The 125,049-nt window shown below is 41.4% G+C and overlaps 3 protein-coding genes across 3 annotated transcripts; 2 read left to right on the forward strand and 1 right to left on the reverse strand.

Moving 5' to 3' along the window:
- Window positions 1-64,531: 64,531 nt before the first annotated feature.
- Window positions 64,532-95,523, forward strand: LOC308301733 (alpha-1A adrenergic receptor-like). Its single transcript, XM_080745820.1, has 2 exons — window positions 64,532-65,751; window positions 94,606-95,523. The coding sequence occupies exons 1-2, from the start codon at window positions 64,758-64,760 to the stop codon at window positions 95,187-95,189; spliced, it is 1,578 nt and encodes a 525-aa protein (XP_080601946.1). The 5' UTR covers window positions 64,532-64,757; the 3' UTR covers window positions 95,190-95,523.
- Window positions 95,524-99,685: 4,162 nt separating this feature from the next.
- On the forward strand, window positions 99,686-101,672 carry LOC308301636 (gastrotropin-like; the record flags this gene model as incomplete). The annotated part of the gene is made up of 4 exons (XM_080745694.1): window positions 99,686-99,752; window positions 99,881-100,041; window positions 100,658-100,747; window positions 101,613-101,672. 4 exons carry the CDS (start codon window positions 99,686-99,688, stop codon window positions 101,670-101,672), a joined length of 378 nt encoding a protein of 125 aa, XP_080601820.1.
- A 4,124-nt stretch (window positions 101,673-105,796) lies between these two features.
- LOC308301731 (urokinase plasminogen activator surface receptor-like) lies at window positions 105,797-109,481 on the reverse strand. The gene is made up of 4 exons (XM_080745817.1): window positions 109,393-109,481; window positions 109,144-109,272; window positions 107,949-108,053; window positions 105,797-106,333 (listed from the first exon to the last, which is right to left on the reverse strand). Exons 1-4 carry the CDS (start codon window positions 109,427-109,429, stop codon window positions 106,134-106,136), a joined length of 471 nt encoding a protein of 156 aa, XP_080601943.1. The 5' UTR covers window positions 109,430-109,481; the 3' UTR covers window positions 105,797-106,133.
- Between the last annotated feature and the right edge of the window lie 15,568 nt (window positions 109,482-125,049).

Below are 125,049 nucleotides of genomic sequence, written 5' to 3' on the forward strand. Positions count from 1 at the left end.
CGCTATCTTGGACAGTGTAGACATACTGTGTACCGCTTTGCGTGATTTTAGGGCAAAATTTGTAGGAGCAGTGTCCAAAAATGTGTTTTGCAAGAAGCGGTTGTGGTTTGGCAGGCAAGGAGTATGTGTGCAAAATTTGGCATGGATCTGGGCAACGGTTGCGGAGATATGAGCAGGGCAAAAGTGTGACGTGTACAGACAGACAGACAGACTGACGGACGGACGGACGGACGGACGGACGGACGGACGGACGGACGGACGGACTCACAGCTGGTCGAGGTTTTGATAGTAACTGCGACCTAACGGTCGCAATAACATTTATGCTATTTCAATATTACAAGTAATGCACTATTACACTATTTCACCTATTACACTACCAGTAAGACTCCCTAATCGGGAGATAAGCGACCGTAGGTCACATGTATACACAAAGAGGGCTGTAACTGCCATTGGTTCCTAGTTGTGTGGGCAATGTGTAGACATACTGTGTACCGATGTGCGTGATTTTAGGGCAAAATCTGTAGGAGCAGTGTCCAAAAATGTGTTTTGCAAGAATCGGCCTCATGGTGGCGCTAGAAGAGGGCCATGTGAGAAATGAGGGGTGGGGTCTCCACGTTGCCTTGGCGGACGAATAGGTACCGGCCCCGGCTCTCCCGGACGCTCCTAGCCCGAGTTACGGCATTTTATGTGAGCTGCAGTGGAGGGGGTCCTCCACTGGGGGCGCCACCACTTTGGCATCCGTTCTGGAGCAGCAGGAGTCGGTGGTCCCCGGGAATTCCCCGTGAGCAGCCCCGTTGGGGTGGTCATTTGGTCATTTTTGCATATTTGGTCATTTTTTACATCTGGGGGTCCCCCAGGGACCTGGGGGTCCCTGGAGGTCCGGGGGTCCTTGGAGGTTGTAGTTTGGCAGGCAAGGAGCGTGTGTGCAAAATTTGGCATGGATCGGACCAACGGTTGCGGAGATATGAGCAGGGCAATAGTGTGACGTGTGAGGTGTGACAGACAGAGGGACAGACAGACAGACAGACGGACAGTTTGTGCAGGCTGTGATAGTAAGTAGCGACCTACGGTCGCAATTACACTTATTGCTAACCAGCCATGGACCCCTTTGGAAACCCCTCAGGGACCCCCAGAGGTCCCCGAATCACATTTATTGCTAACCAGCCATGGACCCCCTTGGAAATCCGTCATGGACCTCAAGAGGTCCCCGAACCACACTTTGGGAACCAGCCATGGCTGTACGTGTACCAGGCTGTTGTGAACCAGCCATAGAAACCCTGGGGGTCCGCAAACCACACTTTGGGAACCAGCCATGGACCCCCTTGTAAACCCCTCATGGACCCCCTGCCTGCCTGCATGTTGATCCTATTACTTGGATGTTAGACTAGCCTACAGCTTTTATTTTGAAGTTGTGTACCATGTGACTTGACACGTGGTCACGTGACATTCATGATGACGATTTCTTTCCTGGACTTGAAAATTGAATAATGGGCCTATTTTTTGTTTGTCGGTTCCAAATCAAATAATGCCAAAATATGAATCACACGTTCAAAAAATTGAGCAAATTTTAAGCATTTTCCTGATTTTTTTGTGGGCTAGAAAATTGGAAAAATGGGCCCATTTTTTGATTGTTGTAATGGGGTAAGAAATTAAGAAATACCTTTTTCAAGATGTTTTTCCTTTGTCGGTTCCAAATCAAATAATGACAAAGACGAATCACACATTTAAAAAATTGAAGCATTTTCCTGATTTTTTTGCAAGCTAGAAAATTTGAAAAATTGGTCCATTTTTTGATATTCGTAATGTGGTAAAAAAATGAAAAATACCTTTTTTAAAGATGTTTTTCCTTTGTCGGTTCCAAATCAAATAATGACAAATATGAATCACACATTTAAAAAATTGAAGCATTTTCCTGATTTTTTTGCAAGCTAGAAAATTGGAAAAATGAACCAATATTTGATTTTATGGGGAGCTAGAAAATTAGAAAATTGAGAGAAAAATGATTTTTTAAAATTGAATTCCTATTGAAAATCTAACGATACTTTAGTACCCTGACCAACATGCCCTGAAATGAGAGATGATCGGGGATGGACAGCTAGGGAAGGGCATGCAGGGGTTCGTTCTCCAGACCTGATCCAGAACCAGCTATCCCCTTCCACACAGTCTCTCTCCTTCTCCCCCCCCGCTGGGAAACTAAATCCTCTTCTCTCATTTCTCTCACACGGCCAGGCCACCCCTGCTCGCTGCTAAACGCGGGACCAGTTGAGGACAAGTATGGGAAAAATGATCCGTTCAGGATCGGGTTTCCTTCAACCAAAATATCCAAAAACAAGGAGCTAAGACATATGAACCCAAGGTCTAATATTCTCCAAATTGGAATCTTTTTTTTTTTATATATATATATCGTCGTTATCGGGTGGAAACCTTGTATGTTCAAGACCTTTCGTTTTATATTTATCGTTTTAAAAATGAACTAAACTAGTGAAAACAGCCGATCTACAAGCACACAACGCCTCGCACCACTGTGAGGCGACAGCACTACCGACTGCACCACCGTGCCCCCCCCAAATAGGAATCTTTTTGGAAGTTTACAAAGAAAAAATAAAAGGATTTGGATTTGGATTAATACTTAGGCTATATTACCAGTCCTGTGTCCAAGAGTGTCCAAATGTTGTAGTGAAACAGGGCGTCCATAACATAAATTAAACGGAGTTGAGGGGTCAGGGAGTTTAGTGGGAGCAGGTTAGAGGTCTATGTCCTCTGTCTTATTGGTTAAAGCCCACTGTCATCTTTATCTACTTGTTTTTTTCCTGTTGATTCAGTTCCAGCAGACATAGTCTGACTCGGCCACAATGCTGTGAAACACGCCAAGGCCCATGTCATGAACGTTAAGCAGCCCGAGTCAAGGTTCATGAGAAAAATTGTGGTCTAATCTGTTACAGTGTGTCTGTGCGCGCGCGCGCGTGTGCGTGTGTGTGTGCGTGTGTGTGTGTGTGTGTGTGTGTGTGTGTGTGTGTGTGTGTGTGTGTGTGTGTGTGTGTGCGCGCGTGCGTGCATGCGTGTGTATTGCATAAATAATACATCATAATTACACAAGAGCTTTCAGCTGTGCTCACGTTTTATCAAATCATTTTTCTTAACCATGCGGTCCATTAATGACTGGTCTCATTGTCATATTGACATCCATCTTGTTTTTGCCCAAGAGCTGACCTTTGGGCCACAGGGGGAGAACAATGTAATCACTGAGTGGAGGACAGCAGAAAGAAGCTCAGGGCGGGCACATGCAGTAGTTACTGCTTCCACCACTGAGAGCATTTTCGATTTCAAGACTTTGTCACGTATACTGTATTGCATGATGTCTGCTTTATTGATCATTATTAATCAATTATTAGTTGCTTATGCGGTGTAACATTTGGAATCGTGTCCAATCATATCAGTGGCGTCAGTTCAGCAAAAGCTAAGGTATGGCAACATGACAGTCATGTTGCCATACCTTAGCAAAAGGCACTATATGAATTTATTTTAAGAAGTACATTTTATAGTCTGTTGCTCTCCCCAGGTTGGCAGAGGGAGTGTAGCGCCCAGGATTACATTAGATAATTGGCACTGGGTGAAAAATGGTCTGCAAAATCTTGGGATAAAAATTTTACAAAACAAAAAAGAAGTACATTTAATTGTTTTCCCCTTTAGCCAAGGTATGGCAGATGCCATACCTTGCCATACCCACTTAACGCTTCTGAATCGTATCATTTCATTATGTTCGAGCATTGTAAAATGTATCCAGAGCCCGGCCTATATGTCCAGAACAACAAGAACACAGGCCACCGGGTAAGCTTTGATAACACAACAACATTGTATTATTTGTGATTTGGTGATGGTGATGACACTGCTGGCAACTAACTAACTCAATACTTTGCTGTGTAGAAGTGCCTCTTTAAGACCCAACTGATAAGGACCAAGGACGCTGAGTCACCAAACTGGACACACGGGCGACGGTGTCCGAGATAAAATGTGCTGCATCATGATCTAGGCCTACATGCTCACAACGCCTCGCAACGCGTGTAGATCGGCTATTTTCATGATCTCTTCCTCGGATATTTGACAATTTGGCCAATGTTTAAATTCGTAATTTTAGAGGTATTAAAAAGTCCCTTAATTGTCACTTTAGAAATGTGCCGATACCCTCTATACAATTAACTTTATGTTAGTTTGTTTACTGTTGAGTGAGAAAACAATATTGCACATTAAGTTAATTACCTGGGGAACCCCCACAATAATTTGTGGACCCCCCTGGTGGTCCTGACCCACAGGTTGAGAACCACTGGTGTAATGCAGGGGTTCTCAGTGTTCAAGGCATTGTGAAATTGCCTCAATTTCCGCAAATTGCCGCAATGTTCATGTCAGTTCTTGTTTGATCTCACGACCCCATATTATTAGCAAACTTTTTCGCAGACCCCGTCATTGCTGTGAAGTGCATTTAGTTGCATTAGAATGTGATATACATACGGTAAACGTTGATTTGGTTTGATTTCTACTTTCTCTAGTACAGTTAGTCAGGGGATATCTTCAAAAATAGTGTCAAATCCTGGAATACATTCCTTACCAAAAAAATGATTCCCCAAGGGGTTTGTAAAGGTGTCTAGTAACACATCTCACAAAGACTGAAATTCAGTTTGCCTAGGATAATCTGTTACAGCTGCTGAAAGCCATTTTTAGCCCTGCATGGAATCGTTTCTGTGCAAAACAAATGCGTGCAATGGATTCAGAATCATGAAAAAACCCTGGTTTGACCCCTCACTTGCTACTTAAAGCAAATTTATTTTGCTGTGTTTTATCCTGTATAGTTCATAATGGGACCCCAACTTTCAGCAGCTGTAACGGATTCTCCTAGGGAAACTGAATTTCAGTCTTTGTGAGATGTGTTACTAGACACCTTTACAAACCCATTGGTGAAGACATTTTTTGGTAAAGAATTTATTCCAGGACTTTTTAAGATATCCCCTGACTAAGTGGTAACAGGGGCGTCAATTGGGTATGGCAGGGGTATGCAGCTGCCATACCCTGGGTCCAGGGGGGAAAATAAAAGTTGCTTTTAAATATAAATCCATGAATGTCTCTTTGTCTATCTGTGCTGGTTATTATGTTGTTAAATTACAGTAAAATAACTACAAATTTAACAAAATGGTCACTTTAACCAGGTATTATAATTATATTGTCCACACTTGTATTCTCCCCATCTTGACAGAATGATATATTCCCAGGTTCCGAGGGTCAGCTGCACAGGTGCAATGCATTATTGTTAATTGTGGCACGTTTACTAACATGCCAAGTTTAGCGGCACTTGAACAACTGTTCCAGGCTGCCATATCCAGCCCAAGAAACCGTAGAAATGGGGAAAACAATTAAATGTACTTCTTAAAATGAATGTATCATTCGCGCGCGTGCAAGACACCAGTCATGTTGCCATACCTTAGCTTTTTCTGAACTGACGCCACTGAGTGGTAAAAAAAGTACATCAAGCTGCATGTGAGGAAAGAACAGTAGGGATGGGGGAGGCTTATTTGCTTCAAACTCCAGCCAGGGACATAAATCAGTGGGGCAAACCCACAGGTCATGGTATATGGAGGGAACCTTTTGAAGAGGTTGCCGGGGACATGATTCACAGCAACACCTCAGTTAAAGGTTAAATCAAGATCCTTTTAAAAGGGTACTTAAAGCGGTGAATGATGTGTTTGTTGTTGAAAAGCTTTCAGACAAAATATTTGCATGTGGCTTTTCACAATGATTTACCCCGACATGTTTACGTCTGTGTTTATGTTTATGTCTGTTCACACGTCTCGGTTGGTGTCCTTAAATTACCTACAAGACAAAATGTGTCCAAATAAAACTCAACTTATTAAAAAGAAATGGACTTAATGTTAATGTTCTTGTCAAAAAGCAATGTTCTTGTCAGTTCTCAGATAAATCAACTGGTGTACGTGCATGATGTACGGTATACTATGTAGCTGCCTGCTACATTACTTGCAGTTCTGACGTGTATGTCCAAATAATATTCAATTCACTGAGGGAAAAAAGATTTGTTCTTGAAAATGTTCGCACCTTCCAAGTTTTTTGAGAAGTCTATTTTGGGTCTGGACAGATTGCTCCATCTTCAGATAATTTGGAGAAGGAAAACAAAGACAGGAAGGAATGCTGACAGCACGACTAGACAATGGGAAGTCAGAGAGGGAATGCAGAATGTCAGTGGGAAAGAATTTACCTGCAAGGACACAGCTGTGGTATTTCAAAGCTCATATTACGACTGATGCGCTTTTCTGGATTAGGGTCACATCTCTGCCAAGAACTCGGTGCACTCAGGTTGGATAGAGAAAGAATTCAACTTCTCTACGCTAAGATCGTCAGTGTGTGTGTGTGTGTGTGTGTGTGTGTGTGTGTGTGTGTGTGTGTGTGTGTGTGTCTGTGTGTGTCTGTGTGTATGTGTGTGTGTGTGTGTGTGTGTGTGTGTGTGTGTGTGTGTGTGTGTGTGTGTGTGTGTGTGTGTGTGTGTGTGTGTGTGTGTGTGTGTGTGTCTCAATCCCCTTCTCTCTTTGTCTTTCTTCATCCCCCTCTTTGTCTTTCTCTAATGCTCTCCCTCTTCCTCTGTTCCTCTCTCAATATCTCCCTGTGTCACTGAATGTTGATGGGTTTTTTCTTGTGCAATCAATCAGTTTTACCGGTCCAGAAGGGGTGGCCAATCACTGCAATTACTCCTCCTGGCTTACGCAATCTCCCCTGGCGTCCCGTGCAGCATTGTACTGCATTGTTAGACGGGGTGAAAACACAGAGTGCATTTTTTCAGCGCCACTGCGTTCTCCTTGGGAACACTGCCGTCGCAACTGTGCGCTCCACTTGGCCACGGGTTGACCGAGATCACCAGTGAGTTTCTCACAGACGCCTGTTGCATTTCAATTAGTGGACGCTTCTTGCATTTCAATTAGTGGAAGCAAAAAATACTTCTACGGTGGTCAGATTGTTCCTATTGTTTGTTTGTATGCCATGGTTGTTTCTTTCTTTCTTTCTTTCTTTCTTTCTTTCTTTCTTTCTTTCTTTCATTCTTTTCTTGATAGACTTTTTATTTGTGCTCATTATTTGCAGTGCTCGAGGGGTTAACACAAACCGACGTAGTGGCTTGAATTTTTCAGTTTTTCCGTTGGTGACAAATGATCCACACGTCTAAGTGAATTACAGGATATGACATTTGAATAGCAGTCCTATTATGCATCCTGATGACAATGCAAACTCAAACAGGCTGTCAAGTGTGACATCCACGTTAGTAGGGCATTCTCTGCTTGAAATGGTGGCTATTAAAAAGGCATTAGAATAAAAGGGAGAGGTGGACAAATTGCTGGCTGCCCCCTATAAAGAACTTTTTTTTTTTACAAGCACAAAACTCCCTTGAGGTATACAAACAACTTGTGCTCCTATTTGGTCTCCAAACCACGCTTTTCTATGTTTATTTTTCCATTTGTTGTATTAAACAACGTTGCCAAAGAGAGAGTGAGATTGTTAATGATGCTTGATAGTTTACAAGCCTCTATTGCATGACTATATTCTGGCTGGGGTCCAGGGGTGTCGCACCAAACTCTGGGCCCTGGGTGCAAAGATTAACTGCGGGCCGGGGGGGGGGGCGTTTAACCCATTTAGACTGTGGACGCATTATTACGCGTTATTTTGTGCTTTAACTATTGAAAAATAGAAGATATACAAGGTCACAAGCTTGTAGATCTGCTATTTTTGAAAAATCTTGAAAATTTGTGCAAGCCTTTGAATATCTCAAATCCTTCTAAGGTTTTTGGAAAAACCTATGTTTCTATGTCAGTGGTGCTCAAACCTTTTCATACGAAGGACCCCAAAATGATGTATTTGCCCACGGACTCCCATCTCAAAATATTTAGTTCCAGGGACCCCCCCAGAAGCAACATTTGAGTTACAAATGTTCGCATAAAAAATACATATATTCAAAGATTTGCACACATTTTCATGACTTTTCAAAAATCTGCTATTTTTCAATAGCTAAAGTATAAAATAATTAAGGCCCCTCCACCTTGGGCCCTAGAAACTCAGTCCCACTTTTCCCCCCCTTGTGACGCCCGTGCTGGGGTCTAACTGTTTACTGTGTATACTGTGGCCTTGTTTGTGAGCCTCTGTTTTTAAATGTGCTTCTTTGACACACGATGATGGATGGAGCAGTAATTACAACGTGTTTGGTCAGAAGAACCAATTTCCATCACAGAGTTCAATGAAAGTTCTTAAGGATAAATGGTTCCTTTGCTGTTCGTTGTTGGCACATTTTCAGTCCGTTTTTGAGTGAGTGAGAGGCGATAAAACTGTCTTTTGGCCCCCGATTAACTTATAAACATAATTTCCTTCTAAGTGTTTAATTATTGTGCTATATGACCACAGGTTAGGATTAAGGTAATATATTATGTTTGTTATGGGACCTGATCCTGAGATTTAGGCCTACCTAAAAATAAAATTATCATTTTTAAACCATGCGCTTTTGTTTATTTATTTTTAAGTTACATGTAGTCAAAACATGCCAGACAGGAATTTCTGAAAAGGTTTTTAGAAAAAAAAGTTGCATTTTGCAAGTAAGCTGCCAAAACAGTAATGCCAAACAACGCTTAAATAAGCAAAGCCCCCCTTTTTATTAAAATCCTCTCTATTAAATTAGGTTTGAGCTGTTTAGATGTTTTGAGAAAATATATGCCCTTAACCTCGAGTACAAAATGTTGGGAATGTAAATAAAATGAGGCCGTGGCTCATTTTATTGCCCATAAAGACCTCAGAGGATGAGAATGTCCTCCCAAAAAAACGGCTCCTCATGCATGTTATTTTAAAAGACCACTCAGGACACACCAGGCTGTTTAGCTGGCCATGCAGGTGATGCACCTTCTCCAAATGTATATCGTCGTTGTCAGGTGGAAACCTTGTATGTCCAAATCCGCTTGTTTTTTTATTTTATTTATCATTTTAAATTAAAAATGATTTAAAGTAGTGAAAATAGCCGATCTACAATTACACAATGCCTTGCACCGCGAGGCGTTGTGTGCTTGTAGATCGGCTATTTTCACTAGTCTTGTGCGACAGTCTTGTATGTGTAGCAGGGCTAATTTCCTTTACGAGAAAAAAAAAACACATTTGAAACTTGGAGATAGGAGGTTTCTGTCCGACAGTGACGATATGTCCATATAGCTGTCATGTTGACCATAAAGAACATGTACACATACTTGCATTACTTGCTTGTATACGTAGTACAGATGTATACAATGTGCACCTGCAGGTATGTGCTCAAAGACCTACATCCATGTGCATCCTCGCGTACAGACACGCTCGTGCATGCTCTTGAAACCCAGCTTGAATACGCGTACACAAACCCATTATGTGCATATGCGAACACACGCACTTCTAAAATGTCAACAATTAACGGTTTCATTCAAGCACTTCAGACTGAATGATCTACACTCAGCCCCCCCCCCCCCCCTCGCTTCCTCTGGCAAGGGATTCAACAGCTACAAGGACTTCTGACCAAGACCGACCTTATGGTCATTCTCAGCAGTTAGGCCAGACAGCCACTTGTGTGTTTCTTTTTTTTTTATGTTAGAGACTTAAAGAGCCCTTTTTTCGCCAGTGCCTTACCCCTTTTCCCTAAACTTCTTTGACCTTTTTTTACTATTTTGAAATCCATTTCTATGTCTGCAAGCTCACAATGTGTCGATGTAGTTCGGCTATTTTAAGTATTTTAACATGTTTTTCAAAATAGTAAAAAAAAAAAAAGAGAAATACGTTTAGGCATAAGGGGTAAGGCACCATCAAAATAGGCCCCTTGAGTTGACAAACTTCTGAGAAAATGACTAAAGGTGCGCCACGAACGAACCCTTTTAATCTTACAGTCTTTAGTCTATCTCTTTTAATGTGAATCACTTTGCGTCCACACACTCAGGGCTCATTGTTGGGAATTCAAAATTAGATGCACACACACACACACACAAATAGCGAAAATAGACAATCTACAAGCTGTAAATGCAAACGACCAGGGGTCATCGCCATACTGGCTTGTGGTGGACATTTTTGCCACGGACCAGAAACACATAAAGAGATAATCCTGGATGACCAATAACAGGTCTGTAACTCACAAATGTAACCATTGGTTCCATTTGTACACTTGTGAGTTAAGCAAATAAAACATTTGTAAACCACTAGTACTAGTAAACTGTACAGTATTACCTGTATTGCTTCCAAGATCATCGGACTTCCCACACCCACACTTGCTGATATGAACGATAAGGCCATCACACGCTTAGCACTGTCAATAACAAATGACACTGATCATCCTCCTGTATCGCTACTTCGACCTCTTGCAATCGGGGCGAAGATACAGAACCTTGAAGTGGCACAAGGTACGGTTTAAGAGGAGTTTTGTCCCCTCAGCCATCGCTGCACTAAACAATCTGCTAAGCAAGCGCCCCCGTCGCTATAGGATGTTTTTTCTGTGAATAGTGGGGCCCTGAGGAGCTGTCTTGTAATGTTTTGTGTTATATGGTTTTTTGTGTTGAACAAACTTGTGAAGACAAATTTCCCTTTGGGGACAATAAAGATTATTATTATTATTAGTAGACTCCTAGTGTCGTAGTAAATCAGTGTCATACATATTCTGAAGAAACCCTGGAGACTCGACGTTCAGCAATTGGGTCATATAATAAATAGTATAATGGTGTTTAAAAAAGACACCACGGACAAGACTTGCAACGTACACATTTGTCCATGTACGGACATTTTGGTGACCCCCTGCATGCGCCTCACTCGATGCATCGGGACGCATCTTTTTTTTTTTCTACCCATAATCAGGTTCAAATTAAGTGTCATGCTGCATGTGTAAATCATGTGTTTCTCACACAATGTGCTCTTTATCGAGATACTGCAGGCCAGAGGATACAGGATGTCACTGTTGTTGATGTACAACTGTCACCTGCTTGTTAGAACAACATGTTTCCTGTCTATTGCTATTCACATAACATCTTCATGTACAGAATGAGACATATTCAGAACATGCCTCGTGACACTACCTTGTTGCTGCTTTCCCTGTATAGGCTCTGTGCATAACTGTACGTCGCAGGTTTCCAGATGATGGTGTTTCAGCGGCAGATTTGAACGTTTGAAAGTGTCATGCAGGGACGTGCAGAGAATGTTAAAGAGGCAGGGGCTGAAATCTCTAAAAGGGTGGATATCGAAAATATCAGACCTCCAAGCTCACAACGTGCTGCGACGCGGTGTCGGCTGTTCTCGGTGCGTGAATATACAATATTTGGATCAGAGATGTAGTGGAGTAGATAGGCCTAGTAAAGTACTGGAAATTGGACATACTCTAGTAAAGTACAAATACCTACAAGTGCAGTCAGTACTCAAGTAAATGTATTTTGCACACAAAATAACTCATATAGACATATGCTGATGGTGTCTAGAAAAAGCACCTGTTTTTGTTTATATTGTGTCACAATTAGGTAAATGTCGGTGAGGCCACTTCAAGTAATGCTGTCACATAACGTGTGGTGTTAGGCTGGCTGGGTGCAACCTTTATTTTGTTTAATTCTTAAATCATTTAATCTACTTCATACTTGAGTAACAATTTGTCAATATTGTTAGAGGATTGTCAGCATCCTGGGGATTATGTAGAGGTACCTTGATCCAGGATGATTGTTTGGCAGTGAACTGGTCGTCTCCGACTACTTTCGTTAGCTTTTAATTGTATTCTATTTTGTTGTTTCGTTCCAAACTGTGTTTTGTGTTATCTTTGTAAACTTTTTTTTGAAAAGTGCTAGACAAATAACTACTTCTCATAATAATAATAATTATTATTATTACCCCTGGCCTACTATTACTATTTTTATTACCATTATTAATATGAATAAACTATCTCCATCTCCAACATGGCCAGGGTCATGTTGTGTATCAACAATAACTTAAATGGTAGCCTATTATGGGGGTCATTTGTTGTGAAGCCCCTTGTCAAATTATATGTTCCAATATAATCCTATAGGATTATGACATTCCTTTAGGAATCCCATAGGATTCTCTTTATTAGGGAGATCAGACAGTTTTAAGTCCTGTCTGTGACCACAAGAAGAGATCAATTTAACCCTTCTTGTGCCGATCCCGAACAAGTTCGGCTTTTTTTCAATACAATACAATATTATTTTTGCTATTTTACTTACCCGGAGCTGCTTGTAGAGACGTGGTTGGTCCTGGCTCGTCCTACGCTTTCCAACGAGCCATTCTACGTGGTCCGACGATTTATTCCATTGAAAATGGCCAGGTGCAAAGTTTAGAGCCCCCCAATTTTTACTCCATCTATGCTGTCGGCGGCGCGACGTATTCCGGGGTGCCGTTCCCGAACTAGTCCGGCTTTTTTAATAAAATGAATTAATTAATTGGAGGCCTCGCCGAAGCCTCCGTCTAAATTTTCATCCAAGCCGCCAGACGGGTAACGCCGCCGAATCGCGCCGCCGAATCCAATACATTCTCACATCTTTAGAGGTCATTTTCTCTGAACTGTGTTCCTATGGAAGCGAAAAAGATTTTTTTTGCGGCTAAATAGCCCCAAATCGGGCTTGTAAAATGAGTCTTAGCCTATAGCCATCTTGTAGCGCTCTTCATGCGGGTCACTTTCATTCCACTAGTCAACGTGAAATGAAAACTGACTGCTGCGTGGGTCCCCGTATGTAACAGCAGTGGTCTGACTCTGTGGAGGAATGTCTGGCACTTTGGCGCCCTCTTGTGGCCTTGGCACGCAACTTGTTAAGACATATTTCACTGTACCTCCTTTCTCATCTGTCATATTCTATTCTATCAGTTGTAAATAATAATCCGTACATTCTGTTTAAAAGAATAGCAACACATCAGCATCAAAATCATACGTTTACACGCATCACTCGATGCTTTGCTGTAATGAGCAGTGACTGCTATTCTGTAAAACGCAACCTCCATCTGCCCATGCAAGTTGTGACGCATCTTTGAAAAATATGTATAATTTATTACGATGAATTTCCTACCCATAATGACATGCCGAAAATAAGCATGCCAGGTTCGAAGTGGTGAAGCTGTGTAAGCCTGTGTTCCTCACACAATCACGCTCTTTATCAAGATACTGCAGGCCTGAGGACACAGGATGTCACTGTTGTTGATGTACAAGTGTCACCTGCTTGTTAGAACAACATGTTTCCTGTCTATTCCTATTCTTTAACATCTTGCCTGCTTCCGTATATGAGCCGTGACTCACATATCTTCTGGCAACGTCATGTGTGTGTAAATACGTACTATTTGTGTGTTGTATAAACTTCAGAACATCCCTTGTGACACTGCCGTGTTGTTGCCTTCCCGGTGTGGCCGCAGGTATGGGCTCTGTATACTGTAACTGTAGTCCCAGGTTTCCAGAAGATGGTGGTTCAGCAGCAGATTTGAACTATAAACACGTATTTGAAGGTGTTCATGTGTTTAATCCCGCTGCCAGTCCAATCAAACGTTATGGGGGAAATGAACCAGACAAGGAAATGGGTATATCGTCACCTCATATCTCCAAGTTTCAAATTTGTATGTTTTTTCGCAAATTAAAGCCGTTCTTCATCATACAAAAGGGTCGCAAAAAAGTAGTGAAAATAGTAGATCTACAAGCACACAACGCCTCAAGATGCGAGGCGTCGTTGTGTAAAATAATAACAAAAAAGGGAAGGTTTTGGACATACCGGTATAAGGTTTCCACCCGACAACGACAATATGCAACTTTCTGGAGGTCTACAGTTATGCACAGAGGCAGCATGTTCGCTTTGCGATGTGGTAATCAGTGTATTCAAGTTTCTACCCAGCACTGGCTGTGTTATTGTGTGGGTGAAATTCTTTACTTTACTTGATTATCTATCCCCATTAGCACTTGCCTAAGCATGGCTATTCTTCCTGGGTTCCGGTAGAAGAAGAAATAGGCTCTGGTACAATGGTATACCCAACGGGCATCTGTTTAGTTTTGAAAAGCGTTGGCAATTTCACATAGTGTATAGAATGCATGTTGACAATAGTTAAATGTTGCTTGAGGCTGCTTAATTAAAGTAACTGGAAGCTCGGCCGCCCAATGATGTAAATAGGGAATGAATGCCCCACCTTTAATGAAAATACCATTATACCTGTTGTCATAGGACCCGTCTTGACCATCTGTGTGCATTTATGCCCATATATGGAGATAGCTGTGTCTGTGTGCGTCCATTTTATGCCCATATATGGACATCTCTGCCTCTCCCTCGTTATCCTAAAGGGGTTCGCTATAAACAATGTTGTCAGTAACCACAATGAAAACTTTTACAACCTTTGGAGAAGGCTGTGTAGAGTTGGCCATAAGCGAACAAAAGTTGAGGCAAGTAGATGCCAACTCGTTCATTCTCTTGGCCCTGACCCTTATTGATGGTAACAGAGAAAGCTAAACAGATAGGGAACTGTCGTCTAATGAAGGTGAAGGGAAGCTCACCTCTGTCATATTGAGGTATTCTTGGTAGGAAGATTGTTTCACTCCTCTTTGTGCCTACTACAATCTCACACTCAATCTCTGTTCATCATTTGCATTACCACCTTTCTGGTGCCATTCTTGAGAGTGCGGCCAGGACTGCTTGCAGGTTTCTAAGCAGCATGAGGCCGTCCAGGTCCAAATATGGGACTTGTGAGGTCAGACCTAATGAGATGTGTCGGGTACTGTATCTCCATGTATGGATTTCAACATTCAATACGTAACCATGGTAACCTGTCAACTGCCCCACCCTTTAATGAAACCCCATTATACCTGTTGTCATAGGATCCGTTTGACCATCTGTTTGCCTATGTCCATTTATGCCCATATATGGAGATATCTGTATCTGTCTGTCTGCATCCATTTTCGGCCCATATGGAGATCTCTGCAGACACAGTGCCGGTTACGGAAAACCCTGATGTCAGACATCAGCTCTGCCTACGGAGAATCTGAACCGTTCGCGCCGGGTTCCGGAAAATCGCGTGTCAGGTCGGGTCGAGGCAGGGCACTGCACGGCATCTGCTGTGGCGGGGAAACATGTGTGCCAAATTTGAAGCAGGTGGGACGAACGGTTCCCGAGATACGTGGATTACACATGCATACATTACATACACACTCAGAGAGATTTTGTGTTGACTCATGTAGCGTATGTGATGTCAGAGCCTTTTATGAAGTGATGTCACAATGAGTCAGCGCTTGCTCCGGAACAGACCGATGTCAGACATCATCTCTGCATACAGAGATTCCGAAACTTTCGCGCCGGATCCGAAAAACTGTGTATCGGGTCGGGTTGAGGCCTAGCTAAAAACGTAGGCAAAGGTCTGAGCTATCTGCGTGCGAAATTTGGAGTCTGTAGCACCAACCATGTGCTGTCAGGGCTCTTTCATGCGATTCGGGCCAATTCGGATTCGTCGTCCATTGGCGAGTCTGTAGCACCAACCATGTGCTGTCAGGGCTCTTTCGTGCGATTGGCCCAATTCGGCTTCGGCTTCAATTAGTAGTCAGGATGCCGGTTTGCAGCCACATAATGTGTGTTGTTGGTCTGGCTGGGTGCCATGCAGCCAGCCAGACTGACTGGAAAATGACAAATCATTGAAAACTTTGACATGTTTTTCTAGCTTAATAGCTTTTTTGTCAAAACCAAATACACAGACCTTAATGGAAGGCTTAATTATGTTGTGATCTCGTCGTAATTATGCTCTTGAGTCATCACAGTCTATGAAGGCGTGAGGCCGGAGCTAACTGAATGTTTCATTACTGTAGGTGCCTGGACCTGGGAACAGCTCTCGTCCTGCACTGTGCAACTCTTAATAAAAAAGAAACGGGCACTGGGCAGTTAACAGCGCAAATGCTTGTCTGTACGATTTCCTATAATGAATGTAATTAAAGCAGACAGAGGACTGCAGCTATACTGCCAAAAGACACAGTGGTGTAGCTTTGTGCCAATGGTGTGTGTGCGTGCGCACGCGCGTGCATGTGTGTGTGTGCGTGCGTGTGTGTAGTGTACGCGGGTGCGTGCGTGTGCATGCGTGCCTGCATGCATGCGTACTGTACAGTGCATGCGTTTGTGTGTTGTCTCACAGGATTGACTAATGCATAGACCATAGCCAGTCTAGATAGTTGTAGGTAGGTGATAAATAAGACTATTACTCCTTAATAGTTTAAAGTGCTCAGTGCTGTGTGCTGGATGTCAGACTGATGAATGGCAAGTTGGCAACAGACAGGAACTAAATAGTTATTTAACTTATCTTGCGTTTTGGCCCCAACCAGACCAGAAAATGAGACTAAAGGATTACACAGTACGCAGTCCAATGATGTTTTTTATCGATAAGTCATGTTTATTTTCTCCTAGTCTCTCAAGAAGAACAGCCGAACTGAGCTCGAGTTAAAACTGAGCTCCAGTTAAGGGAAAAGAGCGACCGAACTTTTCCTTGACGATGGCTAGCCAGATTGATTTTCTCCTAACCAGCTCCACGTAAGTATCCTTCTTTGCCATGTTATGTAACATTCAACTGCTTGTTGTCAGGACAGAAGTATTTAGAATGTGAAATACTGTATTGATTCCTCATTAAAGGGGAATTAATTGCATTGGTTTTATATACGCTGGCGTAGAGGTTTGGCTGGGTGTTCATGGCAGTGATACTGATAAGTGGTATATATATATATAAACACAAATACAGAGGGGGGGGGGGGGGGGTTGCCTTTCAGCTTCAGTTGTAGAGTTCACTTCCATTTTTAAATATTATTACCACTACTCATAGAGTACTACTAGTAGGCTACTACTACTTCTAAAAAAAAAGAAAAAGAAGTCACAACAAATCATACAAAGTTAGAGTTGAATAGCTATCAATAATCCCTGCCAGCCAAAAGTTTGACTTCTGTCAATTATTTATCTAGCTCTTATCAAAACAAGGTTACGGAGTGGCTTTTAACTCTTTTGCAATGCAATAAAGTAGCTTGATTTTACACCCGTCCTCTCCTCTTTTAACTTTTTTGAGTGCTCTTTTTTTAGGAGTGATTTACATAAAACTGAAGATAAAACTTTACCTCCCTGGCTCAACATGCAGCCTTTATAACGTGAAACAAAGGGAATCAAACAATTACATTTAGAAAAGTGAAGTTTTAAGAAGGGAGTTGCTATCTCCTCATGCAGGTTGTACCGGTGCCAATTGGAGCCCTGACAGTTAAAGGCACGGTCAGCCTTTTTCTCAGAGGCGTCAATTGGGTATGGCAAGGTATGGCAGCTGAAGAATAGAGGTCCGCACACAGCTCAATGCTCCACAGTGTTTATTTAAAACACAAAGTTAGATGACGTTTCAGCCATCAGACTATTATTCATCCTGAACGTCGTCTAACTTTATGTTTTAAATAAACACTGTGGAGCATTGAGCTGTGCGCGGACCTCTATTCTTTTTAATCTCATGTCGACCTGAGCCCAGCACCAGCACTTGGAAAGGATGTGCGCATCATCTTGTTCTTTTAACAAGGTATGGCAGCTGCCATACTTTGGCACCAGGGGGAAAGAAAATGAATGTACTTCTTAAAATAAATTCACGAATGTCTCATACTATGACTATCTGTGTTGCTTATTCTGTTGTTAAATTACTTTAAACAAAATACAATGCAAATTAGAACAAAAAACGATTGCTTTCACAAGGTATTATATTCTCCACAACACTTGTACCCCCCCCCCCCCCCATCTTGAAAAACGGTTTATTCCCCGGTTCAGTAGGTCAGCACAGGTGCAATGTATTATTGTTAATTAACAGCAGTGGCACATTTTTTCAAGTGTGGCAGACAGTTGTTTACTTAAAATAATACTAGGCCTATCCACTGATAGTAATCATCCTCATCATCATGTCTGTTGCTAAGGTATGGCAACATGACTAGTGTCTTGCACGCGCACCAAGGCGCGAGTGCAAGACACAAGCGATGCCACTGTTTTTTCTTCAGCCTTGACTCTGGAACAACCTGCAGGTTCCTGCCTGAGGAGCCCAGGCTGCACACAGGCTCGTAAGGGGTTAACAGCGCAAAAGGATTCATTAGGAGCCAGGCCACGAGGTGCCTTAAAAGTAATCAGTAAAATATTAAAATCAATCAGCAGACAGGCAATCAATTAGAGAGCAGCCGTGCACATCCAGCGTGGGAGGTGCTGGCGGTGGCAAGAATACAAAACAAATTAAACCTTCTTCTCAGGTTTCACATCCATAAACTGCACACTCTTCTTGATTATTAAAAAAGCTGCAGCCCAAACTTAGTTTTTTGGCATTGAGAAGGTCATACCAACTATAGGCGGGAGGGGGAGGGGGGACTTTAGGATATATTAGCCTGTGAAACATTGACTTATTGACTATTTAATCACTCGTTTGATTAGAGTTGTGTGTTGTAAGGTGGTTTGTTATATTGCAGTCCACTATAAAGTTATGAGAACAATTCCTTTTATTAGAAAAGAAGAACGTACCTGACAATGCACATTTGTGAAATGCCCTGTTCTTTCGTGGAACTAATGAAATAAAGAGATATCTTTGAATTAAGTCAGTCCATCTTGATTTTTTTTTTTTTTTTTGTCCTTTCCAATGGATATCAATCCTGAGAGAAACATTTAAATCTTTATGTTCTCTTCTCCTGTTTTAATTAAGCGTCTAGCGGTAGGATGAGGGATTTTGAGCCTGCTGGGTGTTTTTTGCTTAAAGGAGTAGTTCACCCCCAAAATGACTTTTTTTCTATTGATTACTCATGCCATGGAGACTAGAGTTCAATAATATTTTTCGTTTTTTGTCGCATTCCTAAGACAAAAATGTGATAACAATAAATGTACCCCCTTTCATTCCGGATGGTGACCCGTTTCGAAACGGGTCACCATCCGGAATCAATGGGGGTAAATTTACTCAAATCAAATTTTTGTCTTAGGAATGTGACAAAAACCAAAAAATATTATTGAACTCTAGTCTCCATGGCATGAGTAATCAATAGAAAAAAAGTCATTTTGGGGGTGAACTACTCCTTTAAGGCATGTTAAAATGTCTGCAATAGTTGAGGCACAAAGAAAAAAGGATATGTATAATTGATATCAGTAAAATACTAAAGTGATACTGTATGATCCTGGAAATATTGTATATGTGTTACTTTTGCTTATCTAAAGACACTGACGGTTTAGGCAACATACATTGCGTTGTTCGATATAGGACCAAGGGATGAGAATGCAAGTGATTTGGTCCAATAGAGGTTTTAGTTGACTCAGAGTTCCATTGAAGGAGATTAATTGACTGCAACTCAGTTTGGGGAATTTCACTTTGATTTCCACATCTACTTGTGCACCCCAGACAGTTTTTAAGTGGCTTTTGACAATATTTACATATTAGATATTAATTTGATCAGACTTTAATTAGATCAGGCACCACAAGACCAAGTTCAACTTAAAAATCCATATTGAAAACATGGTGAATGATATGGTACTATAATGGCTGTGGAGACATACATTTTTTCATTAGTTATTTCATGCATGAACTTAATTGATTACATGCATGGAATTACAAAACTACTTGATGCAACATTACATTATGGAAAATATGAACATAATGAAAATAATAACTAATTGAAAAATGAAGGTCTTCACATAGATCAACAATATTAGTCACCAGAAGCAGGGGGGTGTGTTTTCAATGAGTCCAACATAGAGATAGAGATAAAGTTGAATGGGCTTATATACAGTATAATGTATAATATATATATAAACTTTATTTACCTATATAGCACTTTTCAAACACAGGTGTACAAAGAGCTTTGGAGGGGTGTGTCTAATTAAATGAATGTAATATCAAAACTTTTAATTAAACTACTTATAAATCGTCTGGAGTGCGCATAAAAGCCCAAAAAGACAAGTGTTTTGAAGTGAAATTCCACTTCAACTAAATGGGGCAGATTTATAAGGGTATAGTTTACAGCTGTGTGATTGATTGATTGATTGATTCATTGATTGATTCATTGATTGATTGATTGATTGATTGATTGATTGACTGACTGACTGACTGACTGACTGACTGACTGACTGACTGACTGACTGGATCCTTTACTAGTCAGAAAGGTAAACAGCATGAGGTACAGTCAGACTAACCCTATGTTTTAACAGACACTCTAGGCGATAAGAATCTCCTAGTGGACGTTCCTGACGTCATTAATACCGTATGTCCTCCATTGGGTAAACAAAGCAGTATTTGTCAGTTTATTACTGTTATGTTCACTGTACCGATTAATCTGTGTTTATTTAGGTCTCTCAGTTTCATGGCTTTGCGCCAAGCCATTGGAAAATGAGAAGCAATATTTTATCTTTGACTATGGACCAGTTCTGTTTTCTGTAATATTAAGTACTTTTAAGACGTTTTAAAATATCTTTGAGAAATTAAAGTTAAGATTTAAGATTAAGAATAACTAACTCATTATTTATGTCTAAATTAATTTAAACTATTGTAACTTTAAGATTTGAGAACCTCCCATAGGACTATGGGTGTGTATTATACTGTAATTCTCAGTTATTTTTCTGATGAATAGATTCTGTGAGAATGAGTTTACCGTACTGTATGTGTGTGCGAGCAGAAGTGTGCGTGTGGGTGCTGCTTCAGTAACCCCCCCCCCCCCCCCCTCTCTGACTCCCATCTCTGTGAGCATGAGAGTGTGCGCGTGCGCGTGCGCGTGTGTGTGTGCGTGTGTGTCACTCCCTCTTCCCCACTCTTGTGTGAGTGTGTGCGTTTGACTGTCTGCTAGAATACCACCTGCATCTGCCAAGTGTCTTTGTTTTGACCTTCTTTCTCTCATTTTCAACAACATTCTGATTGTTTACTGTCTGAAGTATTTTGTTTAATTGTTCTGTTCTCTTACTGTTAAAAACTTCATTACCCATAAATCTGTCTGTTTTGGAACTTCCTGTTCCCTGGTTACCATAACAACCTTTAGACCCCACTGTTGAGAAGGACACAAGGTCGCTTCTCGTCCTTCAGGCGTATTACTTATCACTGACACTGTGCAGCTCTCCCCTGTGCCCACTGCTACTGTACTGTACTGTAGTGTATGATTTAAAGCTCTTTTCATTGATTTAAACAATTTAAATTATTTTATTTAACTTTTACAACTATGGTTGTAAAAAAGGGGGGAGTAAGGAGTAATATATTTTAATTTTGATTTGTTTTCATTCATTTAATTTGGTTTTTCATTGATTTAAGATTTATTTGAAACTTAATTTGAAATATTTCTGTTTTCATGGGCTTGAGACTGGACGGAGAGAGGAATGCAGTGTGGAAGGAAGGAATCGGGTCACCGGAAATCACCACGACTGAGGCGGGGTGCAGACGAACCACCACCTGGACAGGCCAGGACAGTGCATGCCAATCCACCGCATCGGCACGAGTAAATCGTGCCTGGTCGGTGAGTTTCTGTTGCACTGTTGTTATGCCATGTAGTAAACAAACGCTACCTGAAGAATTAAATTGTTATGAACAAATAAACTGGCCAAAGGTTCTCTGCTCCGTAGGAAACACCTGAAAGAAGAGACCCAGAAGAACCCACAGCATCTGCATGTCCTCACCGCCGTCTCTCCACTGCCCCACCATCATCATCATCATCATCATCATCATCATCATCATCATCATCATCATCATCGTCATCATCATCATCATCATCGTCACCACCGTCATCATCATCATCGTCATCCGATCACTGGACTTATGGACTTTTTAATTAATCTTTTATTTGTTTTCATTCTTTATTCTTTATTTGTTTATTACATTTTAATTCTGTCTTCATTCATCTGTAAAAAACGATGAAATATTGTGTCACATTTCTTTAACTTTAAGGATTTATTACAGTTCCCTTTTAAAAAAATAAATATTACAGTCCTTTTTGAAAATTTGAATTTCTAAATATTATTAAAGTCTTCATATTATTATTATTATTATTACCCCGATAAAATGTTTAATGTGGAGGTCATATGAACCTCATACAAAAATTAAAAGGGTAGATTGATAAGATAAGAATTATGATACATAATTCTATGTTTGTGTATGAGGCTCATATGACCATATAATATATATAATATGAACTGAACTTACAGTATAGAGACCACATTTTGGTCGGATACTGTAGGTTCAGGCTAAACTGATTACAGGTCATAGTAACTTTGGTTGCCCTGGCTACGAAATCATGATATACTGTATGTCACTAGTGGTGGAAAATTACCAACACTACGTGTCCCTTTCTTCCTGTTACTTCCTTGTTATGATCTGGGAACGAATCAATGAGTTCCTACTACTTCCTTGTTATGATATGGGAACGAATCAATGAGTTCCACGCTTCTTACTGTCATAAACTGTATGTCTTTATATACATGTTTTCCTCCATCTTGGAGGAGAGAGAGATTTAGAAAGCTGCCACTAGGATGGTAGCTCACTGTTTGTCTCCTTGTTTGCTCTCTTAAAATACAGCAATCTAAGATTCAGTCCTTTGGTCTCTTTGTCTTATTTTAATTATGGATTTATAGATCCATACTTGTTTAACATTAATATTAATTTACATTTCAACGTTCCTCCGCCAATTTTCCACTATCACCTCATCGCCTGCTATCGCCAGTAGTTGCCGGGTCTCACTGACAAATAACGCACTTCCGGAAAATACGTCCGATCACCGCCCGCTGTTAAAATGCACCGTAAAAGGATAACACAACAAAGTCCTGGGCACTTGTTTCTATTGTGGTCCTATATAGTCTATCTGAATTTGCCACAGGCTACTTGTGGCCGATTTTTTAAGATTTAAGTAGTCACACCCGGCCTTAAACTAATTGGACTTTGAGCTCGGTAAAGACGGCCATTCATGCTGTCCTGTGCGGGGAGAAAACAACTATTCCCCTCTGTTGTCCCGTGGAGTCACCAGATGCTTCTTTTCCACCTCGATTAGATCGATTCATAACAGGATGAATCAGCCATCCCCACGCCCCCAAGAGACAGCCTCTGTCATGACAGCACATTTCACATCTACCCTAGTAGCATCTTAGCCTCTCTATAATAAACCTGCCAAGCCGTGCTACTTTATTAAGTCACACGCAGGGGTGTCGCATCAAATTCTGGGCCCTGGGTACAAAGATTCACTGCGGGGCCCCCATGAATGTTCTTCATAGGGGGAGGAGGTCGTTTAACCCATTTAGACTGGGAACGTATTATATCAGATCTACAAGTTCACTGCGAGTGCCGCGCTGCAAGCTTGTAGATCTGCTATTTTTGAAAGTTCATGAAAATTTGAAGACTTTGAATATCCTTCTAAGGTGTTTTTTAAAAACCTATGTTTCTATGTCAGTGGTGCTCAAACTTTTTTCATGTCAAGGACCCCAAAATGATATGTATTTGGTCACGGACCCCCATCTTAAAATATTTAGTTCCAGGGACCCCCAGAAGCAAAATTCGAGTTACAAATGTTCGCTTAAAAAATACATATATTCAAAGATTTACAGACATTTTCACAACTTTTCAAAAATAGCAGATATACAAGCTTGCAGCGCGGCACTCGGTGGCGCGCTGTGAGCTTGTATATCTGCTATTTTTCAATAGCTAAAGTATAAAATAATTAGGGCCCCTCCACCTTGGGCCCTAGTAACTCAGTCCCATTTTTCCCCTCCTTGTGACGCCCCTGGTCACACGGGTGTGCTGCTTGTGATGGTTGCCAATGATAGCATTACCCCCCGCCTCACCTCTGCTCTGCGATTACGCTGTGATGAGATGTGCTGCTGTGGTCGATGTCGATGTCCTCGGATGGCCCACCGCTCTTCGCCGTCCAACAAAACAACACATCGAGGCATCACCCTATATTAAGAACATCCTTGGTTTCCAATGAGAAATTACTGAATTCAAAATTATACTTATATTTAGTACACATTCCATGCTTATGGGATTCGGGGCTTTGCAACTTAAGAATAGGATGTCTCTCTCTCTCTCTCTCTCTCTCTCTCTCTCTCTCTCTCTCTCTCTCTCTCTCTCTCTCTCTCACGCGCACACACACACGCACACGCGCAGACACACGCACACACACACACACACACACACACACACACACACACGTACGGTCACACACATGCACGATCACACACATGCACTAACACAGTGGGAGAGATGCCATGAACCTTCTGGTGAAACTCCTTACTGTTTGTTTAGACTTACTGTTTTCTTTTTTTGTTTTTCTTTACATATCTACTGCATAGTACTGTGTTCTATTTGTCTGTCATTCAATGTTATATGAGATACTTTAATGGTTTCCAGTGGAAATAAGCTTAGTCTTTTCATGGATCTCCTTTTAGTAGACCTTGTACCAGTGAACTGTACCGTCATGAAACTGTACCTTTTCCTATGCAAACTTCTAATAAAGTCTTCAATCAATCAATCAATCAATGTCTTTCTCCCTCCACAGGACAGCAGTGGGGACTGATGGGGAGTGCTTGTCCTCTATACTGCACATTTTTCCCAATTACCCCCAGTGGTCCTTGAGTTTGTCTAAATTATTGACAGTTATAGGAGCCAAATGGTCACTCACAGGTCTGTAACTCAAGAGTTTGCACGAATGGAACAAAATGGACGCATCTGTTTGGTTCCATTTGACAAATTTTGATTTGTCAAATTTTGACATGACAAATTTTGATTCTACAAATGTCTTAATCCTAAAAAACTTATGTTGCTATATCAGTGGTTCTCAAACTTTGTCATGTCAAGGAAGGACCCCCAAAATGATATGTATTTGGCCGCGGACTCCCATCTCAAAATATTTTGTTCCAGGGACCCCCAGAAGCAAAGATTTGAGTTAAGCCCTAAGCTATATGTAGAATATCTATTCTGCAACTAGCTTAGGGCCTCATTTGGCAAAAACTAGCAGGCGTTAGTGCTCTATTGTATCTTCACGGGACAACAGCAGGAGTCAGTTGTCTTCATGTCTATCCATGGGCACACCAACATAATACGGGGGTGTAAATATCGTCAATGTCAGGAAGAAACCTTGTATCTCCAAGTTTCAAATGTACGTTTCTTCGTTTCTTCATACAAGGCTGTCTCACAACAGTAGTGAAAACAGCAGAAGCACACAACGCCTCGCTTGTAGATCGGCTGTTTTCACTAGTATAAATCATTTTCAAAATGATAAATACAATACTGGCTTTCAAGCAGTTTCAAGGGGCACACTTGACCCTTCTCAGGGGCACACCAAAGGCACACCCCAGGCACAGTGGTTGAGAAACACTGCACTAGGGCATGCATTAGTATAGGCACGCACAGTAGTGTTTTTAACTGCTATCCCAGGTTTGACCACCAGGCGATGGCCGCTTCAATGTTCTACTGTAGTTCTGGGGGCTTGAGTGGAGACCACCCCCTACTACTTATCCCCGCCACTCCCCGTCGCGTCCACCATCACCTTATCAACTACACCTGCCTTCACTTATCTCACAGCCAATCCTTGTCGCTATCACCATGGTATACATCTGCGATTGTTCACTTGATGGTCTGTTTGTACTGCTTAACGTAGTTCCAAACGTTTACTGAAGTATTGTTGCCTCTTTGTAGTAGGCCTAATCATTGATCTCACATTGTTCGTTTGTCTCTTTATATTATTATTACACTTATTATTATTATTAGCTGAAACATACAGAAGCATAGTTGTTAAGTTTTGTCTATAGCCTATTGATATCGCATTATGAACCATCATGAATTATAGGGGTGGCATAGCTCAGGGGTAGAGAAACCGCCATTAGAGAACGAAAGGTTCCCGAAGGGTTCCCAGTTCGAATCCGGGCTCCCCGTGAGTGATGTCGAAGAGTCCTTGAGTCCTCTACCATCAGTGGGTGAATGTAATGCACAATCTATTTAAAGCGCCTTGGATAAAAGCGCTATATAAATGCACCATTTACCATTTATGAACCGAAATTACATTATGGGCTGTTATTACATTATGACGATTTTTTAAAGGATAAAACAAAAAGCCCTCTGGGGCTTGCAGGATGCTTTGACAGCTGCAGTAGCCTACTATGCACACACTGCAAAGATTTGAACTATTACAATAGTGGTCAAAGACATTCTTTTGTTAGGGATTTGACTCAATATACTGTATAAACAATAAGAATATTTGCAATCAGTCTAAAGGAGAATGTTTTTCTTTTTTTAAACATGTATTTATTGATTTTCACATTGAAAAAGTATTTGTGCAAATATGGATCTCTTTTCTCCCCCCCATCCCAAACACACACATGGCAGTGTAAGAAATAACATATTTTTTAAAGGATAACAATTTACAGTAACATACAACTAATAAGAAAAACAGCTAAATAAATACCAAAATAAAATAAATGACAAATACAAATAAAACAACTATTCACAATGTCTACTGTACAGTTCCAACTTCCCTACCCTACAGCTGATGATTTAACCTATCACTCCAAAGCTTCTTCAATATCTCCTTTATGCTTTAAATCTAAGAACCTCTCCCATATCTTATAGAATTCAGCAGGGTTCTTCTTAATTACGTACATTAGTTTCTCGCATGCTAAACTGGAAGATACATTATTCCTCAAACAAAATCCAATCCATAATAATTTAGGACAGAGAGGAACTATCACTGACGTGATTCGAGATATAATACTGCACCACCGATCTCCAGAATGATATCATTTCCTCGCATTCCCACAAGCAATGGAATAGGGTCCCTTATGTTCACTACATTTATAACATGCATCGGGAATGTTAGGATTGAATTTATTTAATTTCTCTGGGGTTATGTAAGTTCGCATTATCCAATTATATTGAATTAGTCTTAATCTAGAATTGATAGTTTGTGTTTGTGCCTTGGAACAGTCAATTTCTGAGATATGTCCTCCTGTAAATCTTGTATCCAATTCTGTCTTGTACCCTCAGAGTCATCTTTATGATTACCAAAAGGTGGATTTACCCAGAATAAATACAATATGATACAATGTAGTTTATTGTCTCTGTGGAGAAACCTGTCTTGGACTATAGCTGCCTCCATAGTAGTATTAGTTGACAAATTACAACCACAAATTGCACATATTGCAGAAATTACACAACCAGCGAACACCATGAAACTACTGCAAAACAAACAGTACTTAATACATAGTGTAGGTATACCCGAAAACATCTTATTATTTATTGAGACAGCTGTGGAGAAATGCAAAAGCATGTTTCCTGATTGCTAATAGGGATACATTCCTGCTCAATATATTTCGAAAACAAAATCTAAATTTAAACCTCCCTTTGGGACAGCCTATTTTACATACAGTATGCACTGTAGCAAAAGAAAAAAAGAAGAAGAAAGCAGGAGAAAAAAAGACATGATTTCCTCCTCTTTTGGATTGGCGTGAAGACAGATAGAACATGCAGTCCAAGAAAAACAAACTTCTGCTTGTGGGCATATGATTATTTAATAAATTGTTCCCATACTTACAGTACAAGCTATAGGCATGCAACCAGAGCACCATAATAGTGTTTAGATTAAAGGAATAAATAGCTTTTCTATATCTGCCTGTGTTATGTAGCAGAATATAATCTGATTACTGTATTACGTTTATGAGTTCAGTTATGAGGCATCAGATCTCTTGATGTACATTTCTTCTAACTACAGACAGAAATTCAGAACACAAATGAAACTAAGATATGTATTCATAGACCCACACTCAAAAATGTCAGGAGGAAATATGCATGTAAATAACTGCTTACTATGTGTGTCCATTAACCACAGTAACCATGGAAATGGTGATCAAAATGGATGATTGGTCATGCTTCATGGGACATGACAGGGGAAATCAACATACTTTGAAGCTGGTCTGTCGGGCTTAGTGGAATGAAAAAAAGAAAAGAATGCCATGTGAAGAAGAAAATGCATGATTAAAATCCCATCAACACTCAGCGAGTTCATATTGACTGTCAGCATCACAGGAGACGAGGCTTTATATGAAACCAGAAAAGGGGCACTCATCGGAGTGCAGATCTCCGCCAGGCTGGATGGGCTAGGGCTGTGTCAATCGTGGGGTGCAACATGAGCGGCGCTCATGTTTCAGTAACAAACAGTGACATTTATAGCATTTGTGGCAACTCCTATTGGTGTAAGTGAAATCACTTTTGCTGTTGGTTATGATATAAACGTTAGGGGGAGAATTGATGCTGGTGCTGAATGGATGGTGAGTTTTGGTCATTTATTGTGGTCGCTCCCTCCCCTGGAAGTTATTCTTAGCCAATAGGAATGAAATATGAGTAGTAGTAGCAGCAGCAGCAGCAGCAAAAAGTGTTTTAAAGAAAATGCTAAATGGTGGAAAATCTACTGGGCAGAAATCAGGGGCGTCAATTGGGTATGGCAGGGGTATGCAGCTGCCATACCCTGGGTCCAGGGGGGAAAATAAAAGCTACTTTTAAATATAAATCCATGAATGTCTCTTTGTCTATCTGCGCTGGTTATTATGTTGTTAATTTACAGTAAAATAACTACATGCAAAATTTTACATAATGGTCACTTTAACAAGGTATTATAATTATATTCTCCACACTTGTATTCTTCCCAGCTTGACAAAATGGTATATTACCAGGTTCCGCAGGTCAGCTGCACAGGTGCAATGCATTATTGTTAATTGTGGCATGTTTACTAACATGCTAAGTTTAGCTGCACTTGAAAAACCATTCCAGGCTGCCATATCCAGCCCAAGAAACCGTAGAAACGGGGGGGAAAATAGAATGTACTTCTTAATATAAATGTATCATGCCTTTTGCTAAGGTATGGCAACATGACTGGTGTCAGTCATGTTGCCTTTTTCTGAACTGACGCCACTGGGAGTGTGCATGCAAAGTTGCACACAAATCAGTCCAGCAGTGTCCCGTGATTAGTTGTACAAAGACGGACACACAGACACATGAACAAACAGTGCGATAACATAATCCCCGCCACCACAGCATGGCCGCCTGGTGGGTATGCAGTAAGGGAGTTTACTTTCTCTGGGGTGAAAACGGCCCCAAACTAATTTTTGAAGCTTGTGATTGGCTGAACCGGAGGTAGGGAGCGCTCCACTGTGTTCACTTGGACCGCGCAGAGGTGCCGAAAGGTTACACATCGGCGAGGTGTCACCTATAACCTAACCTTAACCCTAACCTCAGTAAAACTAACGCTGGTGAATGCTAACCTGGTGAAATGCTAACCTGCCGACGCTGGTGAATGCTAACCTTGTGAAATGCTAACCTGTGACGCTGGTGAATGCTAAGAGGGCAAGAAGCGCTCTATCCCGTTTTCACCCAAGAGAAAGAAAACTTGCATACAGTACAGTATAAACAGTGAAAAAGATTCCACAAACTTGAAAAGGTAAATTATAATACCTCTCCATCCAATTGTCAAATAGTTGAATCAAGGCAATTAGCAACAAATCATTTTTTTATATGACCTGAGGTTTCTGAGCCAAACTCCTATGAAATGCACTGCCGCTCTGCAGCATGCACTGCAGCGATGCAGTTCTGCAGCTCTCTGCAGTGCACCGCAGTATTCTAATGCAGACACACAGCTGTCTGTTCTGCAGAGAATACACAGATGAAAGGGGCATTATGCTCTGAACTACTTTTTTTTTTACAATATTTTTATTGGTACATTTTTGTTATTTAAAGAACAAGACATACACAATACACTCTGACACATTACCCCCCTCCCTCCACCCCCCCTCCCACGCTGTATGCTTGCAATACACATGTCTATAAATTTGATCTCTACTGTTTTCAAAACAGGAGTCCTTGGGTATAAACCCAGAATGCAAGTTTTTGGTTCAAGAGGCAGTTTTTTAGACAATATTTTTTTCTATCATGCTAATCACATCACTCCAGAACTGTTTTATTTTTATACATTCCCGTGCTCTGAACTACTTAATCCTGGCCATTCTGTATATCGTTTAAAAGATGAGTACAATAATATCATAAAGCTATTTTTGAAGTCAATATAGCCTCCCGTCCCTCTCTAACCGTATGACTTAATGCTTCAGTTGGATGCTCTCAGCTGGTTGAATCTACAGAGGTCAGTGCCCTGCTCTCTGGTCGATATTAATAACGTTAAAAATAACACCTAGAAAAACACTATTATTAAGCTGTCCCCCAAAAAAACCGACATGGAAAGAAAAGACTATAGTTGCTCTGAGTGGTTATGAAGTGTTTTGAGAAAGATAGCTGCTCACTGGATTATTTTCATTTGCCTGCAGGTGTAATAGAGATATGGATGGTACATTTGATAACTAAGCAGGATACCTTATATGTACATCTTTTATTTGTAGGTTTTACATCCATCATATGAATTACAATGTACAATTTACGAATTTGCCAGACATTCTCGTCCATATAGTGATGTAGACGTGAGATCATAGTAAACAGAGTGAGCATGAACCCTAATCAAAAATGAACTAGGTAACACAAAAGTGTGCTCTGAATATCTTCGACAGGATGGGTTGCCTAGCCAGGGCTGTGTAATGTGCAGTGCATACTCCAGCCGAACCTTCTTCTGTTCTGCAAGGAAATAACTACAAAATTACATCATTATGATGAACTTCTGGAGGGCCTGGTCAGAAGTTTGTTGGGCTGTCCTGCGCGTCTTAGATTTAATGACTAGCCAAAGTAGTTTCTCTACTGTTGTTGGTCAGATGTTCATGGTGGGAGTGATATATATTTTTTCTGCATTCATCCCAGTCTTCATTCTGCCAGCACTGAAAGCAAGTGAAAACAGCTATAATTTTGAAGAGGCTTTGGCTGAAGCGAGGCACTGGTCCCTCCCTGACTCTGTAATCCTTCTATAGTGACCATGCACAAATATTTGCATGGTCGCAAGAAATGGCAAAACCTGTCGGCATATCCAGTATGTGTCATTTATTATACCATAAATAGGCTCTATGCACAGAAGCCATTTTGGCTAGAAGTTGGATGGTCTTCTCACTTCCTTCAGAGGTGTTACCAATAATACTAATGAAGGCTCTGTTCCATTCTGCTCAAAGAGAGTCAGGGTGCTGATATTGTGCATGTTGGCTCACTAGAAACACTCTGCTACACCAGTGGGTCACAAAGTGTGGCCCAGGGACCCTCGTGCTTCCTTGGGGGTTTCAAATGACCCCTTAAAAAGTGTTACTCTGAGAGTGTTCAAATGGAACCAAATGCAGGCGTAAAAGGTTTGAGAACCACTGTGCAACATGAACTGGAACAGAGCCTTCATTAGTATCATTGGTAACACCTTTGAAGGAAGTGAGAAGACCATCCAACTTCTCTCCAAAATGGCTGCTGTGCATAGGGCCTATTGGTAGTTCCGACAAAACAATCTGATTGGTTTAAATAGGTATCTACCCGTGCGTAAAATGAGCATTACCGCACACCTAATTAAAAAGGAAAACAAATCAGCTATCCCAGGTCGTGTCCCAGCACTATGCTAAGCGGCTACTCTAGCAGTTTTCATGGGAAGTTCAGGGACATAGTAGCTAAATCTACCATTAAAGAATTATCTTACAATTAAATTGAGCTGACTTGTTTTTCTTTTTTCTTTTTTTTTTTTTTAGTAACTGTTGTATAATCTCAATATTACAAACGAGGGTGTGCTTTACCGTGATTATGGGCACATCAGTGCTGCTTACGGAACTCGGTTCCGCCTCGTTCTTGCAGCAACGCTGTCATGCCAATAATCACGGTAATGCATACCCTCTCGCAATATTGCTTAATTAAAACCACCACTTCCAACACTTGCTGTAAAAGGGTTTGATGACAACCACCTTGTCTTGAATTTTAAAAAGTCAGTTGGCTCACCTAATAAGAGAGCTAAATAAGGCTATAGTCATTCGCAGCTGACCCCGGTTCATACAGTATGTGACCCGAAGCTGCATGTCCCCTAGCTCTCTTTCACTCCCATCTCACTGTCTGAAATAAAACGTACAAAATGCCATCTTTAAGAATGTTGAAAATAACGAGAAGGGAGAGCGAAGAGAGAGAGAGAGAGAGAGAGAGAGAGAGAGAGAGAGAGAGAGAGAGACGGAGCAGCAGTGGCACTCTAGCCCTGTTCAAGTATCTAAAAACAGATAGCTCATTACCAGTAAGACTCCCTAAATCGGGAGATAATCGACTGTCAGGTCGCATACACAAACTTTAGAAGGCATTGGTAGCCAATCAGGAGGGATTATGGGAAATGGGACAGATCCATGTTGATGACGGGAAACAAACCAAACAGACAAAATGTTCCAGATTCAAGTATATAAAACAAACATCCTACAATCCATCAATAAACATATCATTGTATAGATCCATATTACGTCTGGATCCATAGGATAGTTACTGACCTCTGGGACAAGGTCCAGGGTCCCTTGTTGCAGATTAAATGGATTTTAAAAGTTCATATCAATAAAACTTTTTTAAATAACGAATAGGAAAAGTACAAGACCAGGATGAACACTTCATTGTGGATTTATTCTAATTTATTTGTCTTTATCCTTGCTTTTATTGAGTTCAGTTTGTCTATGCTTTAATGTGAACCTTGCTGTATGATTTTATATACCATCTTCTTTGCATGTTCATCTTTGCGGTATGGGCACAGCATGGGTGAAAGCCCAAGCCAAATGTTCCCCTTTGTGAGACAATTAAGCTGATCTTGAATCCTGAATGCACTGTCAGGTTTTTCCTGATGCTCGGTTACATAACGCCAGCGTAGGCAAGGCAACAAGAAAGCCTCCCACGGTACTTTGTCCTGATATCACACTGTTCTTGGGGGGCTCAACTGGGGATATGGTGAAGGTCAACCACACAATTGGACTGTGGAGAATTCTGGGGAGACGGCAAAGTATGTCAACCAAATACATTGCTTATGAGTTGATATCCACAGAGAATGCTGCGAAATTAAATAAATTACCACCAATGTCCCAGGCGAGCAAACGTCATCTCCGGTTGTTCCCTGGCTGGTATTAGAGTCCCTCGGTAATGAAGTGAACAGATGTGTTTATCAAGCTACCACACAAGGAGCAACAGGGGAACAGGGGACTGGAACGTTGATACACAGTGGGAGCAAGTTTAACGGTGTGACTCAGACTCTGTCCTTTTCAGCTAGTTGTGACTCCTGGAGCCCAGGAAGAGGCAGCAAGCCACTAATGGGAACATCATTTTTATATGGTATTATGGAAAATATTAATATTCCAGACAGGGTGAAGTGTACTGTAGACTATTTATTGAAGAAGATTCAAGCATAAAAAAACACATCACAGCAGCATAGCCCCAGTCCACACACCTCTAGCCCAGGGTCATGGTGGACATTTTTGTCAAAAATCTATTTTTGCCACAGGCATGTAAAATGTGCAGACAACAACATTACCAGAAACACATAAAGAGATAGCCCTGAATGACCATCACAGTTCTGTAACTCTGAGAGTGTAAACATTTAGTTTAGTGTCTATGTGCCTACAGTATGTGGTATGGCCTACTATCGCCTGGACCACTAGGCCAGCGGGCGCCACAGAAAATCTCAAATTTGTCACAGACAAGACCTAGTCTTTTTCCGCGGACACATTTGTCCATCTACGGACATATTGATGACCCCAGCTATAGACCGGTATACAGTATGAATTATTGTGTTGTCCATTCATTTCATGGCTGCTCGGGAGTGCCACTTGGTCACCCGTATGGTAGCTGTTGACTCCATCCTCATACATACACCGTCCGCATACATACATAATACATAAATACATACAGTACATAGATACACACTCAGTCAAGTGTTGGAGAACTGAGGCACAGCTCAATAATGCTGACTGGTTAGGTGAAGAACATCCATGTATAGTATGTATGTACTTAAGACAGAGAGTAAAGGTAGACGTTGCAGTCCATGGGGTAAATCAGCTGTTTGACAGATTGACAGCTGCAGGCACATCTAAATTAGCACTTTGGTGTGACAGAATACATTTCGAGTGAGTACCACAAGGCTGAATATGCATGCGTGACATAACTGTACGGCCCCAGTGGCCAATGCAAACATCTACTTATTTCTATTTCACAACATTTTGTTACAGTTTGGTGTAAGAAGCAACCTCTTGCCCCTTTTCATTAAACATGTGCTAAACTAAAGGTATTATTTTGAGACCAGTTTATTTAACTTTTAATTGGACTCAACAAACCAGAATCCACAAATGTGTACCACAAACAAACCACTATCCACAAACACATCTTATGGGCTGTACAAAATGTCTCCTATTAAAGCCCTATAAAAATGTTCATATATTATAGGAAGCGTGTAGCGGAGATGGCAGTAAATGCAGCAAGTAGACATAACAAACGTACTGTAATGAAAACACGGCTTGAATCAGCATTACAAGGTAAACAGGCCTGTATGGTTAATGCATGCAATGCATCTGTTGGAGAGCTCAATTTCGATATTGTATGATTCAAGTTTCTTTATTAGGCTAAACCCCTTGAGATGTGCCATCTCGTTTTAGAGGGGGGCCCCATTATGTCTGTATGTCTGCACACAAACAGCAACATTTTCCCATCCACTATCGATCAACTAACTGAAACAAGCTTGCATGCATAACGTCATTGTCGGGCAGAAACCTTGTATCTCCAAGTTTCAAATGTGTATGTTTTTTCGCAAAGTAAAGCCCTGCTTCATCAGATAAGGCCGTCGCACAAAAGTAGTGAAAACAGCAGATCTACAAGCACACAACGCCACGCGGTGCGAGGCGTTGTGTGCTTGTAGATCAGCTGTTTTCACTAGTTTAAATCATTTTTAAAATGATGAATGCAAAACCAACAGTTTTGGACATGGTTTTCACCCGACAACGATGATATACTGTATTAACAGAGAAGAAAGTTCAATCTGTCACTCTTGTTCTATCTACGGTATTCCAAACACATGCATGGCTGTATCACTCTGTAACATCTGTCATCAAAGACCAATAAACAAACAGAGGGGTTTCTGTAGTTTTGAGGGCAGATGTGTTATCCTTGACTCCTCCAGGCTGATAGCCTACATTTCCCACAGAGCTGGCTCTTTAATAGCCCCAGAAGCAGTGTGAGCTGAGGGTACTTCCCGTGGCGGCGCATGTCTGAAAATGAACCTCTTGATGTGGTATAGGTGGTTATAATAAGAGCACCCCCAAAACATATAATCATGTTTATGACTGTGTGATAAACCTTTTAGGGTTGTGTGGACAGAACTGTGAGATAAGGCACATTAACTCCTCTCAGGAGAGACAGGATAAAGACCACAGACATGGTGGAGATACAATCTAGAGGGGCTAAGAGGAGACTTTACCAAGACCAGTAAGGAAGGAGAACCAAAATGTAGAATAGATCAGCAGGGCTTTCCCACTGACTTCACAACCAGTGATCATGGCCTGGTACAAATTACCATTGGTTTTACGCTAAACTGCCAGTATTAGTGCCATCTGGGATCTATTCAGAGATAAGTTCTACTTCTATTGTTTTTAATTTAGTGCACTCCCTATAATTTAGATCAGGGGTTCTCAAACCTTTTTCTAGCACGACCCCATATTATGAGGGATTCTTTTGGTGACCCCATGGGGGCGGAGCTGTGTGTGTGTGTGTGTGTGTGTGTGTGTGTGTGTGTGTGTGTGTGTGTGTGTGTGTGTGTGTGTGTTAGAGGGAGAGGAGTGTCCGTTCTCTTCACGCTGGTCGTAACAACCTCACTTTCTTTTAAGCATTATTTGATTAAAATATATTCATTATTTCTTTGGTTGCCAATGCGCAACCCCAACGGCACCTTCCCGCGACCCCACTTTGGGTCTGGACCCATAGTTTGAGAACCGCTGATTTTGATAAATCAGAAGTTATAAAAATCACAGGAAATTACATTTCTATGTATGTACGTACGTACGTATGCAGGCCTACTTATGTAGGTAATATGTATAGTTGTATACATCATAATAACCTATAGGTAGAATATCTCAATAGTTAGATACTCTGTAGTAATGAACCAACACATGAGGCCCTTTCTTTCTCATCCAGACACTTGTGTTGCATTCATTCTGATAAATAATGTGCAGTCCATGAAGAGCCCTCAAGGTTCATGAATATCCCTGAAGGTCTACATTGTTTGCTGGGAGATATTAAATAACTGGAAATATTAAACAGCTAAATGGCAATACGGTCAACGAGGAATGTCCACAGGAAGCTTAGTGGCATTTTGTAGCAATGCTAAATGAAATGAATAGGCTCAGTTAGCCAATGTCTACTGGCTAACTGACAACATTTGTTTTCAACTACTACTTGACAAGAATCTTGGGGCTGCATGATGTCAAACCCAAAATCTACCAACACCAATAAAATTCATTCATTTTAATGAGAATGAACGTGCACTTATTCAGGATAGTGCAGGCACCCCTCCAAAAGCCACCGTCCCTTAAAATGTGCTGTATCTCATCCTTTATAACTCAGGCATCGATCCATCGCCTGAGCTCATCATTGTAATTAAGAAAATACCTTTATAAGCACACGCCTCCTGAACAGAGGAGCAGAAGGTGGGACAGAAAGAGCTCCGACCACCAAACTTTTCACCGGAAAGGTCCGGTTCAACTACAAAATGACATTCTCTGAAAAACATTACCCCGAATTAGAGTTCTGAAAGCTGCACGTCGGAAAGTTGGAACTCTCAGATGAAAGGTTCGGTGGTCGGAGACAGTATGGACAGGCCTTTAAGTTAAGGCATAAGAGCTGGTACTTAGGAAAATCAAAATAGAGCCTGCTAGTGAGCCTGTTGGTGAAGCAGTGACTGGGGGCGTGACCCTTTTACCCAAACATGTGAGAGTTTCCCTCCTCGTGTCGTGTGTGAACTCCATGCACAATACAGTATAGGTGTGTACTGTAGCTTCCATTAGTTTGACTCAGACATCACCCACACTACAACAGAGAACAGACACAAGTAGGATAAGCAACCCAAAGCACGATCAACTGACTCATGGATACATACGCAGTATTTTCTGCGTGATTCAGAGTAGAGCTCTAATGTGGAATTTGGTGCATGCTTGAGAAGAGGCTGCCTAAAAGCCTGTAGTAAAATCTGATGAAATGTTGATGGCTTGGAGACGGTTCATGTTGACTCAGTACGCAGGATGTGGATTGATAAAAGAATCATGCTGGCAGGCTGAATAAACTGTTTGTTGTGGCACAGCGGTGGCATCCGTTACATCTGACGTACTGGATGATGAGTGCGTGCGCGCGCACACATACACGCGTGTGTGACACATGCTCGCTCGCTCGCAGCCACGCACGCACGCGCGTGCACACACACACACACACACACACACACACACACACACACACACACACACACACACACACACACACACACACACACACACACACACACACACACACACACACACACACACACACACACACACACACACACACACACACACACACACACACACACACACACACACACACACACACACACACACACACACACACACGGATGCACCCAGACTCAACCTTGCATACCAAGTATATTACATTAAATGGGGGGGGGGGGGGGAAATAAAACTTCTCTTTGTGGATGTCAGATTGCTCTGTCAGCCCTATAACTGCAAACATGTGTACCCTTCACAGAAGAATGTGATTTTCAAACAAATATTTATGAGTACTAATAAGTCCCTCAGTGCACATTCACCACATCATAAAGCTCAAGTGGGATTTGTCTTTATTGGGTAACGTTGATCTGATTTGACATATTAGTGCGCTGATAATCTAGTCGGCAAAGATTCAAACAGCTCTGCTCCTGAACAGGGCCACAGTTGAGGGCAAACATTCACTGCCAAATAACCTTATCTCACTACTACTGAGGCCTGTCCAAAGTGTTGACTGATTTTCAACGTAGTGTAGATGGGTTTGGCGTCCATATTTATGTAGTGGTGAAGACAACATACCGGACATCATTTTGCACAAGGAACTGCAGCATAGCTGGCTGACAGAACGTTAGTCATCATTCTCTTTATCAGTGGTTAGGGCCTGTTTCATGAAACCTAGATTAGGGATAAAGCCTGGAGTTATCGGCTATCTTGGTTTTAAGTTAGCCTGGATCAGCGCTCAGTTGGTTTCATGAAAGCTGAATTATCTTTGCAGATTAGCCTAGCCAGGACTCAGTTTCATGAAAGTTATTCCACAATCCACATTATAGTTACCATGGAGATTAAACTGCTCCGGACCAGGCTAACAGCCAAGCTTTATTTATCCAGTACCTTTTTGGCAGAAGAACGCTGCTATTGTCTTTGTTTCCATGGTCACGACCAAGGAATCTATGATTGACCTCATAGGCTTTTAAAGGAATACGTGTACGCACATTCAGCCTGGTTTTACGATCATGGCTCGACCAAGTCGTTCCTTCTCAGCCTGGCTTGGCATTAGTAGAACGGAATAAACCAGGCTGTACGAAGCAGGCTTTGTCAAACCTGGCTTTGGCTTAAATCCTGGATTAATTAATTCTGCCTTCGTGAAACAGGCCCCAGGAGCTAGGCAGGTTTCTTGTTTACAAACATTACTACATTCAGCTAGGGGCAAAGCCACTTTGACTGAAACACACAGCTGATTAGATTATAATCAGTTGATTAGAGTCTTTGTGCATGTGATTAGAGTCAGCTAGAGCAGCAAGTTGCAGTTCACAATCACGTGATCTCAATTACAAGTCTGTCTAAAACTAGAAAATTGATTTCCAGATATGCTTATGGGCGTTACTTTCTCCCCACTAGTTGCGCAGAAACCCATATATTCTTCTGTGTTCTAATGGGCTCATACTGTATGTGTGTGTGACTGTTCCTCCGCTTTACTAAAAGATCTCAGGGTCCTCAGCTTTTCTCAGGATGAAAATATCTCTCCTCAGAGGGGCTTTGGCTGTGGTCGATGTCAAGAGAGCTATCTGTTAAGTCTGTATTTTGGGATTTATTTACAAACATCCAATGCAAAGTTTATTTTGACTCCTGTTCTTTCCCCTTCCTCGTCTCTCTTTTGGCCTTCACAAAACGTTCTCAGATGATCAATGCCATGGAGAGACATTGTGCTGGCAAAGACATAGTATACCTCTAAATCAACTTAACAGTTTCTGTGCCTGCACTGTCTGTCTACATTCTGCGCCACCATGTGCTGCATACTTTGTGCTTAAGTTCCCTTGTCTGTTCCTTTTTACCAATCAATCCTTCCAAACAAAGTCTCTTTCCAAACAGCCACATGTAATCCAGGTTCATGATTACAAATACAGTAGATGGTGGGAGAGCTCAAAGACATCTAATGGTCAAGCTTTTATCCAAAATGATTTATGGTCTGCATTTCTAGAGCTTTCCGCTGCGTGTTACTTACTACTCACGCATTCACACAGCAACAACGGCAGAGTCAAGCTTGCAGGGTAGGCTACCAAATTGATCATCAGGAGTTAGGAAGGCCTATTCACCGCCTTGCTCAAGACACAAAGCCAGCAGGAACCAGGGATACAGTTTACAGTTTAGGCATTTAGCAGACGCTTTTAATCAGAAGCGACTTACAATAAGCAGGTAATACATCACTATAATAAGCAAGATAATATGTCAGTACAACAATATAACAAATGCATAGGAATATCAATCTAGAAAAACAATAACATATGTAGACCATGCACCTAATCAGTAAAAAACGTTTCTAAGACCTAAAAAATGCAAACTAGCTTCATGTATGGTCAATGAGTGTTACAGTAGGGCTATGGGTTTAGGTGGAGTCTGAAGAGGTGCGTCTTCAGTCCACTGCGGAAGCTACTGTAGGGAGTGAGTCTGTAGTTCTAAGTGTGACAGGGAGTTTATTCCACAGTTTGGGGGCAAGGAGGGCAAATTGTCTAGGACGAGTGGATTTTTGTCCTGGGGTTTTTAGCGAGGGTTCTGTCAGCATCCCTGTGTTGGCTGATCTGAGCGAACGGGTGGGGTTGTAGGGGGTTGATCAGGTTTTGGAGGTATGGAGGAGCCGTACCTTTGGCTGCTTTGAAGGTCAGCATCAGTGTTTTGTATTCAGTGCGGGCCGCAACCGGGAGCCAGTGGAGGGAGCGGAGAAGGGGGGAGAAATGTGAGAATTTTGGCTGGTTGAAGACCAGTCGTGCCGCGGCATTTTGGATCAGTTGGAGAGGTTCAAGTGCACATGCCGGGAGGCCAGTGAGGAGAGAGTTACAATAGTCAAGTTTTGATATGACAGATGTCTGGATGAGGATCAAATTGGAAACCTTCTTGTTCCCAGGCGGCCACCCCATCTCCTCCACTATTCAGTAAAGATGAATTTGACGTTTGAGCAAAGTGAAAGCTCCTAGTGGATCAGATTTATAATGGTAGGAAAAAACATATAGTCCTATAAATATAATCTCTTGCCTTTGGGAGCCATAATAATTTTGTCCAGAATCTCTCCCATCATGCTTGGCTGGAATGTAGTCTGTATAAGTGCGGAGGATCATGAAAGTCCTATGTCTCGTTACTCTGACTACTGACCATTTACGTGGCTACGCGTGCGGTCAGGGTTAGAGAAAGGGTTAATAATGGGGAGAGTCGGACGCAGGGGTGTCACACCAAATGTTTCTATGTCAGTGGTGCTCAAACCTTTTCATGTTAAGTACCCCCAAAATGATATGTATTTGGCCACGGATCTCCATCTCAAAATATTTAGTTCCAGGAACCCCCAAGAAGCAAACTTTGAGTTACAAATGTTCGCTAAAAAAAATACATATATTCAAAGATTTGCACACATTTTCAAGACTTTTCAAAAATAGCAGATCTACAAGCTCGCAGCGCGGCATTCTGTGCTGCGCTGTGAGCTTGTATATCTGCTATTTTTCAATAGCTAAAGTATAAAATAATGAAGGCCCCTCCAACTTGGGCCCCAGTAACTCAGTCCCACTTTTCCCCCCCTTGTGACGCCCCTGGTCGGACGAATGCAACGTCGGACGAATGAGACGTTGGAACAACGCTACGCAACCGTATAAGTGATAGTGAATATGCCTCCTTTTTGCTCTCCCAGTTTGATCATTGATCCTTTCCAAAGGTGCAGTAGTTCACATGCTTGTCTTGCCTAGCCAGACGTACAGAGATTTCTGCCTACCGATATGTCTGGGGAAATCTTGTGAAAAGTGGAGGAACATTTCTATGCGAACAAACCCACACTTGCTGCTTTGGAAACCAATTCTGATACTGTCCCCATATTTTGTACAGTCTTAGTATTGGACACTGCAATGCTTTTTCCTTTTTTTTTTAATCTCTGAAATATTTCCATCTAGTTCTAGCCCCTTGAATTTACAGCACATGTCCCCAGATGTATTGGTGACACAATTCACATGTTCATTACACCTTAACACATTCACCGCCCAGGTATTTATTAATTCAGGTTGGTAACCAGTCTAACCACTGCCAGCGTTTTTAATTGATTTTACCTTATTTTGAAGACCCACAGAAGCCACTACGTGTCCACGTTGTGTAAGTTCATGCTGTTTCTCACATCCCCCTCACATGTCTTCTTTCACCCAGAGAAGAAAAATTGTTACCGCGATGATCCGCAGCTTAGATAGCCTACGGCCGTTTCCCGACAATCTACGCGATCTGGAGATAAATTCAGAGATGAAGCTATTTTACTGCCGAGAATTGCATGGAAGCAAACAGAGGATTTCACTTCCTGATGATGTCATCTCCCAAAGCATCATGGGAAACTGAGTTCCTGCATAACTCAGGATCGGTGATGTAATATAAAAATGTAATACAAGACCAATTGAGGGTTCTTAGTCACTGATACTAATTATTGACCAACCAGGCAGGCCTATACTGTACATGGTTTTGTTGAAGCCTGTCAATCAGTTCAGCCATTTCAACGTTCCATTATTACCATTATTATTATTATTCATTGAGAAAGCCACCAAAGGAACCAGATGGTTCGCTTCAAGAAATGTGTTGGAAACTCGCAGCTGGATCACTGACCTTTAGCTCAAGCAGACACCAACCAAACCGCAGCGTGTTGTTTTTGAGGACGCGGGCCTACAGGGAAGGCTGCGGACAGAGGGTGAATGAGAGGGTTTCATTTGAAGCAGCTTGTTTTCTACATGCTTATATTCTTGTCTCCACCAGTGGTGGAAAAAGTAAAAGTATCAATAATGCAATATAGAAATACTCTGTTACACGTAATAATCCAGAATTTAAAATGTACTTGAGTAAAAGTACAAAGGTTTTGGCATCAAAATGTACTTTAAAGCACCAAAAGTAGAAAGAACTCATTGTGCAGAATGTCCCATTTAAAGGTTTCAAATGTATAAAAATCTTTTGAAAAAAGCTGATCTACAAGCTCACAATTGTGAGCTTGTAGATCGGATATTTTCAAATGGTCGTAATGTATATAAGTGGTGTATAATTTGTGTTCTAAAACGGCTAGTTCCATTCCTTGATTTTGATTGGCTGGTTGCCATGGTATACCTGAGACTGTAACCCACACCTTGAATCAGTTTATATCAAAGCCAGGTGCGTTATTTCTTTCCACTGTGCCGTGCCGCGAGGCTGAACTAGAGAAGCGAGCGTTTGATTTCCTCTCAAATCCTGCCATGCGGGTGCTTCTAAGCACCGCCCACATGCATAGGACAGTGACTGAATGGCTCCGGCGGGGCTTGTAAAGGCAACAAGCGCCCTCTATTCTCCAGGCACCACTCGGCTGTTTAGCTTAGGTTGCTATGCTAGCGTTTTTGATGTTTTGTTCACCCACATAGCAGCTAAATCTGGATGAAAATAAACATGTGTATGGATCGAATATGGTTCTTAACATGAGACTGATCTAACACAAGTGTTGTTTCCCTATTTTTTTGGCAAAAAGAATGACGTGACTTTGTAAACACACACTGCCTTCCGTAAGTTCCATTCCTGGATGTGACTGGTAAACGCAAGGAAATGTCTCTTCCTGGTGGCGGAGAAGTGTACTTTTTTCTTTAAATAATGCAATGCTATGATTTTCATGTTGCAATTATTGTGACCGTTTTAGAAAAGCAATAAGCCACGCGAGGCTTGTGGTTACCAGGGGAGTATACACCGGCTGAGAGGGTCGGAAACACTCGGCTGCGCCTCGTGTTTCCCAACGCCTCTCAGCCGGTGTATACTCCCCCGGTAACCACTCGCCTCTTGTGGCTTATTGCTTTAATAATAATCAAAATCTACATAGTAACTAGTAACTAAAGTTTTCAAATACATGTAGTGGAGGAAAAGTACAATATTTTGATGAAGTGAAGTAAAAGTATTGGAAATTGGAAATACTCCATTAAAGCACAAATACCTAAAACTTATACTTAAGTACAGTGCTTACAATAAGTAAATGTACTTTACACCACTGGTGTAGGAAGGAAGCCTGCAGTGCAACTTTGACTCTGTTGGGGTCAGGGCCAGCGGTCACATTATCAGAAATCTCTTGCTGCCATCAGAATTCCACATCAATGTTAGATGCCTGGGATAACAAAACTAGACAACACCATGAAAAGGATTATCTCCCATCAAAGGTCTTGTGTTTTCTATAAACAAGAATCAAAGGCCTTTACACATTCCAGTGTCTCTACGCTTATTGTTTTTAATCATATAGTTTGTATTTCTTTTGGATGCATGCAGTGCTGTATTTTCTAAACTTCCATAAAAGAGCAAAACAATTAAGGGGTTAGATTCTCAAAACAAACCCCCCCACCAAAGAAAGTAGGCTGAACAAAGGGACACCTGGGTTTCCCAGAGTTTGTGTAGCATTCTTTAATTAACTAGATGTGATGCCAGGGAATACTGTATGCGTTTGATATTTTAGATTTAGATGCTGTCACAGACTTACTGGTTCCTGTGCACCTTCTGCCACTATTCACAATTGCCAAAACCCTAACTTTTAACTTTTTTGACAGGCCCTTTGAAAGAAGTACCGAATATCAGACAGTGAATTATGTTTAGAGTTTGATTCATGAATGTGCTATGAAACATCACAAGCTGTGCTATTCCCTTTTGGTATGATAGCAATTTACTTAAATTAGAAAATTGTCTGAAGTAAAAAATAGGAAAATATAACTATTCCTTTGAGAGATTATGCATGTGAGGATGAGTAGCTTTTACAGAAAAAGAATTAATTTAATACAGAAGGCCCAATACCAAATTTAAAGTTCCTTTGGAGCACAAAAATGCTTAAGCCAAATCTCATCATGAAAATATAGGGTGAATGCTTGAATTTACATTCAAGGGTTTGAGCAAGGGTTGCCTTGTGGGTGGGGCTTCTTATTTCTTTGATGTACTGTGTGTACATGTAGGCAGTGCTGTTGGCAGGATTGAAGCAATGGCTGGGCCTGATGCGCGCCTTCAATTTCCTCAAAATATTAAGTCAGGTGTCTTTGAGATTGACAGGTGTCACTGTCTTGTGATGTCACTGACCACCTGACGTCGTTAAAAAGAATCAAACCAATCGTTCAGTTTGTAGGCTGCTACAAGACACTTCATCCCAACACATTCCCAAACAGGGGTGTCACAACAAATTCTGGGCCCTGGGTACAAGGATTCACTGCGGGCCTCCAATGAATGTTCTTCATAGAGGGGGGGGGGGGTTTAACCCATTTAGACTGGGAAGTGCAACACATTATTACACATTATTTTGTGCTTGAACTTTTGAAAAATAGTAGATATACAAGCTTACAGCGTGGCACTGCTATTTTTTTGAAAAATCTTGAAAATGTTATGCAAGTCTTTGAATATTTCAAATCCTTCTAAGGTTTCTTTTTGAAAAACCTATGTTTCTGTCAGTGGTGCTCAAACCTTTTCACGTGAAGGACCTCCAAAATGATATGTATTTGGCCACGGACTCCCATCTCAAAATATTTAGTTCCAGGGACCCCCCAGAGGCAACATTTGTGTTACAAAATCGCTTAAAAAATACATATATTCAAAGATTTGCACACATCTGTGAGCTTGTATATCTGCTATTTTTCAATAGCTAAATTATAAAATAATTAAGGCCCCTCCACCTTGGGTCCTACTAACTCAGTCCCACTCCCCCCCTTTGATGCCCCTGACAGTAACAACACTCTCTCCCAGCCTTTACTAGCTCTATAGCACTGGTTCCGTGTCAACTTGTGATTCGTCACTCATAGAAAGTGAGCGCACACACACACTGACAGAATTCATTATACAGGACCATCACCCACTTCTCACAGTATATTGCACAGTGCACATTCACAACAGCAAGTCGCAACAATATTCCAAATCTTACCAAGCGAGGTAGCACCCCATAGCATAGCGGCAGACAATCAATGAAAATAATTCTATGACCTTTGATTCGATCATGTATTAATCCATAACTGTGGGGAACTTGAAGGCCTGACGTTGTGGAGGTTGCCCCGGCAAGGTGAACCCGTCAGGCTACAACTCCTCCGAGGAGTCCTGGTGTTGTCAACAAGTGGAATACATTCTGTATTTGCATTACGTTTTTTTTTTTTTTTTTTCGCGGCGGCGGCTGTGGCTCAGGAGGTAGAGAGGGTTGGCTAATGATCCCTGGGTCGGCAGTTCAAATCCCGGCTCCTCCCGTCCACATGTTGAAGTGTCCTTGGGCAAGACACTGAACCCCACATTGCCTCCAATGAGTTGGTTGGCGCAAGCTTGCCACCATTGGTGTGTGAATAAGTTCGCCGCTTCACTTCCCAATGTATGAATGAATGGACCATTGTAAAGCGCTTTGAGTTCGCAACTTGTGTAGAAAAGCGCTATAAAAATGCGATCCATTATTACCAGTAAGACTCCCTAATCGGGAGATAAGCGACCGTCAGGTCGCAGCGTGATTTTAGGTCCAAAAATGTGTTAAAAAATCGGCCTGATGGTGGCGCTATATGGGACAGATCCATGTTGATGAGATGAGTGTAGACATACTGTTAAGCGATTTGTGTGATTTTAGGGCAAAAACTGTAGGAGCAGTGTTCATAAATGTGTTTGAAAAAATCGGCCTGAAGGTGGCGCTATATGGGACAATCCATGTTGAAGACTTGAGTGTAGACATACCGTGTACCGATTAGCGTGATTTTAGGGCACAAATTGTAGGAGCTGTGTCCGTAAATGTGTTTTGCAAGAACTGGCCTCATGGTGGCGCTAGAAGAGGGGCATGTGAGAAAAGAGGAGATCCATGTTGATGAGATGTGTGTAGACATCTCTTTGTCTGTGGCAGAGCAACGCGATGAGCAGCCGATTTGGGGTCGTCACTTGGTAGTTTTTAGCTCTTTGGTGGGGGTCCCTGGAGCTGCGGGGGTCCCTGGAAGGGTGGAGGTTGTGGATTGGCAGACAAGGATTTTGTGTGGAAAATTTCACATGGATAGGGGCAACGATGTCATTTCGTTGTTTTTTAGCTTTTTGGCGGGGGTCCCTGGAGCTGCGGGGGTCCCTGGAAGGGTGGAGGTTGTGGATTGGCAGACAAGGAGTGTGTGTGTGGAAAATTTCACATGGATAGGGGCAACGATGGCGGAGATATGAGTAGGGCAAAAGTGTGACGTGACGTGACGTGACGGACGGACAGACAGACAGGCGGTGGAGGTTTTGATAGTAACTGCGACCTGACGGTCGCAATTATTATTATTACTATCAGGTACCTGCTGATGCTCCTCCAATCTCATTGTTTTCAAATAATTAGCAATAGACGTTTATTAGGGTTTTTTCTTTTTGCATTGTGAGGTTAACATTTAGGCTACTCTAAAAGAGGCTTCTTGTTGGTGTTTAATCATAAACAAAGACACAAGTTTCCGGGGTGAAGAAAACCAAATTTGGCGCATTCTAGAAACACCAAACACACACATCACACAAATGATTTAGCAGCACAATGATTGTTTTATTGGTTGAGTGGATAATAGACAGGTTGTTGTCTCCAATCAGTAAGAAATGTACACCCACTGACCTATTATGCGATGTTATTGTTATTTTTAATAACCAGTAAGACTCCCTAATCGGGAGATAAGCGACAGTTGGTCGCTTATCTCTACAAATAGGCCAAAAATTAGTTGTACCAAAATCGTCCTGATGGTGGCGCTAGATGGGACAGATGCGTTTTGATTACATGAGTGTAGACATACTGTGTACCGATTTGTGTGATTTTAGGGCAAAATCTGTAGGAGCAGTGTCCAAAAATGTGTTTGAAAAAATCGGCCTGATGGTGGCGCTATATGGGACAGATCCATGTTGATGACATGAGTGTAGACATACTGTGTACCGATTAGCGTGATTTTAGGGCAAAATCTGTAGGAGCAGTGTCCAAAAATGTGTTTGAAAAAATCGGCCTGAAGGTGGCGCTATATGGGACAGATCCATGTTGATGAGATGAGTGTAGACATACTGTGTAGCGATTTGCGTGATTTTAGGGCAAGAATTGTAGGAGCAGTGTCCAAAAATGTGTTTTAAAGAATCGGCCTGAAGGTGGTGCTATATGGGACAGATCCAAGTTGATGACATGAGTGTAGACATACTGTGTACCGATTTGAGTGATTTTAGGGCAAAAATTGTAGGAGCAGTGTCCAAAAATGTGTTTTGCAAGAATCGGCCTCATGGTGGCGCTAGAAGAGGGCCATGTGAGAAATGAGGGGTGGGGTCTCCGCGCCGCAGAGGCGGACGAATAGGTACCGGCCCCGGCTCTCCCGGTCGCTCCTAGCCCGAGTTACAGCATTTTATGTGCGCTGCAGTGGCAGGGGGTCCTCCACTGGGGGCGCCACCACTTTTGCATCCGTTCTGGAGCACCAGGAGTCGGTGGTCCCCGGGAATTCCCCGTGAGCAGCCCTGTTGGGGTGGTCATTTGGTCATTTTTGCACATTTGGTCATTTTTTACACCTGGGGGTCCCCCAGGGACCTGGGGGTCCCTGGAGCTCCGGGGGTCCTTGGAGTCTGGCATGGATCGGGGCAACTGTTGCGGAGATATGAGCAGGGCAAAAGTGTGACGTGTGACGTGTGACGTGTGACGTGTGACTGACAGACTGACGGACTGACGGAGGGAGGGACGGACTGACAGCCGGTGGAGGTTTGGATAGTATAGGAGTGCAAGTAACTGCGACCTACGGTCGCAATAATATTTGGGTGGGCACAGGCCAGAAATGGATGGGCCTGGCTACGTCCCTGCATGTAGGGATGACCAGAAATGGGGTTGCCTGCATGGTGACTCGATCAGCCAGTTAGCTATACTCCTTGTGAGTTGTGGGGACCAGAGTTTGAATCTGACCTCTGTCATGTCTTGCACGTCTACAGTACCTTCTCTCTGACCTTGGTTTCCTGTCACTCTAATAAAGCAAAGAAAACGTCCCCAAATAATGATTGAGAACATGGAAAGACCAGAATTGAATGTTTGGAGCAGGGGATTTTCATGTTCGATTTTGATATCAATTTGTTGTGATCAAAGAGGCCGCATCTGTAGTGTAAATATTGTGGGAACAGTGAGTTTCTCTTGATTTCTCTCTCCCCTCTACAAACCATATTGGAAAAGCTTAAAAGGCAGTGAAATCCTCCTGTGCTTTGAAGTGGGATAGCTGCAAAAGTATCAAATGTATCAACTTTGATCACATGGAGTTTCTATAAGTTAAAGCGTGCTGAATTACTTGACCGCAAACAAGTGAAAGAATAAAGGGATTTCAGATGAAATAACATTGACATTTCCCATGGTCTCTTTTTTTCCCTTCTTTTTTTTGGGGGGTGCTTTTTGAAGTGAAAGGAACAAGCAGGTCCATCCAAAGTAAGCTGTTTTTAATGGAGTTTCTAAGTGAAACTAAAGTGTGTAGGACTAGCCAACGTTTTGCTAAGATACCAAGGCTATACTAATAATGAAGAGAAGATGAGTGTGTTCGCTGAAGCGAGCCCACAAGAAAATACAGACAAAAAATCAGTGGTGGAAAAAGTTCTTACATTTTTTACTTGAGTAAAAGTATCAATACTACAATGTGGAAAGTAAATGTCCAGAATCCAAAATGTACTTGAGTAAAAGTATGAAAGTATTGGCATCAAAATATACTTAAAGTTTTACTATGTAACTTTTTTTATAAAACAAATCTTAAAATTGTCCTAACTGTTAAATCGCTAAAGTTTTAGAACACCCACTCCGTTATTTTCAGCTTCTGAAGCCTTCTCTTTATATGTTTTCTATGAGCCGTGAGGGGGGGAGAATTTCGCGCCATGATGACGTAATCTGCATCATCTGTATACGTTGTGTATACGTTGCCCAATCACATCGCCGATCATGCACACATGGTACACTACCGGCCAATCACAGCTTATCTGCCCTGGTCTTGAAGTGGGGTCGCCATATTTGTAGTCGCCGTGTGTCTCTTTACTCAAAAAGTAATCTCGCCTACCAGGCAGGGTGAAGTCGTCCGTTTCTCCGGAATGCCTGAACGCCCAGGAACCAGGGACCCCTCTAAAGATAGCTCTCGGCGTTGTGGAGGCAGACGCGGGGGTGTGAAGGTACGAAAAACGGGCGAAAGACGCGAACGCGACCGCGGTTTGCTATATGGCTACTGACCACTAGTTGAGAATCTTACACAGTATAGCTTTAAAGTACCAAAAGAAACCAAGTACAAAATGTTTGAAAATAGCAGATCTACAAGCTCACAACGTGTCGTGATGCGATGCGTATAAAATAGAGCTAAAGTGGATTAAGGTATGTTTTATAATATAATCATTTATATCTGCAAAGTAACTAGTAACTAAAGTTTTCAAATAAATGTAATGGAGTAAAAGTACAATATTTGGATCCCAGATGAAGTGGAGTAGAGGTAAAAGTACTGAAAATTGGAAATACTCAAGTAAAGTACAAATACCTCAAAACTGTACTTAAGTACAGTACTTAAGTAAATGTAATTAGTTACTTTACACCACTGCTAAAAATACAAACCATACAAATACAAATGTAGTAATACAAATGTAGAGTTTTGGATTCCATTCAGTAATACACTGCACTGGACTATGAGGAAGTTTGGCATTGGACTGGACCTGTGTGCAAAGTTCTGTTTATTTTCATGCACGTGACGTGAAGGCAGATTTCCTGATAGGAAGAACAACAATCAGAAATACAGGAGGGACCTCTTGATAATTTAGGCATTTAGCAGACGCTCTTATCTTACCACATCCTTGTGAGTCGCAAGGACACAAGTCTGAATTTGAATCTGACTCCCGTTGTGTCTTGCATATCTCTCTTCTCTCTCTCCTCAGTTTCCAAAGTTTACAAAACTTTGACCACCCATACTCTATCCACTCAATCAATCCAAAACACAAACCACAAGCCACCTACTCATATTTTCAATCCATCTTGTACAACTAATTGTACAATCAATTATTGATTTCAGGGAATAAGATAGTATTCACATTGATTGTTGAGCATCCTGATGTGTGGTGGAATGACATCTGATTGTGCGGTACTGATGCCAGGGGTAATTAAGATCAAGGCAGTTTGCTAACATGATGTGCATTGTAAAGAAACTTCACCTCTTTGAAGAACCAACAACTTGAAATCTGAAGTTAAGATTTTGCAAGTATTTCTATGCATTGAGGTCACCTCAGCTTTTAATACAATCTAAATGGGTGAATTCCTGTAGGTGGCAAGAATGTGAAAGTGTAAGGGGGGACTAATTCAGAATTCACTAGATAAATTACTTTCTGACAGAACACCCACAATGAGTAGACAGAAAGGTGATAAATGGTAATTGGACTGCATCGAATATACAGTAGCACTTTTGGCTTTAAGACCACTCAAATGTACTTCAAATTCACCCAAATTCACCCGCGGCAATGACTCTGGAGTTAATGCTCCCAATGGGTTAGTGTTGAAGTGACCTTGAGTAACTTAACTGCACTGCACTTAACTGCACCCGATAGAGCAGGTCGGTGCCTTGCATGGTCGACTCTGCCATCGATGTGTGAATGTTGGTGTGAGTAGATGAATGCAATGCAAATCGCTTTGGATGAAAACGCTACAGTTACAGTAAATGCACCATTATACCATTTACCATTTTTTGTGGTACATGTGGTACGCACACATTAACACACTGACTGCAGCCTGACTGAATGTGGTTTTCACTGTGGTGAAAGAAATGCAAATGCCCTCTTTCCATGCCATACCTGAAGGCAGCATTCAAGAGAACTGCCTTGTCCAAACTCTCCTGAACTTGAATGCCACATCTTATGTTGAAAGAATTGCCTTCTCTGTGTAGATATGTATGCCATACGCCACATCTCCAGTATTCACTTGATTAGTTCAGTGTGGTATCAAGTACCGAAAATAGCCGACCTCCAACCTCACAACGTGTCGCTGCATGACGCGTCGATATTTTCACCAAAAGGCCCCTTTGGAAATGTTAGCCCCTGCTTCTCTAACATTCTCTGCAAGTCCCTACTCCGTTACTTCCTGATCAACTGTAAGGGTATGCTCTATGATGACATTATCTGTAGAATATACTGTACCTGTGTTGGGCTGTACAGTAAATGCAGGCAGTGTTTCTTTGAAAGCCAAGGATGTTTGTAATCCGGAGATTAAAAGGCAGGAGTAATTGATGAGGCAGATGATGTCAGAAACACTATTATTTCAAGGAGATGGTGGCACGGGGCAAACTAAGAGTTCTATGTGTTTATGCAGAAAGGCAAGGACTATATATACACTTAATCACCTAACCAGCCTATCTGTTCTCAATTTAATCTACTCCCTTGTGACCATCACTTAAAAACTATTTTCTATATTTTTTGTACAATCGTTGTGTTTGTTTTTTGTGCTGAACTTATTCTCCACAAATAGAAATTAATAGAATAGAATGCAATGACATTGTCTGACCGTGACCAAAAGGCTTCAAAAGCACATTTCTAGACGGTCGGACGATAAAGTTCCATTCAATTATAAGATTAAGATCAAACATACAAGAGGGATTGCTACTGTATAATGTGAGATACTGGCACCAGTGTGATGTGGCCATATATACTTCAGCACACCAGTATAGCTATTATACCTCAGATATATTATTCAAATGTATTTTTTGAAAAAAGATGGTTATTATCTCTAGAATATGCCTATGTTTCGTCTTTAACAGAGAATGCATTGGTATAAATGATTATACTCAGAATATCCCAAAAGCTTGTTGCGACCGCAGGTCGCAGTTATTGTGAAAACCTGCAGCAATTGTGTCACGCTGACGCTGTCACACTGCCTGTTACTCTTGCCTGTCACACTGCCTGTAATGCTCACACACACACACACACACACACACACACACACACACACACACACACACACACACACACACACACACACACACACACACACACACACACACACACTCATACTACACACACACACTCAGTTGCGACCCCTGCCTAGGTACTGAGTCAATACGGCCCTAGTCTCTGTGTATGTGTGTGTGTGTGTGTGTGTGTGTGTGTGTGTGTGTGTGTGTGTGTGTGTGTGTGTGCGCGCGTGCGTGCGTGCGTGCGTGCGTGCGTGTGCGTGTACATTGCCAGACTTACACTGACATTTTTTTAAATTATGTTGTTTCCCCGCGCCTGCAGTCGCTTCTCTCTCTTAAGGCGTCTTACTTGTTTTATCACCTTAGTTTAAGTCTACACTTATATTTTGAGTTTGCATATTGGCTAGAAGATTCCTGGCAGTTTTACAGAGCCCTTGGGATGTTATGGTGGAGTTCAAATTAGTCAATTCTGAAGACATATCAAAGTCCCGCTCACTTTAAAGCCAATCGTCTAATGGTGAGGGGTGGGCCGTACTGCATAACTCAGCACTGTGTGTACGTGAGAGGCTGGGCTCTCTGCCAGGCCACTTCCACCCTTACACTAGGCCTTCCCAAACGTCCTATACAGACTATACAGGCCATGCCTTTGTCTCTGCCAACAGTCCTACTCTATCAGCTTGATTATGCCAGAATGAGCATTTTCTCAGGGTCGACTGGGGATCAAACCAGACTTTGAAGTGGGCCGACTCTCCTGACTTCACACCTCCCCCCTAAATATAAACGATGCTTATCGAAAATGCCACGCTAGCATGTGGCACGCTTCCAGGTCGGAAAGAAATCACCCCTTTGCCAGCTGTTCTTTTCCAGCAGCTGTCATATTGATGTGCACTAGTAAAAGCCCAGTGGTGTAGCCTGTAGAACTGCATGGGTGATTGTCACCACTCACCATGTGGGCTGCTGTGATAACTTATCCTGGATGCAGGGTTAAGGAGTGAGAGAGACAGTAAAGTGGAGAGAGACAGAGACAGAGAAAGACGGAGGGTGAGACCAAGACCCAGCAGCACAGAACAGAGAGAGAAGAGAGTTAGCGCGAGGAAATAACAAAACAACCGCTAAAAGAAAATTAGACCAACTGAGAGCCAGAGAGAGGTGGGTGAAGAAAGAAAGGGAAAGCGTTTCAAAGCATGTCTCCCTCTGATGAGGTGGTCTAAGTGGTGCCCAAGTTCCTTTACAAACAAGAGAAAGCCTTTTCATCTGCTCTTTTGTGCAGTCCAGACCATCCACGGTCCTAACAGTACAGTCCTCTCTGGCACGCTGACAGCAAAACTGTTGCTGAAACCCATTTTCTTCCCTTTTCATTACTCTGTACTGATTGATGTCTGCTGAGTGTTTTCCCAGAGCCATGCTGCATCTCAAGGCCCTAGCTGTTTTTCAGTTTGAACTAAAGCACTGATCCAACCGCCACGGCCACTGTTCCAAATGCCTCTCAAATGCATTCAAACGAACAAAGTCTTATAGCGCTGATTTCAAGCGGGTAATTAGCATCAGACAGGTAACAGTGATTATGTTTATAAATACCCAAAGTGAAGTCCAACGCATTTCAGCATTTCCTTTTGAGCAGAAGATCTCTGGTGTTCATCAGGAGAGGACAATAGAAATCTTTGTTTTACTTTGCACTGTTGTTTTATGTTAGATCCTGTTCCCCGCTGAACATTCAGAGGTGTTAAGCTCCAAGCAATTTGTTGAGCCATTGGGTCAACATATTTCACAGAATGAAAATTCTCAATTCATATTTTGAAAAAAAAAATAAGAAAATTAAAAATCACTGTTCCACTATCCTATATAAACGTTAGTCTGACTCAGCCATAACCATAATACGGACACAGTTAGACAGACAGAAACAGACATATCCATATATGGGCACAAAAGGGACACAGATAGACGATTACAATGGGTACTCTGACAAAGCTCCGACACTATGACCCAGACATATTGGTCGGATCTGCAGTGCGGCGTACTGTAGGTGTCTGAACTCTAGATGTGAGGGCCGCATAGAGGCCCTAATCTCTAGTTACAATAAATGCTCGACATCTCTGTCTGTGTGTCTGTCCGTCTGTAGTTCACGTATCTCATAAACCATTTGACCGACCAACTTCAGAAACTGCGCACACGTGCCTGACGTGGAGTCAGGTCGGATAGATCATTGTCCATAACTGCCGATCCAACCTCAATGCCCATATATAGGCATGACCATATGAGACTGACCAAATTCAAACTCGTGCGCATATCGGATAACCCGAGGGTGTGATGGGACGTTGGTACGCGGTACGTTGTCATCAATATGGCGTCATAGACCGGCCTAGACTCCATATTTGGCCGAGCCAGACACAGAACTCAATATATGGACATAAAAGTGCACCGACAGACAGATACAGAAATTCCCGGATATGGGCATAAAAGGGACACAGACGGGTACAACGGTTACTCTGACAACCGGTTCAACAGGTAGTACATAACTCGGGAAGTAGCATCGTTCCAGAGTAAGCCGGAACAAAACTGAAAATAGCTGTGAAGAGAGGTCTAATAACACAGTGAGCATGAGGGAAAGAAAGGACAGTCTTATCATGAAAAGGTCCATTGATAACAACTCATTCTGTCATCATTATACTGCACTGTAACATCCTTAATTTTAAGCTGAGTGTACAAATGGAACCAAATGAACCTGTCCATTTGCTTCAATGTGTACACAATGCAGGTTAATACGTGGAGAGTCGGTGTTAATGTGAGAATCCACAGAGAGAATCCTGACACTGTGGTTCTGCTCTTCATTATGATAGGAGATGTGTTATAGATCATAGATGAACAATAATCCATGTTCGACCACATGTTACTTATTTTCTTACTTACTTTGATTGTCGGCATGGGGATATGTTTTGTTTTACCCTGCCTCTGGTCAGACTGAAAGCATGCATTCCCTTTTGGGACATGTACTGTCGACTGTCTGCAATTTAATATTTTAATAAAATTGCGCTCTCTGCTTTTCTCACAAATCAAGGAACCACTTTTCATTGGAGTTGGCGGATACAAGTAGGGTGGACCCAAATAAAAATGTCCAGTATGTCCAGTTCTAACACAGAATCACCTAAAAATCATAACATATGGGAGAGTAAGCGAGGCATTGCAATGCAAAATGAAAAACGACATTCAATTGTGTTCAAAAAAACAAAGTCACTGGCTCCGTCAGGCTGCATAATTTTCACCATCACTGGACAGATTTCTAATAGTGCCAGAACGTGTTTGCAGGGCTGGATAAGCAGAACTGCATTCAGACCACATTACCAGAAACTCTCGAATCAGCGTTTTGTGTCATCTGTAGGATGACAAATCTGTCCTTTACATCCACACTCAATTACAGATAAAATACGTCTAATGCCTCTGTGCAACGTGTTCTTTCCTAGAGTGCTCGAGTGCTGCATGGTTGGATGCTTATCAACAGATGTTCTAGCAAAACTGAGATACAGTATTGCAATTTTTAACCTTCCCTATCAGACTCACCTCACCGCTACTCACCTGTTAAGAGTGGGTTGGCTCAGAGTAGATGACAGAGTACAGCAACTTGCAATGGGCCTGGTGTACAAGATACACTACACCACTATGATACCCAAGTACCTGTCAAAATACTTTATAAACGTTAAGGATGTCCATAATTACAACACCAGAGGCAGTGCCACAGATCACTTTCAACCCAGAGTCAAAACCAACAAAGGGTCAAACTCGTTCTTCTGCTATACCACCAAAATGTGGAAAGCCTTACTGAAGGCCATAAAGGAGTGTGGATCCCTAGCATCCTTTAAAATTGCCCTGAAAAACCACTTACAGGCAGCAGCCGTTCGCAACTGCCCTCCCCTGCCCCTTCTTTGTATATACTTACTGTTTGTTTAGACTTACTGTTTTTTTTTTGTTCTTTCATTTTATTTTATTTACATATCTACTGCATAGTACTGTGTTCTATTCGTCTGTCATTCAATGTTATATGAGATACTTAAATGGTTTCCTGTGGAAATAAGCTTAGTCTTTTCTAGGATCTCCTTTTAGTAGACCTTGTACCAGTGAACTGTACCGTCATGAAACTGTACCTTTTCCTATGCAAACTTCTAATAAAGTCTTCAATCAATCAATCAATCAATCAATCAATCAATCAATCAATCAATCAATTTGCAAGGAATTTATTTAGCTTGGGAAACCTTCATTATTTAATGAAAAAATCGGTATGCAGATTATTAAAATTCTGCACCTTCACCCAATCAAAACTCAAGGCCATGACCTTTTGAATCGAATCTGACACAGTGCAATTTGGTGGTCAAGATCAAAGGTCAATAAATGATCAAAACGTGGTCTTTTAGAATGTCTTAACTATTCTTTTCAAATCTTTTTTATTGAAATGCAGTGTCATGTTAAGGCAGGTATATAGAGTGATGACACCCCAAATCCCATTCCCATCACAATGGTTATTGACACAAAGTAGCATGAGATTTGAAGCTATCATAGAACATAACATTCTAATATAGAATGAAGAGAATCCTGCCCATAAAAAAGGGTAATAAAAGAAAACTTTTTTTGTTTTTTGTTTTTTTTCCCGAATGTCTTAACTATTAAGCATTTATGCCCTGTGTGTTATACTTCAAAATGGATTAAAAAATTGCAAAAAACCTACAAGCCATGACGGGACACACACGGGCTGGCATATCTGCAGTTTCTGTTATTCATTATATTCTATCATAAATAATTGAAGATCTTTTTTAATATTTGAAAAATGTCAACAATAGTAACATTTCTAAATAGGGACCCCCGTGGGGTAAAGTGGTAAAACGATAAGAACGGATGCCTTGGAAAGCTTGTCTCAAGACATTTAACTTCGCTGCATTACCTACAGTACATGGCAGTAAATGATGATGTCAATTTGCATGCTTGACCTTCAACCAAAAAAATCATTCATCCCTTATGGTATTCACTTGGTTACATTTGAAGTCTAGTCTGGTTCCAGACCCTGAATCGCTAGCCACACCCCTTTAAATTTTTGTTTCGGCGATTCAGGGGTCTGGTGGTGCTCTCATTGAAGAGGTTTTCCTCGTTTGGAAATCCGTCCAGCGAATCAGCGTCGCTTCAACTCGATTACGTTGGGGCCTGTGAGCAGCGTGGGTGGGGGTTATCCTAGAACTTGTGTGCGATTCCACATAACGCAGCGCCGCCGCCATACCGTACCGCACATTCGCGTTACATCGCGTCGCCCGTCGCGGTAACATGCGATCGTATCGATCTCGCTATGAAACATCAGTAGCAGACATGTTTTGTTGTGTTTGATTACTAGTTCGTAGCGCTCCTATTCTGCCTGTTTCTTTGGTTAGCAAGTAGCAAGCAACAGGCTAGCCACTAGTAGCCAGCCACATAACAACACTGCGTCATCTGCTCTGCTACTGTTTTGATTGGTCAGGCAGTGAACCAATCGCAGAAGACTGCCTCTTTAGCAACGCCCATCCCAGAAACTGCTCTGGAGGGAAGCACTTTCAGACTGAATATTGGAGTGAAACGAAATGTCAATTCAGGCTGAGTGTCAGGCTATTTGAAGTACTCTCTCAGAGTTAAATCGACACTGACGATTTTGCGGTGTTCCAGAAACCTCAAGTGATAAAGCTGGGACATAGACCACAGGACACATGGGGGAATCTGTGATGACTAAATGGGGAACAGCAAGGCAGTTTAAATGTTAGAAACAGAAAGAACCACACATGCAGATTTTCTAGGAAATGTGAAAACCAGCATATTGCCTCTGTTTGTCTATGTATGGTTATTTCAAAGTCATATGATATAAATAAGCCCAAAAGGCAGCTATACAACAAAACCTATTTTCCGGTTCTCAGCGTATTGCAGAGGATAAGCCATACATGGGCACAGACAGACTGAATACAGAAGCTAAGGTCTGATCCCACTTGTCCAGGTTGGCCCACCATTAAATCTGCACTTTAAATCTCATCTGCAGTTGAATAGCAACAGGACTGTGTGTGGGCCTCACTGCCAAAAAGAATCTGCCAGTCAAAGGTACAGTCAGGAAACATCACGATTACATCCCACAATGGCAACAACAAAGAAAAGTGCTGTACACAGTTCTGTTTCAATTATAGACGAGTGAATGCTTCAAATACATTTTGTCAAAGGCCAGATTCTCTTTAACTGAGGGGTCTGTAACGTTTTCAGACCAAGAACCCCTTAGCTGAGAGAGAGATGAAGCAGGGACCCCCACTACATACTGTATTGTAAAAGATTGTGTTGCAGATTAAAAATGTTCATAGATTTCTTATACAGCTTAGACCTGTTTGACAGCGCTGTCATAATGTTGGATTAATGTGTATTTTCGGACATTTAACCACTTGAACCGTCAATACTTCTGCTCTTCTATTCCCTCTACCAAACCTCTTTGCCAAATATAGCCGATCTACAAGCTTACAACGCCTCGAGGCGGTGTAAGCTTGTAGATCTGCTATTTTTGGCTAATGTTGCACTCAGAACAGGGATGTTGGATTCAAGTGGTTAATGTAAAAAACATGATCCTATCACACAAAGATTTGGCGGCCCCCCTGTAGTAACTCTGCTCAAAACCTTTCAATGTAAGGACCACCAAAATTATGTGACCCCCATTTCAAAATTTGTTGTTGCAGGGACCCCCAGAATAAAAGATCTGAGTTAAATAAACACATTTTTCAATTTAAAAAATGTATATCAACATTCAAAGATTTGCCCACATTCTTTGTTTTACCAGCTCTATGAGCTAAAATATAATAACTCGGATGCTTTCCGTGTTTAGATGGTTAAGTATTCTGTTATGGTCTGTTGTGTAGTCCTTCAGTCAAGGGTAATGCGAATACAGTAATCATTTGCATGAAAGATTCCAGTATAATTCCATGTAGCGCATCTAGAGCATGGTATTGCCTGCTTTACTTAGTATATGTCCAAAGTAAAACCCTCTTATGCAAGCACAAATCTCTAACATTATCTTCACATCTTTCACAAGTGCTTCCTACTGTTGCTTCTAATCATGCACAACTAACTAATGATGAATTTAGTTGTGCTTTAGTAAAGCCAGAGAGTTAAATTGTGATTGATTGGTTTGCCCATGTTGGACCGCAATATCCTGAGCATATTGGATAAAGCACTGTGAACAGCATGCTATGAAGTTGATCCAGAAGCAGGTGTACTGTGAAAGAGTTCAAAGGCAGAATGTAACCCCTGAACCGCGCTGGTTATCTCACCCGCCATCAGCCGAGAGACCATCCGGCCCAGCAGCAGAATTTTACTGCTGCAGACCTGGACCTTCTCCAGGAACAAAGAGGAATGAACACGACTTAAGTCTAAATTCCTTCCACTGATCTTTTTTGCAGTGCTGCTGACCCACGTCAAACCCAAACATAACTCCACGTGCGGACAGCCCAGCGGATAGTTGGAGGTGAGCTTCCCTCCCTCCAGGGAATATATGACAAGCCATGTGTGGCCAAGGCTAAAATAATTGTCTGGGACATCTACCATCCAGCCAGGCAAGCGGTACCTTAGCCTCGCCAGCCGCACTCAAAGACTTTGGAGTACAGTACCTTCTTTCTGGCCGCCATTATACAAATGAACAAACACTGAACATTACCTGGCCCCAACTATATGGCCATATGTCTGTGGCTATGTATTGGCATTTTGCACATGTTTGCACTTTGCACAATTATGCACTTTGCACTTGAGCTTTTGCACTTTTAGGTAACTTAGATCTTAGACTATTAATTAAGCAGTGTAGTTTTTAACAACTTAACATTTGATGTGGTATTTTAAGAATTTCACTTGCCTTTTACTTGTAACTGGTATTAATGACAATAAAGTTGAACCTGAACCTGAAACTGCGCTATTTAAAAAAAAAATACAAAATAAAACAATTCTTATTGTTCCCAATCTCAATGATATTTGTTTTATAGCAAATGAATATGCAGTAGCCATATGGGGTGTAAAATGCAGACCACTATCTGTATATATTTTTACAACAGGATTCCACCACTTGCCAAATGACCAAGTCTAGTCAGTCAGTCTAGTGCTGATAGTCTAGTGCTGACCAAAACATTACTCATCCACTGAACTATGAATTACCTGCTGGAAACCGTGTCTTTAAAAATCAAACCCAAGTTTGAAGTGAGCGGTGGTGTGTGTGTGTGTGTGTGTGTGTGTGTGTGTGTGTGTGTGTGTGCGTGCGTGCGTGCGTGCGTGTCTGGCCTGGCCTGGCCTGGCCTGAACAACAGCGCCCCTCCCTTAACATGTGTGGTCACAAAAGGTACTGTAGGCTACATACAGACACGGAGACAGACAGACAGACAGACCCACACACACGGCCACGTATAGGAGCGTTGTGACCACCGCTCAAAAAGAACCAAAGTGTTTCAGTCTTATGTAACTGTCTTGGACAAGTGGAGAAGCTCATCCTGCCTGCCGAACAACACCAGGCCAACAATGGAGGATGCCCCTCGTGACATGGAAGTGTTATTGTACTTGAAAGCCTAGCCCTAGGGTACCCTCATTCACGTGGAATGAACGACGTTTAATGCACTAAAATTCCTACACTCAAGTCTTAGATAAGAAGTTAAATTATTCAGGGATATGTACAGTACCTGGCTGTCTCCTGGTGGATTGGGAGATCTAAGTCTCTGGACACATGTTTCCGCTTAACCTGTATGGTGGCTCAAATTTGAAACCTTGGGGGGTTTTGAAGCTCGTAAATCTGCCTTCGGGAATTTTTGAGTTGTTTAAGTAATGCTTCGTTTGGTGTAGTTGTTTGAAGTACAAATGTCATCTGGTTTGAGCACACAGTATACGTAAAAGATTGTGACACTGGATATGTAAAACAGTCTGAACAAACATGTCTTCTTTCTTTACCCCCTTTTGGTCCTCTCCGTCTCCATTCCAATTGCTTTTCTAACTGTTGGTGAAATTGTTTCGTTTCTTTGTTTTATTTTCATGTTTCTTTTATTTTTGTCTTTTTAAGAGTCCTGCGGAGGTTCTATAAATTATCATCTGTCTAACAATACAATACGTGCATCTGGTGCAGCGCATATTGCTCCAATGTCAAATAAACAAACAAAAATGTGATGTATTGAGTTTGTTAAACCTTATCATAAGAAAGGAGGAAAGACCATCTAATAATTATACAATCTCAGAGCCTGAAAGACCCACAAGAACGGGCGAAAATATAATAATATACATAACGGGAGCCAACTTCTTAGATTCCATCAGCGATCCATCTTTGTGATGGAGCCATATCAGGAACGTTTTGTTTTGACATTGTAACATGGTACATTGAATCCATAATTTTTGCATGACCCCAGGGTGTTCTTGCACGTCAAGATTATGTGTGCTTCCTAATTTACGAGGCAGCTGACAGCCCTTTAAATAGCCTCAAGTCGCCACTACAGGGTATGTGATGTTGACAGCTAATCAGATCAAAGAGTCCTATCAGATCCAGCATATCGTCGTTGTCGGGTGGAAACCTTGTATGTCCAAAACTCTTCGTTTTGCATTTATCATTTAAAAACAAGTGAAAACAGACGATCTTCAAGCACACAATGCCTCGCATCGCGAGACGTTTTGTGCTTGTAGATCTGCTGTTTTCACTACCTTTGTGCGACGGCCTTGTATGTTGAATCAGGGCTTTACTTTGCGAAAAAAAAACATACAAATTTGAAACTTGGAGATACGAGATTTCTGCCCAACAGTGACGATATTACAACGGGGTATAGCATCAACCAACACTACAAATTCAGTCACAGCACCAACCTCACCATTGGAAAGAGACTTCTAGTAGCAGTAATACAAATAATAATAATTATTATATTCATTAATGAAACCCTAAAACAAGCATAAAAGAACACTTTTATTCCTAAAGCCATCCGCCTGTACCATGTAGGGTTTATTTTGTGCTTTAACTAGGCACTTGCACATTTTCACTTTATATCAAATTAGACTATTAACAGATTAACTGTTTTTATTTGATTATTATTATTTATTATTATTTTTACTCTGTCTCAGTGTGGAAAATGTGTCTGTGTCTATGCTGTAGCCTTACGGTATATTCTGTTATTTTACTGTGGATTGGTGATTGGTGGATTTATGTCTGGAGCAATGGACCACACATATTTTCCTGTGTGAAATTGATCTAAGTCTGAAGTCTGAATGAGTCATCATCACCCAAGGTGAGATTATGTTGGGAAGCTACTGCATGTGACCAAAATGGGAATTTGTCTGTCAGGAGTAGAGGGATTTCATGTGATCTTGTTATTTGCTTTTGAACTTTATGAATATGACCCTTCAGGCTTAACCTGTTGCGCTTGTGTGAACAGGACACAAATAGTCGCCTGTAGGCATATGAGCTAAAGCCACAAACCAAAGAGAACTTATTCCAATTTGGCTACCTCATTTTCCACTGAAACAAAATATTATGTTGCTTAAGCTTTCCTCAATCATATAGCCTGCCCTATTAGTCCCAACCTATTGTCAGTTACTGTTTCTTAGATGTTTGTATAGTGGTGCGATTTGAGATTTACACAAAAAGTGTCATAAATAAAACTGATTATTATTATTATTAGGCCATTATTATTAGTTAACCAATTGGTGAAAAATATCTTCTTCTTTGTTATCATAATAGCCTACTGATAGCTATTTGGAAGATGTCAAGTCACTGCAGAATTTTCAATAGCTTACTTTACATTTTTGCAGAGACATATAGAAGCAAAAAGAAACTCACTTCAAGTGTGTGTAAGAGCAAGAAGACTACAGATAAGAGGATATGGTATTGAGCCTATAATTGAATGCCTGTTATGTGGTGCCACGTGTTTTTTGGTTCTAAAGGGAGAAAGCAAGGGATGTTGCGTCATAGGCCTACTCGAGTCTCTTCAGATTTTTGCCTCTATGTGCCTCTATTCAAATTGGAAAGGAGTGGTGGAAAGTAGATTTACTTAAGTACTGTAGCCTACTGAAGTACAATGTTGAGGTATTTGTACTTACTTGAGTATTTCCCATTTCCAATACTTTTACTATTCACATGTCCACTACATCTCTGGTCCAAATATTGTAGCCTACTTTTACTCTACATTTATTTGAACACTTCAGTTACTAGTTAGGCTAATTTGTAGATTTTGATTATAATCGCAAAACAACATACATTTAACCACTTCAGCCCCTATAGATTTCGGCCATTTGAAAAATAGCAGATCTACAAGCTCACAATGCATTGCAATGCCATTGTGAGCTTGTAGACCTGCTATTTTCAAAAGATGTTTGTAGATTTGAAAACTTGAAATGGGGCATTCTGCATAATGAGTACTTTTATTTAGCAGATATCTACAAGCTCACAATGCGTTGCGATGCCATGCATTGTGCGCTTGTAGATCTGCTATTTTCAAAAGATGTTTGTACATTTGAAAACTTGAAATGGGGCATTCTGCATAATGAGTAGGCCTACTTTTACTTTTGGTAGGCTACATTAAGTACTGTACAGATCAATCTAAAATGTGTGCAAAAAGGCAGATGCCCTAGCAGGCCAGCACCCCAAATCATAACGGCAGAAACTTCCCACTGGACTTCAAGGAACTCAAGGAATTCAGAAGGTTGACATTTCTCCATTATAAATCCTTGTTTTGAGTGGTCTCGTGTAATATTGTAATATTTTGAAATGTGGACTTTTGATATTCATGAGCATGTACAGGTATGCCATACAAATTCTAAATCTTGACAAAAAAAGGTTTGGAATACTTCACTGCATGTGCAATGCATCTAGAACATATGAAAGTTTCACAACGACACAAGTTTCAAGAAATGTTGCTTTTACACAATATTCTAATGTTTAGATTGATCTATGTACATTTTGAATTCTGGACTTTTACTTGTAACAGAGTATTTCTACATAGCAGTATTGATACTTTTACTTAAGTAAAATGTGAGTACTTTTCCCAAGCCTGTTTGTGTGCCTCTATTCAAACGGTAAAGCTTGTGTGTGGTGTTGACTGCAGAGAGCACATGCTGTCTCCACATAGGAGGCGACTGCTACTGTAACCCCCCTCTGTGCTCTATTGAGCCCTGCTTCATTCAGAGAGAGAGAGGAGAGACAGAGCAGGACTGCACTGGGCTGTGTGGGCTGTATGGAAAAGAGCTGCACAACTCCATTTTCTGCCATTAAATGCTCTAAAAACTACAATTACGCACTGCTTTGGATAGCTCGCCTGTCAACTTATCAGGGCACAATGGCTACTGCCATTTATTACTATTAGGCAACACACACACGTTTATTTTTGTCATGCTGTTTTGTGCGTTACAGTTACAAGTGATCCAATTCTGAATACTGCTATGGAGGACCACTCGAGTCAACATGGATCTGAGCATTGACGATGCGACAAACTCGTGGAAAAACGGTTCCTCGGAACTTGACTACTATGGGAGAGTGGGCGCAACATCACCGCCGCCCGGTAACTTCTCCAGCGGCAACTCCACGGGCAACCAAACGGAGCCGGGCGGCGATCAGGTGGACCTTACCCGCGCCATCCCGCTCGCCCTGGTCCTGGGGGCTCTGGTCGTGTTCGCCATCGTGGGCAACATCCTGGTCATCCTGTCGGTCGTGTGCAACAAGCACCTGCGGTCGCCAACCAACTACTTCATCATGAACCTGGCCATTGCCGACCTGCTGCTGGGCACCACGGTGCTGCCGGTGTCCGCCACCCTGGAGATCCTGAACTACTGGGTGTTCGGCCGGGTCTTCTGCGACGTGTGGGCGGCGGTGGACGTGCTGTGCTGCACCGCGTCCATCATGAGCCTGTGCGTCATCTCCATCGACCGCTACATCGGCGTGAGCCACCCGCTGCAGTACCCGGGCATCGTGACAGAGAAGCGGGCGCTCTTGGCCATGCTCGGCGTGTGGGCGCTGAGCGTGGTCATCTCCGTCGGCCCGCTGTTCGGCTGGAAGCAGCCGCCGTCCGACGACGACACGGAGTGCTCCATCACCGAGGACCCCTTTTACGCGCTGTTCTCCTCCATCGGCTCCTTCTACATCCCGCTCGTCGTCATCCTGGCCATGTACTGCCGCGTGTACATCGTCGCCAAGCGCACCACCAAGAACCTGGAGGCGGGCGTGATGCGCGAGAGGATGAACTCCGGCGAGCTGACGCTCCGCATCCACAAGGGATCTCACGCCGCCGCGGACGAGCAGCAGTCCGCCGGCGGAAAGACGCGCGGGAGCCAGGCGCGGAGCTCCCTCACCGTCAAGCTGCTCAAGTTCTCCCGGGAGAAGAAAGCCGCAAAGACTCTGGGAGTGGTGGTCGGCATGTTTACGCTGTGCTGGCTGCCCTTCTTCCTCGCCTTACCCATAGGTAGGTGTAAATACTGTTCACACCAGGTATTTGGCCGGTGCACACTGGTTCTCAAACTTTTACATTTCAAGGTCTCCCCTAACTCTGACAGTGTAGGCCTACAAATGGAACCAAATGGACCCGTTACTGTCCATTTGGTTCCATTTGTTCAACTGTACGTCAAGAAACTGTGCCTTTTTCCTATGCAAACTTCTAATAAAGTCTTCAATCAATCAATCAATCAATCAATCAATCAATCAATCAATCAGTCAGAGTTACAGATTTGTCCATTTAGACCCCCATAAAGGAACCCACAGAGTCCCTGGAATCCACTTTGATAAAGTGTAGACTCAGTGGTTCTCAAACTTTTTCATGTCAAGGACCCCCAAATTGACACTTATTAGCCCGCAGACCCCCCATTTGAAAAGATATGCCAGCGAACCCGTTCCATGGGGGTCCCCAGCTAAATGATAGTTAAGAACTCATTATGGGTATGTAACGCAGAGTGTACAAATGGAACCAACTGGACCACTTAAATTAACATTGATTTTACAATACATTGGGGTCTCAGAGGTAAGATAAGATTTTTATGGTTCTGAGACCCCAATTTATTGTAAAATCAATGTTAATTTAAGGGGTCTATTAGGTTCCATTTGTACACTCTGATACCCATAAGGGTCCGTTTGGTTCTTAACTATCATTTAGCTGGGGACCCCCTGGAACTCCCTCAAGGACCCCTGGGGGTCCCCAGACCCCACTTTGAGAACCAATGTTATAAAGGCTATTAAGACTAAATTGATGTTTCCCATTAGTGATATCTACTTATGAATCCCTATAGAGATAGTTAATTTGGCAGATTAATTTCAAAATTGCAATCTACAAGTAAAACAATCATATCACTGTAAAACTATATTTTAACACCTGCCAGGGGGGGGAAAAACCCTCTGCAATATATTCAATTAGTTAATGGCAGGATGGATTTTACAGTAATGATTATAATGTCGCATAGGAAGCACTTCTGCTGGCATACAGGCGTATTATAAATCAAATCTATAACTGGCACAGAGACAGTCTCTTGCTTTGTTCCAGTTTTTACTGCTCTGAGATGTCACTTGGGTAAAACCAGTTGCAAAACTTGTATAATACTCGATGACAGCACCTGTGTGTGAAGACTGCATAGTGTAATGCATGCATATATGGCAACATTGGTTAGTGTGCAACTAGTGGGAGCTCAAACTAGTTTCTGATGAGCCAGACTTATGAACCCAGTTACCTATTAGTGGCTTTTGGAGATTGCGTCATTTCTCAAGATTGTAAGTTTGCACCATCTGGGTATGGTTAGTATGGTTGTTGTTATGGTCACTGTTGCATGGTTTCTTGTCCGAGGAACTGGTTTAATGTACATTATGAATCCTAAGTAACTGAAACCCTCAAGATGAAAAGCTATCTATTTAGAGACAAATCTGACTCTGAACTTGAGGCTGCTCCAGTCCAGACACTTTAAATAGCATCCCTATTTGGTGAAAAAAAAGAAAAGGAAAAAAGCTAAAGGAGTATCAGATCAAAAACTCAACACACATCACATATATGCAGTAAAAGCACAATCTCTGTATTATTCTCAAGAGTCTTGGGGTTAATCTACTTAATTCTCAAAGAGTATGGATTCTCGAGTGCATAGGTACTGGGTTTTGTCCACCAAATTGGCCCTGACAACTGGATCCAGTGAGCTCTACTATATCACTGACTGGCAATACTTCTTCTGGACAAGGCTGTCACGGCAGGTTTAGGGAACGACAGAGGGATATACTGTGGTCATACTCATGCTGTGGGCATGTTGTGATGAAGGGGTTTGGGAAAAAAACTTGCAGACTTTCGTTTATTGACTTTGCTCAGATCAAAGAGCGTTGTTGTCCCTCTAGGCCTCGTGCAGTGAGGTCTGGAGAGTGAGACCACAGACCACAGGCTGTGTGTGGTCACTGGCATCTCTCTGGAGTGCTAATGATGGCCATGCACGAGGCTTTGTATGAGTAGGCTACGCGCGCGCGTGTGTGTGTAGGGGTGGACGATATGGAAAAAAAATACACTATCACAACATTTTTCCAAGCAGTTTCACGATACTCAATCTTATCACGATTAATTTCATGTTGGTTTTTATGGTTATTTTTCAAGTTACAGTACAACCACCTACAAGGTAACAAAACCTAAAAGAAAAAGGAGTAACAGAGTATCGTCTCAAAGATGTTTATCACCATATCGCCCACCCCATGTATGTGTGTGTGTGTGTGTGTGTGTGTGTGTGTGCGTGTGTGTGTGTGTGTGTGTGTGTGTGTGTGTGTGTGTATACCTACCTACGGCTGTGAGTGTGAAAGAACCAACCCATCGACAGTGGTAGAAACTAAGAAATTACATGTGTTGTATAGATTTATATCTGTGTTGACTTTTAACCACTTTATCCCTTTATAGTCTACACTCTAGTACTTTGTTGACCGAATATATTTATTTATTTTCCCCATGAGGATTTAAAACTATTTTCTATTAAGTCCCAGAAAAAAAATTAAATGTAGCCAATCCTTGTTTTGCAAGGGTCTCAGCTTATAGGTACAGGTACAGAGTTATTAAACGCGTCAGTGCTCACTGATAAGGGAATTACGATAAGCTGTTGTGTGAAAACAAGCCCTCCCCTGAGGCACTATAGCCCCGGCCTCCTCATCCCTTCTATGTAAAAAAAGAAAAAGAAACAAGAAGAAAGCATTCAGTTTTCTTATCATAAGTGAACAGGCAGGTAGAATAAATGTGACTAGCAGTTAAATTGATATAATGCCATTCAGTCTAAGTATAGTTAGAGGACATCTTGAGCTGGAAAATCCACCACGACGTGTAACAGCAGTGAGGTGTCGATGTGTTTCAACAATCTGTCAGGAGTTCAGAGACTGCCTTAAAGGAGTAGTTCACCCCCAGTTTTTGTCTATTGATTACTCACGCCAAAATAGCCGATCTGTTGCGACGCGTTGTGAGCTTGTAGATCTGCTATTTTTTGGCAAACGTTCCCCCCAGGATAATGTATTTTGATTATCGCGATAATATCGTAAATCGTGATTTCTTTTGTCACATTAATCGTGATATGAAGTCCCATCCCTAGTATACAGTTTGCGTATCTTAAGAACCGTCTGACCAACCGACTTCAAATTCGGTGCATGCAACCGTGCAACGTCCGAGGGAGTGCCATGTATGCCCAGTGCCGAATTAGTCAGATAGGCAGTTCTCCAGAATCGCAGAGCTGACCAATACTTCCATATACAGGCAAAATATATGGGATCTGGTCTAACCTTATCAGTATATGCCGATCTAAGGATATCAGTATGCCCATGCCCATATGCGGGCATATATACAGATAACAGGGATCTCCTTATATGACCATAATAGGGACACAGACAGACAGAAAAACAGACAGACGGGTACAATGTGTACTCTAGAATAAAAGCAACATATTCATAATAATAATCCAGTCAATCTATTCATGTGAGCACTGTTGTTTTGATTTTAACCATAATTTGAGAAGCCTACATCATCATATGCTTCTGCGCACACATACGCATGCACAGACACACGCACAGACACACGCACGCACGCACGCACGCACGCACACACACACACACACACACACACACACACACACACACACACACACACACACACACACACACACACGCGCATTCACAGACATACTTACACACACTTATTGATTTACACTGAATTCATACTTACCTGGACACTAAAGGTCAGAGCTGTGGTGCTATTGCTTTTTTATTTATTTATTTTTTACGCTGGCTATTGCTTTTCTTGATTAGAAACTATTGCACGATTATTTTGAACATCTCTGAAATTGTGTATTGTGCAAAATGAAGCAAAGTGTTAGTTTATGCAGGACACGTGAGTCTCGCCCGCCTCAGCTGTAATCAGCTAGCTGTTAGTCAGATCCTTTCCTCATTCACAGATCTGCTGATCACATAGTCATAATCCAATCAGAGCTCACGCCCAGTAAGGGAGGCTCCTTTAAATAGCTTGCATTCACTATACCGGTAGCTCTGCTTGTCTTGGATCCGAAGCTTTGGATCCGCTGCTGCTTAGATGCCTCCTCCACCCCAGCCTCCGCCTTTTGATCAGAGTCTGGCATAGACTCAAATACTGTATAATAATGTATATAGGACGATATTTTATTCTAATAAACATATCCTCAAAATAGGGGGTCATCCTTTAATTGGGGATTAGACTTCTCACTGGAGAGATACGTTATGTATCTTTCAGGACCTTTCCCAGCTCTCGTCATAGCCCCCGCGAGCTCCTACGGTAATTACCGTACACTACATATTGCGCAGCGAAATTTGGACCTCTGCCTTTTTCACCTCCCTTTTGGCAAAGTCGGATGGCTTTGGCATTGAACTTACCGGGGCGTGTGCGCGTGCGTTGTTCTCACGAACATCGGCATGGATGGCGGGCGCACATCTGATCTTTAGCGTGGAAGTTTAATCCAAACAGCAGCTGAAGCTAACGCTGGCTGCTTAGCAGCCTGGATCCTGTTTACAATGCATCGTCGCATCTGAATGATGAAACAGGCCGCTAAGTTTGATGGGAAATGTAGTGTTTTTTTATTGTGATTTTCACAGTCTGAATTGTGAATGTTGTTCTTGAATAGAACTTGACTTTGATGGTTAATGCAATACAATACAGCAGAATGTTATCTCTGTATGAGCTTTTCTATAATAATTTTACAATAAATAACTTTTTATTTATAAATAACTATATATATGGTACGAATAATAAGTCGTACTATATTCGGGCTAATACGGTACTTGTGATTTTATGTCTGCTCATTCAATGTAATGTAATATGTCAATGTATTGCTATTGTACTACAATTGTATCCCTATGCTTAAAGTTATGCAAAATGCAGAGCCCTTAAACGCCAAGTCTATTCCATTTGCTGCAATAAATGGTTAAATCTACTTTGACATGAGTGTTCCTGACTAAAATGATAAAGGTTCGGACTGGCATAAATTGTATATATGAGAACTTCTGAGGGGAATACATAGTGTATTGTGTATAGTAGGGGGGATTAACCTCGTTACGCGGTGGACAAAAGCACCAAATTTGGTACACATGTCCCTTGGGTCATCCTAAAACATCCTATGAAGGGGTGCCCAAAAAAATCTTAAACAGGAAGTGAGTTATGGACAAAAGTCAAAATGGCCGCCTAAACTGTTGACTGACTCAAAAGACACCAAATGAATCTCCAAAAAGCATAACATTTGGCACACATGTCCCTTGGGTCATCCTAAGACATCCTAGAATAGAAGAGGTGCCCAAAATAATCTGAAACAGCTAAACAAAATGGAAAATGACCACCTAAAGCTGTTGACACAAAAGAAAACATAAAGTTGGTTCCTTCCTTTCCCTATGTAAAGCGACTTTGGGTGCTTAGAAGAGAGCTATATACATTTGAGCTATCATTATCATCATTATTATAAAGGGACTTAATAAAAGCTTACAAGTTGGTATTGAGTACTGCTTTATTCTAGCAGGGGTTATTTATATGTATGGTTAATCCTTTTGAACTGGTTAGCCAAGAATCAAACAGTTTTACAGTGCTTGAAATATTAGCTACACCTGTGTTCTGCTTTAACCTCAGGGATTAAAGCTAAAGCCAGGTGTGAGCTGCCAACATTGAAGTTCACACACACTGACAGATAAAGTATGAGGCTCTTGGGATGTAGCAATTGTTGTATTACAAAGTGCAAAAGTGAAAAAAGCGTGGTCGGTTCTCACCCAAACTTATTATTTCACTTTTGCACATTGCACTTTGTAACTAAATAGATGTACGGTATGCCTCCCAACTTGTCCCAAGGGCCCAATGCTTTTTGAGCGGTGGTCACAACGCTCCTATACGTGGCCGTGTGTGTGGGTCTGTCTGTCTGTCTGTTTGTCTGTTTGTCTGTCTGTATGTCTGTCTGTCTCCGGGTATGTAGCCTGGCCCTGCAGTAACCTTTTCTGACCACACATGTTAAGGGAGGGGCGCTGTTGTTCAGGATAGGCCAGGCATAGGCCAGGCACAAACACACACAGGGGGCACACACACACACACACACAGGGGGCACACACACACACACACACACACACACACACACACACACACACACACACACACACACACACACACACCACCGCTCAGTTCACACGAGTGTGATTTTTCTGCATGTGTGCAAGCGTCTTCTGTTTTTTTTTGTAGCACAGGATCAGAAATGCATTCTGGTCCTTAACCATTCAATGCTGTATAAACAAAGGTTTTTGTTTTTTGGACAGACAGTGATATGATACACTTTCTTGCTATTAGTATGTACCTGAGCAGCAGTGTTCTGAATCTGGCAGTACTACCAAGAAAGACTAGCTGTAGCATAGAGATACATTACATAATTAATTTAACCATAGGTGATTCTGGTATAAGCGTAGCCACATTTCTCTTTAATTATGGTGATGTTCAATGCATAGGTCATGCCACTGCCACCCTTCAGGCTATAGAGACAGTATACTGTACACTTACACTTTAATTGATACTAAATCCCTTACACATTGCTGTAATCTGTATGAAAGTGCAGGTCTGACCTCATTATTTATTTGCATGGCTTCATTGGCACATTATTCCTAAAGCCACCGTTGGTCAACTCTGGCTATTTAAATTGCCTTTCTATTTGGAAAGGTTCAGATAACCTCTGCTCATAGAACCTGCCACTTTTCTTTTTACTTTCCCTATCCTTAAGAAGATTGGTCCTGGAATCAGCTACATAAAGACATTAAACTGGAGTGCCTGTACACCTTTGGGTGATTTTAAAAGGTTACTTCTAGCCATGAAAAGATTAGGTCAGCTGTTTTACTGTAGATTGTACAGTACAAATGTGTAATTTGTGTTTTTGCTGTATAGGCTACTTGTATGTTAGATAGATAGATATAGATAGATAGATACCTTTATTGTTCCAAGGGGGAAAATCAGTTGACCATAGGCAGCACAGCAGTTTTAAGGTTACAAGTTACAGAGAAGTAAGAAAAAGAAAAAAAGTACTGCTGTGAAAAGTCCAAAACAAGCAAGGAACAATAAAAACGAAAATATACATAAAGTGTCAAAAAAGCTATGACAACAAAAGAAGAATATATACATAAAGCGTCCAAAAAACATTCAACGCTCATAAGTGTCACATCACACACGAATAGCAATACTTAAAGCACAACTATACAATGCAGCGCCAAACAAAAGTGTTCATAGCAGTCAATGCTAGTTGCTTGCTGCTCTCTTGGCAAGGACTCCCTTGTAAAATAGAGGGTCTGACAACTCATCCCGAACTTCACATGGTTCTGTGTATTACATGTGCTGTGTATCATACATGTAAATACCGGTATGTTACGACAATTAGTCTAGGGGTATAAAGTCCATAATATAATAACTAAAAAGACAATGAATTTAAAACTGAATATATATTTAATACAAAAATGTTTCAAATAGCACAAAGGAACCTAAACAACAGATCTGAATAGAAGTATTCTTCATGAAGAAAATAATCAAAACTTTAAGGTTTGTTTGGGTGAGGGGACAGAGGGATCGTGTCTCTGCTGCTGTTAAGCAGTCCTCAGCAGTCCTCCACAGCAGTGATCTCAAACTGATGCTATAGAGCAGGGATACTCACATAGCTGAACCTGTGGGCCACATAACAAACATGGCAGGGGCCAGTTGATAAAATGACAACATTAATGATACTGATAACTTCTGTCTTTCATTGGCGCCTTATATTGTCGATCTTAACACTGTTAACACTTAACCTAACACTGTTTTCTGGCAAATTAATCATAGTGGTATTGAATTGGCATGAGATGGTAAAATGAAATCAAAAGCATCCGTCCATTTTGGGTTAAAGTGTCGGTTCTTTGCATAAATCTTCCGGGGCTTGCTGAGGCTCATCTTTGGTGCTGCTCTGAATGGGGTCAGGAAGGTGAGGTTGAGGTGTCTTGACTTTCCGCTCCATGGTTCCGTTGCGGTAAATGACTGCACGGCTGCATGCAGTTTTGCCTTCCTGAATAATTATTCATGTAATTATAATGTAATTAAAGATAACACATTAAGTTATGATTATTTCCGTCCAGGCTCCAACACACCCTCTCTCCAAAACAGGAACACAGATACATTAACTAAACAATTATACAATACGGCTGGCCGTAACAATGTGTCTCTTGACAGTATGCGGATCTTAACGAGATGATCCTCTTCTGTAATAGTTAAGCTCGAAGTACTTCTGGAACTGAAGCACAAGTCTCCTCACATGACCACAGCTGATAATAATGATAATGTCTTTAATTCCACTGTCCCAACAGCTGTTGTCTAAGTTTCTCCAATAGAAAAAAGAGAGAAAAAGAAAACATTCACTTTCTTACATTACTGAATGCATGACCATGAATATCTTGCATAGACTGCACAGACCACCAAGTAAAAAGAAAACCTGAATCAGTGGTTAAGATTTTGATTTTATTAGTGAAAAAATGAAAATGAAAATGCTCTCTATGATTAGGGCTGTCACGATATGACATTTTACATGACAATTAATTGTCACTCAAATAATTGGCGATTAACGATTTAATTGTGTTGTTGTCGTTGATAATTACATTTCTGTTTGGCTTTTAGGCTTTGAAGTTGCATATGGCAGATATGATACATAACCTAAACACACAAATACATTACTGACATATTTGACGACTTACTACTTAAAAAATAACATTGATAGTGGAAATAGCCGATCTACAAGCTCACAACGCGTCGCAATGCGACGCGCTGTGAGCTTGTAGATCTGCTATTTCCACTATTTCTGAAATTTTTTCAACATTCACGATTATGACGATTATGACAAAATAATTGCGATAATGTCAAATAATCATGATTAGACGATTATGTAATAATTGTGACAGCCCTATGATACCACAATGTAAGCTCACGCCTTTGTCTCAAGCCAAGCCAAGCTCCTGTGTGGCTTTGTGTCAAAACCGCAGAGGCGGATGGCTGAGAGATTCACCCTCCCTGCCGTCCTTAACCTCCTCCCACGGAATGGGATTTCCCGTCTCAAACTCATTATTACCCAGCTCCTCCCTTCTGCGGGCGATATTATGCGTGATTGTCCGGAAGACGGCTGCCTCTGTCCTCTCTGTCCACTGCACTTCTCTGACTTACAGTGTATCATGCAGGGGTGTTGCAACAAATTCTGGGCCCTGGGTACTTTAACTATTGAAAAATAGCAGATGTACAAGCTCACAGCGCGGCAACGAGTGCACCAAGTCTTTGAATATTTCAAATCCTTCTAAGGTTTTTTTTTAAAACCTATGTTTCTGTGTTTGTGGTGCTCAAACCTTTTCATGTGAAGGACCCCCAAAATTATATATATTTGACCACGGACACCCATCTCAAAATATTTAGTTCCAGGGACCCCCCAGAATCAAAATTTGAGTTACAAAAGTTTGCTTAAAAAATACATATATTCAAAGATTTGCACACATTTTCATGACTTTTCAAAAATAGCTGATCTACAAGCTCGCAGCGTGGCACCGTGAGCTTGTATACCTGCTATTTTTCAATAGATAAAGTATAAAATAATTAAGGCCCCTCCATCTTGGGCACTAGTAACTCAGTCCCACTCCCCCCCCTTGTGACGCCCCTGATATCATGTCAAAACCATCACAAACCTAAAGCCAGGTCAGATCCCACCGGAGAGTCTAAAGAAGACTGTGCATCATGTGAAACGGAGGGGCTATAACCAAACACAGCTGACTTCACTAATTGCTGCATTTATATTATCTGTTGTTGTCATCTCGGCTCGCTGTGCCATGAGCTCGTTCAAAGGTTTAGCCATTTTCAACCCAACAGCTCTAACAAAACACAGTAGCCTATACTCCATGACAGCAGTGAGGGACTCTTGTAAGCATAATATGTTATCTATATGCAGATTTTCTTTTTATTTGATGTTTTAAGCTGTAGATGTTGGTTCCTTTGCAATAGTGCTATCAGTGGACAAATATTACCGTTGCAACATGAATGCATCATAGCCATGACTTGCAGGAAGGTTTTCCTGGAAATAGGCCATAGCATAGCAGTGGCGGCCATTTCCGCAGTACAGACTGCGGTCCCACAGATAGAAGGTCCAATAATTTTTCCCGGTCGCTGCCAAACTGTGCACACACAATCCCTGGATGCAAATTCAGAACCTCTGCCCCACATTTTTCACATGGGCCTGTTCTAGCGCCACCATGAGGCAGATTTTTGATTTTAGCAAAACAATTTATTTGACAGTTCTTCTCCTACAGACCAAAATCATGCAAATTGGTAGACACAGGGCTGCCAAGTCTCACGCTTTGAGCGTGAGAGTCACGCAATTTAACCTCTTCTCACGCCACACGCCACACATGCCATTTCTCACGCATTTTTACAGCCATCCCACCGACCTCTCCCGAAAGTTGCGGGGGTTTTCTCACTCGGTAAAAGTCGCGCGGAGAATTCTAAGCGCAGTGAATGCGGTTGCTCCTCTGCTCCTCCACTCTCTCTCCCCTCTACACATACACACATGCAGGCGACGCAGCGAGACGGAGAGCCCTACAGACGGCTGCGATGCTTTCTCGCTTTGATCTGCGTCGCCCCCGCGGTGGAGAAACACACTCGCACCGCTAGTAAACGCCGGGCGATATTTCACAAAGATGACCACAATCCAGCTCTTGCCTCCCGCGAGCGCATGCACGAAAGAGCCCATGCGCAATAATTTCATGGGTTACTATATCCACTTGTCTTGAACCCTAATATCCCCATATTCTGAGGAGGACTTTAGAAGAGATAGGGCGGTTTGCACTAACACTACCAACACTACTCTACTAGAGGGAAGAATACCAGTAGCCCAGTGGTTCTCAACCTGTGGGTCGGGACCCCCAGGGGGGTCCCCAAATTATTTTTGGGGGGTCGCCATGATTAACTTAATGTGTAACATTGTTCTCTCACTCATCAGTAAACAAACCAACATAAAGTTTAAGTGTATAGAGGGTATCTGCACATTTCTAAAATGACAATTTAAGGACTTTTTAATAGCTCTAAAATGACAAATTAAACATTGGCCAAATTGTCAAGTATTAGAGGCAGACATTGTGAAAATAGCAGATATACATGCTCACATGTATCTGCTATTTTCACAGTAGAACCGTGTTATACAAAATGTTGCCTGCCCTGAACTCTTATCCCCAGTTAAAATATGATTATTTTGGGCGCAGTCTGAAAAGGTTGAGAACCACTGAAGTAGCCTACTGATGAGAGTTTTAAATGTTTGATAAATACACAGTGCTGTCAAACAAGTCTATGTAGCTATCTATGACATTTATTAAGATTTCATTTGCAACAGAATTTTGATACAATATGTAGTGGGGGTCCTGCTTCATCTCCCTTTAGCTAAGGGGTCCTTGACTTGAAAACATCTTCTTGCCTGCAGTGTCTGCCTGGCAATCAGCCAGTAGCCACAAATCACAATATAAAAATAGAAATGATTGCCCAGGATATTTTATCAGCTGCTATAGTAACAACAACAACAATAATTATTATAATAATTATAATTAATTAAGAATATGTTTAAAATGGGACGTTGGTTTGTCTGGAGCCCTGCATAGCAGCAGTGTTCACTGTTCAGCCTGTAGGTTAGCTGCACTTCATCAACCATTCCAGCCCAAGGACCGCAGGTAAAAAAATAAAAAAATAAACCATAGAAACCCGAAAAAAAAAACGATTTTTTTTTCGCCCGCCCGTGTGGGCATGAGGGTACCCCCGAGCCCCCCCCCCCCCCCCCCCCCCAATGTCTCACTCCTAACTTTTTCTGAAACTTGGCAGCCCTGTAGACAATATCTCTATAGTTATGTGATCAAGACGGATCTGTCCGATATTTCATATTCCATCCTGATTGGCTAACATTGGCTTCTAAAGTTTGCAGGATTGTTTTTTTTGAACAAAATGCCTCAAATCATGAAAGCAGCATGCGATTTCCGTGCGAAACTTTGCACGCACATAGGTCGAGGAACAAATGCCACCCTTTTCACATTGACCTGGTATCAATTTTTGCAAAACACATTTTTTGAACAAAATGCCTCAAATCATGAATGCATCGTCCGATTTCCATGAAAGGTAGAAGAAGACATGGCATGCTTTTCACATTGGCTTATTAGTGCCACCAGGAGGCCACAATAAACTACCTGACCTGGTGGAGACCTGTGCTCGGAAGAACACTGCTTCTACTGTAGTTGCTCTTATTTTTGTGTACGCTGAAGTGGCAAGAATGTTTGTGACTGGCTGATTGTTTTCCCCAAGTATCACATTATGTAAACATTATACTTCAAGTGTGTTGACTCTAACAACATTAGATTAAATTAGGTCTAATGTTAGAAACAAGTCTAATGTAGCCATTTCCCCCCAAAAAAACATTCACTTGATGGCTCATGTTCCCCCAGCAAATAAACGTTTCAGTCTCACTAAGTTGCCTTGAGATTCAGATTTTACAGTAAAGTTAATTAACTTTAATGGAACATTTTTGTTGCTTGGATATCAGGATCGTCCACCCACATTCACACAATTATGAGCCAAAATAGAATTGCAGGAATTCCTTATTAAATCAAATTAGCTGAACCCCTAATCTGTTTGAATTTATGCATCTAATAGATCCCTTTAGTTCAGTCACACACCTCGCTGGGAGAAATCATTAGTCCTCAGGGGATAATTGCGTTACATCACGATTTCCCCGGGCACTTTAACGCCCAAAAGCACAGATGTTAATGACCCATGAAGAAACCTCTCATGTATCGACCCATGTAGGCAGCATGCACCGAATGTGACAGAATATTCCAGTCTGTGCCTTAAGTGTTACACCAAGCTTTGTGCATGTGTGCGTGCCTGCGTGCGTGCGTGCATATTTGCATGGGCTACATGTAGGGCTGTCACAATTATTACATAATCGTCTAATAGTGATTTCTTGACATAATCGTGATTATTTTTCATAATCGTCATAATCGTTTCCATGTTGAAAAATGTTCATGTCAAAAATTGTGGAAATAGCAGATCTACAAGCTGTGAGCTTGTAGATCGGCTATTTCCACTATCAAAGTTATTTTTTAAGTAGTAAGTTGTCAAATATGTCAGTAATTTCTTTGTATATTTAGGTTATGTTTCATATCTACCATGTACAACTTCAAAGCCTAAAAGCCAAACAGAAATGTAATTATCAACGACAAAAACACAATTAAATCGTTAATCGCCAATTATTTGAGTGACAATTAATCGTCATGTAAAATGTCATATCGTGACAGCCCTAGCTACATGCATGTGTATGCAGTGCATAAGTGCAGTATATCTATGAATAATGTGTGCGTTATTTGCTAATTGCTGTGTGTATGTGCTATATATGCCTGTTTCCGTGTGTGTGTGTGTGTGTGTGTGTGTGTGTGTGTGTGTGTGTGTGTGTGTGTCACGCGCGCGCACACGTGTGTGTGTGTGTGTATGTGTGTATGTGTGTGTGTGTTATGCTTACGTGTTGAGACTGCTGGCCTCTGCTGCTCTCAGGGTAATTGAAATGGTGTTTGGGAAGGAAGAATAATGAGCGTGTTAAGTGTCAAAGCGTTGGTGGGGAAAGGAGACGGCAGAGCTGTGATGAAGGAGACAGCGCAGCTCTGATGAAGAGTCCACAGGGCACCAGGCCATGCCATAACGCTATATGTCTCCTCGGAGGCATAAAGCTCTAGAAATAGCCCTGTGGCGCGGTTTCATTCCAAGCGATCGGCCGGAGCAATAACACTTCAAGTCTTATTATATCGAGAAACTTTAATCATATTTATTGAATGTGTGATACGCTCGGGTGTGTGGGAGCTTTTGGAGTGCAGGCTGCAATTGTCTGTAAGCGTACGTTTACGTGGCCCGGCATCACTTGTTACCATCTTTGACAATAACAGGATGTCTTGCTGCATTAACGTGACCCATTGTTACACAGTGAGATGAGTGTGGCTCAGGAAAGGAAGTGCAAAGGATGAAAACTAAAAAAACACTGTTATCCACATGCCATTGTCCGGCAGCTGGCTTCACTGCAGGATATAGACTTTCAACATAAACACACTTGAAGGGGCATGTTTAACGAAAACAAAATACCCAAAGACAGGCTCCTTTTGGATAGACTTGCGTCGGAGATCTGCAGAGATATCCGTAGCCTCTGTAGCATCTTGTGGCATCAACGTTTCGTGTAGGTCAGGGTTCCCCAATAGGCAGCCCGCGGGCCATTTGCGGCCCGTGGGGGGTTACTGTCTGGCCCCCACCAACCCCAGTAATAATGGTGGTATAAGAGCAGCAGCAACACTAGTATATCATCATTGTCGGGTGGAAACCTCATATCTCCAAATTTGTATATGAAATTTGTAGTGAAAACAGCAGATCTACAAGCACACAACGCCTCACGGTGCGAGGCGTTGTGTGCTTGTAGATCGGCTGTTTTCACTAGTTTAAATCATTTTTAAAATGATAAATGCAAAACGAACGGTTTTGGACATACAAGATTTTCACCCGACAATGACAATATCTAACTGTCGCTGGAGTAGCGGGAACGCCAGCGTCGCCCCCTGCAATGTTGTGGCCCTCGGCTTGGTACCCTATACATAATTCGCCCCTTGGGAAAAACTAATTGGGGAACCCTGGTGTAGGTGCACAATTAAACCATTTATATGTTGCTTACCCTCTACGTCTTGATACCTTTCAATCCAGGACAACATCTGTGTCAATTCTGTAAACTGCAACAAACAGCACAAAGCAACATTGTAAACTGTAAGGATTTAGCTGGCAAGACATGAATCGCAGAACCAATGCAAATACTTTTGCGTGGTCTTTCGGGGCAAAATCTCGATATTTCAATGTACCGCTGTTTCGAATCCCCAGTTGTCCGGTTAGGGTTAGGGTAAGGGTTACGGTAGGTTTAGGGTTAGGGTTAAGGTTTAGACTTACTTATTCACCAGGTTAGCGTTCACCCGCGACTGGGACTACTGGTCGCCATTGGCATGTTAGCGTTCACTCGCAACGGCAGGTTAGCGTTCACCGGCGATTCGGACTACTGGTCGCTCTAAACAACGGCACATCGAAACATCACCACGCGCCCATCTTTCGTATTGGGGCGGTGACAGGACCATACTTGTAACTAGTTTTAATTTAAATGCCACCAGTCCCATTTAGACCTGTTGCACATATAGATTGTTATATAGGCTACCTTTCAACCTGTCCCACACATAATGCTACAGTAAATTCTGGCGGAAACAGGTGGATACATCGCTGTTGTCGGGCAGAAATCTCTTATCTCTTTATTTTAACTGTTTCGTAATTTAACGCCCCTACAGTGTCACACAAAAGCATCCCAAGCAGATCCACAAGAGTAGATCTGCTACTTTTGCTACTTTTGAATTTGAATGGGTTTTGGACATATGAGGTTTCTATCCGACAGAGACGATAATTGTATTTTCTTTCTTTTTAGACTCAGGTCTAAATGGGTTAAATGCACACACACACACGCACGCACACGCACACACACACACACACACACACACACACACACACACACACACACACACACACACACACACACACACCGACGGTGGAGGAAACTAACTTTTTATTTGAACATTGCTTTGTTCTGTGCACATTGTCAATAAATCAATCTGTCTTTCTCAAGGACACTTCCTTCCATCTGGGCCAGGGATTGAGCCAGCAATATTCCAATTCCCAAGCAGTCGCTCTACCTCCTGAACCACTGCTGCCCCATAGTTGGTTGGTTTTAGAGCCATTTGTTGATGGCTAGGGCCACTATATTTCCACCTTCACTCCAGAGGGCCACATTGCATATTGCTACGTCCTCCTTTGTCATTCTAGTATCTCATACAAAAGAAGCAAAAATAGCAGATCTACAAGCTCAAAACGCATCGCGCGGGCCGGCAGTTGCCCATGTATGTTTTAGAGTAATCAGCCACTTCAGCCCATCTTTTGAGTAGAGGAGTGGGACCACAGCTGACAGATGCCAGTCGTACAGCTCTTTGGATGCCCCAATGAATAAAGTTCATATTCCCATGGTGCATTTCTGTACACATTCATCACATTGACAAGCACTGGGCCTGTCCCACTCCCAAGGCAAGGAGAGGCACCGTGAGAAAACCAGTGAGTAGGAATCTTCATAGATTTTTCACTGGCACAGGACCGGTGTCATCATTCTCCTACCACAGCCACCACTGTTCTCGGGAGTGAACCCTTTCTCTGTATTTCCTATGATGGTAGGCTAGCTGTAATACAACAGAAACCTTCATCTAGAAGACAAGAAAGCCCTTAGGCTAACTTAAAAGTAGGACATTATGTTACAAATTAAAATGCAAGAACATGCAGCAACCTTCTTATATTATACAGTATAAGAAGGTTGCTGCAGACCGGTTTGACACACAAGGGCAGGATTAAGCAACCTTGATCTGGCCAAAACATTTAGTTACACTATGAGATTATAGGCAAATATAAAAAGTAACATACGGATTGAACACACACCATTTTTACCTTTAAACGACGCTCCAGATTAAAGGGCCAGTTCACCTCTGGGACAACCAGATCTTATTTTATTGTTGTTTGGGACACGATCAACACAATCCTGAATTATTTTTTGTGTTCAATCTGTGTTTTGAGATATTTTAGTATTTCAGAATGAATGATGATGCATTTTGCATCATATGACTCATCATGCTGCATCATATGATGCAAAATGCATCATCATTCATTCTGAAATACTAAAATATCTCAAAACACAGATTGAACACAAAAAATAACTCAGGATTGTGTTGATCGTGTCCCAAACAACAATAAAATAAGATCTGGTTGTCCCAGAGGTGAACTGGCCCTTTAACTAAACCCTTTTAAAGTTGTTTTAACCAAAACAAACTTGAAAAGGCTACCTATTCTCTCTAAGAAAACAGATGGTGGATATCACCTCTTACCTAGAGTAACAAGCTATGAACACGTGTGTGTTGGTACCCCAACAGATATAGAGACAACCAAGACTGAGTTTGGCACGGATGAAACAAATATAACAATATGTCAAACGGCAATGCAGGAGGTCAAATACCAGAGAGTGAAAACAGAAACAGAAAAACAGGTGCAGCTTAAAATGAAGTGGGAGCCAAGGTGATTGGTGTACCAGGAGGGGAGGAGCTGATAGTCTGATGAAAACTGAAGGATGCAGCCATGCAGGTTACTCATGATTCATGGAAACACAATACAAAAGGCCACACATGCGTAAAAATACATTCTCCAGCGAAGCCTCACATCCTTCTCATCTGTCTGTCAGCTCCTACCCACAGTAACCAGTAACCATGCACTAATATTCTGCTGGGACATTCGGGATGTCGCCACCCCTCGTGAGATGTGCAGCAATCATGGGGCCTTCAGAAACTACAGCTTTCCCATTTTTCATCCAAATGCCTGTGTACTGCGGCTTGCTTGGAATGCATAGTGATCGAAGAGTAGCATGTTTACATTACATTTAGAGGCTTGAACCTCCGATGGCGTGTGTGTGTGTGTGTGTGTGTGTGTGTGTGTGTGTGTGTGTGTGTGTGTGTGTGTGTGTGTGTGTGTGTGTGTGCGTGTGCAGGGGCGTCACAAGGGGTAGGAAAGTGGGACTGAGTTACCAGGGCCCAAGGTGGAGGGGCCCTAGTAACTTTAGCTATTGAAAAATAGCAGACATACAAGCTCACAGCGCGGCACCAAGTGCCGCGCTGCCCCCTGGAACTAAATATTTTGAGATGGGGGTCCGTGGCCAAATTCATATCACTTTGGGGGTCCTTCACATGAAAAAGTTTGAGCATCACTGACATGGAAACATAGGTTTCTTGCACACATTTTTTCACGATTTAAAAAAAATAGCAGATTTACAAGCTCGCAGCGCGGCACTCGGTGCCGCGCTGTGAGCTTGTATATCTGCATGGGGGTCCCGCAGTGAATCCTTGTACCCAGGGCCCAGAGTTTGGTGTGACGCCCCTGCGCGTGTGCGTGTGTGTCTAAATTCTGAGGTGACGCTGGAGTAGTATGCTCTCTGCATGTGAGTTGGCCTTGAGTTCCACACATGAATGGGTTTCCTCTTAGGGGATGGTATTTTCACATGCTATTTCCACTCCTAGACAGCCACTTAAATGAGATTACACAAGCACACAAGTTACCGGTACGTCTGTGAATGGGAGCGCGTAGTGGGGCGGCATTACTGGCATTAGAGCTTTATATGTTTCTGTTTTTCTCTCAGTCGTTCTGTCTCTTTATTTTTGAGCGGTGCCAAGTGCTCCAACAAGTGACAGAGTGTGTAGGTATGTCCGTAAGAGAAGGGTGCATGTATGAGGACGACACACCACTCAGCCCTTCGGGGGTCGCATTCTTCGCCGTAATCTAATCTCTGACCCATTGACCGATCATATAAACACACACACACACACACACACACACACACACACACACACACACACACACACACACACACACACACACAATTATATACTGTAAACACACATGCATGCACACGCGCGAGCGAGCACGCACGCACGCACGCACGCACACCCTAAACCTGACAGAGAATTAACATTGTTCCTCTAGTCTAGTTCATTATGGATTACTATAATCTATTTGACTTTTTCTAAATAATTAGTTTACATGGCTGGTTTATAGATGAATATTCCTGTTCAATCTACGGGGCATAGCTCGATTAATGACTGAAGTCTTAGCTGCTTTTTAACATCTTCTAGTTTTTGTAAACTGTCCTGCAAAATCCCCGTGTCGATGTTTGAACCCACCCAAAAACCTCTCGATATCCCGTTCCTTCTGTGACATTAAGGAGCCTAATGCTATAATTGGCAGTTACGCCACTCCAATTGGACGTTTAGCAGATCCCCGACACAAGAAGGCCTGGTTCCCCACTGAGGGTATTAAATTAATGGACAAGAGGCTGGACTACAAAAATATTATCTCAGGCTTTTTTTTTTTTTTTTTTTTAGCGTTTCTAATCAGTTGGCTAGACACAGGGTTTAGAGAGCTTCAGGCCAGGGACATAACGTACAAACCAGCATAACAAAACCAAACTGAAATGGATGCAAAAACAAGAAAAAAACTCACCAAAAGACCCCCAAGACCGACCGCAAACGCTCACCCTCTGGGCTTGGTCGAGATCTATACCCAGTAAACCCTTAACCACTGACCAGGCTTTAGTGTACAATAAAACTGTCACCTCAGAATTAAAATTGTTCTAATATATAACACAGGTGAGGGGGGGGAAAAACAACAGTTACACTGAACAGCAACAGCAGAAAACAGTATGCTACAAATATAATCACAAAAGTACACATTTAAATACATTTTGCATACATATAAAGGCACAGTGGACCCTTGGAACTAAAACACAATAATAAAAACATTAATCTAAGGGTAATCTTGCACACTAAGTGGTACGATTTTCAATGATTGTTAAAAGGATAACACATTGGACTATTGATCCAGCGTGTGTCCTCACTCAATGTGTTCCTACTGAGCACCGAGGAGACCTTAAATAGAAATCTTGTTCTTTGATTGATTTTCTGATGACTTTTATTGCCATTTTTTCACTTGACCTTTAATTAGTCTAATACAACCCAATTGTAATTTCTTCTTTCCTCGTGATAACATTGTCTCCCACTTTGACCGTGAAGTCTTTGGCCTTGCCTGAGTTTACTGGACCCAAAACGAATGGATTCAGTTTTGCCCAAGTGTAATAATAGTTTACCAGTAAGACTCCCTAATCGGAAGATAAGCGACCATCAGGTCACAGCGTAATTTTAGGTCTAAAAATGTGTTAAAGATTTCGGCCTGATGGTGGCGCTATATGGGACAGATCCATGTTAATGAGATGTGTGTAGACATCTCTTTGTCTGTGGCAGAGCAACGCGGTGAGCAGCAGATTTGGGGGCATCATTTGGTTGTTTTTTAGCTTTTTGGCGGGGGTCCCTGGAGCTGCGGGGGTCCCTGGAAGGGTGGAGGTTGTGAATTGGCAGACAAGGAGTGTGTGTGGAAAATTTCACATGGATAGGGGCAACAATGGCGGAGATATGAGTAGGGCAAAAGTGTGACGTGACGTGACGTGACGTGACGTGACGTGACGTGACTGACAGACAGACAGACAGACAGACAGACAGACAGACAGACAGACAGTCTGACAGACAGACAGGCGGTGGAGGCAATTATGGCGGTCGCAATTATGAGTGAGCCAGGTGCAGATTTTACCGAGTTCACAGCTCAGGGCTTTTTCAACCTGTAATTTGTCTTTGACATTTCATTTGTATTTCCCAGGAGTGCCGAGTCCTCCAGAAATGGTGCATCATAGTGGGTCACTGTGACACGGATTTGGGAAATAACTCCATAGCACTTCATTCATATCTCTGGACAATCAGAATAGGACTCTGAAGAGTGTCTGGCATATTGGATTGCAAAAAGTATTGAAGTAAGATGATTGAATTTAATGTTCAAAGGCCATGTTGGATAGCTATTACCTCCTGTATACTGTATCTCCCCCTAGACTCAGGATAGAAACCTCCCACACACTGACTTACATAAAGCTTTTAATGAGGTCTGCAATGCTCCAGACTTGAGGGGAACCCTTTTCAGATTTGAGAGACCTGACCTGAGGTCCCACTTTTATTAAGTCATAAGACTGAAACAACTGCTAGAGTAAAGTTTTTATTATTTCCGCCAGGCCGGACGGCCGAAGGCCAGAGACTGTGTGTGTGTGTGTGTGTGTGTGTGTGTGTGTGTGTGTCTGTCTGTCTGTCTGTCTGTCTGTCTGTCTGTCTGTCTGTCTGTCTGTCTGTCTGTCTGTCTGTCTGTCTGTCTGTCTGTATCTGTATCTGTATCTGTCTGTCTGTCTGTCTGTCTGTCTGTGAGGTAGGGCATTATTCGAATATCAAAGTCACTATTCGACTTTGTTCACCGAAGTCGAATATTCGCTTAATTTATTTTTTGTATTGTTTTGTCTTTAAAATTATATATATTTCTTCATGTTTTATAAAGCTTGGCTTGATAGGAAGTCATAAGAACCCTGACAAGCACTTGGAATTGTAGGTATTACATTTAATGCGACTCGGTTCCGCAGATAAATATTGTGAAAATAGCCGATCTACATGCTGGCGAGCATGTAGATCGGCTATTTTCACAATGTTCGCCTCTTGCTTACTTAATATTTGACAGTTTGGTCAGTTTGGCCAGTCCTGTCGAATATTCAACAATTCGAATACTTTGAGGTTGAATAATTCGAATACTAAAAATCACTATTCGTGAATGCCCTACTGTGAGCAGCTAATCTCAGGCACCACTGGACTGATCGGAGTGAAATTTGTTCTTAAAATAGTTTTTTACTTGCAGCGCACGTCCGATCATATATTGTGTAGGTGCATCGGAGAGAAGACTAATATTTCACAACTCTTGCAGACAGTCAAAACTATAATTTTATTCAATCGAACATTTAAGTCAATACGAACCTCCATATAAATGGATTGCTTCTTCAGATTCATCATCAGTTAATAATAATTAGTTACATACTGCAGTGCACCTTATACACAAACTAAAAATTACAAAACTTATCACAGACCAATGCAGAAAATGAATCAAATGGTCCCACTAATGTACTACTAGCATACATATACTGTGTAGGTCAGGGGTCTTCAACGTTTTCAGGCCAAGGACCCCTTAGTTGAGAAAGAGATGAAGCAGGGACCCCCACAACCTCTTCATAGATTCCATATGGTTTCATTGTTTGACTGCACAATCATCATTGTATTTTGGATTCATGTAAATTTTTGTTTTCAGATACATATTTAACCACTTGAACCGTCAATACTTAACTTGACATTTCACTCCGTACTTAGTCTGCTCTTTTTCCCCTCTACGCCAAACGTCTTTGCCGAAAATAGCCGATCTACAAGCTCACAACGCCTCGCAGTAGATCTGCTATTTTTGGCTAAGGTCTCAGGATATGGACACTAGTGTTCAAGTAGTTAAAAAATCTATCAAACTAATATTTGGAGGCCCCCCTGTAGTATCTCTGAGGACCCTCTAGGGGTCCCGGACACCCTGTTGAAGACCCTTGGTGTAGGTCATCATCCAGGAATTACTGACAAAGACAATGGGAGAATTGCATTTGATATACACAAAGTTAATAGATCAACATTACTGTCAATGAGGCGCTGGCCAACACAATGATAGGTAGTTGTTGGTACACAGCCATTCTGTGAGCCCTTGAAGTTCGTTGAATCCACTCCAGCTAAATCAGATTAGGAAAAAAAGAAGAAAAAAAGATTTTTGAGGATCAGATTGTAATCACATTCCTTGGTGGTTTGAAATGCGATTCAAATCATATTTCTAAAGATGTCTCAGTCTGGACGCTGAAACCTGATTTATAGTTGGTACGTTTGCCAAATATAGCTGATCGACTGTGCTAGCTAACAACGCTTCGCATCACAATGTATTGTGAGCTTGTAGATTGGCTATTTTCAGGCAAGCAAGCTGCAAGCTACAGACTCACGCCTAGGCTATATTGTTATGTTGTTACCACAGTGTCATAGCCAAAAGGTTCTGTTTGCGTTAAAGGTCTTGTGACATCAAAAAAATTAAAATATCTTTTGTGGCTTTTTTCATGTTTCCTGACCTCAATTACACCCAAAACTGAACATTCAACATTCATTGTTTTTTCTGTAATCTGTAGTTTTTTGAATAATTAGGCTCAGAAAAGTGAGTTCATTTTCCTCTAGACGTACGCATTATCATCAAGGGGATCACCTTTGATGTTACTTTCCATTGTGTTTGTATCGTTCCAATGCACTATTTACCATTTACCAGTTCAGTTGTTGCGTCACCCTAACCTACAACCACATCTTCCCCTGGATGATGATGCATATGTCCAGAGGCAAATGAACCCACTTTTCTGAGCCTATTTTTTCCAAAACTACAGATTACAGAAAAACCACTGAATGTTGAATGTTAATTTCTTTTGGGGTGTAATTGATTTAGGTCAGGAAACAAAAACACTAAAAAAGAATTTTATTTTTTTGAAGTCATAAGACCTTTAAATGTTTTACTGCTACGGACGTTCCCGTTCGCCCCAATTCTCTGTGTCGCGTCGCGCCAATGCGGCCGTTCGTTCGTTTACCTTGTTGATGTCCGTAAGCTGATGAGGGGTCGCGCCGCCGTGTACTGTAATCACATCGCCCGCAGTGATGGTCTTAAAAATCCCTTATGCGTTAACATCAACAGAGACCAATTCTCTTCCGTGTTGATTTCTCTGGCCCTGTGGCTCTGTGGCCAGAGACTGGTCTCAATGGATGGCAACACATAACGGCCAAATTCACATTAATTCTTGCATGACGCCACCCTCTGCTGCCTGGTCTGCCAAAGTGCATGTTGCACAATCAAAAAAAATAAAAATAATAATAAATAAATAAATGTCTATCTATCTACTATAACGTCGCAAAGGTAAGCCGATTTTTGCTGGCGCCAGACCCAATAAATAAATAAAGCATCTGGCAGTAATAGAGTTAATAATGAAACTACAATTAAGACTCATCTATACCGTAGCCAGGTATAATCAGCAACCTCCATCAGTGAACGTGTTATTATTCAACTGGTCAGCAAATCAATAGAGGTCATTTTGTGACCCTGTTCTGGAAGAATGGGACGCTACTGATATTGTTAATGACTATTAGAAAGACATTATTTAGTTCAAAATATCCACAGGTTGACAAACTAGACATAGTTATGTTCTGGATACATATTGTGTAACATACATAGACATTCTAACACGGAAATACCACTGACTTGTTTGTTTTCAAACATTCTGATCTGGTCTATCGGCAGAATAGGTTCCAGGCATGCTCCACAAGAGAAGGGAATTGGTAAATGATCTGAACATCACGTTAGTTCTCCTCAGCATTTGGTCTTATGGGTTTTACTAAGTCTTTTACGCGTCCCCACACACAGTCTGACAGTGTTCCGTCTGGATTTCATTTAGTCAACCTGAGCATACACATTGTTTGTGTGACAGACAATTATTATGTTACTCCTTACATCTACATTACCACGGGTGATTAGTTAGATTGATGTTGCTCAGATTAAAGTTCTGTGTCAATGAGAGACTGTCAACAGAAAATCTTATGGTAGCATAATGTGCAGGTAATGGAAGAATAATATTCGATATTTCACAAAAACTATACTTAATTTTATTTAATCAAGTAACGCACTAATCTGCTATTCTTTTCTGTCTAAGACATAATTGTGAAAATATAAAAGATTGAAATGATTAGATAAACCTACAGTACACAGTAATTCGGTCTGTTATTTTTTCCATGTAATTTCCCTTTCCTTTGCTGCAGCTGAGTTATTGCTTTTTTATTGACTATGCGGAAGTCATTGTAGTTGAGTTTATTATCGACTCAATTGTTCAATGAAAGGAAACAGGAAGTGTGCTGAATCAGCAGATTGTTTGTCTCTAAGTACTAATCCATAGTAGGCCTAGTTCAATTATTTGTTTGTGTTTCTGTTTCCATTTGATTAAATCACCGCGTTCACCACAAACGTGCGTGATTTGGGCTCAAACAATCCCAGCTTGAAAATCCCCAAACTGAAGACAGTAGTCATGGAACCAAGACATTTGGAAACACTGCATCTGGTTTGATCAGAGCTAGAGCTTAAGTTAAATATTATGCTGTATTGAACCAGGTTTCTGGAATACTAGTACATCCCAGGTGTTCTTCTACACAAGCATACTGGCTACGAACCTGTGCAGCAAACCTACGTTAAAATTACATTACATTAGACAAAATAGTGGATCTAACAAGTGAACACAGAACACAGTTCACTCGCGTTGAAATGAGACTAGGGATGGGACGATATCACGATTATATTGTGACCAAAGAAATCGCGATTTACGATATTATCGTGATAATCAAAATATCCCCAACATCCATTATCCTGGGGTGGAACGTTTGCCAACAAATAGCAGATCTACAAGCTCACAATGCTACGCTTTGTGAGCTTGTAGATCGGCTAAGAGATTTGGTAGAGAGTGAAAAAAAGACTGTATCAAGTACGTACAGTATATTATAAGTATGTTTTACCAATAGAGGGTTTAAATGGTAACAGATATGCAACTCGGCAAATAAAAGGTGAATTGATCCCAGTGCATGACGGAGGACGATTTCGCGATGAATTAAATCTCCACAATACGATTATCGTGATTGTTTTTTATCACGATAAACGATAATATCGCTTATCCTCCCATCCCTAAATGAGACCAGCTATCAGCTCCATGAACGGCTACGTTAATTATTTTAGAAAATAGATATGACATGACATAGAGTAAAAGTACAATATTTGGATCCGAGATGTAGTGGAATAGAAATAAAGTACAGAAAATGAAAAATACTCAGGTAAAGTACACGTTCCTAAAAAAACGTTTACTTAAGTACAGTACTTAGGTAAACATACTTAGTTACGGCTGGCCGTAACACTGCTTAAGTATTTATCTCTAGACAGATGTTGCTCTGCCAATCATGAAGGAGCCAGGTGTAGCCAGTCTCCATCTTCATGTCATGTGTGTTTTACACATGAATGGTGGTAATCATAGGGCTTTCATCTCTGCTTCATTAGTTCAGGCAGGATAAGTATGGCTGCACAGAAGCACATGCAGATATGCTCATGTGTGAGTGAGCACACACACACACACACACACACACACACACACACACACACACACACACACACACACACACACACTAGTGAATGCACACGTGCACACACAACGGGCACACACACACAATGGACGCTCACTTCCTGGCTTCGATAACACCCTGTTTTCATTCCAGACGCATATCTTCTTCTCTCAACTCATTAGCTGTGAGCTTAGCTGTGAGCTTCTCTCTCACTTGACAGGCTTGACCTGCAGGCATCTCAGTGGGAGAGAAACACAATGTTTTTCATGTGGTTTAATCAATAAGAATGTTTTTAATGGTAAAATAAATTAAACTAATTGTAATTGCTCAATCTTCTGTGGAATTTAAACACTACACACACTTTGTTGCCCGGCAGAGTCGCCCAGGGGTATACACAGGGTCTAGGCCTCATTCCTTTTTTTCCAGTAAATATCCCATCTGCATTCTCACAATGCATCATGTTGTGAACTTATCAGCGTTTTTCAGGGAACGTTTTTTACCACATGCTCAGAATAATAATGTTGGGGGTTGAGCCCTTATTACATTATGAGCCGTTATTTACATTATGAGTTGCTACAGGGTTTGTGTGGTTAATGGCCCAGTGTGGGCTTGTCCTGAACATATACATTAGGGTTATATTTACATTTTTAGGGAATGAAGTATAGCTAATAGTTATTTAACTACTTTAATAGCTTCTTTCTTACAAAAAAAGAAGAAAAAAAGTTTAAAAGGGATTACCAAATTAAACAAACTCACAATACAAAAACACAATTTCAAAGTCATTCAATCAATCACCTAGAACCTAGGACAAAGAAAAGCTTTTTGAGGTGACAAACATCCAACCTCAGCGTGAGTGTCTGTCCATAGAAATGCATGGTTATTCAACACACTCCATTTGGTTTAATGTTTTTTTTTTCTTCTTCTACTATGACATAAAAGTGATTGCGACCGTAGGTCGCAGTTACTTGCACACTATCCAAACCTCCACCGGCTGTCCCTCCGTCACTCCCTCCGTCACTCTGTCACACGTCACACGTCACACTTTTGCCCTGCTCATATCTCTGCAACCGTTGCCCCGATCCATGCCAGATTTTGCACACACACTCCTTGCCTGCCAAACTACAACCTCCAAGGACCCCCGGAGTTTCGGGGACCCCCAGGTCCCTGGGGGACCCCCAGGTGTAAAAAATTACCAAATGTGCAAAAATGACCAAATGACCACCCCAACGGGGCTGCTCTCTCTGTGTCACACACACACACACACACACACACACACACACACACACACACACACACACACACTCTCTCTCTCTCTCAAACATAATGTGTGACCTGCCAAGTGGCAAGGAATGTTGCCACTGTCCTCTCTCTCTCTCTCTCACACACACACACACACACACACACACACACACACACACACACACACACACACACACACACACACACACACACACACACACACACCCCTTCACACCAGGGAGTCCAGGAAGGATGAGCCTCCATGCTTAAATAAACAGACCTGGGTCCACTATCAAGATCTGCCTGTGGGTGTGTCTACTTTTAGCAGGAGAGCTTGCATCTTGCATGCTAGTATTGGCATTTCTCCCAAACTCAATGAAGACAACACACAAGATGCCCACCCTTTAGCTAACAGAAACTGCTTTTGTAAATGCTGGAATGTTAAAAAGGTCATCTCTTTCACTTTCAATTGTATACATTAGCTATTGTTCATAACTACACAGTCATGTCATCAAAATGCATCTGTCCCATCTAGCGCCACCATCTGGCTGATTTTTAAAAAACACATTTTTGGACACTGCTCCTACAGAATTTGCCCTAAAATCACACAAACCACTACACAGTATCTCTACAGTCACCCTGCTCCTACAGATTTTGCCCTAAAATCATGCACACCAGTACACAGTATCTCTACAGTCATGTAATCACAACGCATCTGTCCCATCTAGCGCCACCATCAGGACGATTTTGCACAAACTACTTTTTGGCCTATTTATGGAGATAAGCGACCAACGGTCGCTTATCTCCCGATTAGGGAGTCTTACTGGTGTAATACTAGGACACACTAGTGACTTTTTGCCTACACTATGCACTTCTTCCCTTTTTATGTCCATGTTATGGCCTCCTTATTTATTATTTTAGCTTTGTTTTTAGTTCCCTATTACCTAACTTTTTCTTTCCTACCTGTTGTTTTTGTTCGCTGTCTTTCTTAATGACTGTAACTCCAAGGCAGCTGAATTTCCCCTCCGAGGGTTCATACTCTATCTTATGTAAATATCTACTTGTGTTGTTTGAATGGACATTGGAGACACATTGTTAGTGTTGCATTACAAGATAATAACATATTTGTCTCATGATAAATAACACTGAAACTGAAAGATCTCTTCCAATTCAAGTTAGTTACATAATTCCTGTGAAGTAACTAAGCTTCTACTGTAAAATACTGCCACCTGCTGGGCAGAACAAGATACATAACAAAACTGTTCAACTTGAAGCCAACCACCAGAGGTGGAAAACGTACTCAACTGTTTTAATTAAGTAAAAGTATCAATACTGAATGTAGAAATTTACATGTAAAAGTCCTGTGTCCAAATGTTACATGAGTAAAAGTACAAAAGTACTGGCATCAAAATATACTTTAAGTACCAAAAGTAAAAGTACGAGGTTGCGAGGCGTTGTGAGCATGTAGATCAGCTATTTTCACAATTTCTACCTCTGATATTTGGCAATTTTTAATTTGTCGTTTTAAAGGTATTAAAAGTTCTTAAATTGTCACTTTAGAAATGTGCATATACCCTCTCTAATCTATACACTTAAAGTTTACGTTGGTTTGTTTACTGTTGAGTGAGAAAACAATGTTGCACATTAAGTTAATTATCTGGGGACCCCCACAAATAATTTGGGGACCCCCCCGACCCACAGGTTGAGAACCGGTGCTTCACACCACTGCCAACCACATTGACTGCGTTTGTGCTCCTCTCTTTCCCAGGGTCTTTCAACCACAACCTGCGGCCCCCGGAGTCCCTCTTCAAGGTGATCTTCTGGCTGGGTTACTTCAACAGCTGCATGAACCCCATCATCTACCCCTGCTACAGCCGCGAGTTCAAGATGGCGTTCATCCGCATCCTCCGGTGCCAGTGCCACCAGCGTAAGCGGCCCCGGTGGCGGGCCGGGTACAACTACCGCTCCTCCAACTTCAACTCCTCGTTGAACTCCCGCCGGCTGTCCGCCGAACACAACTCGGGCTGTTTGAACGGCAGCCAGCGCACGCTGCCCTCCTCGGCCAGCCCCAGCCCGCGGAACCTGAACAAGGGCCTCTCGCCTCTCTGCCGCGAGGGGGACACGTTGTACACCTGGGGCGCCACAAACTCCCCGACCCCGGCCACCCCCCGCCTCTTGCCCGGCAGTCCCTCAGACAGTCTGCTGAGAGCTCCGAGAGGGGAGGCGAGTGGGGCCTCGGCGGGACTCGGCCCCTCTAAGGAATCTAAAGCCGACGTGTTTAGCTTCCGGCATCCAATCGGAGGAAGGGAAGCATCGGACAAAATTAGTTCCATTCCAGAGGACCAGGTGTGACGATTCTATATCGTATTGAGCCGTGGCTCAGGCTTCTAAACCATTCCCTGTGGGGACTTGAATAACCAGCAGAGTGCTATCCTACACAGTAAAACCCTCTGTGTTACTTAAACTCCTTGCTCAAATGGAACCATTTGAGTCCACTTAACACTGAGGATTTGACTGTGTACCAGAGAGATGACATATACTGTAGGATTACATGCAGTTACGCACTATTTACATGTTAAGTGGTTTAAGTTCATTCGCATCACCCTTTCATCAGAGAATTGATTATTAGTGTCATTACCATTGATGGTTCACATAAAGTTATCGAGTATAGATTATGCTGCTGTGTCAGAAGTGTTTTGGTCTGTGTTGCTGTAACATGTCCTCATGTGTTGTGACAGCCAGCTGAAATGGTGCAATGTGAAACATACTGTAGGACAGTGGTTCTCAACCTGTGGGTCGGGACCCCCAGGGGTGTCCCCAAATTATTTTGGGGGGTCCCCAGATTATTAACTTAATGTGCAACATTGTTTTCTCACTCAACAGTAAACAAACCAACATACATTTTAAGTGTATAGACTAGGGTATCTGCACATTTCTAAAGTGACAATTTAAGGACTTTTTAATACCTCTAAAATGACAAATTAAACATTGGCCAAATTGTCAAATATTAGAGGCAGAAATAATGTGAAAATAGCAGATCTACATGCTCACAACGCCTCGCGTTGCAAGGCGTTGTGAGCATGTAGATCTGCTATTTTCACAATAGAACCTTGTTATACAAAATGTAATGCCTCAACTCTTAGTGATAAAATATGATTATTTTGGGGGTCGCGGCCTGAAAAGGTTGAGAACCACTGCTGTAGGAGGCAGGAGCGTAGTAAAGACAGGGTATCGATTGTGATCGCTCACACTGTAGTATAATGGATTGGAAAGTGGCCTGTGCATGTGGGTGTTTATTACAAAAAAAAGCAAGACAGGAAAAATATATATAAAAAAAAAAAAGTTGACTATGGCAGAACAAATGCACCCTGCACACAACCTTTCCGCCCCCATTTTCAATTTTCCCTCGTAATTGAATCCATGTCCGTCTTTTAGCTGTGAAGAGACTGTACAAGAGTAAGGAAAACAAGACTTATTTATGTAATCTTTAAGCTAATGATCGCATTTCTGTTACTATCACTTGATATCCTTATGGTATGTTGTGAAAATATAACCAGGTTTATCTCTTGTGTGCACAGTAATGATCTTGTTTATATGCTTGAGGTCTTAACCACATGAACCCTAGCGCCCCTATTCTGGGCTTGTCGCAATGGGCAAATATTCGACGACAGTAGGCGAACATTCGGTGAAAATAGCAGATCGACAAGCTCACGCTGCGTCGCAACGCGACGTGAGCTTGTAGATTGGCTGCAGTATATCCGCTATTTGACGCACAAAGAAGTATATCGTCGTTGTCGGGTGGAAACCTGTATGTCCAAAACCGTTCGTTTTTTATAATGTAAAAAAAATAAACTAAACTAGTGAAAACAGCCGATCTACAAGCACACAACGCCTCGCACCACGAGGCGTTGTGTGCTTGTAGATCGCCTGTTTTCACTACTTTTGTGCGACGGCCTTGTCTGATGAAGCAGGGCTTTACTTAGCGAAAAACAAAATACAAATTTGAAACTAGATACGAGGTTTCTGCCCGACTGTGACGATATAGGGTTTAAGTGGTTAAAAGAGAGGTGTTAAGATAAAGCTAAGATATCACTATGGGATTAAGTTGTGACACTTAAATAAATATAAAATGTCTACATCTGCATCTCTCAAGTCATTCCAGCTTGGTGCAATAAGAAAAAATGAAATTTGAGTCGGATTATTATTATATTGGATGTACTGTCAAGATAAAGATGTCAATCTCTCATCCAGTATTTTCTCAAACGTATACTGTAACTGTGACTGTCACCTCAAAAGACCATCCGAGAAGATAGGATATATTTCGTGTTTGAAATAGAGGTCGTCCGATATCGATCTTTCAAGGGCGATACTGATTCAGCTATTTTGAGGACAGGAAGGAAGGCCCATTGGCTGATATCAACCAATTTCATTTCTCTTCCTTGAAGATTCCAGTATTTATAATAAATGTAGCCAACTTTACCATAAAAGGGATCTGATTCCACTGTCTAAGCACCTGCCTTTGATTATACTCAGGCATGTGTATTGTTTACCATATTTTAAGTTCTTTTAGCACTCTTACTGACTGTTTAAGAGAAATATTTTTGTACATATCCATAATATGAAAGCAGTTTGAATTAGTCCAGATAGTTAAAATTTGTATGTACCTAATTATTTATTTTGAAACAAACAAAAACGTGAAGGAAAAAAAATCTACCATCCCAGGATATCACAATATGGTACAACAAAATGTATATATCAGACTACTTCTAGGTTGAAGGGTTGATGATGCAGGTTAGCAGTGGCCTGTAAATGGGTGGAGAACACATGTGAACATAAATCCCTGTGAACATCAATCCCTGGGTTGAAACCCATTATTAACCGTGAAAGCATCTCATTGTCATTTTAGATTGTTGCGTGACTTGCGTCGGTTATTCAAAAATAGCAGATCTACACGCTGTGAGCTTGTACTCGTGGTCCTAATGGGTTAACAGCGATGACAGGACTGGATGGTTTACAGCTTCTACAGACAGGAGAGAGAATTGACCGGAGATCAGATTGAGGACCGTTTACCTCATGGTCTGCTGCCTCCTGAGTCACACTAAGCCAGTTGATGTACTCTGCTGTCACATTCATCTTTACTGAATGCATGTGCATGCACGTGCACACACACACACACACACACACACACACACACACACACACAACACACACAGATGCGCACACACACAGCTACACACAGGCACACACACAAACACATTATGGTGAGGTGATAAACAGAAAGAACGCTCCATGTGTAGAAGCAACCGACTGTTGTTAATTACAGAACGAATAGATCAAGTAGTGAGACAGGTTTATCTGGGAGTGGCATTTAACAACGAAGCATATGGATTCATACTATAGTATATGGACGACAGCGTCTTTCGAAGAAGTCCTATGATCTGTCTGTTTCTACTGCCAAAGTGCCTGGAATCGATAATCCCCACGGCGGCTTGTCTACCGATGGCAAAACCGCTGCTTTTTTTGTTTAGTTTGTTTGTTTTGTAGACCATTATTAAGGCCCATAAAAAATATCTGTCACGGATAAAAAAAAATATCTGTGACAGATATCTTTTTTATCTGTATCTTACCATCCACTTGAATGGAGAAAGAGCTTTTTTTTTATCTAGAGAAAGAGATTTTTTGTATCTGTTAGGCCCAGTGGGAATGGGCCTTTAATCCTGTGGGGGGAATTCAGTTTCAGCTTCACCCAGCCGATGGCTGCTCAGATGGTCATGATGAGCACTCGCTGAGGATCCGTTCTTTCTTGAATTAAATGCCTGGATCCCGAGGCTGGGTTTCAGGTGTCTTTGATCAGGGACACTTCGGCACCGAGATATAAGTCGGCCCAGGAGGCGAACCAGTGACCCTCTGCTTACCAGACAACCTCAACCAACCTTCTCATCAGCAGCTTGTGTGGCTCCCATGGCAACGACAGATGTCCTGGTGGCAGTGCTGGTGGTGCCCTTCAGTCTGGTGATCCCCTCCTGATTTATACTTGTCTTAAACGAACGCTGGCCTATGAATTAAGCTGTCTTCAGCGATTATCTGCCAGAGGAGAAAAAAGGAACAGTGACTCTATCCAGCAAAAGGATCTTGGATCCTCAGAACTCACCTTTTAAGCAGAATGTTTGATATGAAACCTGAGGAAGACCAGCTATGTTGAAACAAGATGCGTTTGTGTGCCAGATTGAGTATTGAAGATTGTTGAAGAGTACCCGGGATGTTTTTATTGATGTTATTACAGCTTGTGATAATGTAATATGAAACGAATAATTCCATGAGCCTTGACTTAACCATCAGTTATTTTATTCTGGACACATGTAAGCTTTCTGTTATTCTTTTTTATTATTATTTTTCTGTTCTTCATAATGGCCAATAATAAATTCAAATAAAAACAGGGATTTGGGTACACAAATCAGATAAAAGTCCAGATACATTCCTGGATGTCACGGTGCAGAAAGGGTTGTAAAGTATAGTTCAGTCTTTACCCAACTTGCACTGACTTGCAGTCCTTACTTCATGTATCATCATGATGCTGAACGCTGAAGAATTCCTACTCAACCTATAGCTTTGAGCCAACAGAGGACAACATCCTGCAATAGAAAACAACCAGCATACGTCTTGCTCAATCATACAGGGCTCCTTTGTCACACCTGGATCTGAGGTATGTGTGACAGGATTGGAAAAGGGAGGGAATTTGGCAGTGATCACTGCTAAACGTAAGGCATATCTGTACCTGAATGCCACTCCTCTCGTTTCACTCGCTCCTCAAACATTTCTTTCCTCTTCGCTCCTCTGCTTTCACCAACATGGCCTTCACTGGGAAATACGAGCTAGAGAGCCAAGAAAACTATGACGAATTTCTGCAAATCATCGGTACAGTATGATGTTACATTTTCTATTGATTCCTATGAAATGAGACTCATTAATGCATATATTTGACAGAGTGATTTGAGTAAACCTTTTCAATTGTCTGTTTTTGGAATGTTCTCGTTCTAAACTAGGTTTAACTAAAGCCAAGACAGATCATAAAGTGATAACAGAGGTGGTTCAGAAGGGTAATGATTTTACCTGGACACAGAGCATTCCCAACTGGACCTGGTCAAATGACTTTACTGCTGGCCAGGAGTGTGAACTGAAGACAATGTTAGGCCCCACATTCAAGGTGAGTGAATGGAATAGAGCAGGGGTCTTCAACATGTTCAGGCCAAGGACCCCTTAGTTGAGAGAGAGATGAAGCAGGGACCCCCACAACCTTCTCATAGATTCCATGTAGTTTCATTGTTTGACAGCACGATCGATCATCAGTGTATTTTGGATTCATGTCAATTTGTGTTTTCAGATATTTAACCACTTGAACCGTCCATACTCACAAAACTTGACCTTTCACTCTGTACTTAGTCTGCTCTTTTTCCCCTCTACACCAAAGCTCTTTGCCGAAAATAGCCGATCTACAAGCTCACAACGCCTCGCAGCGTGAGGCGTTATGAGCTTGTAGATCTGCTATTTTTGGCAAAGGTTCTCAGAATATGAACGCTAGGGTTCAAGTGGTTAATATAAAAAAGGAGAAAAAAGTTTCTATCACACAAAGATTTGGAGGACCCCCTGTAGTAACTCTGAGGACCACCTAGGGGTCCCGGTCCCCCTGTCGAAGACCCCTGGAATAGAGAATAATTTTATGACAAATTACACAAAATAAATGCTACTTACATAAGGTATGGTAAAAAGAAAAACAACAACAACAACACTTTCCTTGTTTTGTATATTTGTTCCACTTATAGGCCATGGTTCATTTGGAGGGAGGCAAGATTTCAATACAATTTCCACAATACCACTTCAGCGCTGAGATCAAAGAAGATAAACTTATAATGGTGAGCGCGGTAACCACACATTCACATTCACTGAATTACAAAGACATGACTACATAATCATGTGCAACAGTCTTTGCTAAGCAACAGCATTATTTGAACACAAATAGCCTCTCTATGCAAATATCTCATCAGTGAGACCTTTGGTTCTACTTGTGTAGTAGGAATAAATTATGATGCAGCATTTTTAAGTATCCTACCGTAAACCACTTGTTCTCAACCAGTGGTCCAAAAAAGAAAGAAGGAAAAGCATTGTGCCTTTGTTAAATGCATCAAATATATGTTTAGATAGTTTAAATAAAGTTATGAAATAATACAGTAACTGTTAAGGGATTGAGGTATTCGTAGCTGATCTACAAGCTCACAATTGGTCCTGATTCATCAAGCATTTTACGGCCAAATTACACACATACATACTGTATTTTGATCGTACCGGCATTCAGGACAATTCCCAAGTTAGGGGTCAGATTCAGCAATGTTTTTTTTTTTTTGTCTGGGATTTTGAAGGGATTTTGAAGGTAAGACAGAAATATAAGCCAGATTTAGTCACGTTATTTACACTATATTTACGACAAGATTGATGAATCGGGCCCATTGTGTCATGCTGCAACAGGTTGTGAGTTTGTAGTTTAGTTGTCAACTAATATTATATTGGCAACGTAGCTTTAAGATCATTAATGTTGATAAAAAATGAATAGAAATGACTGTGTTATGCCTTATATACTAAATATACAGCGTATACATTATACTGTTGTAGGGAGGTGGTCCTTGAGGGTTGTAAAACATGTGCTAGTGGTTGAAAGCTTCAAAATGTTTGAGAACCTCTGTCCTAAATCTTTACATATCCGTTCCCTGTCATGATTTTTAGAATTGCGTAACCCCAGGAGAGACCGGCGTGACATTCAAGCGGATTAGCAAGAGGATCTAATGTTGCAGCTCCCAACATGTCTCAACAGAAGCACTCAGAGAGGGAGGACACAGGGGCGGAGAGACAGAGAAGGCTTGCTCCGGTTACATTCCTCTTCGTGTACACTTAGAAATAGTCTGTTTTAAAGTGCAACCTTGTCTTTGTATTGTAGTCTAGATTAATTATAAAACCTTCAAAATTAGTTAAATGCATTTCTTTATTCTCAATAAAAAAAACACACGCCAGTATGACTTGTTTATGGCAGGGGTGGGCAACTTTGATGATGGAGAGGGCCACTATATTTTCATACTCACTCCAAAGGGCTACAATGCATATACAGTCAAAAATAGCTAAAATAGCCGTTCTACAAGCTCAAAACGCATCGCAGTGCAATGCGTTTTGAGCTTGTAGATAAGATCGGCTATTTTTTGCAATTTCTTTATTGGAATCCTAAATAATTTTGAATCCTGAAAAGTAACATTTTTATTTAATTGCAAATGCATTTATATATTCTCTTATGTTAACTTTATGAACTTAAATACAAATACATTGGACATGAAAAAGACTAGTAGGTCTACTAGTCATTAAGCTACTAATATAGACTGAAGTAATAAAAGCGGGTCATGTTTGCATGTTTGGAATTGTAACAGCTGAAATCAAAATAGTCACACACTGCAGTAACCTGAGTGCTGCATTAAGTGAAGGTGGGGGCCGCATGTGGCCCCCGGCCAGTTGCCCATGTATGGTTTATGGCATACATTGATTGTTGTACTAGTTAACATAAACTATCTATCGACTATGCATAACGTGAACTTTATTTCTTTCAAAGAGGTCAGATCATTCAAACCACAGTTTGATGCTGCATCCGTTCTTGCAATGGGTCTTGCTGTTCAGAATGTGCCCTTTATCCAAAAATGTTGCAGGCTTCACTTGAAATGTGATATTTTGTATTTGTTAATTCATAAAACTAATCAAAGCTTTCATTGAAATGATTGTAGTTCTCCTTTCATCTATATGACACACAAATGTCTTCAGCATTGTTGAGGTTAAGTGAATGAAGCAGTCAGCAGTACCGTATCATCATCACTCACCATGTACTGTATGTCCAAAACCGTTACTTTTCAGGGGGGAAAAAGGACCGGTGTTCCAATGGATTGTTATAATTATTTTTAACTGACATTATTTCACAACACAACACAGGGGTTAAGTTTGAAATGTATTTGTTGTGATATTTGATATATTTATTGGTTGATTAATGGATTATATGGCCTCCATTGAAGGGAGTGTTCATGCACACCTGTGCTCCATTATACCTAATTGCCTGAAAGCTAAACCATACCATAGCCTACCTGTGGGTTTGGGTAAAGTGGGAAATTGTGTCCTTTAATGTGATGTCAATATTGATGTGATGAAGTTGAGATCTGTGAAGACACTTTAAATGTGTCTTATATATTATTGTCTCTGGACATGGAAGAGTCTGGTTCATATATAGTTGTGGAATCAACTCAGAATTGGTACGGTCCAATGGGAGGGGCTTAGCCTTTAAGAGGGAATGTAGGACTGTGTGTGAGAGAGAGAGAGAGAACCCAATGCCAATTGCTGGCCACTGAGCTGTAGTCTATATAGTTTTATTTTCTTGATAACAATTTGCTGGACTTCAACGATGTCTTCACATGTTTTTGGCATCAAAGACTCTGACTTGCTACTTTTGATATTTTCCCATTTGGGTTTTTGAGTATTTTCATATATATATTTTTTAACTTTGTTTATTTGATTTTCAAATGAAGCATTTAAGGCAATGAAGTGGTACGATAATAAGAGTAGCAGCTTCTTTTGTACAAACATCAAATATACAACAGTACAAGGATTGCAGTTTTCACCCAAGACAACAATAAAAAAATATAGGATAAAGAAAAGTATTTTCAAGTATTTTGAGGTTAATTCAAGTGCCTTTTTGGTCAAACACTACCCTCACTCAGTGCAGAGTGTGACATCTGATTACATTATCACCAGAGCACACTGGCTGTATGGTGGCAATGTTGCTGTGCTATAGTTAAAAACAGTAGCCTATAGCTACATTGTTATATTGCCTAATTGCAATCTGTGCATAACCACCCGATGCCCAAGTTATCAGCCCATAGATTGGGCTCTAATCAGCACACACCATCCCATACAAATTTGGCCCATCAATCTATGGGCTCATTGGGCTGATAACTTGGGGATCGGGTGGCACAACCCCTGGTTCGGTCAATGATGCAGCAGACACGTTCACAGCTAGAGCCAGTGCTTTTACTGAGTTATGAGTAAAATATATGAAACACACGTGTTGTCACAGAGGCATGTCATTGGTTTCTCTCTCCAACTCCTACAAAGCTTGTGTCAGTAAAGCCCAAAACAGAATTAAGATGCCACTTAAAGCTATTACTTGATCTGACCACACTGTGGCACTATTTACTCATTTGAGTGTACTACATCAGGGTTCCTCAAACTCATAGTGATGCAAGTCCAGGGGTGCCTCAGAATACTTATATTGGAATTTAACCACTTATACTTAGTAAAACAGACCTGAGGTAAAAGAAAACAGTACTATTAAAGGAAACACATATGCATAGGCCTACTGTATTTGGAAACTTCTAAGAAACAGAATATTATCACATCAGTTAGGCTACTTGCATGACAATCCCAGCTGGGCCAGTAAAAATGTGAATCTGAACAGATTGACAGTCTGTCAGACTGTCACTGCCGGCTCCTCAACATTGACCATGTTGTCAACTTGGACATTTATTTCCCTTTTTGGTTTAGGTTTTTAGTTTTGTTTGCCTGATTTACCTTCATTTCTTTAGTTCTGTAACGCTGTGTTTAGTATGTTTTGTGTCTAAGTCTGAGTCCCGTTAGTCTGTTGATTCCACATGTCTTTTGTATCTTATTTTGTAGTCTAGTGGTCTTGTGCTTCATGTCTACCCCTTAGTATCCACCCTGATTATTTGTTAACCCTATAGTCACCTCACCTGTCGTTATTATAAAGTGCTACCTATACGTTTATTTTGTCAGCCCTATTGGTAACCTTTTGAATTGAAACTTGCCTGCCCACTTTTCCTGCATTTGGGTCCTATTCCACACCAGTAAATTAAGTGTCAGGGTTTTGCTGTCCATTCATTGCTTTGCTAGTCCTTTCTTTGTGAGAGGAAACCTAAAATCCATGTCATTGCGGCTAGACCAGTAATTTGTCTGTAACAGGAAGGTAATTGCATGTTGGATGAGGAGTAGCTTACACATCTGAAAGATGGTAGACCAAACCAGCCTAGTCTCAGGAAATAAACATGTGCAGATATGTGCCAATCTCCATGAGAGAGTGAGAGAGACTGGTCTCTTAAGAAAATTGGGCCATTATGGGAAGTGGACCAATCTTGAGCATGGTCGTTAAAGTTTTAGGGAAAGAGTAGGGAAATGTAGCAGAGGACAGAGGTCTCTTAAAACATTCTGTTCTTTGTGGACACCTTTCAAGTCTTTTCACTGTGTGACTTACAGCAGTGACTTACAGCATTGAGTCTTTCTAAGGCGCCGTACAGACATATGCGTGAAACATCTTCTCCGTATCGTCTGAGAATGGCCACTGGGACCGCTGTACTAATGCATTGTCAATGGAAGGTTGTTTGGTGTTTTGTCGTTGCCGTGTCTCTTGGCCAAAAGACAGGCTGTGGTTGAGCAAGAGACACGGCAACGACAAAAAACCAAACAACCTTCCATTGACAATGCATTAGTACGGCGCTCCCAGTGGCCATTCTCAGACGATACGGAGAAGATGTTTCACGCATATGTGTGAGTCCAGCCTAAGAGGATATTGTGAATTAGGTTTTCACTAGGAATTTCCAAGAATCTGTGGTATGCTTTTACTTCGAGGCATAAATGCAGATTCCACTCATAGTGAAACTAAAGTTGAGCACAGGTATCAAGATTTGTCATGTTCATGGGTGTATGTTTCACTTCACTTTGTGCATTTATCTGGCCTACAAACAAACACCACCTGGTGATATAAACTTGAGAGATTAATCGCACACAGACACACAAACTCACACACTTTTTTGTTTGGTCATTTTAAAATGCATTTTTATTTAAACATAACATGCACGTATTCTAACCAAATATTACAAAAAGACCAAATGGGCCTACCACGGGGCACAATCAAACTAAGCATATTTATTTAGGACCCCCCCACGAAGGGGTTATTCCTAAATAAATAATTTCAATCATCATATAAGCCAACACCACAGATGTTTTAAGAGCTAGAAACAACACAGTAGCAATTTGGATGGACATTGCAAGTCACATGCAGACTAATGGAGGACACAGAGCTAATGAGCAAAAATGAGTTTTCATATTTTAACGTGATAAGTTTATTTGGAGTTGGCTGTATGAACATATAGCAAGTTATACCGGTATGCTCATGAGGTAAGGGCAGACTGAAGCAGTGATAGGCTCCCTTCAGTTGAACAGAGCAACAGAGACCACTGGTGCTACCAGGAGCAAGAGGCTAACAGCAATGCTTCTTCCACCGTTGCACATGTTACCCTCACAGCAGGTTGCCTTTGAAACTCTCATGACTCCGATGTCGATAATATTTGACCTACACATGCTTGCTTGGGCACAGCCCATCACTTTCATCGGTTTGCCGTTAGTCTCCGCTGTGAACAACAAAAACAAAACACATTGCTTTAATGTCTGCTTCACTCATGATTTAATGGGCACTCAACTTCTGAAATCTGAACCATAACTCCAGTTACTGTTTGGTATAGCCTAGCCCTGAAACATGATGGTCATGGTTCCGGGTTGACATGGTTTCGGGCAGAGCGACTTAATTAGCCCCTTACAGCTACACAAACATTCAGCTTTCCCAGTCTATAAAGTCTCACACGTGTCTAAATACGGTACGCCCTACTATGTGAGACTTTATTAAGCACTTTGTTTGTGAAATCTGAATGTTTTTAGCTGTAGGCTAAGGGACTAAAACCATGTCAACCCGGAGCCCAACAGCAAAACCTGAATCTTGATAGCAGTATTCCAGCCACAGTATTAGAACAGTGGTTCTTAAAGTTATACTATGTAACTTTTTTTATAAAACATATCTTAAAATTGTCCTAACTATTAAATCGCTAAAGTTTTAGAACCCCCACTCTGTTAATTTCAGCTCCCAAAGCCTTTTCTTTATATGTGTTCTACTGAGCCCTGGTGGCCGTGACCGGGGCTGTTTTTCCCGGCAAAATTACGTCATATGCATCATTCTGTACACGTGTCTCCCTACCGGCCAATCAAAGCCCAGATCATACACTGCTGAGCTCTTCAGGAAGTACACTGCAGTGTTTACACTGGCCTAGGAGTCTATCATGTAACTCCCCAACCGAGGCTCGTAGAGGGACACGAAAGACCTCTATGGATAGGTCTCGGCGAGGCGAGGCGGACGCGGTGGTCTGAATGCCCGGTCCGCGGCGAAAAACGGCCGAAAAAAGCAGGCGCGACCGCGGTTTGCTCTACTGCTACTGACCACTAGTTGAGCAACTTACACAGTATAGCTTTAAAGTGGATTCCAGGGACTTTGTGGCCAATTGTGGGTTCCTTTATGGGGGTCTAAATTGATCCATACAAGTCTGTAACTCATCCATTGGTTGTAGTGAGAGAGACAACCGAACCCCCTTATAAAACTGGGTATTACCTATTTGAAGCCCAGTCCTGCAACCAACCGACACATGCACCCACACAGCACATGAGTGAGCTATATCAACCAATTGGGTCGGGGCCCAGTTGTGGCTCGCTAACACATTTCTATTCTAAAAAAAAAAAGCAATGTTTAGTGATAACAAGTAGTGATAATAGCCAATCTACAAGCAAAGTGATGTGTTGTGAGCTTGTAGATCTGCTATTTTCACTAGTTTGTGTCCCAGGCAAATGTCTAATTTCTCTTTTGGGGCACAGTCTAAAACGTTTGGGAACCACTGCTCTATAACATACGGTAGTATACTTGACTCACATTATGTACAAGTCATTATATTACTGCCTGTATTTAACACAAATACAAAATTAGCTGCTGAGCAAGAGCAGTGTGTGGGATTTTCTGTTCATGAAATAGTTTTCTCACGATTGTTTCAGTTTTCACTGTCCAACGCACCTGCATCCGAATTAAGTTTATGTGCAAATACTTCCTTTACATGTATTTAACACTAGAAAAACCTTTGAACATTCATCTGAGCTTAGGGATGTGAAAGATGTGCGTAAAGGTCATATATAAAGCCAAAAGCTCATTACCATATCCTGACATGCAGCGATCCTCAGCCCCAGAACAGGATAATTCTATAGAGCAGTTGTTGCCAGAGCAAGTGTAGCACTTCATGTCATTGGTCGTCATTGGAACTGTATACGGATACAATTTAGAAAAGGTCATATAGAATCTATATGTTATAGATGATGATTTCTTCAAGTTCAACCCTGAACCCTATATTATACCAACAAAACACCTTTCACATTCACAAGTGGGAACTGTCTATAGTTAAAACACAAGTTTATTGCACTTGGTCTCCAGCACAGCTAAAGGTTATGCAAGGTAGTCACCTTGGAGGTAGCTTACGGTAGGTTTTTATGAATGTCTTAGAGAGAACGGTGCCCAGCGTAGTCGTGCGGATTTGACCAATATCCCCATATAGGCAAATAGAGATCCAAATGTCTATATGTGAGCATCTTGTGTGGAATGGCGGTAGGTTTCACTGATTTTATGTTTTTGTTTTTATTTCAATTGCTTGTTTAATTTTTGTCATTTGGTATGGGATATGGACCTGCAATAAAGATTGAACTGAATATATCTTGTCACGCTCATGTCTATGACTCAACCATAACCATAAGCATTTCCCAATGCAGCTATGCCCAAGAGTATGTTGCCTAACATACCAGTCAGCTCCAATTATGGTCACAAAAGGGGGCATGCTCATTTTTGGGCCTAAAAGGGATACAGAGCGTCAGTTACAGAGATGCCCATATATGGTCATATATTATATTTATTTTAAGAAGTAGGCTATTTTAGTAGTAGCTACTATGCAAAGTTAGGTTAGTAGTCTGTGGCCTCAAGTTTATTTTCTGCTTTGTTGCATATGTTTTACATTTGACATTTAGGGCTCTATTATGATCCAGGTCTTATGCCTTATGCCTTAACTTCTTTGCCTTTTTTTTTTACTATATATACATATTTTCTTTTTACATTTCAAATAGCTGATCTGCAAGCTCACAACGTGCAGATGTAGATCAGCATTTGAAGTATTTAAAAATGTTTTTCAAAATAGTAAGAAAAGGCAAAGAAGTTAAGGCATAAGGCATAAGACCTGGATCATAATAGAGCCCATAGTGTTAAGAATAAAGGAACATCTAAACCAACACCTGACTGTCGTGTCCTTCCCATTCACACACCTGTGTCTAGTAGTTATTGTGCAGACTTGTGTTTAGAGGTACCTACTTGCGGGAGACTCAGAGTTGCAGAGGGCCCCGTCGCAGCACATGGCGTATGCACGCCGGGATCCAAAGTTCATTGAGCCATTGACACACATCTTATCCCCGCAAGACTTCATAGTCATATTCTTGCCACCTTAAAACAAACAGAACATTAGTCTTTCTGCCAAATTATGTCTTATTTGTATATTATAAAATGACTGTAATCTATGGCAGTTTTACCTCACTAAATGAAATAGAGAGTTTAAACCCCTACCCGGCGTATACATGACAGTTGCTGCAGCACATTTCATCCCAGGACAGTCTACTTGCGTTTTGCAGGGTTCCTGCTTGCACGTACCGTTATAACATTTCATGGCATAGCCTATAAGATATCAGGTATGATCAGGTTAACGTTTAAAACTAATGTCAATTTTACACACAGCTTGAAATGATACTACAAAATAACATAAAAGACGGACAGGAATATTATGTTTCAGGCCCTTGGACCCAGCTTTATATTGCTGCGTGGCCCTGTTTTTACTGTAGCCTATATCAATGACCTGATATGAATGTGTGAGGATTTCACTCTGAAATGACCTAAACAATAGTGGCGTTTCCATAAAGCCACTTTTTGCGCATTAACGGCTTATTCGCAAAATGTTTTTATGGAAACACTTCAAAATGCGAATAAACTTTCATTATCCGCAAAAAATGTTATCCGCTTGGAGGAGGAGGATTTTGAGCCTTTATCGAATAAACTAAATGCGCTTAAGTGAATGGAAACGGGTCAGACAATAAATGCGAATAGATTATGACGTTCTAGGTCCATTTCCCCTGCCGCTTTGTCCATGGTTAGCCCACAAAACAAACCTGTTGTTTGTTACACACGGAGTGACACGGACCATGTGTAAATTCCTCCCGTTTTCACCTCAAGCCATCGGTGGCGAGCGAACCCTTCCTCATCCCACGGTGTTGCGTGCCTGAAGTGCCCAATCTACAAGCTCACAGGCACAGCAGCTCGCATCCACGTCTCCGCGCCGCGTTGTGAGCTTGCAGATCGGCCACCTGACCTTCCAGAGGAAGGTCAGGTTTTCCCGGTGAACCGGTAGCTTTATGTATTGAGAGGAACTCTTGCCAATTTCGTAAGAGACTCGTCGCCAATTGTAATATATTTAAAAGTTATTTGGGGCCATGATGATGACTGATAATCAATCCCTTCTTCCCACTACTAGACAGCGACCGAGTCACAGCAGTCAGACGTGCAGACGATGCAGTGCTCAGGTTCGGTCTGAAAAAAATCAGCCCGATCAACTCTTGCGACCGTCGCTAATTCGAATGACACCCGCAAATGGAAACATGCTAAATTCGCTTTGTCTTAATGCGTATTTCTGATAATTCGCTTCCCTAATTCGAATACGTTTATGGAAACGCCACTAATGTAGCATGTTTTTGTTATAGTATTATTAACTTTTAAAAGGTACATTTCCCCGAAAAAACATCTAGTGAAAGAGACTTAAACCCCAGAAGATAAAGACATTAAAGGTGCTGTATAAATGGTATGTATGATTAATATGAGCAGGAGTAATAGTGTATTTGATCAATAATAGAGCTCTTCCCATCTACCCAGCTCTTTAGTAAGCAGATTTATTTTTTCTTTTCTTTTTTTCAGGTCAGGATATCAAGTTCGCAATAAGCAGAGAGAACTCTTACAGGATGCAGGAGAAGCAAGTGATTTCCAAATGAATGAGCAAGGTTGGAACTGGAAAACAAGCTGATAAATGATTTGGGGTTCTCTCTCTTGATATGTAGCCCACCTGAAAATATATTTTCTGTTTAAGAGCTGGACGGACGAGCAGACCCCTATTACTGAACAAACACTCTATACAGCATGGGTCTTCAACAGGGGGTCCAGGAAAGAGTTACTACAGGGGGCTGCCCTTTTACAGAGCCAAAGGTCAAGTTTACCAAGTATTGAGAAATGGTTAAATGTCTGACAATGAATGAATAGAAAAGATAACGCGTAAACAACCAAAAACATTAATGTACACATGCACCTCAATGAGCCTATGAAGCTATCTATGAAATCTATGAGAAAAAACAACAACATTACTTTAGTTAGTTTAATAAATGAATAAATAAATAAATGCTTGCCTTTCGGGATGAGCATAAACCCAAGGATCAGTACGAGCAGCAGATGCATAGTGTTGGACAGAGAGGTTCAAATGAAAGATTGGACCGGGAGACAGCTTTTAATACGTCTTTAAAGGGGTAGGTGTAGGCTTAATGTCTTTTGCAAGTTGTTCCTGTCCCTGGCCACAGAAGGGATGACGACAGACCCGATACCAACAGCAATGTTTTGGGGAACTTTTGACAGAATATGTGGTGAGCAGAGTTGGTGTTGTAAGCAGCAAATGTTTTTTGAGCGGTGGTCACAACGCTCCTATACGTGGCCGTGTGTGTGGGTATGTCTGTCTCCGTGTCTGTCTGTTTGTCTGTCTGTCTGTCTGTAGCCTGCAGTAACCTTTTCTGACCACACATGTTAAGGGAGGGGCGCTGTTGTTCAGGCCAGGCCAGACCAGGCACACACACACACACACACACACACACACACACACACACACACACACACACACACACACACACACACACACACAGGGGGGAAGGGGGGGGGGGGGGGAGGGGGGGAACCACCGCTCAGTTCACACGGGTGTGATTTTTATTTGAGCAAATTACATGAAGTCAGAAATATACAAACGTATACACGAAAGACTGTATACGTGCAACAATGCATGCTCTTTTTTCTCTAATTCTCTTTTTCTTTTTTTCCACAAAAAATCTAAAACAAATGTTATACATGAGAAAAACACACAATAAAACAATTAACAAAATTAATAATAATAATAATAATATACAATACAATACAAACAATACAAAACAAAACATACAATCATGATCCTAAGATGTAATAGGTAAATACAATATGAAGCGAATTTCTGTTAACTCTATCCTTTATAAATGTCTCTGAAAGTCCCATCCCCCTTCCCAAACTACCCTACTCTACCATCAGTGACACCTGACCATCCAAGTACTGTATAGCTTATGTTACTGATGCAAGGTATTCTATTGAGAGGCGACCATACTTTATCAAAATATGAAAGTTTGTCATGAGCAGCAAATCTCATCCTCCTCAAACTACTTTCACACAAAACAAAATAATACAAGTAAAAGTTCTGAATTACAAATTATTGGCATCAAAATGTACATAAAGTACCAAAGGTTGAAAGTACTTGTTATGTAGGTTGTCCTATTTTAAGTTTTCAAATGTATAAATATATTTGTGAAAATAGCAGATCTACAAGCTCACACTGCGTCAGATCTACAGTATAAGCTCAAAATGCGTCACATCGCAGTGCATTGTGAGCTTGTAGTGGAGTAAAAGTACAATATTTGGATCCGAGATGTAGTGGAGTAGAAGTAAAAGTATTGGAAATACTCAAGTAAAGTGCAAATACCTAAAATGACTTTTTTTTTCATCGATTACTCATGCCATGGAGACTTGAATTCAATACTTTTTTTTTGTATTTGTCGCATTCCTAAGACAACATTTTGTTTATGGTTCTTCTTCTTCTTAATTTACCCCCATTGATTCCGGGAATCAATGGGGGTACATTTATCGTAATGAAATTATTGTCTTAGTAATGCGACAAAAAACAAAAAATATTATTGAACTCAAGTCTCCATGGCATGAGTAATCAATGGAAAAAGGTTTTGTGGGCGAACTACTCCTTTAAGTACAGTACTTAAGTAAATGCACTGGTTTGACTAAGCATACAAGAGAGACAAGTAGGCAGCGGTAGGTTTCTTTTTTTATATACTTTATTGTGTCAAAACATGCAGCGGTAGGTTTCAATTTCGAAAATGTATTGATTGAACATCGTACCCATTGTACAACAAAACATTCATAATGTTCACATACAGTATTCACACGTGGTAAACGGTCTTCAGTATATAGAAAAGGTGTGAAATTACTGTCACAGTGAAAAAGAGTTGATGTTTCAGTCCTCAGACCATCATCGGCACTGACCAAAATGCTGAAATCAATTCAGCAATCAATTCAATTCAATTAGTCGAAGATCACCTAACCCATTCTTTGGTAAGCCTCGAGTTACCAACCAAAGCTACCTTTTCTACGTACCGGTATCCACTGCCCATGTTTATTGCAGTTTAGTTGGCCTCTGGCACATCAAAATGTTATGCAACTCGGCTGTTTGTGGCTACTGTGGTGGAGTCTGCTGTACAGGCCGAGACATCTCACATCACATCACATCGCAACGCATCTTTCTTTCTATTTTTCTTTCTTTCTTTCTTTCTTTCTTTCTTTCTTTCTTTCTTGGGGTGTGTGTGTGTGTGTGTGTGTGTGTGGGGGGGGGGGGTAGAAGTCTCTTGCCCCTGGTAAGGTTGCTTTTATGAAGTGTAGTCTATCCTATAAAATATTATTGAAAATGAAATAACGGTAGCAACTGTGCAACTAGGAAGTGACTTTTGACTGAGACAAAACAAGACATTCTAAATGGTGGTAGCTGTCAGTGCTGTAAAATAGATCAAATGTAATTAAGTTGGAGTCAAATCCTGACCTTAAAAAGTCAAATTGTGTAGAATTGTGGCACACCCCTACTTTATTTTCTCTTGAACAGGAAACAACGTGAAGGTTTGTATGCCCTACATACGACTCTTCAGCCACATGTGCCACATACATAACATGAACAACTGCACCGAAGTGTTACTTTTAACTGACGCACAAAACGAGACATAAGGTACTGTATGAACAGGAAACGATGCCACAAAAGGAAGCCTGGTTTCTACAGTGTGGCTCTATGAGTCTGTCTTGTTGGTTTGTTTGTTTGTTGGTCTGTTTGTGCAACACTTTCTGCAATTGCACTGTCATGGACTCATGGTGTGACTTTTGACTGAGGCAAAACAAGACATTCAACAGGCAGTAGCCGTCAGTGCTGGAAAAAAGATGAATTAAAGATTGAGTCGAATCATCACCTTAAAGGGGAAGACCACCCATTTTCAATATTGAACTATGTCTTAGAGGAGTTGTGTGGAAATAAAAAGAAAGTTCCCCCTCTTCTGTGTTGCCTAGAACTGGAGGATTGGTTTTGGGGTTTGTATTGTAAATTACAACTTGATGACATCACACATTGTACTTTACAATACAAACCCCCAAATCAATCCTCCAGTTCTAGGCAACACAGAAGGGGGGGAACTTTTTATCTATTTCCACACAACTCCTCTAAGTTATATTAATGACATTTCAATATTGAAAATGGGTGGTCTTCCCCTTTAAAGATCTAAAGTAAAATCTACTTATTTGGAGACTTATTGTGACAATCCTCTAGTTTGTTTCTGTTCTATTCAACAGGAAACACTGCCACACAGGAAACCTGGTGTGTAACAACATATTTCTGAAATTCTCAGAATATTTCTGAAATTCTCAGAAAGCCATTTACTGCTGTCTAGAAATGTGATGTCAGAACAATAAGATACAGACATGATTCAGTATCACCAGGTAATACCAGAATACCCGAAAAGTATATCCCTGTTTCTTATAGTGAGAATGAAACCTTAATTACTGGTTAGATTTATGGGGATATGACAGTTAGACCCATATTCAACTCTCAAAAATGCCTATAGACTACATAACTCCAGAGGTGTTACTGTGCCCGGTATGAGGTCCGTCGGATTGAGTGGTTGTCCAGAACCGCCGAGCCGACCAAATGCCAATTATAGGCATTATGACTAGTGTCATCAAAATGACATCATAGTGCTGACCACTTAGACTAGCCTCTAAGACTCTAAGTAAGACTAAGTGGTGTTGGTCGTGGGTACCCGACTCTGACTACTCTTTCCGAAGAGAAAATAATGCACTCATTTAAAACACTAAGCCTGTCAACTGTAAGAGGAATTAATCAAAGACAAAAGACAGATTGTGGTTTGGTTGGGCATTCATTCATTCATTCATTCATTCATTCATTCATTCATTCATTCATTCGCATGAAGATATCTGTGCTAGTCTGTTTATGGACTTGTTTAAAGCTATGGATAAAGCTGCCAATTATACTTGAAGCCGTGAGAAGCAGTCAAAACTAACCCTTTCCAAGAGGTTAAATTAAAATTAGTTGAAAAACATCATAATGACTGATTAAGAACTTTATTAACCCTTTATGAAAATGTGTAGTGCAGACAGAATCACCCAAGCAAAATTGACAATGGATAAAGAAGGGCACAGACTAGACTGTACACGGCAATACAAAACAGTTCACCTTGCGTTGACAGAAAAACAGCCCCAAGAGTGAAAGCAACACCATTTCATAATCTGCCGAATCTGTCATGAATTAAGGACGGTGTATGTTAAACAGCAATATTAACAGGCAGCAATAAACTAGAATGGTATGACAGTACAAATAATAGCTATTTGCTCAATGTCAAACAAAACCAGAAAGTGAACATTAGTGTTGACACCTAAATATCATCAAACCCTATTGCAGGGGGTGACAGACTGATGTTTCAACATGCTTCTTCGTCAGAGTCAAACATGACAAGCCAACATACCTTCAAAAGGTTTGTAACCTCTAACCTGCTTTCCCCTTAATGCCCACCGGGTCAAATTTGGCACATACCGGTTAATGGCCTAATATAGGCGTGATTAGTACTGCCCAATTCTGAGGTAAGTTGTGCTAAAACAAAAATACATACCAGCCAACTAGTTGACTCAACTACACATATAAGTAGATTACATTTGACCTCACTAATTGTTGAAGATATTTGGCGATGTCCGTTTGGTCCAAAATTGGGCAACTAATACATAACATTATTGGCTTCTGAACCAATACATACATAACTATTGTTTGTGCTAAATTCAAATTGACTTTGTCAAATTAATATACAGTAGCGTTTAATTGATGGCAGAAACGCAAATCATTTTTTATATCATCAGAAATTAATTCAGTCAGTATGCTGGATGTTTTCCATTTCTAACCGTTCTTTCTGCTGGGTCAGGTTGTCACATCTGACCTCTAACTGTTTTCTCTCCAGGGTCATGCTGTTGTGTTGGGTCTCTAAATTGCTTCTCTGCAGGGTCAGGGTGCTGTAGTTGGTCATTAACTCGTTATGGTATGGTATAGAATGATCTGCAAAGGACCAAAAAGGTGATGATAATCACAGACTGTTCACGAGGAGGACGTTGAGCATCTGTGTGTGGAAAAGGAGCTTTGAGACGAAAACTCAGTGTTCCTGATCATATGAATAGGCCAGTCTAAACATGTATGAAGTACTGCAGAACCCACACACTGTCAAAAGTGAAGCATGGTCTTGTTGTAAGTCAGACATGAGCAGCTGGCGGCCACATGTGGCCCCCACCTTCACTTAATGCAGCCTGCAGGTAAATATCAGAATACTGATATATTATTGATTTCAGCGATTACAATTCCAAACATGCAAACATGACCCGCTTTAATTCCTTCAGTCTATATTAGAGTCTTTTTTTTATGTCCAACGTATTTGTATTTAAGTTCATAAAGTTAACATGAGTATAACTAAATACATTTGAAATTAAATCAAAATGTTACATTTCAGGATTTCAATTAAAACATATAACCAAAAATAATTCAAGGTTCCAATTCAAAAGAAGCGTTTTCTAGCTTGGCTATTTTTGCTTCTTTTGTATGAGATACTAGAATGGCAAAGTAGGATGTAGCAATATGCATTGTGGCCCCCTGGAGTGAGTGTGGAAATATAGTGTCATCAAAGTTGTAAGTGCATGAGTTTGACCGCCGACCACCTGGTACTCACAATGCATGGCCATGCCTACGATTCTCACGGCAAGCAGAAGACACAGCAGTATAAAACACCCCACAGCTGCTCTGAGGACGTCTCTTTGGAGGAGGACGTTTCTCTGGAGAACTGGACGATATTAGTACGGTAGAGTTAAAATGTAATATGACCAACTTCAACGTTTTCATTTCAAAGAACCCAAAGTGATTTTGTGGAATCTGAGGACTGAAACAGCAACTCTTTTTCACTGTGTCAGTAATTTCACACTTTTTCTATAGTGAAGAAAGTTAACCACGTGTGAATACTGTAGGCCTATGTGAACATTATCAATGTTTTGTTGTACAATGGGTAGGATGTTCAAACAATACATTTTCAAAATGTAAACCTACCGCTGCCTACTTGTCTCTCTTGTATGCTTAGTCACAACACACAAGTACATTTACATTAGGTACTGTACTTGAGACATAAAACACAAGAAAGAACAGGCTCTAACGTTCATAATGTTTCTATTTATTGTCATTCATCCAACAATGTGGTATATCCCTTGTAACCACTATATGCACATATGCACAACCTGCAGTAGTATTGATTGATTAACCCAAACATGGTCCTAATTATTCAGTTCACTCATAATGATGTGAGAAGGGAGAGAAATGATGTGTTATGTGTTACTGTGTACCTAGATCTCGAGTAGCATCCTGAGAGCCAGAGCCTTGGTCTCCGCGATTGGGTGCTCTTTCACGGTTCTCCTCCAGAACTCTTCCATCATACCTCACACGCTTTGCTGTTACTGTTTTGCCAGAAATATGTGCAGACATCTTAAGGAATGGCACAAAAATAACTCAAATTAAATACAAATATACAAAATATACAAATATATTTGAATAATTCCTATATTATGCATGCAAGTGATGACATAATAATAATGTACTATATTTTTAAATGTGTTTAAATGTTATCTTACTCACTTTGTCCAATATTGGTGTGGTCCTAAATTAAGCTTCACTGATGCGGAATCGACTGTGAGCTGCTGTCTGTTCTAGCCTGGCTTTAACAATGTCAAACCACACTTGGAACTTGGACACACTTGTGAATGTATATGCTTGCATGTCATGCACACACGCACACGCACATGCACGCGTGCGTGCGCACACACACACACACACACACACACACACACACACACACACACACACACACACACACACACACACACACACACACACACACACACACACACACGGTATGTTTGTACTCAGGAAGCTGAGTTGTGCATTGCCTCCTTGCTTGTGTGGCAGTGTGGCAGAACAATGTCTTCTCATCTCTTCTGTGCTAGGCAGACAACAGCTCACAGTCGATTCCGCATCAGTGAAACTTAATTTAAATTGAGTAAGATAACATTTAAACATATTTAGAAATATAGTATATTATTATGTCATCACTTGATGAATATATAGGAATTATCAAAATATATTTGTACTAATATATTAACTTGAGTTATTTTTTGTGCCATTCCTTAATTAAATATGTCTTCTTTGGGCTTTCCCCGCCAGAAGTCTCCATAGACTTCCATGTAATTTATAGTGCACAGATCATGTACGCCCATGCACAGATCATGCACCATGTTTGTGCAGTTTGTTCACAGCTTTCAAACAAAAAAATCCGATTGGAAATCCGTTCAGGCAAAAAAACAAAAAAGCAGAGTGGACCCATAAATATAACTCGTCAAACTAGTCATAAGCAGTGGATTAAGATGTAAAAAGGCTCACATTGTCATAGTTGCTCCAGCACCTTCTTCGGCTTCTCAACAATGTTGTGATGTACTTCTTATGGCTTGAAACGTCTTACATGTGGCCCTTTGATGCTGATCATCAATTTTATCATTGTAGATCTCCTGTCTGTATATTGTATGTTGTTCATAAGACTGAACCCCTTTTCACATTCAGCCCTGCAGCAAGGGAGGGTCTGCATACATTGTACGTAAGTAAGTTGTGAGTGGTTCTAGGCTTTCGGGTGGGCCTGAAAAGCATAGGGGATTCTGAGAGGTTTTCTGGGAGTACAAATAGGACCAGGTCAGGCACGTGCACACATAGACATCAAAGGGGGCTTTATCCATCTGTAAAAAAGTGCCCTCTCCAGACCATGAATGCAGTTTTTACTATGGTGAAAGAAATGCAAACGCCCTCTTTCCATGCCACACCTGAAGGCAGCATTCAAGAGAATTGTCTTGTCAAAACTCTCCTGAACTTGAATGCAGTATCTTATGTTGAAAGAATTGCACTCTCTCTCTCTGTGTAGAAATCCATGCCGTTACGCCACATCTCCAGTATTCACTTGATAATGCTTAGTTCAGTCTGGTATCAAGCATGGGCGTGGGAGCTGGAGTCATTCGGAGCAGAATGTCCCCCAACTTTTCATGCTATCGACCTATTCTTTCTGTATTTTTCCCCCCGACTGGCACAAGTCTAGCGGTAGCCACAATATTGTCCACCCACTATTTTACCACTGCCGACGATCTTGGTATCAAGTATACCGAACATAGCAGACCTCCAAGCTCACAATGTGTCGCGCTGCTGGAGGTCGGCTATTTTCGATATTTTCACCAAAAGGCCCTTTCAGAATATTCAGCCCCTGCCTCTCTATAGTTCTCTGCACGTCCCTGGACCAGGTAGATGACATGGAGGCGGAGCTAGGTGCCAGGTAGATGGCATGAGGGCAGGTTGGTGGCATGGGGGCAGAGTTAAGGTGTGTTTCTCTCTGTCTCCGGAACTTCAGTTGTTCCAACTCCATTAGTTGAAGACCTAGTTCTTTATGCAAAGTGGGTGGATGAGGTTTGCCGTCAATCTAAGACCACAGAAGCTCCGGTGGGCGGCGGCCTGGCACATCAGTCGACTCGACATGTAATGGGTCAGATCTGTGTCAGCGTGAGAGAGTGAATTATAAGCAGCACAGTACACTATATTGGTCAGTCAGATCAACCAAGGTTACCATGCAGGCATGGCCAAACTCAACTATTAGCTCTGTAACACAAACTGGTATGGTAGACTTGGGTGCTTGGGTGGCACAGGAGTAAAGTACCCCTGTCTAATTCCAGAGTCACTGTCCAATGTCTGAATGTGGTGCCACCGGCTTGCCGAGTGTCTTACTTACTTAGACTTAGTTCCTCCCGTTCCTATTGGAACATTGGGCGACGAGTCCTCTCCATTTGCTCCGGTCCCTGGCGACCCTTCGTGCTCCATGCCAGCTGACTCCCATCTCTCTCAGATCTTCCTTGGCTGTCTGTCTCCACGTCTTCTTTGACCTCCCTCTCTTCCTCTTTCCACCCTCTGGCATCCAGTCCATTGCCACACTTGCCGGTCTCTCTCTTGGCAGTCGGAGTATGTGCCCCATCATTCTCCTTCTCCTGTCGGAGACGATGTCCGACAGGGGTTGCACCCCTGCCCTTCTCATCACCTCTTCATTGGTGATGTGGTCTCTCCACGAGATCCTGAAGATGGATCTAAGGCACCGTCTGTGGAAGACATCCAACTTGTTGGTGATGCTGGCTGTCTTCATCCAGGTCTCACAGGCGTAGATCGCTGTTGGGATGACCACTGACATGTAAAGGCGTAGCTTTATGGCTGCAGTGATGGATTTTGCCTATTCTCGTCCGTACATCTTTTTCCACGTCTCCTGTGCTGGAGATGTTACTTCCAAGATAAGTGAAGTTTTCAACGTACTCCACGTCATGTTCACCTAAAGTGAGTGGTGGGAGGTGGGAGTGTCTACACAAACACAATTGGCCGTGTTTGGGGGAGGGAAGCCGGGCGAGGAAGGCAATCTTTGTTGCTGCTCCTACGACTGCGGTGGCAACTGAGTAGGACGGTGGCCCCCACCTCCTGGTGGGGGCTCTTCACTGCACATGTTGAAGTGGTTATATGGAAAGCATAGTGCTTTCATGGCTATACTGCATATATCTGCATATCACATATAGACTATACCACTTGGCTACCAAGTGCCACTCATATGTTGCGGGTGGCACTTGGCAACACCCTCCTTTGCAATGAGCTCCCAAGTTGGTGACAAGAAGGTAGCACCATGCAGAATGCACAGTTTTGACATTATGGCTAATGATACAGTGCTCTATGAGGAATATGAACAGGATTGTTACTTCCATCAATTCACTGTTGAGCCAGTATGGTCCTTTAACTACTATGGTAATTACATGGGATTACACCCCAGTGCGGAACCTGAGGTCTTCTGACGTGGGACACCATCTCTCTCTCACACCAATAAGCGGACCCTCTGCGATAGAGCCTTCAGTGTGGCAGCCCCTCCCCTCTGGAACTCTCTCCCCATGGAGATTCGCCAGACGCCAACATTGGACTCTTTCAAGTCCGCACCGAAGAGTCACTTGTTTCCTCAGGCTTGCTTATTTTGAACCCTAACCTCACCTAACTTCAACTTCTCGTTTCTTCAGGGGTCATTGCAGTCTTCACCAGGAGCTGCACCACATTGAAGTACTTTGCTTCATCTTTCTTGTACCATCCTGAGTTTGACCCAACTTCCCTACTTGTTGCATCATCCTGCGTTGCACCCATCGTACCCACTTCTTGTGCCACTCTGAGTTGCAACCATCTCTCCTTTATGCCGTAAATCTGTATCTTGCACTGAAAGCAGATGTACATACAGTGTGTGTGTCCCTATTTTGAGATATTATTATCACATGATTGTATTGTATCATAACTTAGCACAGTTAAAACATAGCAGGACTGACTGATGGACTTCCGTTCACCTTCTTGAAAACCTCCAGATATTCACCATTCCTCCACTTCCATTGAACATCTTCACCTCCTCCTCCCCTAGAGGAACCCCACCTATCACCACTTTTTTTCTTTTCTTTTTTTGGTGTGTCAAAAATGCCAGAACAAAACGTCATATTATTTTTGTCATAAATTTGCTTTTATTTAGACAGAAAAGCAGTGTCATTGATTGCTGTGTGGTCGTCTGAGTTATGGTGTGTTTTATATTTTGTTAAATATGTAAACAAACTACCTTACCACACTAGTGCACAGGACGCAAGTTCGTCAGAGTGCAGTCTAGTTGTTATTGGGTATGTGTGTATGTATGTATGTATGTATGTATGTATGTATGTATGTATGTATGTATGTATGTATGTATAGTATGTATGTATGTATGTATGTATGTATGTATGTATGTATGTATGTATGTATATGTATGTATGTATGTATGTATTTATGTATGTATGTATGTATGTATTTATGTATGTATGTATGTATGTATGTATGTATTTATGTATGTATGTATGTATGTATGTATGTATGTATGTATGTATGTATGTATGTATGTATGTATGTATGTATGCATGTACAGTATGTACGTATATGTATGTATGTATGTATGTATGTATGTATGTATGTATGTATGTATGTATGTATGTATGTATGTATGTAAGTGTCCTCTCTTATTTAAGACCGAAGCCCAATCAGGGAGCAGCATCTCTGGCAACGTCATCATTAACAGGCAGTGAGGGACCAGTATTCCTGGTGATGCCAGTGGTGATGTCATTGGTCAAAATATATACGTTTTTCTTTAGCGGTTATGCCAATGGTGAGTGTACAAAAGGGTCATGCTAGGGAAGACCTCAAATTGGACAGCAACCCGCCCCCTGGCCTGTGTAATGCCTGACTCCACCCCTCTCACCAGCTCCCACTCAAGCCACTCACCTGCAGTCACTCACCTCTAATAGGACTTCTATATAAACTGCCTCAGTGTCCTTTAGTCCTAGTGTGGCAGCAGCAGAGACAACAGCAGCAGCAGAGCCTGGCCTGGCCTGGCCTGGTGGCACCAAATCCATAACTCCATGTCATCATAAAATCAAAAAATCTACTTCATGAGCATTGTTTGATTTTAGAGGCTCGGGCTGTAACTTCTTATGCCATAACCATACTCTGGTACTGTACCACTTCTTGCTTGCTGAAAATGTGCAGCTGTTACACATTATTTTCCCAGTGTGGGTATTTCTTAATTCGTTTATTTTATTTACCCTACACCTGAACCCATTTGAGTTGGGATGTGCATACCAGTTCATTGTTTTTTTTTTTTGTGTTTTTTTTATCCCGCACTACTTATTTGCAGTTAGGTTTAATTACTGTGAAATCAACAGACACATTTCCCCAGTCCTTTCATGTGCAATGTTTTGTTATTTCAACAGACCTTTAGAAATATTGATGCTTTCTTCACATAATAAGGGGAACATAAGAAAATCTGCAAAGTAAATCGTTACCAAGAAATGTCTTCACCAATGTGTTACTAAAAGTGTGTAATAAATAATATGTATAAGGTTGAAATTCAACTCCCGGGGGAAACCTCATAAAAAACCACCCCATTAACTTTACTATACAGGAAAAAAATAAAAAAAATAAATCTGCTTTAAGTCGCATGTGAGGGGTCAAACTAGGGTTTTTTCATGATGTTGAGTCCATTAGTACATATTATTACACACCTTTAGTAACACATTGGTGAAGAAATGTCTTGGTAACGTCAAATATCTTATAGAATTCCCTTACTTAACAGCCAGACAAACACTTCACAATCTCTCACTGATGCACACTACATGATGATGTTTTCACAATTTCTGCCTCTAATATTTGACAATTTGGCCAATGTTGAATTTGTTATTTGGTATTGAAAATGTCCTCAAATTGTCTAGAAATGTTTTTGTTTAGAAATGTGCAGATACCCTCTATACACTTAAACTTTATGTTGGTTTGTTTACTGTTGAGTGAGAAAACAATGTTGCACATTAAGTTAATCATCTGGGGACCCCCCCAAAATAAAATGTAGTCTAACGTCTACCTACTCTAACATTACAATAATAGTGGGTGTGTGCTGCAGTGTGCATAGAAGCAATTTGTAAAAGGCATTGCTGGCATGCAAATTGGCTCTGGGTTTGCATAACTTGTACACACACACACACACACACACACACACACACACACACACACACACACACACACACACACACACACACACACACACACACACACACACACACACACACACACACACACACACATTCTCACTTAAAACCTTTGGCATATCTACCTCATATAAACTCTTGATATTATGGAACACAGCCTGTAGGAAATTATAACTCCTAGTCCTAATGCAACCTCGCCTATTACATAGAGTCGGGGCGGCATAGCTCAGGGGTAGAGAAACGAAACCGTTATTAGAGCACGAAGGGTTCCCGAAGGGTTCCCAGTTCGAATCCGGGCTCCCCCTGAGTTAATGTCGAAGAGTCCTTGAGCAAGACTCTGAACCCCTATAGTTGCTCCCGGTGAGTAGGTTGGTGCCTTGCATGGTTTCCTCTGCCACTGGCGTGTGAATGGCTGAATGTAATGCACATTCTATGTAAAGCGCCTTGGATAAAAGCGCTATATAAATGCACCATTTACCATTTATAGAGTTGAAGTGCCTTGCATGGTTTCCTGTCTGGCTGGGTGAATGTAAAGCACTTTGGATAAAGGTTTACCATTTTAACTCAGTTGTTCAAAAGAAAAGCAGTGCTTTTATTTAAGTTTCTTTTCAGAGTGATGTTCCTAAAGTAAAAAAAATAATAATAATAATAATCACAAACAGTTAGTAGTGGAGAGAGGGGGAAAAAGATGATGGATCAACATGAATTAGTTTCACGTAATTTAGAAACACTGCCATCTTGTGTCTGTTCTCTCTCTTTTCGCCAAAGTGGTGGTGATAAGTGAGAATGGCGATTTATTTTATATACAATATGTCCTCTAACTTTCATCTACCTGGCATTCAAAGGGAACAGAGTAGCTCTGCACATTGCTAAGAAAATAATTGGGAGCAGTTGGTAAAATTGTGTTTAACATCGTGTCTCTCCATCTTGGTTAAGCTTCATTAAGCATCCCGCTGATCTATAATACACCTCCTGTCCCTCTTTAAGACCTCTTCTAATCTAAGACACCACACCTCCTCTTCCAAGACTTGATATACCCCAATAGACACTAAGGGCCCTATTTTTGTCCATGCTAAACCCTAAACCCCTAAACTTCTTTGCCTTTTTTTTTTT

This window comes from Nannobrachium achirus (assembly GCF_963921795.1).
Source record: "Nannobrachium achirus genome assembly, chromosome: 17".
NCBI classification, from domain to species: domain Eukaryota; kingdom Metazoa; phylum Chordata; class Actinopteri; order Myctophiformes; family Myctophidae; genus Nannobrachium; species Nannobrachium achirus.

What these genes read in the sequence shown, in the direction of transcription:
- LOC308301733 (XM_080745820.1), top strand. Translation starts at nt 64,758, where the DNA reads ATGGATCTGAGCATTGACGATGCGACAAACTCGTGGAAAAACGGTTCC. An exon ending in CTTCCTCGCCTTACCCATAG is followed by an intron (nt 65,752 to 94,605) that starts GTAGGTGTAAAT and finishes TCTCTTTCCCAG; the next exon opens with GGTCTTTCAACCACAACCTG.
- LOC308301731 (XM_080745817.1), bottom strand. Translation starts at nt 109,429, where the DNA reads ATGAAATGTGCTGCAGCAACTGTCATGTATACGCCGG. An exon ending in CAACTCTGAGTCTCCCGCAA is followed by an intron (nt 108,054 to 109,143) that starts GTAGGTACCTCT and finishes ATCCGTATACAG; the next exon opens with TTCCAATGACGACCAATGAC. An exon ending in TCGCTGCATGTCAGGATATG is followed by an intron (nt 106,334 to 107,948) that starts GTAATGAGCTTT and finishes TGTTGTTCACAG; the next exon opens with CGGAGACTAACGGCAAACCG.